The following is a 135,653-nucleotide window of genomic DNA, read 5'->3' on the forward strand; positions in this document are numbered from 1 at the left end:
TTCTAAATATAACAGATCTAAACGTTGCTTGAATTAGTATTTCTTGATTTTCTTGCCAGGAAATCCATATTTATCTTTTTCTTCCTTTTTTTTTTGGGGGGGGGAGGAATAAAGATATAAATGTTTATTTAGTAGGAATGAAATCCAGAATTTGGAGCCTGTTAGGCAAGCCCTAAACCATTTTTATTTTTTGTATTTGAGACAGGATCTCACTAACTTTGCCTGAACTTGCTTCTAATAAGCAATCCTCTTCTCTCCATCTCCCAAGTGACTAGGATTTCAGGCATGGGCCACCAGGCTAAGCTAATTACTGTGTTTTTGGTTAACAAGTGTTTTATGATTTACTCTGATATATTTATCCATCCTGAATGATGAGAAGAATGTTTTCACTACATCTTTCATTTTTCTCCTTCCATTTTGTTATTTACCATGGCTAGAATTGTCCTTCCAAGAGTTACTGTGTCATTTTATATTTATGTAGTTATTTTTTAAGAAAGCATGAAGTTTGCATGGAATTACATTATTTGTACTTAATTCCATCTGAAAATGCTCTCATTTGAGTTCTTCATGATCAAGAACTTGTCATTGTGAATTGTCTAGTACTGTGGTGGTATTCTGGATTCTGCATTGTCAGGCAATTTCATTGTTGTGCAGACATAAAGGCAGATGATTTATTGTACAACACACCTAGGTTTTATGGTATAGCCTATCACTTCTACAATATAAACCGGCACATTATGTTGCTGTACTGAATACATTATGAAATTGAAATGGTGTGGTATATGTTTATGTATCTAAACATTGTCATTGGCTTTGAAAAATCCTAGGTGATAGAAATTTCTTTGCTCCAGATAATCTTTTGGAATTATTGATGTATACATAGTTGCTATTTAAACATAGTTTTTTGCTGTTGTTTGTTTGTTCTTGAGACCTTGTGTTATTGTGTGCCCAAGGGTAGCCTCAAACTCCCGATAATCTGGACTCAATCTCCTAAATGTTGGGATGACAGATGCCAATCACTATGCTTGACTGAAGTATTCTTATACATGGGATGAACAGACATATTTCAGTTTGAATTTTGTGGTTGGGTTAAGACTCAAGTTGATTTTTTTGGCCAGAAGATATACATATTATTTATCCTGTGTTTCTGAATATTTGAAAATTCAATAGGCAAAAGAAATTGCCTTTATTTATGAAAACTACACTGAGCATAGACTTGAGTCAAAGCATTGCTGCTTAAGAACCATGAATACTCTTCCTTTTGAGTTGAATAGTGCTAGAAACCAGATTAATTTTTATCAAATTAATTTCTTCTGCCTGGATATGTTTAAGATTCCTTTGCTATACTCAAATAACTTCTGCAACAGATTAAGGAATGAAGTTAATTGTCTCCTATTAAATTTTTCTATATCATGAGTTTACATAATAAGTTCAAATATGAGAACATAAAATATCATAGAATCCTGTATTTTTGTGTCAGTAAAATTGTCTTCTATTCCATCAACATATATCCTTAAAATGTCACTTTTATTCTTTTAAAGGAACACTTTGTACCTACATGATATATATTTAATGTCTGCTTTGATACACAGCTTTCTAATCTATGTATTTTTCTTGGCCTCCCTTTCTGTTGTGTATATGAGTTTTGGTTTTTGGTAATTGACATTCAGTTTAACCTCCATCACATTGGTTCCAATTTTTGCAAGGTTTTTCAGATTTTTCAAAGTTTTTCTAAGGTCTGCCATGGTGTTTTAATTTAATTTCTTTTAGTCAGCCCAGTTTTTATCATATTTTATTGCCTTACCATTTTTTCCCAGTTTCTATTTCTTCCTTAGATTCTCCTATCACAGTGTTTATATATTATATAGATGTATATTTTTCTGGAAAAAATGAAGTAGTTATGGTTTAAAGTTTCTGCTGTTTCCTGGAGCAAGTTGCAATCCAACATATTATTAATTTGCCTTTTTATTGATTACATCCCTTTCTTTTTTTCAGATAGTTGCAGGAATTTTCCATAATGATTTTCCCCTACTTATTCATCCTTGAAAGAAGTCCTCTCTGATTCTTCTTGCTCTTTGCCAGGAATAATATCAATGACAAATCTTTGCAGTCCTTCCTTTTTATTTGTAAGATTACTGAAACTTGGTTTTGCATTAAGCACTTGTTTTGGACTTTCCCCCCAATTTTTTAATCTTCTTATAGTTTAGGTTGTACGGAATTAAGAGGTGGACAACCAGAGTTGGGGAGAGAAATTTGGCAGGGTTTGGTATATACTTTTAGCCCATTGAAGTTCCAATCCTGAATGTGTTGAAATCATTGGGTGTCTGCTTGGTCTTGCAAACTCTGGGATTAGGTAGGATCTACTGGGAGATATTAGTTCTTTGTAAAATCCCATAACGGTTCGAGGGTCTTTTGTTGATTTGGGTAGCTAGGATTACTTATTTTTCTAGGGCATATTGACTTTAATCAGTAACTACAACATTCTTTAGTGGCATCTGTCCCAAAGATTTACATTATCTTTAGGACATCATTACACTGAAAGGGGGGAAACAAATGGAATTCACTGGAAACAGCAATGTTGGCTCTTATCTTTCTTTTGGCCCCTGGCATTGGTCATTGACTGTTACTTATTCTGGTCATGACTTTTCCCTGTCTGGCTGTTGCTCTTGCAAATTGAGTGTGAGTGGGGTTATATAAATTTTCCCACTCCCCCCTCCCACCCTGACAAATCTGAATGCCACTGGCATTCTTGTCCAACTGGTTGACCTTGGCAGACATTCTCAGGAGTCTGTGGTTTAGGATTGTGACCATTTTATAGTTCCAGAATAAGTTCAATTCTCTTTTTGATACCTTTAGGATCTTTTAAACGGATGCTTTATTGCTTTATATATTTAAGATCTATCTTGTAGGTGGGCACTGGTGGCTCACGCCTGTAACTCTAGCTACTCAGGAGGCTGAGATCTGAGTATCATTGTTCAAAGCCAGCCCAGGTAGGAAAGTCCTTGAGACTCATCTCCAATAAAAAAAAAAAAAAACCCACTGGAAAACCAGAAGTGGTGCTGTGGCTCAAGAGGTAGAGAGCTCACCTTGAGCTGAAGAGCACAGGGACAGAGTTCAAGCCCCACAACCAACCAAAAAAAAAATCTATCTTGTAAATAATAACCTTTGTTTTCTGTAATCTTTTTAGGCTATTGTTAAAACTTAAAACTACTTTATACATGAAATTGCTTCCATTTTAGATTCAATTAGCAATGAGAATCAGTCCATCATAAAATATATTTGAAGCAATGTCCTCATACAAGGTCGATGATTTCTTCCAGTTGCTTCTGCTTTTGTTTATGTCCTGTGATTTATCAAAAATATGCAGCCTTGGTTATACTATTCTATGAAATTCTTCTCCAAGGAGTAGTTTTGTTGTCTGAGAGCATTATTGTCCTGAAATCCTCACAAATCTTTAATATTGCAAAACCCAATCAAGTAGCCTGGAAGCATCAGATATGACCCTTTCTAGGCAAAGAAGTAAAAAAAAAAGTCACACCAATGAAGGAAAACATTCGTTATGCATTAATTTTCTGAATGTTTCACAGCATTCCTTCTTTTTTTTATACTGAAGATTTTCAATCATATATACTAGAGAGATATCTGTGTCTGTATACAGATAGATGTAGATATATGTGTGTATTATGTACCTATGTAAACATTGTGTGTGTGATATACACACACATAAAACTGACTCAACATCTGGCATTCATCTTCATGAATCCCCAACTATCCATACCTATGGAAATCACATATTTCTAGCTTTTCCTTGAATCTTTTTGTTGCTCTAGTTGAAAGTCACTTGTTTGTACTGTAAAAAGCCTCACTTAAAAAATTAGAAATAGCTTCAACTCTCAGGAAGATTTTTCACTTATTTGGACTTTTTTTTCAATAAATCAAAATTTCCCAATAGCTTTAAATTTTAAAAAAACTATCTGATCTTTAAATTATTGTTTGAAGGGTTTCAATTAACTTGTCAGTTTATGAGTGCAGTGTGCCTTGATCAGTGTCACCCTGTCCATCATTCTCTCCCTGCCATCTCTCCCAACCACACCCATCCCTGTAAGCACTCTAGTTCCATTTAACATAAGTATGTTAAGTTGCTGTAGTCACCTGCTATTTCTCTATTTGTCCACCTGATCATGGTTTTTTGTTTTTTGTTTTTTTGTGTGTGCTAGTCCTGGAGCTTGAATTGAAGGTCTGGGTGCTGTCCCTGAGCTTTGTGGCTCAAGGCTAGTGCTCTACCACTAGAGCCACAGCTCCACTTCTAGCTTTTTGGTGGTTAATTGGAGATAAGTGTTTCACAGACTGTCCTGCCCAGGCTGGATTTGAATTGTGATCCTAAGATCTCAGCCTCCTGAGCAGCTAGGATATATTACAGGTGTGAACCATTGGTGCCCTGACCAATAGCTTTTTTAAAAGAAGTTTTATAAACTGGTTCATGTCTCCATTGTGGTCTCTGCAATATCTCAGATTCTACATGGCATAGATGTTTTGGGGGCTCCTCATCAAACTTGCTAATATGAATTCACCAAATGACCAGTATCTTGGTTCTGGCTCTATGATTAAGAATATTTAAGGCCTCATATTTTTGCTAGGGCTTTTTTCTCTCAAGGATAAGCAAGATTATTTATATTTTACTAATCATAGTCTTAAATTACAGAGCCTATGATAAAGTTCCCTACTGTCAAATTTTAATACCCAGCTCTGAATTCCTGTTGCAAATGTATCCTTGGCTTTCCAATTAAGATGGGCTTTTGTGAGTAACCCCACTGCCATAGCCAATGGCTTGATAAAAAGTAACTTCATTTGCAGCCAGGGTTTTTAGGGAACTCAGTGCAAGGCTTACTCTCCTGCTGTTGCCTAGAGCCAAGCTGTGCTGAAATATTAAACTTTAGTAAATTAGGTGAAATTACAGCTTCCTGGCTGTTACGATAATGCCCTTTCCGTTAGCAAGCGTTGTCTGTACAATCCTTCTGTAATGAGAGAAAATTCAGAATATCTTCTAAATCCAGACTTCTCCATTTACAAAATAATTGTGTCATACACGTTGACTTAGCAGAGGGCTTGAACCCAACTATGTAGATTTGTATTACTATATTATTTTAGTTCTCTGAGAATATAACATTTTCTTGTTATGTCATATACAGATAAGCAACTGGAGCCCTAAAATCATCAGTCTTACATAAAAGTAGCAACCTTTCCTTAGTACTTATTTTTAACAACAGTGGTGAGCAATACAAGGAAATCATATTTTGCCACATTTTTTTCCATCTTCTTGTTCAATTTTCTCTAAGAGCAGCATTACTTCTGGAGTGTTTTTATTCATTGATCCAACATTTATTGATCAACTGCTGTGCGCAAAGTTCTGATTTGTTTGCAACCAAATATATTTTAGCAAGGAGGGACTAGGAAGCCTGTATTTCTCTTCTTGGCATATGTTGCTCTTTTTCTTCTGACAAATCAGTAGTGACAGCTTTGATTAGATGTGTAAACTATTAGGTTTTCCATTAGTTTCTTCCAGTTTAAGACCTTGTGCCTTTAGGAAGCTTACTTGGGAGCATCAAACTAGTTTATATGTAACTATTTTGTTACTTTGGGAAGTAACTCCATAAAGTTAACTCATTAAAACTTTTTCTTCTTTCCTTTACTGATAGTGGTACTAGGTTTTGAACTCAGGTCCTCACATTTGCTAGGCTGGTATACCTATTGAACCATATCTTCAGCTCTGCTTTTTGCTGGTTAGTTGGAGATGGAGATTAGTGAGCTATTCTTCCTGGGGTAGCCTTGATTCTTCATCTTCCATGTCTCAGACTCATGAGTAATTAAGATTATGGGTGTGAACCACTGCTACCTGACCCATTAAAGCTCTTCTAATGGTTAAACTTTTTCAAAAGATTTTTTTTTAAATCAAGGTTCTCTCAAGATGGTGGAGTGTTGCTTTGGAAAAAAATCCATTCAAAAACATAAAACGATTAGTCTAGTGAGACTTCAAATAACCACTATGCAAGTTGTGTTTTATTAATATTCCTCAAGAGCCCAGTTAATGATATAACCTAGGAAGCTTGCTGGGTAGGGGCTTTGGGGAAGCCATGTGTAGACAGGAGAGCTTAGCACTGAAAGACGAGGAAACTTTATTCTAAATAAAATAATTGGAGAGTCACACTGTCATTGGCTCACTCTCCTGGAAGAAATGAGGTACTAGTCAATAAATGAGATACTTGTCAACATGCTTAAACCAGGAATCTGAATCCGTAGTTCTTCCTGCTTTACCCAAAACATATAGCCCAAGACTTACACAATAGAAACTTCTCTAACCCCTGACAGACACAAGAGAAACTTACTTTCAAAGTCCCGGGAGGCTAAGTCAGAGATCAAGATATGCCAGCACGATCAGGTTCTGGTGAGAACCCACTTTCTGTTTAGCAGATAGTTGGCCTTTGGCTGTGCCCATGCAGAGAGCAGGAATACAGAAATCAAAAGGTTTACTGTCCTTTCTTAAGAGCACTGGAACCCTATCACCAGACACTCACCCTTCAGGATCTGATTCTCTCTCAAACCTCCATATACCAATGCTTTGGGGATTAGGGCTTGGCTTCAACAAAAGAATTTTCAGGAGACACAAGCATTTAGCAATGATAAAGGAAAAGGGTGAGGCAAAGTAAGCTGAGCAGTCTACTTGCACAAAGGGAGACTTGTGAATGTGGCAGCACTCAGGGAACTCTTCCTAGGAGTGTGAGCACCAACTATTTATAAGCGGGGGAACTCAGCCACGCCCTCAGAAGAACTATCACCTGATTGGCTACAGCTGAGTGACTGCCTTATATGGGAAGATGGGATGACTTGGCTGTTCCTGATTGGCTAAAACCCGGTTGCCTGTCATTGGCTGAGACTTAGGTGTGGGGTTGTATGCCTGAAGGAGGTACGGTGGTTGGTGAGGTGGGAATTTAAAGTGCAGCTATAGCTCTAGACTTATGGATATTGTTGTTGTTGTTGTTATTTAGGTCTGAGACGGGACTTGAACTTGGTACCTGATGCTTTCACTCACTGGCTGGCGCTGTACCAACTCAGCCACGCCCCCAATCCCCAGCAGTAGTGCAACTTTTTTTTTTTCTGGATGGTAAAATAATAATAGAGAATACATGCATGATACATATTTTAGGTTTGGAGAGCTGTAGGACCTCTGCCATTACGAAATTCCGTCCTTGTGGCCTCAAATCAACATAGCTCCCATAACTATATTCAGTCAGACAACCATGTAATACAAAAAGAGAGACGGTCCCATGAAACTATTAATAATATAAAAAAAAAAATACACAAAGGAACAAAACAGGCAGGCAGTGGGCGGATTGGGATGACTGGGTTTGGTTTCCCCCCCCTTAAAATATCCTGGTTCCTGATACGAATTGAGCTGTCTTGGCCAATCTGCCGGTGGGCGAGGCCAGGCAGGCAGGAAGTTCCACGCCGAGCCACGATCTCAGCAAAACCCCCCTGGAGGCCGAGCGACTCCACAGTTTTCCAAGTTTTGGAGGTGCCCCGCCTCCCTCCCTCGGCTCCCCCGCCCCTTCCCTCCTCCGCGCCCCGGCCCGTCCCCAGCCCCAGGCAGACAGGAGTTGGTGGGGTAAGCGGTGGGTCTTCCCTGGACTTGTAGCCAAAGAAAAGGAAGAAGGAGCCGCCGCGGGAAGAGGACGCAGAAAAGTTGGAGCCCAATCAGCGCGGAGTTGAGCCCGCGCGTCCCAACCTTCAGGTGACCCCGTGCGGCGGCGGCGGCGGCGGCGGCAGCCAGCGGCGGCGGCGGCAGCCAGCGGCGGCGGCGGCGAGGGCAGCGGCGGCGGCGGCGCGGTGGAAGCAGCCGCGCGTCGGCAGCTCCGAGCGCCTCCGGGAGGACGGGCGGCCAGCTCGGGCGGCGCTCCGTCACCGGCCAGCTCCGGGAGCTTCGGGGGGTGGAGAAGAGAAGAGCCCGGCGCGGAGAGTGTGCGGGTTGGGACCCGGCACCCCCATCCCCCCCACACACCCCTCCCCACTTCCCCGAGCGCGCGGGCCCGCGCCTCCGCCGCCTCCGAACGCTGGGGGTGTGCGTGGCGGCGGCCGCGCTGGCGGCGGCGGCGGCGGGAGCGGCGAGTCGGGGCCGCTCGGGCAGCGCTTCGCCCGGGCAGCGCTGGCGGCGAGGGCGGCGGCGGCGGCGGCTCCCGTGGCTCGCGTGGCTCAGGATGCGGCCGGGGGGCGCGCTGCTCGGGGCGCTCGCCAGCTTGGTGTTGCTTCTGCTGCTGCGTCGGATGTGGTGCCCGGCCGACGCGCCCGCCCGCTCCAGGTGAGCCCCGGCGGGCACGCCCCGCGCGCCCTGCCCCGCGCGCCCCGTCCCCCGCGATCTGCCCCGCGCGTCCGGCCATGCGCCCCCGGAGCTCCGCGGGACAGATCCGCCCGGCTTGGGCGCGCACATTTTGGGCCACGGCAGAAACGCGGCTGCCCGCTGAGTACTTATCGGCGGGGTGGGCTGAGGGGTGGCCGGGGTGTGTGTGGGGGGGGGGACACGCGCCGCACGCCGTGGAGAGGGACCCTGCGGACCAGCCAGGCGCCGTCGGATGCGCCGGGCTCCCGCGCTCTCCACTGGGTCCCCCTTTTCCCCCTCCTTCCCGCTCTGAAGCATTTTCCAACTCCATCCCGGGAGTCCGGGGACGCCTGGATGCCCAGTTCGCGGCGATGTGTCACAACTTAGTTTTCTCCCTGGCCTTCCAGGCTTGTGGTGGAGGAAAACAGGGAGGACACCCGGGGCACCTCCGCCGCGCTAAGGACGCTCAGGAGCCCCGCGACCCCGGCGCCGCGCGCCACGAACAGGTACCGAGGGGCGGGCGGGCGGCACCTGCGCGGCGCAGCTGCACTCCACTGGCCCGAGTGTGTGTGTGTGTGTGTCTGTCTGTCTGTCTGTCTGTCTGTCTGTCTGTCTGTGAGTGGCTGTGTGCGTGCGTGTGGGAGGGAGAGGATAAGAGTGCAGAGAGATAGGAGAGAGAATGAGAGAAAGCAGAGACAGAGAATGAGAGCGGAGAGAGGGAGAAGAGAGATTGAGAAGAGGATGGGAAGGAGAGAGGAGAGAAAAGAAGGGGAGAGGCAGCTGGAGAGGGAGGAAGAGAGGGAGGGCGGCAGAGAGAGATGATAGGGAGAGAGGGGGAAGAGAAGAGGGAGACAGGAGGAGAGAGGGAGAGAGAGAAGAAAGGGAGAGAGGAGAAGGAAAGAATAAGAGAGCAGAGATAGGAGAATGAGAGAATGGGAGAGTGGTGGACAGGAGAGAGGCAAGAGAGGAGAGAAAGGAAACAGGAGAGAGGGAAAGGGGGAGAGAAAAGAGAGGAAGATAAGGAAACAGGAGAGAGAAGAAAAGGAGAGAAAAGAGAAGGAGAGAGGAGGGAGGAAGAAAGGGAGGTGTGGGGAACGGGAGAGGGAGAAGGGGGAGAGATGGAGAGGGACAGGGCAGGGAAGAGGGAGAGGGAGTGGGGGAGGAGGTAGAGAGAGGGAGGGAGAGGAGAGATGGAGAGAGAGGGTAAGGAAGGGATTGAGGGGAGGAAGAGAGAGAAACACCTTCTATTTTTTAAAACCTGTGCCTCCAGGCGCGCATTCTTCCAATTAAGGGGAGACACTAAAACAACCACACTTAAAAAATAGGCACCTGGTGTGTGGAAAAGCCCTAAGAGAAGCTGCTCAGCCTGTTTTTATGGAGGGATTTGCTTGGTTTGCTTTCGTTCTCTAAGCTTTAATAAAGTGCACCAGCGTTAAGATTTTAGGTTGTGGGGAGTGGAATTCTTCCCTGTGCTGTGCATATGTTTGTCTTTAGTAAATGAAGACTTAACCTTTTTTCTTATTGTCTGAATATTTAGCTGTACATGACAATTATTTCATTCTTACCTGTTTCTTTTTCTGATCATGAAAATAGTATGACTTAAGGCAGAGAGTTAGACAATAGAAGAAAAATTGAAAGAAAATAATATTCAGAGTCTCAGTACCCATATCTCCATATTCAAGTAGTCTTTGGTCTATTTTTTTCAATCATTTTTCCTTTATTCCCCCTGTACTTTATTTTAAATGTTTGAGATTTAACTTTGTATTTTGGGTTCTATCATTTTCCCCTAAATAATCAGACTTTAAAAAAATCATGATTTTCAGCTGAGTGCCACAGTGGCTCACATCTGTAATCCTAGCTAATCAGGAGGCTGAAGCCCAAACAGAAGTCCATGAGACTCATCTCCCATTAACCACCAAAAAAAACCAGGAGAGGAACCGTGGCTCAAGTGATTGAGTACTAGCCTTGAAGCAAAAAAGCTCAGAGACAGTGTCTAGGCCCTGGGTTCAAGCCCCAGGACCTGTACCAAAAAATAAAAAACAATAACAAAAACATAATTTCCTCTAAAGCATTGCCTTTGACTGTTAGCCATCATCAAAATATTCTATAATCTGTGTTTTACTTTGATTCCTGTTTTTGTTGTTTGCTATACAATTCCATCCTTTCAATCTTGATCTTCATTTCAAATGAATTCCCCAGGCTGGACAGGTAGAAGTTGGATATTATGAAGTCCGCAAGGATGTGCACTTGAGGTGCGAAATCACGTTTCCAATTGGTTCCTAGAAGAGATGAATCAATTTATGTTTCCCAATAGAAGACTCTGTGTCTCCGCATTGCTATTACTGAGGGAGTCTTGCATAGTGTTGCTCCTTCTTTTTATCTCCTTCCTTTGGGGATCCCCTGTGAGCTTGCCTCTTGGAGCCATCTTAATCTCCTCATTGTATGACTGCAGTTTTCTCCCCCCATGTCCCAGAGAAAGTTCTGGAGGTACCCTTAGAAAACCGTGGAGTGGGGAATAGCACTGTCTGTTCCAATCCCCTTGTTGGCATTTCCTAGTTTATTAGAGGCCCTAAGAAATCCAGGAACAACCAAAGCCTTTGAGAAAAAGAAATATTGCTGTATAGTTCTATGCAGATGTGTGCCTGCAGGTGATCTGAAGTGGGGGAATTCCATCTCTCTCCAAGTCATTCAACTCCTGTCTATTCCGAGGGTGGATCCTTCAGTGATCCAGTCCCAGGTCTCTTTTTGAGGCAATTCTTTGATGATTTTTTTTTTTCATTTTCTTTTGGCAACATTTCTTTTCTACTTGGCCTACATCTTGAACTTTAATATAGGTAATTCCTATTCCTTTGAATGTGGTCCATTTTATTAATTTATTCATTTATAGCACTTGTTCCATATAAGGCCTTCTCTGCTCTTTGATCTGTCCTATATCCCTTTTATCACTGATGATTTTGATTACTTTCATAGCAGGGGAACTGATTTTAAGTTGCTCAGCCATTTGGCTGTGGTGTAGATAAGAAATTGAGTCTCTTCATTTTTCTCTGTAGCTGGTCTGAACTTCATTAATGATGCCAATGGCAGTGAGGTAGCCTGTACTTAGCCTCTTTAGGGGAGATGGACACTAAGCAGTTTATTTTGTCGATTCTTTTTTTTTTTTTTTTTGGTTGGTCGTGGGGCCTGAACTCTGGGCCTGAGCGTTGTCCCTCAGCTCTTCAGCTCAGCTCTTCAGCTCAAGGTTAGCACTCTACCACTTGAGCCACAGCACCACTTCCAGCTTTTTCTGCTTATGTGGTGCTGAGGAATCGAACTCAGGAACTCATGCATGCAAGGCAAGCACTCTACCACTGAGCCACCTTCCCAGCCCCGCAGTTTATATTTATTAACTCAGTTAATTCCTGAAAGGATGCTAAGGGAAATTAGTATCCTCATTTTATAGATGAGAAAGCTGAAGCATAGAGAGATTGAGTAAGTTGCCTAAAGTCATAGTTAACAAATTGGTGTACCCAGAAGCCAAACCCAGACCACATGGATCCAGAATTCCATACCCTTTGTGTGTGTGTGTGTGTGTGTGTGTGTGTGTGTGTGTGTGTGTGCGCCCGCACATGCACACGCATGTGTACTGATGCTGGGGCTTGAACTCAGGGGCTGGGTACTTTCCCTCAGCATTCTTGCTCTAGGCTAGTACCATATGAGCCACAGCTCTATTTTCAGCTTCTTGCATGGTTAACTGGAGATCAGAGTCTAGTAGACTTTCCTGCCCAGACTGGCTTCAAATCATGATCCTCAGATCTCAGCCTCCTGAGTAGCTAGGTATACAGGTGTGAACTATCAGTGCCCAGCTTCAGATTCCCTACTGTTAACTTCCTGCTGTAGATCCTTTCATAGGTACAGGATATGTTCGTGTGCCTGCATTGTATGCATACTTAGGTGTCTTAGGCAGCTCGTTCTGTCAGTGTTTATTCTCTCTAAAAACCCAAGCTCAGTTTCTAACATCACTTCTGCAATCTCTTCTCACTGTAAGATGATGTCTAGCTAGTTGGAACAGAAGGGCTACCTTGATGTAATGGTAAAGATAAGAGTAATGGTACAGGCTCATGCTTCTGTTGACTTCTCTAATCTTCAAAGTGTTGGCCCTTTTCCATTTGTTGGCTCAGTACCCTGTCAGTGGCCAATGGTGAGACTTGCAGCCTGTGATTCTTTCTTTTTTTTTTTCCCTCCACTGCTATTATGCCTGCTGGTCCCACTGTTGTGTTGTCTCGGGGATCTGGTGAAGATTTTGTTTGGATCCTGGTCTAGATTTCACTGCAGTTGTTTCCTACTGTGCTGTCTCACTCAGTGCTAGCTAGCTAGTTCCACAGCCAGCCTGTCAGTTATTTTGGGACCGCTTCAAAACATGCAAAAAACTACAAATGGTTCAGGAAATCAAGTATCAAGGCCAGAGTCTCCTTGTCCTACCAAGTAGACAGTACCCCAGTCTTAAGTTAATTTCAAAGTAAGGGATTGCCTAAGGTGGTCTATTTCCAGACTCTTAATTGTAATTCTTATTAGCTACACACTTTTCTTCCCATGCCAAATCTTTTCGCTGCCCTTGCCTGCCTTTTATTTCATGTTGGACTTACTCGGGCCTCACTCTCCTTCATATCTTCGTTGCTGTAACTCACACCTTCAGGCCAGATTCAAAGCTAAGCGTTAGTGGGAAATTGTAGGGACCAGATGGAAGAGAGTGGGAAAACCAAAGGAGCTGCGTCATCTTGATAAGGGGTTCATGTGCTACAGGGGCGTGGGAATAAGATGAATTTGGAAAGTCTTCCCCTGGAACTGTGCAAATTCTGTTTTGTGAATGTCTATCGTAGAATTTGACCTTATCTTTTTGTATCCCTTTAGTGAAAAGTCTTACTTAATATGGTGCTAGGTAGCACACTCATAATCCTAGCTACTCTGGAGGCTGAGATCTGGAGGATCTAGGTTTAAAGCTACTACCAGAAGATAGGTCCAAATGACTCAATCTAAAAAGAAAAAATAAAATCAACCAAAGAAACAAACAAAAAAAAAAATAGCTAGACTATAGGTGTAGCTTATATGATAGAGTGCCAGCTAAGCAAGAAAGCCAAACCAACGCATCCTAAGTTCAAAGGCCAGTACTATTTAAAATAGAAAAAAAAAGTCTTACATTTTTCATCATCTCCTAAAGGATGGTTCAGATTTTCCAAGGGAAGTTTATGAAAGAGATCTACTAATATTTTGCAAAATGGGACCGTATGACATGCATTCTGTTTTTCTTTCGATTAAGCATTCTCAAAGTGGAGTTGGCTTTATTGTCAAACTAGATTTCTCATTTCTGATGCAGTTCTGTATCCTGTTTTCTTTATGTTGCTTTTTAATTTTAATATAGCATTTTCTTTTCCAGTGTAGTGTCTTGAAGTATGTGCTTGACGATAATAAGTAATGTATAATTTCTCCTTGTAACAAAACTATCTAATATTATAAATTGTCATTTAAATGCAGCTTTGGACTCATCTTTTTATTTTTTATTTTGCAATATGAGGGATTAAACTTAGGGCCTTGTAAATGTGAGATAGGTACTCCAGTACCGAGCTACATTCTTAGCCCTGGACATATTTCTTAAGTTGGAACACATAGTGCTCACATATTTAAAAAAATTCTAAATTATTTATAATTAATTTTGCTTGTATTATCTCCTGGTTATTATGAGTGCTTATTTAAAATTTCCAATTAGTTGGGTTTTTCCCTCAAGTATTAGTTTAATAATATTTTTCTTATATTAATTTTACCTTTTATAATGAGAGAAATCTGAGCAAACACTACTACATGACGTGAGTTCTCCATGTTCAGTTATTAGAATGTGGGGCTCATGAAATGGTTATCCAGACCCTATTTTTTTTTTTTTGCTGTTTTTTTGAGCTCTCTTATCTTGGTCCCATCTCAGTCAGATACGTGTTATCCTGAATGATTTTAGACTTCTACAGATACCAGAAGTGGTGTATGAGAGATGTCACTTAAAATCAGGAGATACCTAACTTGCTAGGGTCTCTAGTACCTTCAGTTCCAAGAGTATAATGACATTGATTCTTTTTTCCATCTCCTTTCATTTTCTTCTTGTTATATGATATATATATATAAAATAACATTATAATACAACAGCATAATTAATATGTTGTTGTATGAGGCATAATCTGAAGGATAAAAAGAGAATGAATGCATCCTTGGTAGAACAGCACCCACAAGGTCCTTCCTACTACAGAAAGCAGGGCTTTTCCTCTGTGGGAGAAGGTACCTGATTTTCTGTTCTGGGCAGGAGCAGAAAGGCAGACTGACCAGGAGATGAGAGGATCACAGCCTCTCTAGTTTTTTTCTTCCTGGACTTGCTCTGTTTCCTAGGTGAAAAAAAAAATCCATCTGCTGCTGGTAATTCCTCCGTGGTTCCACCTTCAATTCTTAGGAAGAGTATTTCTTCCCTGAAGTAGAAAAATTTCCAAGAGAGCTGATCTATTGCCAACCAAATGTATGCTTGCCGTTTCACGTAGACTTGTGTGCACCAATAGGAATGTAAATAGCCTGGCAGAGGGAAAAAAATCAGGCGCTGTCTGCTCTCTCCTGTCATATTCCAAAAGGTGTAATAATGTTTTATTTGACATTTCTTGTTGTATATGTTCAAACTGGGATCATAACTGTGGGCTGCAGAAAATTTTAAGATGAGCACGAACTAGAACTTGGCAAATATAACTAAACATCACTGCTGAGCACTTCCCCTCTTTATCCTCCCCACCCCATCCCACCCCACAGACAGATGAAGACTGTGGGATTTTACTTCTGACAGTAAGAGCTTCCCTAATCCTGTGTCTTTATCTTTGCTTTTAGAAGTAGTGATACTAATGTGTTCTGGTTTTTTAACATTTGGAATGCTTTAAAGTTGCCTTGAGTCTGGTTTCTGAAATACTTGAACATGAGTCTTGAAACTTTGCATTGGCTCTCTTTTCTTTCTTCTTCATTCTAGCCATTCTCTGTTAAGCTTAAAAACTCCCTTCTGGGGTCTCTTTCCTGGTCAGTTGGCTTTTCTCCTTGCTTCTCTTGTGTTGGAATCTGAATTTTGCCATGTCTCCCTCCTGAGTTGGCAGGGTTTTTGTTTTGTTTTGTTTTGTTTGTGCCTTTATTCTCTGGCTCAGGACATCATCTCTCTGGCTGTCCTGCTCTGGGAAAACCATAGGGCATGTGTACTCAGGGCAGCTGACCCAGACAGAGTCTTCAAAGCCTGCACCACAGTCTTTCTTGGGCTTTTGTGGGCTCATTGACATGTGACCTAGAAGAGCAAGGGGCTCAAAGGATGCAAAGAAGTGCCCTCCTATTTCTACTTTGTAAGATGTGTGGGTGAGTAGGGCAGATGAAGGTATGGTCTCTGAATGGATGGCTCCTCTTTTCTGGAGGCTGATGGATGTAAACTCCATTACATTCATCCCTTGGTATGTATCCTTGAAGGATGGTTGCCTGAACTGCATGAATACCAAAATCTAAACACGGACCAAGTTCTTTATTGAGAAAGGTGCTGTGGGATCTGAGGATCATGGTTCAAAGGCAGCCTAGGCAGGAAAGTCTGTGAGACTCTTATCTCCAATTAACCACCAGAAAACCAGAAGTGGAGCTGTGGCTCAAAGAGGTAGAGTGCTAACCTTGAGCAAAAAGAACTCAAGGACAGTGCCCAGGCTCTGATTTCAAGTCCCATGATCATCAACAAAAGAGAGAGATGGAGGGCAGGGGGTACTTCCATATAATCTATGCCTATCTTCCTACATACTTTAATTCATCTATTACTTGTAACTCCTATTGTAATATAAATGTGACTTAAATAGTTGTTATACTGCATTGTGTAGAGGATAATGGAAAGGAAAAAAAAAAGTCTGTCTGGTTTAGTACAGATGTGCCATTCCCTTCAAATATTTTCTGTGGTTCATTGAATCCCCAGATATGGAACCCACAGATATGGAGAGCCAGCTGCCTTTCCTTGACTGCAGTTCTCTGAACAAAGTGATTGGATGTTTCTGTTTGGGAGGCAGAACTCAGCTTATAATACTGTTTACATATATATGTCTGAATGAAGGTAGTGATAACCCAGTTGTCAATCCAGGTGGCCCAAGTATTATCTGGCTGGGTCTACCAGTTTGCTGTCCTTTTCATAGACACTTTCTTGAGCCAAGAGACAGGATGGATTTGAAAGAAGAAAAATAAAACTGGATGTCTATGGGAGGAATGAAGAGCTGTGCAGGGAGGTTGGTCAGAGATTAGGTATGAACAGAGGAAATCATGAGAGAAAAGGCTCAGACACAGAGGACAAAAAAGAGAAGAAATTTATGTACTCTTCTGTCATGCACATGGAGGTTTTCTTGGTTTTTGTTTAGTCACTCGGTTTTAACTACTGTGGTTTAGGGGTGTATAAGAGCTATACACCCTCATTTGGGGTCAGAAACACAGGAACTGTAAAGAGTCAACAAAACTTTGAGGATAAGCTTAAATATTGTTTTACAATTCCTTGTTTTGTGTTTGGTGTATTTTTTTGTTTGTTTTCGTCATTAGATTTCTAGTACGCTAGTCAGCTTTCTACCTCTATGACAAAATACCTAATTAAAAACAATGAAGAAATTATTTCTCTCATCTCACAGTTTTAGGATGTGTGTGTGTGTGTGTGTGTGTGTGTGTGTGTGTGTGTGTGTGTGTCCTGGGGCCTGAACAAAAGGCCTGGGCACTGTCCCTGAGATTTCTTTGCTAAAGGCTAACACTGTACCACTTGAGCCAAAACTCTACTTCCAACTTTTATTTTTGGTGCTGAAGTGGAGATAAGAGTCTCATAGACATTCCTGCCCCAGGCTGGCCTTGAAATGTGATCCTCAGATGTCAGTCTCCAGAAGTAGCTACAATTACAGATGTGAGCCCCCAGTGCCCAGCACAGTTTTAGTCCTTTTATGGCTGGCCCCATTGCTTTGGGCCTGAAGTGAGCCTGAATATCACTGTGGAAGGAAATAATGAAGGAGAGCAGCTGGTCTCATGGCAGCCAGGAAGTAGAGAGAAAAGGAGACAAAGGAGCCAGGCTCCAGAGGCTCATGCCTGTAATCCTAGCTACTCTGGAGGCTGAGATCTGAGGATCACAGTTCAAAGTCAGACTAGGCAGAAAAGTCCGTGAGACTCTTATCTCCAATAAACCACTAGAAAACCAGAAGTGGCACTGTGGCTCAAGCGGTAGAGTGCTTGCCTTGAGCTGAAGAGTGTAGGGACAGCACCCAGGCCCAGAGTTCAAGCCTCTTGACTGACCAATAAAAAAAAAAAAGACATGCCGGACGCTGGTGGCTCACGCCTGTAATCCTAGCTACTCAGGAGGCTGAGATCTGAGGATCGCGGTTCAAAGCCAGCCCGGGCAGGAGAGACCGTGAGACTCCTATCTCCAATAAACCACCAGAAAACCGCAAGTGGCGCTATAGCTCAAGTGGTAGAGTGCTCGCCTTGAGCTGAAGAGCTGAGGGACAGCGCCCAGGCCCAGAGTTCAAGCCCCACGACCGACAAAAAAAAAAAAAAAAGACAAAGGACAAAACATACCTTTCAAGACATGCTCCCATAGCCTGCTGCCTTCAACTCTGCCTTCTAATAGTCCATTCAGCTATGAATGGAATGAAGAGCTCTTAGAGCTCTTGTGATCTAAACATCTCTCAAGAGCTAATCAGGGGACCATCAAACCTTAAATACATCAGCCTTTGGGGAACATGTTTAGATTCAAACCACAATGGAGGGCTAAAGTTAAGCTCACCTTTTCTAGTCTTTCAGATTTTCAAAATTGTACTTCTTCACCAAGTACTAAGAATGACTTGTACAGGCTCTAGCTAATCAGTCAGCATTTCTTGGGAACATTCATGCTCAGGACTATAATTATTTCTAAAGATAATTTTATAGGGCACAACCTCTTCTGCAGCAATTGTAATTTCTCTTATGTTGTTGGTTACTTTTAAAGTACTGAAATTCTTTAACATGTATTGAGCTATGCTATTCCAACAAACTGAGGTTGGAAAGGGATCATTGTTGTTTTCTCTGTAATGAAAGTGGAAGTCTTTCACTGATGCTAGAATTTTAGGATGCAAGTGATACACTGCTATAATGCCTTTAGAAGATGCAACCATATTTCATATATTCCCTTTTAAGATTATATCCCATTATTTCCTTATTTTATAGAATACTGTATGTGATTCCCCAACTTGATATTTATTTTTTAAATACTTTTTTATTGTAAAAGTATGGTACAGAGGGGTTACAGTTACATGAGCAAGGTAATGAGTACATTTCCTATCAAGCACTGTTACCTCCTCCTTTGTTTTTCCCCTACCCTCCCTTCCCTCCCCACCTCCACAACTACACTCCCCCGCTCCCCGCCTAAATTGTAAAGTTCGTTTTTCAACATAGTGTCTTGTGTATCTCATTGTTACAATGGGTCAACCCATATCCCTGTTTAAACATTTTGTTTTTTCCCTTCCCCTCCCCAAATTAGAAAAGTGTATATACAAGATGCAGGGTACCAACATCAAATACAGTGAAAACAGAGGTTATACCGTGGGAGAGGAACATACAAGGAAACAAAAAACATCACATGGTACATTATAAATCTGTTAGGAAAAATAGTAAGCAAGACAAAAACCACTTGTGTCCCTATCTTGAGGTTCATTTCACTTGACATCATCTTATCTGGTCATATGTACCTTTTCTGCTTGTCCCAGACATATACTAGTTATTGCAAATAAGGGAAACCATAAGGCCCAACTTGATATTTAAACTGTATTATTTAATACTGTTGTATGTATTTTTAAATACCTTTGGTATTGTGTTAACTTTAGTAGAATATCCATATCCCATGTTTATATTTGCTAACGCAGCTTTACTTTTTTCATATGAAGTTTGTGAACACAATCTTGTGGCTTTGACAGGAAACTCCATTCACCATCCCTGTTCACCTTGGAGGTACTGAAGTGTTGATACTGGTTGCAGCTAGGGAATATTATTCATGCCACAAGCAGTAGTTCTGTGAGGCCATCTCCTTGTCTATTTCTTTCATCTGTGTATCTCCATTTTATAGGTTATAACATAATATAATATGCATAATATATATGCATAATATATATTGTACATAATATGTAATATACATAATATATAACATATACAATATTCCCAGAAAATTGGGAATTTGAATCTTGTTACCTTATCTTGAGTTTTGGAGTTTTGGAAGTGCCTATTCGTTATTATTTTTCAATGTAAGAGAGAAACATAGTAAATTTTGTCAAAATATTTGTAACAACAAAACCTGTGTTTAGATTAATGTGCAGGTATAGAAAATAAAATTTTAAATCAGAAATTGGTGAATTAAGAATGTGAGTAGAAAACTCCTATCTGTAATGACTTCTTAAAGGGAGACTATATTTACTTTAATGAAGAATTTTAATAAGCAGTTAGAAAGCCCCATGGTATTTATACTTAGGGGAATTCTTTTTTTTTTTAAATTACCTTTCAATAGTTGCACAAAGAAGTTTCAATTCAACATTTCAACTCCCGAGTACAATATACATGTTTGTCAATGTCTCCTCTTCTATCAATAGAACTCTTTTTGCAAATGAAAGATTTAGAGATGAGTGATCATATATATCTTCAGTCACTGTTAACATTTGTTACTTCTGTGGGATTTGTATGCTCTTTGTAAAGCCACAGATCAGTGGAAACTTTATGTAGTAATGGAAATTGAGATAAGCACTGATAGTGATAAAAAATGCGTCTCAGCCTGGCTTTTGGCTGATTAATTGGAGATAGACTATCATGACTTTTCTGCTTGGACTGTATTCAAGCCTCAGTTTTCCTAGTTTCAGTCTCCTGAATAGCTAGGATTATAGGCATAAAACACTAGCATCTGACTCAGTGTGTGTCTTACAAAGAAGAAGATAACGTATCGCTTTAAAAGATGTTTTATATTATCTTTATTAGGAAAACAATAAAAGTCAAAATTGAGTGCTTGGAGATAATTTCAAATGTAGAAATTTCAGGTAAGATTTTTAAAAATATGAGTGTGATTTTATTGTGTGTGACAGTCTTCCAGATGAAATTAATTAAATAGCACATTTAGAGGTGAGACTTCTAGCTAGTCAAGTGAGGATGGTCTTTTTATCAAATAATTGTGGCACAGTTGGATCTCTACATGGGAAAAGAGATAAGGATCTTAACATCTGTTTCCTGCCTTTCTAACAGAATGCCATGGACTTAGAAAAGAACAGATACTTGACTTATGATTCTTGAAGCTAGGAAGTCCAGGGAGATAATGGCAGGAATTTTCCTGTTGTACTATCCCATGGTGGGAAATGTAGACAGTCTAGAGAACACATACGAAGGAGAAAAGCATGTAGTGTGGACATGCTTGAATAACAACTCCCTTTCATGAAAACTGTCTTTTCCCCTTGATGACAGTCCATTTCATGAGAATTTAACTTTCATGATATGGTAACCTATTGTTAGACCTTTCCTTCTACACTGTTGCATTGAGGATATCCAACACATAAATTCGAGGAACACCATCAAACCATAGCAATAAGTGTAAACACTTACCTCACACTATATGCAACTATACCATATCTGTTGAGATCAAAAAGCAATCTCAGTGGCATTGTATTTGTAAATTGATTTGCTGAATGGTAACCCCTTTGTACAATGACTTAAAGACATAAAACTATAATCTAAATTAAAAATGATCTCAATGCTTATGAATTGAGGGGCTATAACCATAAAAACTCTGTAAGAAAACAAAGGAGTATAACCTTGGATCAGCTAGAAGTCTCAGGTACAACTCTAAGAAAAAAATGATCATTTTTTTTCATTTAACCAGAATTAAACACTTCTCTGCTTCAACATACACCAACGAATATAAGAAAGCAATCCATAGACTGGGAGAAGGTATTTGTAAATCACATATAAAACTGATAAAATAGTACATGCAGAATACAAAAGGGACTCTTAAAACTCAGAAGGAGACTCATGGAGTCTGGGAAATCCTGGGGTCCAGTTAAGGGGGAAAGATGGAAGTCCAGAGGACATTCTGTACAGAGAATAGCCAGTGTCCAGTAATTTTATATCCTCCTTGTGAATCCAAAGGTAGCCTGAAGACCTTTGGCAAAGTTTTATATTTGAGAAAATGATTACAGAGTGATTACAAGTAAGTCTCCCTTTGCCCATAGGATTTGTGGGGAGATTTCTCATTTCATATTATTATGAAAGCCATGGGCATTGCCACCTGAGTCCTATAGTAATCTTCCATTCAAATAACTTGCAGTGGAGTGGCATCAGAGCCAGAATCTAATTTAAGACTGTTGGCAGTTGGAAGCAACCTCAAACCTTTCTTTTCTTTTTAGAGGATTCACATAGCTCTAGGGAGGTGTGTGTGTGAATCTGTGTCCTATCATCAAATATGCCTACATTTGTGTTCCCAGGAATGCTGCCAAGATTCTGGGGTGTCCATGAGTCCTAATGAACCATTTCCCCTGGGGCATGAGTTTCACCATGACACATGGTCATCTCTGCTTCACGTGCAGTTCCAGCTGGGTCCCCTGCACTCACAATGGAGGAAGCCTTGGTAAAATCATGCAGGGGTTGACAAATACCCATGGGACATGAAACTTAGAGCTTGGTAGCATGAAATCACACATCAGAGCGGGTCTAAGTGGAATTATTTTGAGAAAGTTGGGCAGTTTTGTTGTTTTTTTTTTTAAAAAAAAACCCTCACAGGCCTGATGGCTCAAGAGTGTAATGGAGGCCACCTGGGCATAAAAGATTAAGAGCCTCTAGCTTAACCAATAAATGAGTGTGATGATGCCTACCTGTCATCTTCAGCAACACAGAGAAACATAAGTAGCAAGGCCAAAGCCCAGGTTAGCCTGGACATAAAACAAGAGCCTACGTGGAAAACAACCAATGCAAAAGGAGCTGAGGCATGGTTCAAGCAGAAGAATGCCTATCTAGCAAGCAGACAGCCCTGAACTAAAACCTACTAGTACCATCAGATTTAAGAGGGAAAAGAAGAACCAAGGAAAATTGGCAGTTGCTGTGTCTTGAATATATGCCAGGTCCCAGCAGATATACAGATATATACATACATAAGTAAGTATATGTGTCTCTATCTAATTCTCACAGTAATGGCAATCAGTTAGGTCTACTATATTCCCATTTTATAGGAGGAGAAACCAAGACACAGGTAACTCATCCAGGCTTCATAGCTGAGGAAGGACTGTCCATGCTTCTAATTTCCTTAGGTCCCTGGTAGAGAAGCAGCAGTAAACTGCTGTGCATCTCCTGGGATATACAGTGACTTTTCCAGCATTAGGGGACTTGGAAGAGGAAGGCGGTGAATGATCACAAATGACTAAGGCCTCAGGGAACAGAGGGCCTAGGAAGTGGTGAGACTGATGGACCTTGACCTGGGAGCCGTATATTATGCTGGAAGCAGCAGCAGACCAACCCGTGCAGGGATCTTGGAATCCCTTCCGACTGTGACGTCAGACTTAATGAATGAGATGTACAGCAGCCACAAGGATCACAGCACAGAATTATGGGAGCGCAGCACATCCCAATGGTCGGTCTTGAAAAGAATCCCCTGAAGACCTGTCCTCAGCGTAGCAGGCCTTGCTAATCTGGGAGGTTAGAGCTGTCCTAGGCAGTTCAGTGTTTTCCTATGTCCACCCCTGAAAAATGAGCCTCTCTCATGTTTCAAGTGAAACCATAAACCTATTGGTTATTTTTGGAATTACTAACCCAGCTCTCCTCTATTCAGTGTTATCTAATTCCTTCCCTCCCTCCCCCTCCAGATCCACCTGCATCTGTCCATTCCCTCTTAAGTTTCAGGCATACGCTCACCTTGATTCTCATCCAGTCTGCTCTATCTGTGGGGTTGAACTGTCTTTCCAGGGAGCTCCCAATCACAAGTGCATCCATGCCACAGCAACTTGCATTAAAAGCCAGCCCCTTAAGAAAAGAGTAATTTGGACCCAAATGATTCTGGTTGTTTTTTTTTTAAGGTGATTTCCTATTCTTTTGAAAATATTCTTCCCAGCCAGCCCAGCACTGACTGTGGTACACAGCCAAAGGTTATTCATGACTTCATCCATCCAGTCAGCGGGTATTTATGCTGCCAGAGGCTCGTGCCCTTACTGTAGAGTCTGGGTGTCACAGGGGTGGGCACGTGGGACTGAATTTGATTTGGAGAAAAACCATCCTTTTCTCCTCAAGAGACACTCAGGAGCATCTGGGGCAAAAGCACATATTTGTGCCATCTCCATGTCTTTTGAGACTCTGGCTTGGTTAGCCAGCGTGGTAGAATCTGTGACACAATCCTGATGGAATGTCCCTCCCTGATCTCAAAGAGTCCCCCATCCAGACAGCAAGAGACAGCCACGGAATGACTACCGAATACAAGTCCTGTCTGCAACACAGGTCCAGACACAGAGAAGGAGATGTCTGGGAGAGGGAAAACAGGGGGCTGGACAGGTCATGGTGCTGGTGATCATTTGAAGTAGGATCTCTATGGCTAGACAAAGATGAAAAGCTTTGGGATGTAAACACAAGATGAAAATCTATGAAGCTGAAAAGCTTTCTGGATGGTTGGATGTTAGTTGGGGGCTACCGGCCCAGAGTCTGAAAAGTAGCTGTGAGTTGACAAAGGAGAGCTCCTTTCTAAATAATTCAGGCACTCTTTCCGACATCATGGGAGCCCTCTGAAGGGTGTGCAGGAGCAATAATGTCTACAATGTAGAGATCTGAGTTAGTGTGAAGCTGGGCTGCTCAGGTGGAATGAATGCCACTTATCACTGAGTCTCACTGTTCTACATGCCCCTCGCCTTGCTCCTAGTTACCCCAAAGGTAGGTGGGTGCCTGACTGATCAGGTGTCTACACTGTGGACCCTTGGCCTAATAATGTGGCCCAACGTCTGTTTTGGATCTTTAAGAGGTTTCCCAGGTGCATCCCACTTGTACAGAGGTTGGACTGGAAGAGGAAGGAGCAGAAGGCCAAGGAATAATTATGCGGGAGATCATTAAGATCTAAAATATTTAAGAGTGGGCCTCAACACCAAGAATGGGAGTGGAGGGCAGTTTAAGGAGATGTGTGAAGGGTTTGAGTCCTCAGAACTTCATCATTGAGTAGAATTGGAATGGTGAAACGAGCCTGACGAAGGTGATCAACATGTGTAATTTCAGACTATAAATTTGCTTGGGCAGCTGTTAATACTGGGATCAATCAAACAGCAGGAATATACTGTCCCAGTTCTGGAGGCTGGATCAAGGTGGAGAACTTAGTTCCTTCTGAGGGCTGTGAGGGAAGGATCTGTTCTAGACCCTTCTCTTGGGCTTTCAGATAGTCCCTTCCTTCCAATGTCTTCACATCATTTTCACTCTGTGTTTTCCTCTTTTTTGCAAGGACAACCTCATGACCTTGTTTTAATTTAATTACCTCCTTAAGAGCCCTGTCTCCACATATTAACACACGCTGAGGCTCCTGAGGTTCAAGCATCAACATTTGCATTTTAGGGGGAACAGGATTCAGCAAAAGGCAGGAAAAAAAACATTTATGAGCTCTATAAAATTGTTTGTTCTGGTCTGGGAAGGTGGCTCAGTGGTAGAGTGCTTGCCTTGCATGCATGAGGCCCTGGGTTCGATTCCTTAGCACCATATAAGCAGAAAAAGTCAGGGAAGTGGCTCTATGGCTCAAGTGGTAGAGCGCTAGCCTTGAGCTGAAGAGCTGAGGGACAGCACCCAGGCCCAGAGTTGAAGCCCCACGATCAACCAAAAAAAAATTTTTTTTTGTTCTGAGGAACTATATAATGGTGTTTGAATGTACTTCTAAAGACCAGAATTGAGGTGTTGTTTGTACAGTTTGAGGGAAACTTTCATGCAAAGACTTTCTATATAGTTATTTTTTTTTTTTTTTGTCTGTCGTGGGGCTTGAACTCTGGGCCTGGGCGTTGTCCCTCAGCTCTTGAACTCAAGGCGAGCGCTCTACCACTTGAGCTACATCGCCACTATCATGCAAAGACTTTCATAGAATCTCTTGATCTAGGTTAAGGCAGCAGAGCTTAACATGGTTTTGGAAATTGAGGTGTTTTGGAGGTGAATGCAGTTCCTTAGACGCTCTCTGTGTATGTTTGAGGGAGCTGAGCTTGTACACTTGTGGTTTAAGTGTATTTCTGAAGAGGTTATAGTCTAGTGCCTAGAGCTCTGTGTGTATGTGTGCATGTTTGTATCTGTGTGTGAATATGAGTATGAAGTATGATTTTGTGTAAGTGAATGTATGGGTGTGCATGTGAATGACTGTGTGTGTTTATGTATTTATATTTAAAAGAAATGAAAGTGTTCCGAGGAGAAAAAAGCAAGAAAAAGAGGAGACAGAGACACTTCAACACCAGCACAGGTTTATTAGGAACAAAAACTCAAGAGGCTCTAGCTAATGCTAAAGACTCACTCCTTGCTTACAACCTGAAGTATTTATAGGAGTTGTGGAAGAGTACGAGAATGGTGGTACAAATGGTGGGAATCAAAGTTATGGATGATGGTAGGGAGAAAGCCAGGCTGGGGCTGCTCATGGTCCAAACTAGAAGTAAATTTTGGTCTGCTGTATGAGTTTTATCTGGTCTGGGAGAGAGGGCAAGGTAAGGGTGTTAGTTCTGTTAGTTCTGTTCTGTGCCTGAAGATAAGGTCTGGCTGTTTCAGACCTAAAGAAAGTACTTAAGAAGGTAGGTAAGATGGAGTCAGATGAACCTTGATCTTCATGTCTCTTCAGTTTGTCGAGCTTAGTCTCCTATCACCACAGAAAATGTCCAAAATGATACTTGTTGTTCTGGTCTAAATTGACTTTTTATTCTAGTACATGCCATTGAAAACAAAGACTGGTGACTGCAAATGACAAACTGGGGTCTTTGTAATAAAAATTAAAACCAAACCCAGAGACAGGAAAGCATTCTCTCTTTTTCTAGTCAAGGATGTCAGATGTCAAATGTGAACCAGGAATTGTCCTGGGTCTCCAGAGCAAGACTGGTTGGGGGAATCTGGGTAAGAGGTAATGAATCTGCAGATTCCTCACCTCCTCGTAGTTGCTGTGGCTTTGGGAGTGGAACTCAGAAATTCTGCAGTCAGCAAGCGTCTCAGATCATTCTGATTTGATGATCTTCAGATCATCCTTTGAGAACCCACAGTTCTCAATGGACCCCCAAACCATACTAGTTAGTCTTTAGCTTCCATGCTCTGTTCATGAGTTTCCTGAGTAACAAAATGAAGTCAGAAAAGTTGGAATATGACCTGTCCACTGCCCAGTCATCTGTCTCCCTGGGTCCTTAGTGGGCTTGAAGGTACCAGAGTACACCGTCAGCACTGTCTGTGATTTCGTAATACGTAGTTGGGTTGTTGGCTGTAGATTTTCCTGTGGGCATGTTGTTAGCATAAAGGTCATGGGCAATGATAATGCATCTTAAATGCACTCCGTGTATGGAAACTTCCATTTATATGCATGACAACACAGCAAACTGGTAGAGCAGAAAAAGCCATACCCACCCACCTGCTGAGACTGTTGACAGTGCCAGAGAACTGAGATGTCTCATCTCAAAACTACGCCCTCCGTGGACCATTGACTATAAACCCCATCCCGTCACTTTTTTTCTAGTGAGTCCCTGCTTCATTCAGAGCAAAAGCCAAAGTCTACGAGCCATTCGAAAAGCAGGCCCCCAGCCCCTGTCTCTTGTGACTCCATTCTGCCTTCTCCTTGCTCAGTTATGTTTCAGCACATGGAACTTTTAGCTATATCTAGAACCGTCTCTGTTCAGGTGCCTCATCTCTGACAGTGTTCTGTGCCATCTGGACCCCTGATACCTTTGGGCACCCCTTCCCCCCATACTGGCCTAGCTTGCTGGCTACCTCAGTTTACTGAAGTCTTTCTTCATGGTGTCAGCTGGAGGAGGGGAGCTTCCTGTTCACCCTACTGGGTCCTTTTCAATGTCCATTCTTTTCTTGCTTTCCTTTCCTCTGTCTCACTTTTCACCGTACTTTCTTCGTAGTTGTTTTTTTTTCTTTTTCTTTTTTTGTATCTTCCCCACTCAGCACTAGCTGCAGATGGGTACAAATTTCCATCCATTTCCTTGTGCTTACAATAATATCTTGAGTTCATTTCTGATGACAAAGGAAGCAAAGGAGGTGAAGAGAAGTTGCAAAACTCACCTGACCTCACACAGGCGACAAGAAAGAGATTTGGGACTCGATCCCACAATACCTTGCAGGGTTATATTTAGGACAGTAAAGATTCTCCACTCTGGTTTTCTGGTTTTCGATTTTTCTTTTACAGTGGTTTTCTTTGTTGTTGTTGTGTATTTGTACAGAAGACGGTTTATTTGGGGTTCTTTGTTGTTGTAATTATAGCTCATGCTTTCTTCAGTGTAGATTGGGCAGCCTATATATTTTCTAAAATCCAAATAAGTCCATATTACAATCACCCCATCCCTTTCCTCCTAAAGTGAAACTTTTACCATTCATTCAAATGACTGCTTTCCAGTCAGTATATCACTATTCTGGTCACACTCTGAAGTGATGTGCTTAAAATACCTTTCAAGCAGCGCTGGGGAGAAATTTTGTTTCTATAAAGGTAACGAATGTGCTTTAAAATATCTGCCCTGAATTACTCCCCTGCAATATACCCATCTCAAGCTGAATCTACCTGACAGGCTTTCCGCTGATTTCCCAAAGTAGTAGTGTCTTAACTGGAAGGGACAGAGAAGGCCACTGGCCCTGACGTGCCAGAAACCTCAGTTTCTTACAGGAAAGAGACAGTTGAGGGTACTAGATGGCACTTCGGGTTCTCTAATCTGTCATTTTCACTGCCTTGATACAAATTGACAATTTTTTAAAGTTAAATCTTTTTTTTAAGACAGTGCCAGTTTGGGGTGTAGCTCAGTGGTAAAGTACTTGTCTGGCATATTTGAGCCTCTGGGTTTGATTTCCAGCAAGAAAAACAGTGTGTGGGGGGGTAGGGTGGGGGGGTGTATGTGTGTGGGTGTGTATGTGTTCCTTACCAAATTGTTTGAGAACCACTTCTTTGTTGTTTTACAGCTGAGGTTGCTTACTGCAAAGATGATACTTATTCTACACCTCCTTCTACTGCTCACCCCAGGGTTCCTTCACTAGTTTATGTGTTTTGTTGTTGTTGTTGTTGTTGTTTTTTAGCCTTTTGTAGAGTTTCAAAACTGGCTACCATATGCATAATTATCACCTGGAGTGCTGATGAAAAATCAAAATTCCTGGACCCTTAATTTTAGATAAGATATCACAGACCAGCAAGCTACATTTCTCTCTGTCTCTGTCTCTGGCTTTCTCTCTCTCTTTCTCTCTCTCTCTCTCTCTCTCTCTCTCTCTCTCTCTCTCTCTTTCTCTCTCTCTCTCTCTCTCTCTCTTCGGTGATACTGGGGTTTGATCTCAATTGTGAGTACGTTGGGTGCTCTACTGCTTAAGCCAGGCCTTCAGTCCTTTTTGCTTTTTTACTATTTTTTGGACAAGGGCTCATGCTTTTTACTTATGATCACATGCCTCTACCTCTGACTCCTATATAGTTTAGATTACAGGTGTGCACCAACACACTCAGCCCAGGAATCTTCATTCTTAGACAAACCATGGCCTGCTACCCTGTCCTGAGAACCACTTTGGCTAGTTCTTATGGTCCCTTCATTTCTTATCAGTCTCAGGACACTGTTCTTCATTGTTCACTGCCTTTCTCTACTCCTTCCCCATTTCTCCTCTCCAGTAATTTTATAAACTTGAGGACAGCCATCCCTTTTTATTGCTGTCGCTCATGCAATGTTATGCTTTCCTGCTCAGGCAGTTTTCTGTGATCTTCAGCGTTTTCTTGCTGAGAATCAAGAAGATCAGAAATCTGAAAAACCAGACCATGTTGGGTGGCAGGAGGTCAAGACAGCATTGTGACACTCAGTTTTTGTGTGTGAACTTGTAGCGGCCTAGCATTGAGTCATGAGAGGTTAGCATGAAGTCCAAGGACACTTCAGGTTCAAGGAAGCATGCAGAACAAGGAGGACTGGCTAAATACAAGCATCCTGGGATGCTTCCCGGAACCATGCCAGCCAGGATTGAAGGTGCAGCTTGAGCTTTCTCTTCTCACTTAGCTAGAAGTCCTGAGCTATGGGTCCAGGAGATGCCAACAGAGTACTCCTGTCTATTCCATACTCAAATAGGTGCTACAAGGCGGGGAGGGGTCTGCAGTATGGCTGGGAGGAGAAGGGAAGGGTGAAGCCAAAGTGCTTTCTCCTAATGACTTTGCCTAGATAGTTGGAAAGAAAATTTCAACCCAAAGATTTCTGCTTTGGTATTTTTGGCCTTAATTATTATATACCTAAACTGGCCGCAAAAGAGTCTAGAAAGAGAAATAGTTCATCTTCCTTGGTCTGTATCTGAGGAAGGCAAAGGATTTGTGAAAGCTTGGGTACTATTATACATGGTGTGCCACAAGACTCCCCCCAACACATTAAGTAAGTGCTTTCTTTAACCCTATTAAAAAAGAACATAAGTACTTGCCAGGCACTGGTGGCTCACACCTGTTATGGTCCGGAGCCTGAGATCTGAGGATCAGGATTTGAAGCCAGCATGAGAAGTAAAGTCTGTGAGACTCTTATCTCACATAAATGAGCAAAAAGCCAGAAGGGGTAGAGTACCAGCCTTGAGTCAAAAAGCCAAGGGAAAGCACAAAGCCATGAGTTTAAGGTCCAGCACTAAACAATAATAATAATGATAATAATAATTAATAATCATAATAAATGTACTGGGAAGAAGTGAGAGACTACAAAGAGAACAATAACATGTAAAATGAAGTCCCAAGTCATTAAATGTGATGGAGACAAAAGTTGAAAAAAGGTAAAAGATATATCTACAAATAGCAGTGCACATCTGCTCTTTCTATGTGCTTGACTGTGCTCAACATAATGGGAAATTAGGGGACAGTGGTGCATCTCCAGCTACCCAAAGCACATGACATGATAATGTCCAACTGCAGTTCAGTGGTTGACATCTGCCCTGACCTGTTGTTCTCCTGCAAATGTTTTTGCTGAGATGGCCAGCAACATAGTCAGTGGACACCTGTCAGTCTACTTCCTGGGATTGAACCATCCTTGTTTTGAAAACTAGCTTTGTCCTTGGACATCTGATGATGCCAAGTGATGGCCATCTTTGTGCTTCTTTGATCTCCTTCTAGGGATTTAGAACATCCTACTCTATCACCTCTGAGCTCTATTTGCTGTTTCTTTGGCTTGAACTTCTCTTTCCTTGCTTGACTGATTGACTTACTCTTGAGGTCTGGAAACCTAGATTAACTGCCCCTTCCCTTGAGAAGTCTCCCAACTGCCTTCCCTCCCTCCCTCCCTTCCTCTCACTCTGTGTTTCTCTACATAGCTTAGTACAGGAAATTGATTATCCATTTGCCTGTTTCATGGGGAGACTGAGAGCTGCCTGTGATTTTTGTATCTCTAGCATTTACTGAGTATCACATAACAATAATCAATAATGGATCAGTAAGTGTGTAAAAAATCAATGTTTGCTCAATCTGTGAACAAAAGCAAACAAAATTTTAAAAACTCATGAAGTCAACAGAGGAGATTAGAGTGTGGGAAAGGGAGGCAGGGCCAGGGCCTGTGACAGCTTCAGGGGCTTAGGCACAGTTGGCAATGGGAAGTGTATGATCTAATCACCATGGTAACCTAGGGGATACATTGTTGCATTACTTATGTTATAGTATTTAAAGAAATGGACAGCTAGGGATTTAGTCACTCAGCTAGTAAGTGAAAGAAACTGGTAGAAATGATACTTAAGTTAATAGGGCTTAAAATGAAGTCAAAACAATGTCTGATACGCCCTGGTGATAAGCAAAATGATCTCATTCCTTTTCTGCACACAAGTATGAGAGCTCTTTCTCATTTCTCCCACACTTGAATTTAGAATTTCAAAGGTACAGAGTGAGCCAGGGCTGACCTCTTCTCACAAGTGAGAGGATTTCCATGAAACCAAGCTGTCAGAGCCACTTCCAACAGACCCTGTTTCTGTCTTTTCAGGAGTTCAGGGCAGAAGTACCAAGTGTCCCCTTAACCACAGGTTTGTGTACACCTGCTGCTGCCCGTGCAAGACTCACCTTGATGCCAGTTCTCAGTGTTATCTCCTCAAGAGACGCTTTAGTACTCTGTCCATAGAAGAGAATGGCCATGTCATTGGGATCCTGCTAACTCATGTTCACTGCCACCCTTAAATGTAATCGCTTTTCAATGACAAGGATACCTTCCAAAAAACTGGTTGTAAAGCAATTTGTGTTACTGTGTGAACATCCTAGAGTGTACTGACACAAGTCTATGTGGTACAGATCAATTCATGACCTAGTTTCCTTATGCAACCACTTGAGGAAATAAACACATTATGGTTTGGCATGGTGGCTCACATCATAATCCTCTCTGCTTGAGAAACAGTGGTCAGGAGGCTTATGGTTCAAATCTAGCTCTGGCAAATGTTAGGGAGACCTTCTCTAAGCAGAAAAACCAGGGATGGTAGCACCCATTGGTAATTGAGCTACACAGCAAACAGAGGTAGAAGGATCACAATTCTAAGGCCAGCCCTGAGCAAAAGAATTGAGAAACCCTAGCTGCAAAATAAAATCATAGGTCAAGTGGTAGAGCACTAGCCTAGTAAATTCAAGACCCTGAGTTCAAACTCAAGACTCTCCCCTACTTCCAAAAAGCACAAAATGTATGTCTACTTCCTGTATAAAGTAGCACAAGTTTTCATTTTATATAAGTGGAAGGAGTATGCTCTAAAATAATGATTAAAAAATACAGTGTAGCCAGGTGCTAGTGGCTGATGCCTATAATTCTAGCTACTCAGAGGGCTGAGCTTTGAGGACCATGGTTCAAAACCAGCCCAGGAAGAAAAGCTCATTAGACTCTGACTTCCAATTAACCACCAAAAGCCAGAAGCAGAGGTATAATTCAAGCTGTAGAGTGCTAGCTGTGAGCACAATAGCTCAGGGACTGCCCCCAGGCCCTGAGTTCAAGCCTCAGGACACACACACACACACACACACACACAGAGTAGAGTAGTAAATGAATAAAGTAATAGTATAAATTGCTTATTCTCATTATCAATTTATTATACTTGAGAATGATAATAAACAACTATAATGGTAATTTTGGCTCCTGCAAAATGATGGGTTTTAGCTGAGTAATAACCTCAAGCTGGCAGGAAATGGAAGCCCAATACTTGGTGGGGTGGAATGAGGGAGGGGTGTCTGTGGAACTGTGTCTTGTCCTTGGGATAAGGAGGGGACCTTAGACAGGGGGCCTTAATTGTGGGGGTTGAGTCAGAAGCTGACTTGCAGTGAGGCCATCTAAGCTTCCATTTTCCCTCAGATATCAGACACGAATATTTTTTTTTTGGGGTCCGGTCGTGGGGCCTGAACTCTGGGCCTGGGCACTGTCCCTCAGCTCTTCAGCTCAAGGCTAATGCTCTACCACTTGAGCCACAGCGCCACTTCTGGCTTTTTTTTCTGCTTATGTGGTACTGAGGAATCGAACCCAGGGCCTCGAGCATTCAAGGCAAGCACTCTACCACTGAGCCACCTTCCCAGCCCCCAGACACGTATAATATTGAGCCACTACTCTTTCTTCACTCCGCATTTCCCTGGGATCATCTCCCAAACCTCAGACTTCCATGCCAGACCTTGGCCATGGCCTGTTTCCAAGAGAACACTATAATACTGTGTCCACATTCAGCCTTGTTCTTCTATCAGAGATATGTGTGTGTGTGTGTGTGTGTGTGTGTATTACCAATTATCTATAAATAATTCAACCTATATGCACAAACATTGAATTTGTTACTTCTGGAAATTATGAAAGAATTTTTTCTTTTCTTTCTATGTTTTTCAATACTGATGTTCAAACTCAGGGCCTCACACTCACTTGGCTATGTGGCCTGGCACCCTACCACTTGAACCCTGCCTCTAGTCAGTCTTTTTGCTGGTTTCTTTTAGAGATAGAATTCTTTAGAGATAGAATTTGAGGACCATGGTTCAAAACCAGCCCAGGAAGAAAAGCTCATTAGACTCTGACTTCCAATTAACCACCAAAAGCCAGAAGCAGAGGTATAATTCAAGCTGTAGAGTGCTAGCTGTGAGCACAATAGCTCAGGGACTGCCCCTGAGATAGAAGTCCGCATTTTGAACCTCAGTCCTCTCGATCTTAATCTTCTGAGTAGCTAGATTTTAGCTACTCAGTTTTCCTTCTGTAACTGATAAGACAGGCAGAACTCATTAGGTGAAAACATAGATTGCAGACTACACACACACACACACCCCACTTTGGATGCAAACAGAATTGAGCTGTGATAGACATTGTATTACCCTTGTGAACCCATTTGAACCAAGGGTAAGGTATCAGTGTAAGGATGGAGGTAGAAGCAGGCCCTCAGTAGTTTACTGTTTAACCCTAACAACTCAGGAGGCTGAGATAGATGAAGATCAAGGTTCAAAGCTAGCCTGGACAGTAAAATCTAAGAAGACTCCATATGTAATTAACCAGCAAAAAGCCAGGCTGGAGGTAAGGAGCAAGTGGTAGAGCACACCCTAGCCACCAAACAAAGCAAGAGTAAGGCCCCTGAGTTCAAACCCCAGTACCTATATCCCCTCAAAAAATATGAATATAAAAGTGATGAGGCAAGTGTTGCTTCAGAATAAGGAGTGAGAAGTGGGCAGAAAAGCTGGACAAAAGAATTTGGTAACATTTTGTGATGTTGGCCAATCTTGTTATAACCAGAACATGGTAGGTGCTCAGTTAGCACCTAGGGTTTCTGTCATGTTTTTCTGAGGGTGATTTCACAAGAAGATGTAAGGTTCCCATGGAAAGTTTTACTTATAGACTGTGGGGCCCGTGGGGCCTACCTGTGGGCCTGGGAACCAGTGATCTGTTTTGGTGTTCATGGTCCACAGGGTGGAGGAACTTCCCTCTTTGTGTAAATGTTGCAGCTCTCTGCATGCTGTTTGCTGTCATATCCTTACCACAGAGGGAGCGGAAGAGAAACCAAGAGTCTAGAGACAATGCAAATATCCAGAGAGACAGAGAGAGAGAGGGATTAAACAATGAAGGAGGCTGCTGAGAAGTCAAATTTTCTCATTTTACAAACTATCTTTGGATCCAGGCACTGTGTGGTTCACTCCTGTAATCCTAGCTCCTTGGGAGGCTCGACTGTTTTCAAGATCATCCCTGACGGAAAAGTGCAGGAGTCTCAACTTGAAACTGGGCACAGTGGCATCATGGGAGGCCAAGATTGTGAGGCCAGCCCAGGTAGAAGTGTCTATAGGGGTGGCGCATGCCTGTCATCCCAGCCACGATGGGAAGGCTGAAGTAGACAGATAGAAGCTCATATGTGTGCAAAGGGAAGCAAGACCCTATCTTAAAAAGAACTAGCAAGAAACAAGACTGGGGGTGTGGAGCAGCAGTAGGATGCCAACCTAACAATCTAACTGAGATTGAATGTTCAGTACCACTAATGAAGCAAACAACAACAGCAGCAACAACAACTATATTTAGAACACCTGTAATATATCTCACACTGCAGGAGTCATGTAGGAAATCAGCCATGTCAGGTCTCTGGTCCCCCTGGAGTTGACAACCAAGCTGGGAGAAAGAAACTTCAATTACTGAATCCTAGGAATGTTTTTGGCAGGAAAAAGAAACCGGATGCTATGGAATTTGTATGCCTAGGGGATGTTGGAATGGGGGGGAGGGGGAAGGTTTCTCCGCTGGGGAAATTATTAGGATTGAAAAAACAGGAACTGAGCAGTTTTACCCAGAGAGAATTCCACAAACTTCTGTTTTATTTGCTTTACATGGTTGTAATTTGTGGGATGGCTGTTTCTTCCGTTGCAGTTTCAACAACCTAATGTATAAGACACTTTTTTTTTGTTACCCAGCACTTTCTTGGCTCTGGTGCTTATTGAATGAATGGCACCAATATTCTATTAAAAATAGCTCCATGCACATTTCTTTTCTGCTGGGATGAGAGTGATTTTTATATTTTCCAGTTGGCAAAATTCAAAGTGAAATTACCACTGTCTATCATCCTGTTTAGTATCTATTGTTAAACAATTTCTGCATTTCAGTCCAATCTCCTGGCATGCTTAATACCCTTCAGTGTTTTCTGTTTAATTTTGGAAAAAAAATGTTGCAAAATTCCATCGACTATAAATGGTATGGAATCAGTGAAGCCCAGGCATTTCAGACAATTTTTAAATGCCATTGACTGGAAAGACACAGAGGCAGGATCATCATTAAACTACAGGAAGATAAATCACCCCGCACACCGGCAGTAAAACAGTTTTTAAAGTCCATTGCACTGTTTGAGATATGCATCACCTGATTAGTCAGTGTGTCAGGAAGCATGACCACATCCATGTATTTTCCCTCTTCTGTACAGGGACAGCAGAAAGAGAGGAGTCAAATTGTTTAAGGCTCTGTTTGTGGTGGAAGTCATACTTTAGGAGGTACTAAAATCATTGTTGGCCAGCCACCTGTAATCCTAGGTACTCAGGAGGCTGAGATTTGAGGATTGAGGTTCAAAGTCAGCCTGGGCAGGAAAGTCTTTTCAGACACTTATCTCCAATTATCCAGGAGTGGAGCTGTGACTCAAGTGGTAGAAAGCTAGCCTTAGTGAAAAAGCTAAGGGACAGCACCCAGGCCCTAAGTTCAAGCCCCAGTACTGGAATTCTTCCTACCCTCCCCCAGACCTTAACACATACAATAAATAACCAAGGCCTTCAGTTTAAGCCTCAGTACTGGCTCCACTACCTCCTACTACCCCGCTCCTCAAAGTTGGCTACAATTGGGTAAAGAGAAGACCAGTATCATGGGGACACAGCAAAATGCTTTCTTTGTCTTCATAGAAATTGGATTTGATGGGAATGGACCATTAGTCCATTCTTTTTGTCCTGAGCTGATGCTGGAACTTGAACTCAGGGCCTGAATGTTCCCCCTTAGTGTTTTCTTTCAAGAATAGCACTCTACCACTTGAACCACAGCTTCATTTTACATTTTCTTTTTCTGATTAATTGGAGATAAAAGTCTCATAGACTTTCCTGCCTGGACTGACTTTGAACCATGTCCTCAGATCTCATCCTCCTGAGCAGTTAGAATTATAAATATAAACCACTAGCACCTGGCTAACCCATTTTTCTCCTTCCTTCCTTCCTTCTTTCCTTCCTTCCTTCCTTCCTTCCTTCCTTCCTTCCTTCCTTCCTTCCTTCCTTCCTTCCTTCCTTCCTTCCTTCCTTCCTTCCTTTCTCTTTCTTCCTTCCTTCTTTCCTTCCTTTCTTCCTTTCTTAAAAATCAGTCATGGGGCTTGAACTCTGGGCCTGGGCACTGTCCCTGAGCTCTTCAGCTCAAGGCGAGTGCTCTACCACTTGAGCCACAGAAACCCTTCTGGTTTTCTGGTGGTTCATTGGAGATAAGAGTCTCATAGACTTTCTTGCCTGGGCTGGCTTTGAATCACAGTCCTTAGATCTCAGCCTCCTGAGTAGCTAGGATTATAGGTGTGAGCCACCTGCACCCAGCCCCATTCTTAATTACTTATGGACAGATGCTTCAGGCAAAAGGCTAATCTATTGTGTAAATTCATTAATTAGAAGAATAAAGAAGTATTTCATGAAAGTTTTAGTTGGTAATTCCTTGAAGTATAAGCTTTTCTTTAAAGATGTTATTATTTGTTTTGTTTTTTCATATCAGGGTTTTTCTATTGAAGCATGAATGACACTTTCACTTGGCTTAAAGGTTGTTGCTCTCTTGGTTAAAAGTGAAATAAGGGAGTTAATATTGCTTAGGTACTCTATGATAGATTTGAGATTGCTATCATCTGTTCCATGGGATTATAAATTCTGGACTATACAATAAATTGTAATTGTGTAATAATTTTTTTTTGTCGGTCATGGGGCTTGAGCGCTATCCCTCAGCTCTTCAGCTCAAGGCTAGCGCTCTACCACTTGAGCTACAGCACCACTTCCGGTTTTCTGGTGGTTTATTGGAGATAAGAGTTTCATGGACTTTCCTGCCCAGGCTGGCTTTGAACCGTGATCCTCAGATCTCAGCCTCCTGAGTAGCTAGGATTACAGGCATGAGCCACTGGCACCCAGCAGTATAATAAATTTGAAAGTGACTATCTAAACATATATAGAGCCCTTGTATGTCTCCATTTGCTTCCTTCATACTTGCAGAACAGTATATCTGTATCAAATGTCCCTAAGAGGCAGTAAAATGAAGTTTAAGACTTGTTCTAGCTTTGTAGGTTTCCTTTTAATTTCTGCAATATTCCTCATTCAGTCATTATAGACACTTTGTTTTGTGTTCCCATTTGAAGACCAGTGATTTAAGCCAAATACAACACAACCTGTATGGTGGTAGGAGGTGTTGGGAATTGGACTGTGTCAGATACAGGCTGTGAAATAGAGATTGGTGTGTAGGAGGCTTATTAAGAAGTGCTCTCAGGAACAGCCCCTCTAAGGGAATAAGATTAGGCAGTGGCAAAAGATGGATTGTGCACAGCCAATTCTTTTTTTTTTTTTTTAATTTTATTTTACTTTATTTGAGAACATACTGTACAGAGGGGTTACAATTACATGGGCAGGATAATGCATACATTTCTTACCAAGCATTGCAGCCTCCTCCTTTGTTTACCCTTCACCTCCCTTCCCAGCCTCCCCCCTCCCCTCCACCCAATCCTTCTCCCCCTCCCCCCCCACACCGACATTGTAAAGCTCGTTTTTGACATGACATTTTGTACTTCTCATTGTTGCAACAGGTCCACCTGAATCCTTAAATGACTTGTTTGTCCCCATCTCTTCCACAAGTTATACTGACATCAAATATAGTGAAAGCAGGGGTTACACTGTGGGGGAGGGACATACAAATCATCAAAGAAATAATCTTATAAATGCGTTAGAAACACATGCATGAAAGAATAAAAACATTAAAATACATATTTAAGGGTTCATTTTCCTAACATCACATTATCTGACCTTTTCCGCTTGACTCATACATATACTAGATATTGCAAATAAGGGAAACCATGGGACCTATGTTTCTTTGGGCCTGGCTTACTTCACTTAATATCATTTTTTCCAAGCCTTTCCATTTCCTAACAAATGGGGCAATGTCATTCTTTCTGATGGAGGCATAGAATTCCATTGTGTATATATACCACATTTTCTTGATCCATTCATCTACTGAGGGGCATCTGGGTTGGTTCCATATCTTAGCTATGGTAAATAATGCTGTGCACAGCCAATTCTATCTGTTCACCACTCACAAGACCTATAGTTACCCAATTGTGGTGACACATGCCTGTAGTCTTAGCTACTCAGGAGATGGAAATCAGAAGTATCACGGTTTAGGAGCAAACCAGGACAAAAAGTTAGTGAGAGAGTATCTCAGCAAATAATTGTTGTGTGGTGATGTAATCTTGTAATCCCAACTATACCAGATGAATAGGTAGGAGGAGGTATAGTCTGAGGCCAGCTGAGGGCAAAAATGTGATGCCTACATGAAAAAATATATATATATATATATATATATGAAGTGAGAAAAGGCTGGAGGCATGGCTCCAGTGTTCAGCAACTGCTAGCAAGCATAAGGCCCAGTGGAAAGTCCGTACTCAGGAGACTAGAGTTGGTGGGAAGGGTATCAAGTTTATTCAAAGCCATCTTTCAGAACTAAATTATACAAAAAGGCTTTATAGGGAAAGGAAATATGTGCAAGAGGCTGTGGGCATGGGTTTCATTATCTAGGACAATCTGTCTGTTTCTGTATCTTTCTCAATTTCTGTCTGTATCTGTGTGTGGACATGTATGAGTGTGTACGTGGCGGGGGGGGAGGGTTGGAGCATCTTGATTGACCTAGAACTCCAGGGACTAGTTGCTGCCATTCTATCAATGAGCACTACTTTTCTGTACACTAAACCCCACAGCAGTTTCCAAGCTTTGGGCCGTTGATGCAGGGGAGTGGAATGAGATGGGGCATTCATTCTTTACACATTCTGTGATCATCTAGGGTCAAGAGAAGTCTGTGCTTCTATGAATCTAAAGAAAGTTTATTTAGCAGTCAGCATCTCCATCCTTTAGGTGTGACGGTTCTTTAGAGTTTAGGATGCCACACCAAGGAAAGGGGCACGAAGGACATCTGTCAAAGGACAAGGGGTGGCCTGGTTGCCGCGGGAACAACTGTTCTAGAATGAGGTATTCTGGATGAGGTAAGGGACTTCATAGAGATCCATCACTGTGGTTGCCTCCAGAGAAGGAGGTAGCCTTTTTTCTTGAGGACAGTTCTTGGAGATGGTTCTAGTAGGCTGTTGTCACACAAACTCTAAGAAGCTGGAAGGATTGGCTTCCTTCTGCCGGAGGAGTCTGGGTGGCACACCACAGCATCCTCTACAGGAATCATCCCTGGCGCCTAAATTGACACCAGGAGATGTTCATCATTATTGACTCCCTGGCATTCCCTCAGAGAGTGGTTTGAAGGGTGATCACACGCAATTACACCTCTTTTATAAAGCATGTTGCATTTATATTTGAGATTATGGTTTCATTATGATGATCTTGATTTTATTACAATTATCATTTTTGGAAACGTTCACTACCATGGTTCTCATCTTATTGCCTGTTTTATCTAGAGTTAGAGAGCCTGTGTAGTTAAAGCTTGCCAGGTGGAAGAACTCTTTAATAATGCAATTCTAGGAAGTGGTGCTGTGGCTCAAGCGGTAGAGCGCTTGCCTTGAGCTGAAGAGCTGAGGGATAGCCACCAAGCCCAGAGTTCAAGCCCCACGACCAACAAAAAATAAAAATAATGATAATGCAATTCTGATGACCCAACTACAAACTACAACATAGGACAACATCCTTTAAATTAGCATGGCTTCAGGATCTCATAAAGGGTGGGAAGATAAGACTACGTAAGAAGGATGTGCACAAAAAAGTGTTCTGGTCTGGGTGCTGGTGGCTCATGCTTGTAATCCCAGCTACTCAGGAACCTGAGATTTGAGGATCACAAAATGAAGCCAGCCTGGACAAGAAAATCTGTGAGATTTTCATCTCTAATTAACTACCCAAAGGCTGGAAGCAGAAATATAGCTCAAATGGTAGTGTGTTAACTTTGAGCAAAAGAAGTTCAGGGACAGCATCCAAACCCTGAGTTCAAGCCCTAGGACTAGTACACACAGACACACACACACACACACACACATGCACACAAGAGTGACCAGATATCAGATTATGAGGGTTACAATGAACCTCTGATTTTTAAAAATTTGCTTTATTGTTGTTTTAGAGGTAATATATATCAGGGTTACCTTACATATACCAGGTAAAAAGTACCTTTCCTTTCCCATAGTGTCATCTGTTCCCTTATTCTCTCCCATTCCCTCCCTCCAATCTCCACCCAAGGTTCAGTGCAGCCAGTGTATTTCACTGATGCAGTTTTCATCCTTTTCTGATTCTGTGCCCTCCCTCTGCCCTCTTACAGATGTGCTTACAAATACACCACATATAAGGTAAAGAATACAGTGTCATCACCTCTAATGTTTTTTGAGAGCCAAGCCAAAGCAAGAAAGAGAATCAAAACCCAAGACAGTAAAGAGTTACTCAGACTCCCCATACATTAAGACATTTAGTTCTTGAAATAGAGACAGAGATGTACCATGTACTGACTATTCTTTCTGTGTAAAATTGGATGTTTCTAGCTGGTGATCTGTAAGGATTCACAGAGGAGAAATAAATAGAAAATTAGGAAAGAGACACCTGAAATGCTATTTTGATAGTTAAAGGTAAGATGCCCATGTGTTTTAGAAACCAAGAATTGGTGACCTTAAGTAAGTGTGAACAGATAGAAAAGGACATGATAATTACAGGAGACCACATGACCACCCAAACCTTCTTTTCTTTTCTTTCCTTTTTGGTCTAGGCAGAGTCTAATATGAGCAAGGCCCCTGTACAGAGAAGTCCTGGGTTGGAATCTTATTTTATGACATTTACTGAAGCACCATGGCCATGTCATGTAACCTCTCAGAGCGTCAGTTTCTTCATATGCATGTGGGCATGTAGTTCAGCCCCAGGAAGCAACTCAAGAGGAAAGAAAGTAACATTATTTTCCTTTCATTTAAAATGCACAAGAAGTGATCCAATTCAGAATCAGCACAGTGGTTCATATCCCATTTATTCTCTGTATTGTTCATTCTCCCGCACCCTTCGGAGACTCAGATTTGACTGCTTCTGAAAGAATTCTCTCCCTCCACCTCGACCATATAGATTCCTTTCAATTTCTAGTGCTCCCTTCCCCTACTCACCTCCTACACCTGTGTTCTTTATTACTCTTGACTGACAACTGATGTCTGCAACTCTGTCCCCTCCTAAGCCTTTCAGGTCCTATCTTCCTCTATTAATTCTCTGTCAACTCTCTAGCTGTGATGTACAAAGAGCCCAGGACCAGTATAGCTAAGCCAGCTCTCCTCAGGAGATAAATGGGGTGGGAACAAATGAAGAATAGGCAAGGCAATTATGGACTCCTTTGCGCAGCTTAGAAGAGCTGGGAGCGTCAGAGATCAATTCCATTCTTTCAGTGAGCACCCTTGTGTGTCAGGTATGTGCTTGGTGCCTGAGACCCAGCAGGGGGAACAGCAGACAAAGCTTGCCCTCTTGAGTCATTGTGATTAGAGTGAAAGAAGCAGAGAGAAAATCATCGGAGTATAGGGGGAGCAGAGGACGCCAATTTGAGGGAGGAGCTGACATTTGAGTTGAGACCTGAAGGATAGAAAGGAATGTCAGAGGTGAAGGCAACAGGGGACACATAGACTCCCAATTATTCCATATTTGAATGCAGAAAGATTGGAACACCAACAGTAAAGAGGAATCAACAAATGTGATCGGGATAGGGAGACGATAGGGTGTGTTAGAATGTGAGGCTTGATGAGGACCTCAAGTGTTTCTTTGTTCTTGTATTGGTGTGTGAACTGAAAGCCTGGAAATTGCCACATCACCAGGCCTTTTTGCTCAGTTTGTTTTTAGATCGGGTTCAGTGAGTTTGTCCTGGCAGGCCTGCTGAAACTAGGGTTTTAGGCTCCGTGCTCCAGCTTCTGGAATTCCATAGATCAGGTTTGGCTCTTGTCTGCCAAATAAAGAGATTATGACGAGGAAAGGCAGAGAATGGAGATTTATTATAAGCCACTGGAAGACAGCACTCAGCCCATCTTCTGCTATCTCCTGGACTACAGCTTTTGGGTTAAATAGACCAAGGTTTAGGGTAGGGGTGAAAGAGATGCATAACTATTAAATAGTCCCAGTCATTAATATGTCCTGGTGGCTGGAGGTGGTAGTATCTCTTTGTCCCAAGATGGGTTATGTTGACCTGGTTGGTCACTGTGTCACTGCTTATGACAACTTCTCCAAGGACACCCAAGGACAGCAGCCTGGTTCCCCTAAACTCATTGCTGTGGGACAAGAATGGAAACATTTGGCTGGTTATGTGGCTCTTGCTACTGTTCAAGGTAAGAACTGATGTGCCTTGGACTAGAATGACAGGAGAAGAGATCAAGAGAAGTGAATGGTCGCAGCAGAGTAGCCAAAAGCCCACATGGGTGGGAGAAGTAAAATCATGATGTATAAATTCTTGGCTGAACCATTCATTGTCAACCACAGAGCCAGGAAGACTAGAAAAGGGAGAGGGAGGTCAGAGGTTATGTTTGGATTTGCTGCATTTGACAAGACTCCGTGACACCTAAGTGGAAATGTCAGTGAGAACTGTGGACTGTATAAATATATTAAGGAGTTCAAGGGAGCAGTCAGAACTGCACAGATAAATTTGGGTGCCATCATCAGGGAGAGTATTCAAAGCCAGTGAATGGATAAGCTCACAGAGCACTAGAAATAGCTGGGAGAAGAGGATCCAGTTTCTCTGGATTTCCACATTTGGCAGTTTGGAAAGAGAAGGCGGAACTGGCAAAGGAGAGGGAGAAGCATCAACCAATGATTTGGAAAGAAAACCTGGAGAGTATGATGTTACAGAATCCAATCAGAAGAGAGCATGATGTTGCAGAAAAGAAAGATAAATAAGGATGTGGGAAATGATTGTGAAGTCAAAAGAGGAGCATGTTTGTATACTTGTGAGAAGTATATAAGGAGAGGGCACCTTTGGCTACACAGAGAAGAGGGGCAGTGGTTAATATGGGAAGGAGGCCAAGATGGAGAACACACTGGGAACCACTGATTTTTTTTTTTTTTTTGTCAGTTATGAGGCTTGAACTCAGGGCCTGAATTCTGTCCCTGAACTTTCACTCAAGGCTGGCACTCTACCACTTTAAGCCACAGCTCCACTTCCAGTTTTCTGCTGGAGATAAGAGTATCATAGACTTTCCTGCCCGGGCTGGCTTTGAACTACGATCCTCAGATCTCAACCTCCTGAGTCGCTGGGATTCCAGTTGTGAGCCACCAGCATCCAGGGGAACCACTGATTTTTGTTTTGTTTTGTTTTTTGGGGTCCGGTCGTGGGGCCTGAACTCTGGGCCTGGGCGCTGTCCCTCAGCTCTTCAGCTCAAGGCTTGCGCTCTACCACTTGAGCCACAGCGCCACTTCCAGTTTTCTTTCTTTTTGCTTATGTGGTGCTAAGGAATTGAACCCAGGGCCTCATGCATGCAAGGCAAGCGCTCTACCACTGAGCCACCTTCCCAGCCCCAGAACCACTGATTTTTGAAGGGAGCCATGGACACTTCTTTGGTTGAGGGAACTGGGGAATATGGACACAGTTATGGACTGAATTAGAATTGTACCCTCCTCAAATGAATACTAATTAATTGTACCCTCCTCAAATGAATACTCTATTTCTCATTGTGAATACTTATTTTGAGATTGGGTCTGCAGGAAATTAACTGAATTTAAATGAGGCCATAAGGGTGGGCTCTTGATCTAATAGGGCCACTGTCATTGTAAGAAGAGGAAGGGACATCAGAACTCCCTCCCTTGTACACACACACACACACACACACACACACACACACACACACACACACACACACACACACACACACACACACACACACACACACACACACACACACACACACACACACACACACGGGACCATATGGAGACAGAGGAAAGGTGGACACTTACAAACCAGAAAGCAAACCTTCACCAGAAACTAACCTTGAGAGTACCTTGAACTTTAACTTGGAAACTCCAGACACGTGAGAGCAAAACATTTCAATTATTTAAGCCACCTGTCCTGGAGCCATGTACCTATTTTTGCTGTGGAGGAAGGGCTATGGGAGTGTTGCACTCTGAGGCCTTGGGTTCTCTCAACAATGTCAGAAGTAACACCACCGTGGGCAGTGCGTATGGAGTGGAGGGAGTAGAAGATTGAAGCTTGAGAGGGAAAGAAACAGCAATTTGGGGTGAGGAGGATGAGATTTATTTAGGAAACATAATAGGACTGTCCAGTAGAATTAAGTGCCGTTTTAAAATTTACAGTGCTGAGTTTATAGTGAAGTCATTCAGAATTATGTAATCTTTTTTTTTTTGTCTCCAGCAGTAATTTGGCTGGTCAGGGATAGGCCCAGATAGCAGAATTGGGTACATCTAGGGCTCCAGTTTTTCCAGTCAAGGGCAACAGAAAAGAAGCAAGTTAATTAAATGCTTTTAAGAGCACAAGATGAAGGAGGAATCCTAAGCAAAGGGTTACAGAAGCTCTGAAGCAATTAGAGAGGTAGTCCGTACTTTTTTATGTCCAGAATTGCTCAGGCAGAATCAGAATGTGATAATACTAAAAATTCTAAATTATATTCAATTGTTATCTACTAAAGAGATTTAAGAAGTTGAGAAAATATGTATTATCACTGAAAAAGAAATAGAATTAAGAACAAAAAGATAATAAATAGTTGAAGTAGATGGAAGCATTCAGTGCCTAAGGGGGGAAAACGGAATTGTATAAAATTATCATCTTGAATATTCTGTGAATTTAAAAAATGCACTCAGCCCTTGACAAAGTTGGGAAAAAAAAGAGATGTCTTAGATAACAAAATGTCTACATTTATCTCAAATTCCCTTTATAGTATACCGTTCATATTATATTTAACCTAATTTATATTAATTCACATTTACACTCATTAATTGGTCTATTTCTGTAAAATCCTGTAAGAAGCCCAAGAATCAGGAAATGACAGGCTCAGATCAAATGACCAGATCTTGATGAAGCCATTTGGATGTAGCAAAATTATTTCCCTAGGTTCAGTAATATTAACTTTTAGAGGAAATTGGTCTTCACCCAAGTCAACCCTAGTGCATTGTCTTGTTATATTATATAGTTTTTCCACACCTATTGTCCTCTACATAAATGATCTAGATTGAAGACCATATCTCCGTTCCAAACTTCAGACCAGCATCTCTCCTTTAGACCCTTTGTATTAGCACTTTCTTTGAACCTCTGTCAAGGTGAGTTGGGTTGAGACTGGTGGATGGAATGGGATGAGGCTCTAGGATGCTCTTGGAGAAAGGTATTAGGTTGTTTTTTTTTTTTTTCCTAGACCAACAATAGCCAAAACAGTAAATCTGAGAAGGTGGTCACAATAATTGCTACATCGTCAGCTGGGTGTTGCTGGGTATGGTGTACCTGTTATCCTAGTACTGGGGATGCTGAGACAGAGGGAACAGAAATTCACAGTCATGCTGGGCAATAGGGAGATCCATGGTGGAGAGACAAGGGGGGAGTGGAAAAAGCAAATCTATTCTGCGTTTTGAGGTAGAGCCAGTGGTTCAGACTGGTAGGCAGGAAGGGGCTGGCTGGTGTGGCTAGACTACAAGAGAGAGAGGCTCAATTGGTTGCATGGCTCTAAAATAGATCAGCCATAGCTCTTTTCTGGTTCTGCTTAGAGGCCATAAGGTTGGGAATGAAGTCAGGGGGAAAAAACATTTCTTAAAAGTATTTTTGAAATGCAGATGCATTCATTGCGAGGTCTGGTGCATTAAAAGCTCATTAGAACTCATTACCATGTATGATCCTACTCAAAAAATATGAGTTTTGCAGATGAATAAGACACAGGGCTAGGAATTAGTTCAAGAGGAAGAACAGGTCCTCCCGGTGGAAAGGGTTTGACAGGCAAACTTGAGGGCTCTTGAAAATAGATCTTGCCGGTGAATGCAACCAGCTAGTGGATTCTGCCAAGTTCCATGGGAGACAGCAAAGAAATGAAAGAAAAAGATAAAGGGAAAAATTCAGCCCTTCCCCCAACCGTAAGGAGAGACAGTAGCTCCAATTTAATAACTAGATGGAGACTATTCCAAAGTATTAACGAAATAACAGCAAGATATTTTATCAGCAGGGAAATTATGGATAAGCAGATAAGAGATTAATAATAACACTTTAATGTAATCAAGCGTTCAATTTTGTTGAGTAGGTTTATTGCTCCTGAGTTGCCAGAAATGACACTTGATTGACTGTACTTTGCAGAGCCTAACACCATATTCTAGTCATTTTATCCCATCTTTTTGAAGATTATTATTTTGTGCTGCTTCCTTGTTGAATTTCATCTATAATTACATTGCTGAATTTTGTGATTGATAGATCTCTCAGGGACAACCTTGTAACCTTTTCTAATTACCATTTACCTAAGCACAGTAAATTTGGTTAGGTAATTCTCTTATGCTTTCATTAAATATTAATGAGAGCACTTGAATAGCATCACTTTAAATACAGCAAACTCTCAATTAAGTAGAAAGGACAGATTGGGTTCTTGTAGGTAACTAAATCTTGTGATTAGCTGGGGAGTGGTTCATTAGAAGATCCATTGGCTTCTAATTCTTCCTATTGATGTTTTTCTAGAATGTTTTATTTTATTGTTCTGGCTTACCACATAGCTAGGGCTATCGTTATGAAACGGCTTATTGATTGAGATAAAAGTGTCTCTTATTTTTTTCAGCTATCCTCAAATCCCAATCATCCCAATCTTTACCTCCAAAGTAACTAGAATTACAGGCATAAGCCACCATGTCCAGCCTGAAAAACAATTCTTGATTGACTGATAGAATCACTCCAGTGTGCTTCCTAAAAAAAAAAAAAAAATGAATGAAATAGTTTTCCTCTTTGCATTCCAGAATTTTAGAAATCATCATTACTCTTTGCAGGGCCCTTTGATCCCATTTCATATTTATAAAATTGCCACACTAAGATGAGATGTTCCACTTATACTTTAACTTTTTTTTTACAACATTCTCTTGTCATTTGGGGACTAAAGGTGCCTCCAAATGTTCAAATATGGTTTTTCAAATATTTGTTTTTACAATGATCTTTGTCTTGAGGACACTAATTTGAACTCTGCAAAAACCCCAGCCAGTCTTTAGAAAATGTACCAACAACTACTAGTTTTAAATGCTAAGCTAGCATTTGGGATTTTGTTCACTGCTTGCATGTGTTCTGCAGCTAGCTCTTGTAGTGTTGGGCTTCCATGGAAAGTAATTTCTAGGAATATCCACCTTGATTGGTCACCAAATTGGTTATCCATCTCACACCTATTTTCATTGGCCCATTTTTTCTCCTTGCTTTTAATGGCCAGAAATGGACCATAATATCCTAGTAAATTGTTCCTTTTTTTTTTTTCTAAAAGAAGGCCTCATAAAACTCTGCATGAGAAGTCTCAAGTTTTTAAATGTAATACTACCCTGAAAAATGAATATAAAATATGAGTATTAAAAAACTACACTAGGGGCTGGGAATGTGGCTCAGTGGTACAGTGCTTGCCTAGCATGCATGATGCCCTGGGTTCAATTCCTCAGTACTGCAGGAACAGAGAAAGCCAGAAGTGGCACTATGGCTCAAGTGTAGAGCTAGTTTGAGCAAAAGAAACTCAGTGGTAATGCCCAAGCCCTGAGTTCAAGCCCCAGGACTGGCAAAAAAAAAAAAAAAAAGGAAGGTTTCTAGCCTTGAGCACAAAGAAGACAGTGCCCAGGCCTTGAGTTCAAGGCCCACAACTGAACAAACAAACAAAGAGCACTATTTCTGGGTATGGGTGGCCCTGCTTGTAATCCTAGCTACTCAGGAGGCTGAGATCTGAGGATTGTGGTCCAAAGCTAGCCCAGGAAGGAAAATCTGTAAGACTTTTATCTCTAATTAACTATTGAAAGGGTGGAAATGGAGATGTGGCTCATGTGGTAGAATGCTGGCTTTGAGCAAAAAGTTCAAGGATAGCACTCAGATCCTGAGGCTATGCCCCCAAACTGGCACAAAAACAAAGTCCTGATCTATAGATGTACTGGTTTTAGGGGAGTTTTTACTCTTAGATGATTAAATCCTTTTAAAGTTACAGTTATGGGCTGGGAATGTGGCTTAGTGGTAGAGTGCTTGCCAGCATGCATAAAGCCCTGGGTTCGATTCCTCAGTACCACATAAATAGAAAAAGCTGGAAGTTGTGCTGTGGTTACTGGTAGAGTGCTAGCCTTGAGCAAAAGAAGCACAGGGACAGTGCTCAGGCCCTGAGTTCAAGTAAAAAATAAATAAAAATAAAGTTACAATTATGATCGAAATAACTTGGTATTTGTAAACTCTCAAGTATTACAATGAGTACCTGGCTCTCTCAGCAGTACCATAGATAGGCTCACTATAGAGCGCAGTTGAAAGATAACCTCTTGGGCTGGGAAGGTGGCTCAGTGGTAGAGTGCTTGCCTAACATGCTTGAGGCCCTGGGTTTGATTCCTCAGCACCACATAAGCAGAAGAAAGCTGGAAGTAGATCTGTGGCTCAAGTGGTAGGGCACTAGCCTTGAGCTGAAGAGCTGAGGGACAGCACCCAGGCCCAGATCTGGTTCAGGCTCCACAACCGATACATGCACGTGTGCATGCGCACACATACACACAAATGATCTCTCCTGGGTGTGGTGGCACATGCGTATAATCCCAGCACTCCCCAAGCAGAAGCTTGTAAGCTCAAGGCCAGCTCTGAGGGCACAATGAAATGTTGTCAAAAGAAGAACCAAAACAAAACAAAACACTGTCTTCTTATTGAAGTTCTTCCCTCCAAATTTCCTTCCCTAAGATTCAGTGAATATTTGTTTGGCACAGAAATTTATTTGGTTGTGAAGAACTTGATAATTGTCAATATGGCCGCTTAAGACATGCATGGGTGTGACATTTAAAGACATTTCCAGGCCTGGCATCCCTTCCATGTTTTCTCCAAAGGGAGCAGCAGCATCTTTCAACTGTCCTAGAGCTCGCTTGCACAAAACCCAGGCAACAACTGCATTTGCTGCGCCTGACTGGGGATTTGGCCTTGGAGAAAACCCGTCTTTGTTTCCTGTGGCAGAGCTCCTAGAAATCTGAGCTGTTTAGGAAAGCAATTGTGTTCAGTGTTCTCAGTATATACCTCTCCTTCTTGTATCATTCCCATTTAATGACACGTGATTAGCCTTTTCTGTTGGTATGGTACTGGGGCTTGAACTTAGGATCTGAGCACTGTTGCTTATCTTTTTTTTTCTCTCTCTCAAGGCTAGCTCTCTACCACTCAGAGTTCCATTTCTGGCTTTCTGGTGATGAATTGGCACTAGAGTCTCCTAGATGTCCCTGCTTGAGCTGGCTTTGAACCATGATCCTTAGATCTCAGCTTCCTGAGTAGTGCGCATTTGTAGGTGTGAGCCTCTGATGCTTGGGCTTGATTAGCACGTTGGCTCTTGTATTTTTCCAATTGTTTCATCGCTTTTCTCACATGAATGCTTTACTTCTCACTGTAGGGATTCCTTTCATGTCTGGTTGTGAAGTGTTACTATAGACTATTATACAAAGGTTATTGGCACAGTGACTTAGACTGTGTGTATGTTTGTGTGTGTTTATTTTATTTAGAATTTTATTGTAAAAGTGATATACAGAGGGGTTACAGTTACATAAGTAAGGTAATGAGTACGTTTCTTTTCGAACAATGTTACTCCCTCCCTCATTCCCTTGTCCCTCCCTTCCCCTTTCTTCCTCCCAAGCTTTGTAAGACCTTGATTTGCAAAGTCAGATGTCAATCCATGAAGAGGTACACTCTACCCAATGGTGTGTTAGGGTTGGTCCATATCAGGCTACACCCCTGGCCTACTAAACCCATTTGCAATTTAATAAGCATTCCAGGTGATTGTCAGCCCATTGCAGGTGGAGAGGCACTGTCTGAAGGGGAATACAAAGACAGACATTCCCGCTGCTGTACAGACTTTTGGTCCTCATACTGATGGTTAACTTTAGCATCCATTTCATAAAACACTTCAAGCTTTATCTCCTATAGAATTTGCGTCAAATCCATCTAAGAGTTGGCATTATCTCTATTTGACTCATGAGGAAGCTGAAGGCATAAAAAAGTTATTGAATAGCTCTTCTAATGTTTATTGTCTAGTACTCAGCAGAGATTGGAATGATTGTCTTTTTTGTCTTGAAAGCTTATCTTATTAGTGTGCTCTGTTTATTTGATTCAGAAATGTTTTCAGAATTCTCATTCCAGGTATCTTCCAAAGAGGTGTGTGTGTGTGTGTGTGTGTGTGTGTGTGTGTGTGTGTGTGTGTGTGTGTGTGTGTGTGTGTGTGTGTGTGTGTATGAATGTGTGTGTGCATGTGTGCTTGTGTCTTGAGCACTATCTCTGAACTTTTGTACTCAACCCTAGCATTCTACTATTTGAGCTACAACTTTTCTTTTGACTGTTTGGTGGTTAATTGGATATAAGAGTCTCTTGGACTTTCTGCCCAATCTGGCTTTAAACCTCAATCCTCAGTTTTCAGCCTCCTAAGTAGCTAGGATTATAGGTGTAAGCCCCTGGCTCCAAGCTAAAAGGTATTTTTATAGAAAATAAAACTATGTCTTTCAAACATAACATTGGAAAAGATTTTATGTAACTCATTCTGAAGGAACTGGGAAGATGTGATCACTAATGCAAGGTGAAGATATTTCTGGGTAAGTACTATGGGCCTGAATGTGCAATTGGAGAAAGAAATTATTATTACATATAATATATAATTAATATAATATAATAGTAGTAGTAATAATAATAATTATTATTATTATTTGGCCTAAGGGGGTGAGTCATCTCTCCACTGGAATTCTTTTTTTGCCTATAGACCAGAATTATTTTTCATTGCTATTGTCATATATAATATACAGAATTGAACAATTACCTTGAGGAAAAAAATTACTCATAACATTTGTTAAAATAGTAAGGCAGACTTTATTCAGGACTATCATGATAGGTATTATAGTTATGGAGTTTGCAGATACATCCTCCAAAAAATGGGAAAGAGGGAATTTATAGCAAGGGAGCAGACTGGCGAGGAATGGGGTGTGAGTAGATGGAAAATACCAAGAGGAAACATCAAAGGAAAGGAAAAAGAATTGGGCTACCCTAAACAGATGTCTCATGCTGGAGGCAGGCTAGGGGAATAGCCATCACCAGGGGATGTTGACAATGAGGAATTTGGTCAGACATGAATTTGGGTTGATACTAGCTACATTGAATTAGCAGAATTATTGCTAAAACTGGGTTCTTTTTTTTAATTGTGAAAATACTGTACAGAGAGGTTACAATTACATGGGCAAAATAATGAGTACACTTCTTATCAAGCATTGTAGCCTCCTCCTTTGTTGCCCCTTCCCATCCCTTCCCATCCTCCCCCTCCCCCTCGCCGCCCTCTCTCCATGCCCCTCCCCCCGCACCAAAGTTGTAAAGTTCGTTTTCGACATAATAACTTGGGCATCTCATTGTTGCAATGGGTCCACCTGTATCCCTAGTTAAACGATTTGTAAAACTGGGCTCTTGAGGACAGGGCTAATAATGGAGACTCGTTAGAAGGAGCTCAGGGAAACCTGAACAGCATTTAGTCAGGAGAGATCTTTGTCAGCTTCATAGATTCAGATTCAGGTAGTCTAGAGGTAGAGGTGGCACAGACAATGAAATACCTCCAATAAAGGGAACATTCTTCCTTGTATGAGGAGATAGAGTAGAATAGTGGTTAAAATACAACCCACACACAGTGGATGCGTTTAAAACTTCACGTGTAACTTACAAGTGACTTGGAGATGTCTTTTTGTCTTATACTGTCTCAGTTTCCTCATCTATATAATGGATGTAGCACCTAGCTTGCATATTTATTATGAGAAATAAAAGAGGTGAGACATTTATGAGGTATTTACAACAATTGGAAACTAATAACAACAGATGCTGGAGGGGATGTGGACAGAAGGGAACTCTACTGCATTGTTGGTGGGAATGTAAACTTGTTCAACCACTCTGGAAAGCAGTATGGAGGTTCCTCAAAAGACTCCACATTGAGCTCCCCTATGACCCAGCAATCCCACCTTTGGGCATTTACCCAAATGATCACAAACAAGAGCATACTAAAGCTACCAGCACGACTATGTTTATTGCAGCATTATTTACCATAGCTAAGAGATGGAACCAACCCAGATGCCCCTCAGTAGCTGAATGGATCAAGAAAATGTGGTATATATACACAATGGAATTCTGTGCCTCCATCAGAAAGAATGACATTGCCCCATTTGTTAGGAAGTGGAAAGGCTTGAAAAAATTCTATTAAGTGAAGTAAGCCAGGCCCAAAGAAACATGGGTCCCATGGTTTCTCTTATTCGCAATAACTAGTATATGTCTGAGGCAAGCAGAAAAGATCAGATAAGTTGATGTCAGGGAAATGAACCCTAAGATATGTATTCAAATTTTTTTTTCTTTCATGCGATTGTTTCTAACACATTTATAAGATTATTTCTTTGTTGCTTTGTATGTCCCTCCCCCACGGTATAACCCCTGCTTTCACTGTATATGATGTTGATATAATTTATGGAGGGGAAGGGAAAAAACAAATCATTTAAATAGGGATACAGGTGGACCCATTGCAACAATGAGATGTACAAGTTGTTATGTCGAAAATGAACTTTCCAACTTTGGTGGAGGAGGGGAGGATTGAGTGGGGGAGTGGGAGGAGGATGGGAAGGGATGGGAAGGGGAAATAAAGGAGGAGGCTACAATGCTTAATAAGAAATGTACTCATTATCTTGCCCATGTAATTGTAACCTCTCTGTACAGTATTTTCACAATTAAAAAAAAAACAATTGGAAACTAATGACCACCCCATACATGGTGCTTTTATCACCTCTGGTCTTAAGTAGAAGGTGTGTATGAATTTTTGCATCAGGAAATACCACGCTTTACAATAAAATTAAATTAAAAATGAAAAATAGATATTAATATTAAATATTATGTGAAAGACTCCCTAATGAAAAAGCAAATAGTCGTGGTTGTGTAGGGTAAGAAAATATTGTTGGAGGAACAGTATTTAAAAAATCCTTACCATTTTAACCAAGTGCCAGTGGCTTATACCTGTAATCCCAGCTACTCAGGAGGCTAAGATCTGAGGCTCATAGTTTGAAGCCAGCCCAGGCAGGAAAGTCTGTGAGACTCTTATCTCCAGTGAACCACCAAAAAAGCTGGAAGTCAAACCATGGCTCATGTGGCCTACTACTTGAGTGGAATGCCACTCTTCAATGCCACTTCTTTAGGTTCCTGTTCTTGCCCACCTGGATAAGTCTATATCAGACTTAACCTTTTCAACCCTTGCTTTAACATACTAGGGTTAGTCAGTGTTTTTCCTGGTTGCCCCAAAAGACTCACACCTAAGATAGGTCTGTCTGCTTTTCTGTAGATAGAATATGATTGAAATCAGGAAGAAACAAGTCTGTTGGGTTTGGTACCCTGTATTCTTGCTTTACAATCACAAGCAGTGTACAGAAATGCTGTTAAGACATAGGCAAAATTTGTACTTCACCAAGTAAGTTTGCTTTGTGTAGATTGTATAGCGTAGCATTATTGGATTTCCTTCTTACTGGAGCTATTGGGCAACTCTAAAGTTGTGAGAACAATGCAAACTAATTATTCTGTGTGTGTGTGTGTGTGTGTATGTGTGTGTGTGTGTGTGTGTGTGTGTGTGTGTATTATAACCCTCTTCATCCAGTTTTACCTCCATTTGCACAATCATCTCAGTATTCCTGATTTATAAGTGTGTTGCAACTTTGGATTCTTCTTTGAATCAGTTCCCTTATTTTGAGCCCAAATAAAATCTTTTATGCATACCAGTTCATATCTGTGTGGCAGTTAGGATTTTACAATTTTGAAAACAATCTTCCCACAATAGTAGTGTGCAAAAATATAGCTGATTTAATATCAGAGAAGTAGCTAATTAATCTTCATTAAGACAGCTGAAAACAGATAAAAGCCAAGTAAGCAGAGATTATCTGTGGAATATTTTACAACTTAACTTGCCAGCAAAAACTCATGTGTAAAAGATTAAAGTTTCTCATCGTCATCTTAAAAGCAGCCTCCATAGTTTTAAGTTAAATAGCAACCTATCAAAACAGGAGTTCATGGTTTCTTGAAATTAATATGATTATGGAAAATAGCTGGCTTCCATTCTTCAAGCTCACGTGGCAAATGTGTGTATCCTTGTTTGTTCTCTCCAGCAGACTGTTGGAAGGAAAATGTTTTATCTCCACTAACAACCCCTTCTCTCTGCCAGATGGCACGGGCCCCATGGAATTCTGGTGAATGGCTGAGCAAGTAAGACAGACCAGAATCTACCCCCTCATCTTTGTAGGCACCAAGACTTGCTTCAGTCAGTTCCCGAGTATGATGGTATCTCAAAGATAGGCTTTTGTTAACAAAATTCTTAAGAGGATGATTTATGAATAAGGATACTAAAGAGAGTAAATAAAAGGGATAACTATTAGAGTAACCAAACTCTGCAGTGGGCTGGCAGGCTTGCCTTTCTCCCTTTGGCAAAACTGTATGGAGGAGAGGGACTCCATTACAATGTGAAGCTTGCTTGATAAGCTTAGGGTCACAACACAGGTAATCACCATGGCCTCTGTCCCAGAGATGGGTCAGCCCATTACAGGCTCAGCAGGGCATTTTCTGCTGGTGGTCAAGATGCTGTCTCATCTCATCCTTCTTCAGACTAAAGAAAGGAGTCTGAAAAGTATACGGAAATAATCCTATTTGGGGGGCTTTTCTATTTGGGCGAAATATTTCGTTGTTAATGTATTCAGCCTTTAGAGAGTAAGATTGATTAGACTTTAAGCTTTACATTTAGATTCACAATTCAGTTTTCTCCCCATTATGGTCACCAGAAATAGAATTTTGATGTACTTGGAATTCTTTAGTAACTGTACATGCAGATTGTTCCAAAGCTGTTTCTGCTTGGCCAGCGGACTGATTGCATGATTGCAGGTCACACTCGGAAGGTGACATTAATTCTGTGTTTTAGAGATCTTTTTGGAGATGCTATTGTAGAGCGTGAATCCCTTTTTTCTTTCCGGAATATTCTTTGGTTATTAGACTCTTAATTTTATTATTTTGCAAGAGTCGGTGTAATCTCGAAGCTTCTTGTTTTCTTGTGAAATCATGCCAGCTGGTTTTGTAAAGTCATTGCTCGCAACTCAAGGATGACTTATAAAGACAGAATTTTTAAAAAGCACAGCCTCCACACAGAGACTACAGGATAACAAAAAATGTTTGTTTTTGTGTATCTTTTTTCCCAATCTTATTACATTTTTTCCCTTCTGACATATTGAAGTGAGGAAAATGTGCCTGAAGGCTCTTTGCCAGTACCAAACAAATAAATTCTGTAATTAAATGATAAAACAGTCAGAATTCATAATATAAGACTTGCAGGGAAGGGGAAAAAAAAGAGAAAACTGGTCTCATTTAATGGTTATCAAACTGTGGGTAAATTGATAGTCAAAGGCCAGATGGTGGAGAGTCCGTAGGCCCCACTGAGAAGTGGGGAATATGTCTCAAGAGTGATAGGGGGCTGTGGAAGGCTCTGGAACAGAGAAAAGACATGATCAAATATATACATGAAACAACCCACCTTAGCATAATGATGACAGACCTGAAAGAAAAAGAGGTTAATGAAGAGGTTGAGGGAAAACAGGCAGTTTGAGAAGGCAAGAGACCCAGAGACATGTCCAGGGAGAACATCTCTAACTGAATGCACATCAAATCCTTTTAAAGCCACACCAGAGAAAGAAGATCTCCGGTAAACACCTCACATCTATGACATGGCCCAGGAAAGAACTGCAACGTGACCCTGGATAGGTGTCAGAGATGGAAGAAAAAAGGAGAGGCTAGGTAGGGAGTGAGTCCTCAGCAGCACCTCCTTCCGGGAGGGAAAGAGTGCTGTGATTCTCTCTGAGATTTGGTGCAGGGATTTGTAAATAAAGACAAGGGAGGGCAGTAGATTGCAATTTCAGTGAGAGGTAAGGCAATAGAGAGAGAACAATGTAGTAGATTGTTTTGTTTGATTTGGGGACGGAAGAATAGAGCCTGAGAAGAGAACAGTGGTGGAGAGAAGGTAAGGTTCCAAGGAAGAGAAACATGAAGGGAGGGGTTGATCTCAGAGGAGATGGGGATGTGAGTGACAGGTGGGATTTTCCTATATGAGAGGGGAGGTTCTTCTTCCTCTGAGCTGGAAGGTCAGGATGACTGACAGCTAAAGAGGAATTCAGGCCCAGCCTTGTGTGTTCTCTGAAACATAAGATTAAATGAGAAGTTAGAAGGGCAATGAAGTCAAACCGGAGAACTGTGGATGTGCAGAGTAGCTGTCAAGGGAACTGGGACTTGTAATAGAATTGCTAAGGTTTACACAAGACATAGCAAATTGGACTCTGTAGATTTATCAAAGCACCAGCCTCCTACCTTTGTGATTTTCTAGACGCTCCCAGGGATCAGGTACGGGAAGACTTTATACCAGGAGTTGTGTTGCCTAATTATTGTATGTTTGCAGGGTGGGATGTGAGGATGTGTAGGGAGCTGGAAAGATGGAACAGACACCACAAATGGGCAGACAAGATACTTCCCTTGTGACATGTGGGCAGAAATTATGATCTTTCAGTGGAGCAAATGCAGGGTTATTGGTAGGGGGGGAGGGGGAGGCATCTCACCTCACTGGCCCCAGAGGCTTCAAGTTTAAGCAGAACTCTAGAAGGGCCACTGTCTCTTCTATGGCTTACCCATTCAGAAGTCTCTAAATCAGCTATAAACTGATTTCTTGTCCTCCTTATTTCTTCCTCCTCCCACTCATCCTCCCCCTTCTTCCTTCCTTTCTCCTCTACTTCTCCCCCCTCACCCCCCAAGATATCACTCTGTAGCCTAGGCTGTCTTGGTATTTCTGTATAGCACAAGCTGGCTTGGAATCCTTCCTGGAGTATAGGCACGTACCACCCTACCTGGCTATAAAAGCTGATTCTTTTCTTTGTTATAGCTACTTAAAAATGATAAAAACAGAGGGATTATAGTTATGTAAGTTAGGCAAAGAGTACATTTCCTTTTGGACAATGTTATCTCTTCCCTTACTCTCTCCCAGTTTTTCCTTCCTAACCCACCTACAAGTCGTATAGTTCATTTTCAATATAGTGTCCAGTGAGTACCCTTGCTGCATTTGTTCACCCTTTGTCCTTCCATTGCTGTACCTCCCCTGACCAATCTAACTGGGCTGAGATAGAATCACAGAGTTTTTATTTTTATTTTATTTTAATTTTTTTGGGTCCGGTCGTGGGGCCTGAACTCTGGGCCTGGGCACTGTCCCTCAGCTCTTCAGCTCAAGGCTAGCGCTCTACCACTTGAGCCACAGCGCCACTTCCGGCTTTTTTCTTTTTGCTTATGTGGTGCTGAGGAATCGAACCCAGGGCCTCAGGCATGCAAGGCAAGCGCTCTACCACTGAGCCACCTTCCCAGCCTCCAGAGTTTTTATTTACATACCCTTTATAGCCAGGTATGAGGGGTATTTCCTCATGTGTTTCTTTGTCATTCTTACCTCTTCTGAGAAGTCTCTCCTTAGCTCCTTTGCCCATTGAGTGATTGGTTTATTAGCTTTGGGAGGGGTTAGTTTCTTGAGTTCTTTGTATATTTTGGATATTAGGCTTTTGTCTCATGTCTTCCTGGTAAAGATCTTGTTTCAGTCTGTTGGCTCCTTTTTCTAGTTTGGTAATAATGTCCTTTGTTGTACAGACTATTCTGTTTTGATGTCATCCCGTTTGTCAAATCTCCTCTATCTGTTGTGTTCCTGGGACTGTATTCAAGAAGTTTCTGCCTATGCCTATGCAGTAGTTCCAGATTTTCAGTTTGATGTTGAGGTCTTTGACCCACTTGGAGTTGATATTTGAATGAAGCCAAATAGAGATCCACTTCCAGTTTTCTACATATGGATGTCCAGTTTTCCCAATACCAATTATTGAAGAGGCTATGCTTTTTCCACTTTGGTTTCATTATATCAGACAGCTTTAAATATATTGTTTTATTTCTGGGTCTTCTAGTCTGTTCCATTGATCTTTGGGTCTACTTTTGTGCCAATATCTAGCTGTCTTTGCTATTAATAGTTCTGTAGTAGAGCTTGAGGTCTGAAATTATGATACCACCAGCATTACTTTTTTTTTTTTTTGCCTGGAATTGCTTTGGCTACTTGAGGCCTTTTATTGTTCCATATGAATTTTTGGATTGTTTTCTCTTTCTCAGTAAGGAATTTCAAGCTGGGTACTGATGGCTCATGCCTATAATACTAGATACTCAGGAGGCTGAGATCTGGGTATCCTAGTTCAAAGCAGCCCAAGCAGAAAAGTCTGTAAGACTGTTTTCTCCAATAAAGTACTCAGAAAAAGCTGGAAATGATGCTGTGGTTCAAGTGGTAGAGCACTATCCTTGGGCACAAAGAGATTCAGGAATGGCGCCTGGGCCCTAAATTCAAGCCCCAGGACCAGCAAAAAATAAAAATAAAAAAGACATATAAATCAGTAATGAACTTCATTGGTATTTTGATGGGGATTACATTAGATTTGTGGGTCATCTTTGTCATTGTGGTCATTTTTACAATATTAATTCTACCTATTCATGAACATGGAAGGTTTTTTTTTCCATTTCCTGATGTCATCTTTGGTTTCTTTCTTCAAATTTTTATAGTTTTTGCTATAAAGGTCTTTTGCTTTTTTGGTTATGTTTACTCTTAGATTTTTTTGAGACTATTGCAAATGGAATTGTTTTCCTGATTCCCTCTCTGCTTGTGCATTGTTGGTATACAGAAAGACTACTGATTTTTATGAGTTAATTTTATATTATGCTACTTTGCCAAAGTTATTGATAAGCTCTAGGAGCTTGGGGATTGGAGTCTTTTTGGGTCCTTTAGATACTTCATGTCATTTGCAAATAGGGATAGTTTGATTTCTTCTTTCTCTATGTGAATCCCTTTGATATCATTTTCTTGCCTTATTGCTTCAGCTACAAGTTCCAGAACTATCTTGTAGAGGAGTGGAGAGAGTGGACATCCCTGCCTTGTTCCTGATTTTAGAGGAAACAGTTTTTATTTTTCACCATTCAGTCTGATGTTAGCTGTTGGTCCATATAGCCTTTGCAATTTTGAGGTAGTTTCTTCGGTTCCTAACTTCTCCAGAGTTTTTAACATGAATAAATGTTGGATTTTGTTGAAGGCTTTTTCTACATCTCCTGAGATAATTACGTGGCTTTTGCCCTTGGCTCTGTTGATGTGATGTATTATGTGTATTGGTTTACATATGTTACACCAGTTTTGCATCTATGGGATGAAACCTACTTGATCATAATGTATGATTTTCTGATTACTTGCTGAGTTCTGTTGGCTGTATTTTATTCAGGAGCTTTGCATCTGTGTTTATCAGAGAGATTGGTCTATAGTTCTCTTTTTTTTTTTTTTTTTGGATTCCTACCTGGTTTGGGGATGAGAGGGATGCTGGCTTCATAAAATGAGTTTGGAATTGATCTTTCTTTTTGTATTTCATGGAAAAGTTTGATGAGTCCTGGTGCTCAACTTTAGTAGTCCTATAAAATTCTAATTAAAATCAGTATGAAGAGATAAGAGAGGTCATTATATATTAATAAAGGGAATAATCCACAAACAGGATACCACAGTGGTTAATATTTATGCACTAAACAATGGCACACCTAAATACATTAAACAACATAATAGTGGGAGACTTTAACACTCCACTCTCACCAAAGGACAGGTCAACCAAACAAAAATCAGCAAGGAGCTTTTTAATTAAGTGACATCTTAATCCAATGGACTTGATAGACATCTACAGAGTATTTCATCCAATAGTCACACAATTCATATTCTTCCCAGCAGCCCATAGGACATTCTTTGAAATTAACCTTATCTTAGGACACGCAAGAGTGAGCAAATACAAAAGGATTGTGAGAACTCCTTGCATCCAATCTGATCATAGTGGAATTAAACTAGTTCTCAATAACAAAGCATACTGCAGAAAACACGCAAACACATGGAGACTGAACAACATACTGCTGAACAACTTCTGGGTCACTGAGAAGTAAAGGAGGAAATCAGAAATTTCTTACAAGTCAATGAAAATGAAAACACATCGTACTGGAACCTCTAGGATACTGCAAAAGCAGTTTGAGGGAAAAGTTCATAGCTCTAAGTGCCCACATAAAGAAAACAGAAACAGTGCAAGTAAATAACCTTATGTTTTTTGCAACTAAAGCTGCTAGCAAAAGAAGAACAAACTGAACTCCAAACTATTAGACATAGAGAGATAGTAAAGATTAGGACAGAAACCAATGACATAGAGACAAAAAAAAACTATACATAAAGTCAACAGAACAAAAAGCTGATTCTTTAGGGGAAAAAAATCAACAAAATTGACAGACCACTGGCTAAATTGATGAAGAAAAGAATAGATTCAGATCAACAAAATCAGAGATGCCAAAGGAACCATTGCAACAAACATCCAAGAAATCCAAAACCTTATGGACTATTTTAAAAACATACTCAAATAGAGTGGAAAATCAAGTGGAAATGGATACATTTATAGGGACAAACAAACTGCCAAGCCGGGAGCTGGTGGCTCACACCTGTAATCCTAGCTACTCAGGAGGCTGAGATTTGAGGATCACAGTTCAAAGCCAGCCCGGGCAGTAATGTCTGTGAGACTCTTATCTCCAATTAACCACCAGAAAACTAGAAGTGGCACTTTGGCTCATGTGGTAGAGCACTATTTTGAGCAGAAGAGCTCAGGGACAGCATCCAGACCCAGAGTTCAAGCCCCATGACTAACACACACACACACACACACACACACACACACACACACACACACACACACACACACACACACACACACACACACACACACACACGCCCATACATGAAATGAGATTGAGGAAGTAATCAACAATTTTCCCACAAGGAAAAGCCCAGGTCTCAGTTGATTCATGACTGAATGTTACAGCTAATTTTGATAAGATTTTTAGAAAAAAAATTTTTTTCACCAGAAAAATGGAATGGAGCCGAAATGTACCCAAAAAAAGTTCTTGGAGCTAACAGAAACTAAATTCTTGGTTTCGAGTCTACAGAGTCTGGCAGAGGGTTTTGCGTGGTTGAGACATGGTGAGCCCTCTTTTGTTTCCCTCTCTCCACCAACTGCTAGGACCATCAACTTGGAGTTAGTTTTAGGTGAGATTATTTTTCCATCCCTATCTTGAACTTCTCCCTAAAAATAGACTCCCCACAGCAAGCTGTTGTGTGATTTTCCTGGGGACCATTTCAAGTCCTCCCTGATGTCTCTAGTCCTTCAGGATGGGCCATTCTGACTTGATCCCCAATAGTCCTTCCTATGGTAATGAAATAGCCCACACTTGTCTCTCCGCAATCTCTTATTCCTCCCGATAGTTTCTGATTCTGAGTCTTTGGAATTCCTACTTTCATCTCCATCGGTGTCTCTCTTTGTCTCCTTTGACTAGTCGGCTTCTCAAATAGAACCCATTGGCAGGTTCCACCTTCTCTCTCCTCCTAACTGAGAAGGTGTCTTATTTCCTTTTTTCCAAAGCAATTTCGAATGCCTCAAACGAAAAGGAAGAAAACTGGGATGAAAGGAGGCAGGAGAGGCACAGAAAGCAAAGAAACTGGCTAAAATGGCTCTCCTGTCAGATCCTTTCTTTGTTGAGTGACTTCAGGTAGGTGTGAGAAGTTTCCAGTCCCTGTGGTAGTAACAATGAGACCTTTGAAGAAGGACTACCATACCAGGTTAGGAGAAAGTGAGCACAACATTGGTTGGTTGACATCTGTGTCAGGTATTAATTTACTTTTATGTTTTTATTGTTATGATAGAGGTGATATACAAAGGGATTACAGTTACATAAGTTAGGTAATGTATACACTTCCTTTCATGCAGTGTCATCCTCTCTCTCTCTCTCTCTCTCTCTCTCTCTCTCTCTGTTAGATATTTATATATGCATCCACCACCAGCACCTGGCCATCTCTGATTTTTAATTGGGCAAACCTATTTTGAGGTTATGTTAATAAAGAATCTCTGCAATTCAAGGAAAGATATGTGAGACACAATTGTATTGGTGCCTGGTTGTCAAGTGTCACAATTCAATATCACAAAGCTACCATAATTCAAAGCAATGCTAGCTTGGTAATTCACTTCATTAACAATGCTGCCTGAATAATTTGTTCATTAGGAATAAACAAATCCTTGGAAAGTATGGTAATATATTCAGAAAGCACAGTAGATCAGAGACATATAGACAGCAAGAGAGAGAAAGAGGAAGGCTGTAATGGGGCAGAGAAATTGTACCAGAATTAAGAGGGATTGGTAAACTCACTGGGATCTGCATCCATATATTTAGAGAGTATTTCTGAGAAATAGCAGAGAATTAATTATGAGGCTGTCTTCTTTCTAGCTTTATATTGTCACCTCCCTCTCTTCCTGCATTACAGGATGTAATGTACTACAGAGTCTTGTCCCTCTCAAAGCTGTCCGCTTTATTACTTGCTAACGAAAATGGGTGTGGTGCAGTTTCCAGAACACATCTGTATCCAGGTCTTCTCTCTGTGCACACAGGAAGATTGCTTGTGTGTGTGTGTGTGTGTGTGTGTGTGCGCGTGTGCGAACCTGTCCCTGGGCTTGAACTTGGGGCAGGGGAGCAGGGACACTGTCCCTGAGCCTTTTTGTTTTCTTCTCAAGGCTAGTGCTTAATCACTTTGAGCTGCAGCTCTACTTCCAGCTTTTTGGAGACTAGTTGGAGATGAGTCTCATGGACATTTTTGCCTGGGCTGGCTTTGAACCCTGTCATCTCTCAGCATCCTGAGTAGCTAGGGTTACAAGCATAAGCCACTGGTGTCCAGCTCAGATTGCTTAATCTTGGGCATGTAAACAGTTTCTGGCCAGTGTCACATTTTACTTCCAGACCTGCCAGCACTTTGTTCTCCTAACAGTAATTATTGAAAGCTAGATGTCTAAATGAACATATAACTAAACTAAATTAATGTGGATCCCTGTATTAGTTAGAGTTTTCTAGAGGAATAGAACCCATACGGAATAGAAATAAAGATATAGAGAAATATTTATGATGGATTGATTCATTCGATTTTGGAGGCAGAGCAGTCCTATCAACTGCATCTGTAGCTAGGATTACGGGTATGAGCCTGTAATATTTGTGTGTGTGTGTGTGTGTGTGTGTGTGTGTGTGTGTGTCATTTACCCTGTTTTCCTGTTTGTATGGCTATTCGTTTGCTAAATATCTTCTTCCCTAACTTAAATTGCCATGACTATTGTCTCTACCTCCCTGTCCTAAATATCCTATGCCCAGATAAGATTCTGAAAAATTGCAGCTCCGATTTGATTCCCAACAAATGCAGCTCCTATGAGATGCCCAACAGATTCCTTCTGAATGACTAAATAAATGCATCTACAGTAAGAATAGTGCCTATTGGTAAAGCCTACAGAAAGTGAGAGTTGGTATTATTAAGCACCTACTATATTAAGACATGGTACTCGATTCTTTTACAATGTTTTTTCCAGCATGTATCATGAGTCACACTGTGAGACAAGGAATGTTAGAGATGTGGAAATATATAAAGAACATGTCCAGTGTGCCATTATGCTCATGACTCCATAAATTACATCCTTAAAGTGCTTTTTGGGTTTTGTTAATTATTGTTAGTATTAAGTAGTTGTACAAAAGAGTTACCATTCCTTTTTATTCTGGTACTGAGGTTTGAAATCAGTGCTTTGCCTTCACTTAACTTGTTGTTGTCATTGTTGTTTTGTATTTTTGTCCAAGACTGGGACTCAAACTCCATACTTGATGCTCTTGCTCATTGGCTGGCGCTCTACCAAGCCCTCCACTTGCTTTTAATGGTTAGCACTCTACCACTTGAACCATGCCTCCAGCCCCATTTTTTCTGCTAGTTATATTGGAGATGAAGTCTCAACAGACTTTTTTTCCTGAGCTCTCTCTGAACTATGATCCTCTGGATGTTGCCTCCTGAGTTGCTAGGATTATAGTCACAAGCCACTGGTGTCTGTCTCTTAAACTGCTTCTTCTTTGGGTTTTGTTTCACCTCCAGTTTCCTAAGTTCATGAAGCAATGGCGCCAGGCCTTTATGTCACAATTGGTATATTAATCAAAGGTCAGCTCTGTCTGTGTTCTTTATAGAGAAAATATTACTCCCTGTGTCTGCGTGCTTCCTAGCTAAGACAACACTTCTAAAAAAACATAGAGGTTATTTACATGCACTCAGGTGAAAACTATCCAACAATCTGTCCATTTTAAATACGAACTTCAAAATAGGAAAACCTGGAAATAGTGTTGTCAGCATAGATTTCTTTTCAGTTTGGCTTTGTAGTGTAAGGTGCTTTTTAAAAAAATAATTTAGACCTGTCAGAGGTGAAAATATCAATTTCCTTTTTCTTCTAGGGAGATATCCAATAAATGAATGAAAACCAGACTTTATTTTATCAATTAAATCTGATGTTGGCTAATGATATCTTATGAGCTTTCATTTTAAGTCAATCTCTTTCTCTCTCTCTCTCTCTTTTTAAAATGTCTTTTCCATGAACCAGCACATATCTAAATGAGAAGTCACTCCGACTGACAGAGATGTGCAAAAATCTGAAGTATGGCTTCAAGTCTTTATCTAACAAAACAAAGCGGTAAGTTCCACTCTTCGCACGTAATTTTATTAGGAAAGAAATGTTCAGTACTCTGTATTCTCTAGATCATTTTTGAAAGAAGATTTCTCCTCCCTCAGCCTTGATGCTGAGCTTGTAGAAGCTTCTATTGGCAATCAGAGACCAACAACCCAGAGCTGGACCTCCCTGGTGATACAGTGTGGGGGGGGGGGGTGGAGGAGGAGGGGGGAGGCTTAGCTTATCTGTTCCTGGATCCACTTTTATTAAAAATGCTGTGTGGTTTTATGGGCTAGGTTTTAAAAGAGGCTCTCCAATCCTTTTGAGAATCGAATCTGATAAGTGTTCTGGACTCTATTTTAGAAATTTTTTTCCCACAAAGTTTCAGTTACAATTTGCCTTTGGTCCTAATTGTGGCTGTTCCCCACATCCCTACTTCTGTTTACCATATTGTACCTCAAAGAATCCAGTGCATCCTCCTCTTTAACAAAGGAGAAAGAAATCCGAAAGCTTTGTGCATCCCACATGGAAGAGACTCTGTGACCTGAGATTCTGTTGTGAAGAGTCCTGTTTGGGTTGAAGCTGATAGAAGAGACTAGCCATGCTAGACAAAGGATGTGCATAGGACTATGGGATCATAGCTCTATAAGAAAAACCCGAAAAGTTCTTCTCTGTATTCTCTCTCTCTCTCTCTCTCTCTCTCTCTCTCTTTCTCTCTTCTCTTCTCTTCTCTCTCTGAGTCTCTCATGTACATACATGTGCACACATTTTCCTCTTTTGATTGTAAAAATATTACTTGTGGGAAGAAGGACTTAAATCAGCTGTCTGTAAATCTGTGGGGGTGTGGGAGGTTGACTTGGAAGACAAGAAAGCAAGCTAAGTAACCTGGTCTGACCTGCTGTTCAATAGAACCTCTGGGTACACAGACTTAGGACTTTTTCTTCTCTATTGATGGTCCTTTGCAGACTGATCTGATTCTTACAGACAGATGTGATTCCTGGCTAAGCCAGAATTTACATGATCTGGGATCCAGATCTTTCTGAAGAACTACCCATACACTGTGCATCTTGTTGAATATAAGAGCAAAATGTTATGTCATGAAAAATCTACCTCACAGACCCCACTTTGGTTTTAGGCCAGGTCTACCAGAATCTCACTACGTGGCCTAAACTGGCTTCAAACATAAGATATTCCTGCCTCTGGGATTCCCAAGTGCTCAGATGAGAGGTATAGGCCACTCTACTCAGCCAGACTACAAGGTCTTCTTACATCACACAATGTGAAGCTAAGTGCCATGGGTCCTGTCTGTCATCCCAGCTCCATGGAAGGATCAGGTAGGAAGGTCTTGATCTGAGGCCAATCCAGGCAAACTTTAGCAAGACCTTATATGAAAAGTAAACTAAAAGTATGGCTCAGATGGAAGAGCACTCACCTAGCAAGCTCCAGGCTCTTAATTCAAACTCTAATCACACACACACACACACACACACACACACACACACACACATCACAATTTGAGCCCCTATATGTCTCACAGAGACCCCAGGGTTCTGAAGATCAGCTGGAATATTGGCACATATACTCTTTCCTCTTAATAAAATGTCTGGACTTGAAGTAGCTCATGCTTTGTTGATGACACTTCACATCCGATTGAACGGCACCCGGGGTTTCTCTTTTAGTTGTTTGTTTATTGTTTGTTGGGTGTGGAGGTGTGACAAGGCTTCAAACTTTGCCCAAGGGCCTTAATTCCAAACCTTTTTTGCACCACATTTTATATATCAGGCCGACAGTGTGAGGATGCCTGAGAAAGGATAACTGGGGAAAATTTCTCCTTGCTCTGGGATGCCTCCAGAACCTGTAAACCCCTGCAACACACACCTCAGTGTCTGACCATTGTTTTCTGACTCTCACTGACATGAGCCATTTCTTTGATTCCCCCAAATGACAATCATCCTCAGAACACAAGCGTGATCAATAGCCACAGATCATGGCAAAACAATGAATCAGCATTGGGGGAAATTCTCTAATCAAAGAAGAGAAGTTGACTACTCTTTTGTATGCACCAGCCACAGTGGTTACTGCAGTATGCTAATGAGTACGCATGCTCTCTTGCTTGCTCTCTTGCTTTTCCCTGTTGTTTTGTAGTTGATGGCAAGACCTTCTCTCCGCTGTTCTTTAGGGGGCTGCCTTTCCATTACACACACAATTTTCAGCTAGCTCATGTAATTAGCCTGCACTAGTATTCACTGCAGTGGAGGTCTAGAGAGAGCAGGCACGAATTTCCCGTTGTTATAAAAGTGTTATTTTGTACACAGGAGACTAATTTTTTCGGTTGTATTGTCTATTGTCAGGAATTGTGTGTTCTGAAACTAATGCTATTAGAGACTTACAAGGGACAATTTGGAAAGCCATTCAGTGTATGCTGATAAAAGTAATTTCATTTTCTTAGAAAGAATTATTTCTCGCTATTTTTGTTATGGTCTGTTAAAGACTTAGAATTTTCTCTTTCTTCAGACAATTTGTCCCTTTCAAGTTGCTAAAATAGAATTCAGAAGGCCAGAGTTATAGTGGGAGGGAATCAGCACTCTTTTTTTCTCTGCTACTCTTGGCTATGTTTTTTTTAAAGAAAAGAAAAAAAAAACCCTAAAACCTGGCATGGTATTACGTGCCTATAACGTAACAATGCAGGAAGTATAGGTCAATCCAGGCAAAAGCACAAGACCCTGTTAAAAAAAATAACAAAAGCTTAAAAGGGGCTGGTGGATATGACTCAATTGGTAGAGCAACTACCTAGAAATCTGAGGCCCTGAGTTCAAACTCTCGTACCACAAAAGGAAGGGAGAGTGGGAAGGAGGGAGAGAGGAAGAAAGGGAGGAATTAAGCAGTTGCCATTAGGATAACATAGTATGTTATGTATCTTGACTGTGCTCTGTTAAAGACTGAGCTCAAGAAAGCAGGGCATTTTTATTTTTTATTTTTATTGTGAAAATACTGTACAGAGGGGTTACAGTTACATGGGCAAGATAATGAGTACATTTCTTATCAAGCATTGTAGCCTCCTCCTTTGTTTCCCCTTCCCATCTATCCTCCCCTCACCCCGCCCCACCAAAGTTGTAAAGTTCGTTTTTCCACATAACGACTTGTAACAGCAGGGCATTTTAAAATTTTTATTTTTAATTTTTTATTTTATTGTAAAGATGCTGTGCAGAGGGGCTACAGTTACATGAGTAAGGTAACAAGTACATTTCTTGTCCAGCATTGTTACTTCCTCCTTTGTTTTTCTCCCACTATCCCTTCCCTCCCTCACTTCCCTCACTCCTCCCCTCCCCAAAGTTGTAAAACTCATTTCCAACATAGTAGTGTCTTGTGAGTATCCTTGTTGCAATGGCTCATCCTGTGTCCTTGTTTCAGCATTTTGTTATTCCCCTTCCCCTCCCAAATTAGTTAAATGTATATACAAGATGCAGGGTACCAAAATCAAGTACAGTGACAACTGGGTAGATATACCATAGGGGGAAGAACATACAAAGGAAACAAAAAAAAAATCACATAGTACATTAAAAAGAACAACAACAAAGAAAGACCTCTTGTGTCCATATCTTTGGGTTCACTTCATTTAGCATCATCATATATAGTCATATGTTCATAGCTTTTGAGCTTTTCTGCTCATCGGATAAAATTATCCTAGACATATACTAATTATTGCAAATGAGAGAAACCAGGGGACCTATATTTCTGTGGGTCTGGCTTGCTTCACTTAATATGATTTTTTTCAAGTCTTTCCATTTCCTAACAACTGGGGTGGTATGATTCTTTCTGATAGAAGCATAGAATTCATATATATTAATATGTGTACACACACACATACACACACACACACACACACCACAGTTTCTTGATCCATTCATCTACTGAGGGACATCTGGGTTGGTTCCATATCTTAGCTATGGTGAATAATGCTTCAGTAAACATAGACGTTATTTCGAAAAACAAATTTACAACTGGTGAGGGAGGGGAGATGGGAAGGGGAAACAAAGGAAGCAACAATGCTTGATAAGAAATGTACTCATACCTTGCTCATGTAATTGTAACCCCTCTGTATGGTATTTTCCCAATAAAAAAACTTATTAAAAATTAAAAAAATAAAAAACATAGTTGTGCTGGTAGCTTTAATATGGCCTTGTTTGTGATCATTTGAGTATATGTCCAGAAGTAAGATTGCTGGGTCATAGGGCAGCTAGGGCATTTTTAAAAATCTTGTTCACAGTTCTGTTTGTGGTGTTTAAGGTGTAAGCAGGAATTAATTGCTCACAAAGCATTTCTTGAATGAATGGATAGATGGACGTATGGATGGATGGATGGATGGATGGATGGATGGATGGATGGATGGATGGATGGATGAATGGATGGATGGATGGAAGCATTTCTTAGGCCCTCAAAATACCTTTCTATGCCATGTCTAATCTCTAGGTGCTAAAAGTAGTCTATAAATCTATGAACTTCAACTCCTTTTAGATGTCAATGTTACCTTCTTTGACTTTTCCTCTCACTTTAGAAGTTCACTTTTCTGTTTTTCACGCACACATGAATATGTCTCTGGGTTTCTGCAGTGAAATTCTTTTCACTATGTTATCTTCCAGATGACAATATTATAGCATATTAAAAGTGCTATCTAGCCATCTTATCACTGCTGGTTCACTCATTTCTCAGTGTGGCAGACATTACTTGAAATATTTTCTGTTGATGTTTTTAGAAAAATGGCTCCATTAGGTCCTCAAATTCTTCATCTTAGCCCTCAGTGCTTCAGGCAAATGAAATGATTTCTTTCTAAGGAAATGGACTCACTGTCTCCTGCCTGGGTATTTCTGCTTCTGTTGCTGTGTCAGTCAGCTTTCCATTATGATAACAACTACCTTAGGAAAATTAGCATATAAAGGAGAGAGATTAATGAGGGAATCACAGTTTGGAATGTCCTGCCTGTGGTCAGCATATACATTTCTTTCAGGCCTCTGATGGCGGTGGTCCTGGTAGCAGAGGCCCACAGTACACCACAGTGGGATCCTATGGCAGAACAAAGCTGCTCACTGTGTGGCTGTAATACAGACAACTGGAATCCAAAATCTCCTTCAGAGACACGCCCTCAGTGACCTAAAACCTCCCCACTAGGCTGTACCTCTTAAAGGTCCCAGTAGGGCCACGCTAGGGAATAAGCTGTTAACACACAAGGCCTTGGGGACATTTATAATTAAACTGTCACATTAAAAAGTGTGCATTTCCATTATTCTAAGAACTTGACATCCAAAGAAAATGTACAGTTAAACTTGTTTCGCTTCCACTGTTTAGTCACAGATGAAGTAGTCTAACAAATCTGCTCAAAATTCAGTGTCTTATTGCAAAATGTTACTGTCTGTCTCCTACAGTTTTCAGTATTCTTGCTTGAGCAGGTAGTGTTTAGGTGGCTCTTCCCCAACAATAGAGTCAGATTTCTGGCTCCTTCCTTCCCACTTGACAGCTATCTTTGACAGATGACACCCTGATGTTGTTGGAAAGAAAGCCTGTATTCCACATAGTCTAGCGGGGATTCAAATCACAATTCATTGCATTCCTGTGCCATTGGCTAAATCTAGTCTAAGTAGATGCTGGGGTCAGCTGACTGTTTTTGACCAGTAGAATATGTGCTGAATCGATAGGGGGTTGGCGCTGGGGAATGCAGCATCTGGCAGGGTAACTGATTGTAGCAACTTTATGTTAGTAGTCAGTGATGGGTCATCAGACATCTCTGCATGTATACATGAGATAGCTCTAATGTTCTGACCATCCTTCATTATAGATTCCTGTGGTATCTCCTAAAGTGGAAAGAAACAATTTATTTTTAAGCAACAGCAATCTTGTACATCATTTGAACACTTGAGAGCAGTTTAAATAGTTCCTCTAGTGAAAGGAGGTAGAGGTTTTTTCTCCAGAACTGAGTGTGAGCCAGTGTTCCATCGATGTCTGCAAAATTACTAAGGTAAGGAAGGCTAACTTGTAATCTGGTGGCTTTTTATTTTGTTACATTATACATATTCAGAATTAACATCCAAAATGAAGAATGATTTGAACCATACTTTATATTGCACGCATATACATTTGATCACCTGTTTGTGCAGTGTCATTTTAAATGATGGGGAATGATAGAATTTTTTGAAAGATATCTTCTTCATGGGGAGGCACCAAGACACTGGTCAGAGGTGTTCCCTCCTCCCTCCCCCAAGGTGAAATTAAGTGAGTAGAAGACTGATCCTAAATGTTCTTCAGCCTTTATTTTTCTAGAGAGAACAACATGACCTGAATTGCTACATGAAAAGAGGAGGCGTAAATTATGGCAGATCAAACTTCAAAAAGTCTGACTGTGAGCAGATCACTTGACAGCTTGCTAACAAAGCCAGTATTCCTGAATTTCAAGTTCTCTGCCAGGAAGAAAGATTTCTGGTCATATACAAGATCTTTTTTGGCCTGGAATGATGGATGACTTGTGGGTTTTTTTTTTCTCTTTTTCTAGTTTTAAGTCTGTGGTACAATAATTGCCTTTTAAAGTGATTTATACACTTTTGCCTGTCTTCTCAGTTCTAACATTTCACCTTGTCTTTTTTTTTTTTTGGTCAGCTTTTAAGGGCTTGGAGATTTTGCATACCTTACTCTCATTGGTGGAGAGAAATAGGTCAGAAGGAAAAGATGTTATCCTGGGACTGCCTAATCACAACCCTAGTGCATTTTTTATGTCTTAAGTTCCTCTTGGCAACTAAAGAACTGGCTGGGGTCTTTGGGGTTTTGTTTTTGGGTGGTTCTGGGATTTGAAAACAGGGTCTTGTGCTTGTTAGCAGGAGCTAGACTCTACCACTTGAACTATACATCCAGCCCTTTGGCTTTAGGTTTTTAGGTAGGATCTCACGTTTTTGCAGACAGACAGCCTCAGAATGTGATCCTCCTACAAATGCATGTTTTTGTCTGTCTGCTCATGCCTCTGTCACAGCCCAGTTCACAGTCATGTGATTCCATGGCCCAACTTGATTTAGACATTTACGTTGGGATGCACACAAGCCACCGTAGAACGCTAATACCTCTCTGCATTTGCACCAAAAGCAATGTCAAACCTATTAAAAGATTTAATCATCTCTATCCCAAAAAGTACATAAAAACAATCACAATCTTAAAACCTTGAAAAATAGTTTCTTAAATTCTCCTAATCCATACACATTTTTGTTTTTAATATGTTCTAAGGAATCTATTTTTTAAAGAAATTTTGTTTTAAATGATTATGTTTCAAAGAATTTGTTGCCCTCAATTTAATTTAATTTAATTTCCAAACCAGGAAGCCTATTAGTAAAAGAGTGAGAAATAAAGCTTAAACAATTGTCTGGTTCTCTGTCTCTGTCTCTCCTTCTCTCTTTCTCTTTCTCTTTTTCTCTCTCTCTTTCTGTGTGTGTGTGTGTGTGTGTGTGTGTCATTGATGTAGAAAGATAACCAGGATAAATCTAATACAAGCTCTCCAAACAATTCTTGGTTTTCACAATGCTGAAGATTGAAATAGTGCATTATTTTACTGTAAATGTTGTCTATGAAAACTGAACTTTGTTTTGGAGGAAAATTGAAACACCACCTTTCTATTTAGATTCCAGTGGTGACTGGATATTTTCATCAGAGGCTTCTCCTTCAAGTAACAGGTCACTTGAAGGAAGTCACCAATGGAAAGACTGACAATAAAAGTCACCACACACTGGGCACTGGTGGCTCACACCTGTAATCCTAGCAACTCAGGAGACTGAGACCTGAGGATTGCAGTTCAAATCCAGCCTGAACAGGAAAGTCAGAGACTCTTATCTCCAGTTAACTACCACAAAACCAGAAGCTATGGCTCAAAGTGGTACGGCACTGCCTTGAGCAAGAGAGCCCAGGGATAGTGCCCAGGCCACAAGTTCAAGCCCCATGATTGACAAAAAAAAAAAAGTAACTACACACCCATACTGACTTAAAGTGATCAACAAATAAACAAATTACTACTGTTTTCAAAAATCTTTGATTATAACTTCCAGTGTTTTAAGAGGTCATTTATTTTCTATTTGTAATGGCCAATCTTCATATTCTTGGTATTGTCTAAAGTCCCTGCCTTACTGAAGGGAACTGAGTTCTGCTGGTTTGATCTAATAGACAACTACCATGTCATGAAGACTTAGAGTGGTCCCCATGGTGGATCTGAGTTCTTCTGCCCATGCCCAGTACCGTCTTGTCAGTGATGTTCAAGAGCTTCTTGGAAGTAGATCCTTTAGCCCCAAAGACTATCTTAACTTTGCAGCGTAATGAGAGATGCTGGGCCATTGTCACTCAGTTAAACCACTGTAGTCATAACTTCCTGACTGATATGATAATAAGTGTTTATTGTTGTTTTTATCCTGTAAGTTTGGGTGTAATTTGTTACATGCTTATAAGTAGTGAATTGATTACTCAATTTGTAATCACTTACATTATTACATTTCATCATAGTGGTCATAATTATTGTCACCATAGTTATCAATAATGATAATAACAACTACCATCCTGCCAGTAACTTTAGTAACTTTAGTTTGGTCTTCCATTAATTTTTCAGAGTAGATTTATTGTTTTAATTATACCAGTGAGACAAATGCACCGTGAGGGCTTCCGTGGCTTGCAAAATATCAGGGAGTTAGAAATGACACAGACGGGGTCTACATGAGATTCTGCTGGTTCTTTTTTTTTTTTTCTTTTTTGACTCTATGATACCATTTTTAATGAGAGTGCAATTCAAAGTCACAGCTGCAAAAGGAAGTGCATGTGATTTTAATGTGAAGTTACTCAGAAGTTACCTATCTCCAAAAAGCTCTATCCACATTCCTTCACTTGATAAGGCTCATGGTCTTGCATTGCAGTTACCTTAATGATTACGTGGATGAACACTATGTTTCTCTTGGTTTGATCATGACTGGGGGCTAAGTAATTTCTGAGTTCAAAAATTGGTATCTGAAGCTTTTTATGTTGTGGTCATGTATTGAATTTTAACATCAGAAACACTCTGACCAGCCCAGGGAGAGTCAGTCTGAGGTCACCCCCCACTGAGCCTCGTGTTCACTGGGGAGCTTTGTCAAAGATGCATGCTTCTAAACAGATGAGAATGCTTGCCTAACTGGCATCACAATAGAGAGGTTGTTTCTCTTTTTAATCTTTTGACAGTATATTCAGAGAGCTGAATATTTAAACCTATTTACAATTCACTGCCTTCTCTTTCAGTTTTTATCACAGATTCTTCCTTATCTCCCTTTACTTTTGACACGGCGATGAGAAGAGCTCAGTTCTTAGCCTCATTTCTCTTCATTCTCAGCCTTCTAGGCTCTTTGGGCTCCTGGATATATGCACCATCGACATACTGATAGTTTCCAAATTTATATCTACTGCCTGGACCTCTTTGCAGATTTATCCCTACCTCCACCCAGTTAGTGCTTCTTTGGAGTGAAGGATAAAGGCTCTTAAATCTACCATGTCTCACACTGCTCTTCTGAACTTCCTCCTAAATTTTATACTCCATCTTGCTTTGTGGTCTCTGACTTCCAATAGGCTAGCTTCCACCTCTTTCCAAGGGCTGCACCATCATGGCCCATTCATATGTCCTCACTCTTCCCTAGTTCAGTTAATAGCATGTCTGTCCTTCCATTTGCTCAGGTCTACAACTTTGGCATTATCTTCTATCTCTCTCTTATTCTACACTTAACATGTCATTAAGCTCTGCTGGCCACCATCAAATCTGACCCAAAAGATGATGATTTCTTCCTAACCCCACTCCTCCTACTCTAGTGGAAGCCACCTTTACCACTCTTCTAGATTATGCAAGCAGCTCTTAAATGTTTTCTTCTTGCTCTCTAATAAAATTATTTCTTAACATAGTAGACAGAGAAATCCTACTGTTTGTAAGTCAGATCAGATATCTTCTCTGCTCTGGTATCTTTGCATTTTACTCAAAATAAAAGTCAAAAATTTTACAGTGGCTTGCAAAGTCCCTTACTAGTTTTTCACAAATAATATATGTGCCAGCAATAGCAAAGTGTTATTGTATTAAGGAAATGATTAGTGGTGGCAGAATATTAATTATAACATTGTATAGTTGAATTTTGGACACTATAGGTATAATTTAACAGTGATGTCTCAAAAGAGAAAAGGGAAGAGAACTATATAGTAGTGATGTTTTATGTATTAGTGTCATTAAGGTAATGTAAATATGAAACTGATTCCAGTGTTAATATGTATATGGCAATATACACATTAAAAATGCTACATGGCATTAGGAAGATCCCTTTAAGGCAAAGAAAATCTGTAAAGAAGGAATATGGGAATTAAATAAAATACAGCAAGCAAAGAGAAAATAATAGACTTAAATCTAACTATATAAATAAATAACATTCAATCTGAATGGCAGAGATTATCAGACTGAATAAAAAAGGCACAGCCTAACTCTATATTGTCTACCAAAGGCATATATTAGATTGAAAGGTAAACTCCATTGAAAGTAAAAGGATAAAAGAAAAGGTAGTTCATGCAAACAGTAGCCATGTGAAAGCTTGGGTGACTAACCTAACATTAGGTAAAATAAGAAATATTATCTTTTTTAGACAACGTCTTGCTATAATGGCCTTGAACTCATGGTCTTCCTGCCTCAGCCTCCTGAGTGCTAGGATTATAAGTACATGCCATAATTACTAGCTCAAAATAGACTTTAAAAAAAAAGGAAGAAAATTTTATGACAGAAGGCTTGATTGATAAGAATTATATAATAATTACAAACAATATGCACCTACAACACAGTATCAAAATACACAAAGGAAGTGTTAGGTGTTCAGTGGTAGCTCAGTGGTAGAGTATTTCCCTATTATGCACAAAGCTCCCCAGCATCACAAAAAAATACAAGAAGTAAAAGCAAACATAAATAAATAGAGAGGTGAGTTAAACAATAATAACTGGAGACTTTAATACTCCACTTTCAGTAGAGGATGGATCACTAGACAAACGAAGAAGGACCTGAAGAACACAATCAACTGTCCCTAACAGGTATCTGTGAATGATGCATCAGCAACAGGAAAATACCCATTATTTCTCAAATGAACACAAAACATTCTATGGGCTAGTTCATCTGTTAGGCCATTAATAAACTTCAGTAAGTCTTAAAGGGTAAAAATAAAATAAAGCCGGGCACTGGTGGCTCATGCCTCCTAGCTACTCAGGAGGCTGAGATGTGAAGATCACAGCTCAAAACCAGCCTAGGCAGGAAAGTCCATGAGACTCTTATCTCCGATTAACCACTACAAAATAATATAAATAATATTATGTGACCACAATGGTATGAAAGTAGAAATCAATAACAGAAAAGTGATTTTTAGAAATTCACAAATCTATAAGCATTCAACAACACACTCCTAAGTACCCAATGTATCTCAGGAGAAATCAAAACAGGAATAAAAACATACTTTGAGCCTAATGTAAATGAAAACAGAGCATATTAAGCTTTAACAATGGAAGAGGTGCTAGGTAAAAGCGTAGAAGGTTTCCTTTGGAGGAAATAAAACTGTTCTAAAGTTGTGATGATGATTGAACATATCTGTGAATATGGTTTACAATATTAAACAATTACTTAAAATGGTTGAAAGTTATATGTATGCAAGTTATACCTCAGTCAGACTGTTTAAGGATTTAATGTATCTACAAATCACCTGGAATTAGGATTTCATATAGGGTCCCATTTCACATCTGTGAAATACTAGCCAGTACTACTAGTATTCACGCATACTTTGAGTAACACGGCCTATGGCTTTATGTTTCTCCTCCTTACCTTTCTGACTGCATCTTGGACCACCTATATGAGAGACTGAAGGCTGACTCATTGGTGAATTACCCCTACCTTGAGTAGTTTTGTTGTTCCTTGATCATACTATAGCCAACTCATCATTCAGTCTTTTATCATTGTCATTGCCTTTGACTATAATGCTCTATGCATCCCCTTCTGCCCTCAGGTATACATCTTGAGCATCTACTTCAAATCTTTGTTCATTTGTCCCTCTTAGAAAGGGCTTTCCTGGCCACCTTACATAAATTAAAACATTCCCACCTGTTTTCTTTCTCTATTGCCATGCTTATTTTCCCTCATATTACAGAATTACCCATCACCTTAACATGCTATTTTTCTGTTACTCTGATTTTCTATTTTCTCCTACAACAATATAATCTTCATGATACCATGGATTTTTTATGTTTGACTGTGTTATTAGTGAACAGTACTGCATTCATTACAGATGTTCAATAAATAAATTTCAGTAAATAACAGTAAAACAAAGGAATAACTATTACAGTACATACAGTAGGTATAGAGGCATTGCAAAGAAGACAAGAGGAAGGAGGTATCAATTCTGTCTATGTGCATCAGAAGAACTTGAAAGGCAAAGTTTTAAAGCACCTCATAGATCTTGTTTTTGTTTTTGTATTTATTTATTTATTGCCACTCCTGGGCTCAGACTTATGGTCCAGGCAATGTCCCTAAGTTTTTGTGCTCAAGGTGAGTACTCTGGCATAGCTCCAATTATGTGGAGGTTTTTGGTGGTTTGGGTTTTTTTTGATGGTTAATAGGAGATAAGAGTCTCATGGATTTCTCGGTCCATATTGCCTGCAAACCATGATTGTCAGATCTCAGATTCCTAAGTAGCTGGGGTTACAGGTGTGAGCCACCATATATGATAAAAATCTTACCTGGTGTTCTATTCACTGTTATATGTTATACCACACTCTAACGCTATAACAGTATTCAAATGCCTGTGATCCTAGCTTACTTGGGAGGTGTGATATGAGGATCATAGTCTGAGGCAAGCCTGCTGAAAGTAAGAAAACTATCTGAAAAATAAAATCATAAAGGGCTGTGGACATAGCTTGATGGTAGAGCTCTTGCCTATTAAGGGTTCAAACTTCATTACTATCAAAAATGAAGATAAAAACATATTGTAGAAGTTTTTAAATTAATGCTAACACTCCAAAATTTGATTTCCTAGGACAGAAGATATTTTTTGATTCCTCTGAAAATTTTCAAAACAATCACTAAGGCTATGAAGAAGTACACTGATGTCTTTAGGAGTTAATCTAGGATGCCTGTTTTTAAAATTACTTTTTATTTTAAATTTTTATTATTATAATACTGCTTTGCAAATTTATTTACTTATCTTAGTGGCACTAAATGTTACCAAGAAATCAGAGCTTGAGACCTCTTTCTCTCATGTCCATTGACAATATACATGACATTCTAGTCAGAAGTTATGAATAAAAAACAATGATAGTTAGAAGTTTCCATCATGCAAGTAGAAAACTAAGGTAAAGTGAAATCATCTGCTATCAGTGGATGAAATGTTGTTATTTCTGCATGGCTCCACCTAGTCTAAAGGCCACACACTTCTCTCCATTTATCTTTCATACACTCATCAGCCATTCTTTACAAAGTCTGGCTGAATGGAAATGATTTGTTGAATTGACTAAAAACCGTGAAGCAGTATGCTCATTTGCAGAATTTATTCTTATGCAGAGATGAGCTCCTCAAAATATTTAATATCAGCTACTCAAGACTTCTTGATCTGCACAGAAATCTACTGATGTAATATTGCTAGGATGTTCCCACACATTTCAGTGGTCAGGAAAAATTGATTTGCACAAAAACTATCCAGTCACTGGGGGTCCATCCTGTCACATTCTATCTATTCAGGAGACTTTGATCTTAGGGTTGAGGTTTGAAGCCAGCCCTGGCAGGAAAATCCATGACACTCTTCTCAGACTAACCTGCAAAAAGCCAAAAGTAGAGCTGTGTCTTAGGTGGTAGAGTTCTAGCCTTTAGTGAAAAAAACTAATGGACAGCACCCAGGCCCTGAGTTCAAGCCTCAGTACCCTCTCATACATAAGAAATGTTATAAAAATTAGTGTCATAGCAGATTGAATTGAGCTAATAAATTAACACCCCCAAGATAATTTTGAGGCACTTAATAAGTATCCAATAAATATTTAAGGCTGTAATTAATTACCCAGAAATTAAAGCATTAAAAAGCCAATTTTATCTTAATTGAGACAAAACTAGTCACAGCATGTGGATCTTGATCTTCAAAGAGACAACTCTGAGAAAAATATTTAAGCACATAGTAACATAGTTATTTCATATATTTAAACATTTAATGTATTTACTTAGTATCACTCTGGATGTTATTTATAATTTTTTGTCTCATTTTGGATATTATTTATAATGATTTAAGTAGACATTATTTATTCTTTTGAAAATATCTGCATTATTTAGTGTGATTTATTATATGTCTTGGGACCAATAAATGTTTCTGATGGGATTAATTTTCAGTTTCATTATGAAAATAGATGAGATGCAGCATGATATATTGGAAAGAGAGCCAGAATGTGAATCAAAAGACATGAATTTAATTCGTAGCTCATCCTCTTACTATGCAATCCTGGGCAGAGCTGTTTACCTTCTCAGAACTTTTAATTTTATCATCCCTAAGAGCAGAAATAATACCATAAATAAAGCTGGCCTCCCAAGATTTTATGGTGGGCTCCACATTTTGTAAACTGAAAATCCTTGGAAATGTAAATGTGCAGAATTTTTTACGTGATTTAGAGCATTTTTTCCTAATAGGCAGCCTTTGAAGAGACACACTTATCCCACAAATTGGCCCAACTTGTAGCACCCGTGGGACTTCTTCTCCAGTGATGCTTCTCCCTTGTCATCTGACAATCCTGTGACAGTCTTAATGTTCTAAATCAACTACTACTTGGTGATGTATTTCTTTTTTAAGTAGAGAAGTGTAAGTACTTAGAGGAGGGAAACACTCTAATATTCCACCCACATTAGTCTTCCCCTTTAAAAGATCAGAGGATAATGCTTCATTTTTAGACTAGACATACAAAACATTCTTTGAATACAGTATTCTCAGGGAGTATGTAGTTTCAGTGCTGTCTTCCAACTGTAAAAAGGGCCAGGAGAATCTTTTGTGTATAACAGATGAGTCTGATATAATGTGCTCAGTTGGCTTTAAGTATCAGTGACTATAATTATAATCAAAATCTATCCATCTTTCTTTTTATTTTTTTATTTTTTGGGGGTCTGGTCATGGGACCTGAACTCTGGGCCTGGGCACTGTCCCTCAGCTCTTCAGCTTAAGGCTAGCACTCTACCACTTGAGCCATAGCACCACTTCTGGCTTTTTTTTTCTGCTTATGTGGTGCTGAGGAATCAAACCCAGGGCCTCATGCATGCAAGCCAAGCGCTCTACCACTGAGCCACCTTCGCAGCCACTATCCATCTTTCTTATGCAACTGCTTTACCATTAAATTCAGATTTATTATGACTGACATCTTTCAATATTGAATTAAATTGGAGCCAGCTACCATTCGTTGGAAGATGTGTATCACTGTCAAAATATTTTTCATTGTACTTCTACTCTAATTGGCAATGGATGACAATTTTAATGATCCGGACTAAACATGATACACAGGTTAGAATGATTTCAAACTAGTACAAACTCTGCTTTTAAAGTGAGCCAAAGTAAAAACTAATAGACTCAAGAGCATTTAGTTTGGTCTAAGGCCTTCCTTTAACCTTGGTTATGCTATAGGTCTATGGGTTGTGAATCCTCTCAGCTTTCATATGTCTGACAAATTCCTATTGTACCTTCACTTTTTGACATTTTTTTTTTTTTGGTGCAGAGAATTCTGGAATGACAGTTTTTGATAAATCCCATTCTGTGTGTTCATGTGATTCCACTGCCTTCCAGCTTCCATTGTTTTGGATGAGAAGTATGCTGTCACACTTATCATTGTCTCTTTGTATATAATGTACAAATAATTGTTTGTAATATATATAATGTGTTTCTGCTCTAATTACTTCTAATATCTTCCTCTGATGACTGATTTAATGACCTTTATTCTCACATCTCCTGTGGTTTGTGTTTGTATCTCTTGTCCTTTGGTTTTGCTGGGCTTTTCAGACCTCTGGATTTATAGATTTCATTAAATTTGGAAGAAAAAATTCCATCATATTTCTTCATATTTCTTTGACTCCTTTTTCTTAAACATATGTTAAGCCATTTGAGGTGTTAGTCTCATTGCTCTCTGATTCTTTGTTTATTTTCCATTCTGCTTTGTCCTTTTGCTTTAAATTTTCAGTGGATTTAGCAATAAATACTTAAGTCTTCAAGTTCACTACTTCTCGCCATACATCATGAGAAATTTAATTTCTTTTTTTTTAACAAATGTGTACCATTTAAATAAAACATTTTAACTGGAACATTTAATTTCATGGTAGGATGGCAACTTTCTATGTACCTTACTTTTCCTGTTACATTTTATCTCAATTCAAAATATATTTGCAATTCTCATTGGTTTAATTAGAAAATCTATTTGTATTTGGGCCCACTCTCATTGCACTTTTACTTTAGTTGAGATTAGTGAGAAAATGATTAGCCAGGTGTAGTGGGGCTCATGCCTGTAATCTGGGAGGAGAGACTGAGAGGATCAAATTTTGTTATATAACCAGGAATAAAGCTAACAAGACAACATTTCAGTGAACAAGTTGAATGTAAAAACAGTGCTAGCTAGAAGGGAGACATACATAGAAGGGTCCCAATACAAGACCTTCTGGAAAAAAATCCCAAACTCTATCTGAATAATAATTAAAGCAATAAAATAAGTAAAATAAATAATAAGGAGTGGAGACATGGCTTAAATGCTCTTACATCAAAGGTAAGGTAAAAAACCTTGTTCAAGCCCTATTGCTTGCAAGATAGCAACAGAGAAAAAGCAAGAGGAAGGGAGAGAGGGAGACAGAACATTTATTTTGTTACTTAGTTTTGGACCTTTATACATACAATGCTTTGATTTTTGTCTTGCCAATATTATGAAAGGATTTAAAATCATACTTTGGGCATAGATAAGGTTTCTACAGACAGAAGAGAATTCATGGTACTGTGTGTCTGTTAAAGAGAATATATTGAGAAAGCTTTGGGTAGATTTTTGTATGTGAGTTTAATGGTGATTTCCAAAGGATCTTTGGGTATCTTCCACCATGCAGAGACAGACAATACTCACTTCAACTAGGAAGTATCACATTTGGACCAGATTGAGGGGTCAAACCTCGGTGCCTCAAGATACTTCGTGTACTAGGACAAGTACTGGATGCTGTGCAGTGATCTAAATCTGTTAGGGCTGGAAGCCTTTATGTGTAGAACTATTTTTAATCCCTCCCATGCTAACTCTTGGCTTTGCTTCTTTTTGAGTATTTAACAGTCCTTTGAGATTTTCAGATTTTCTCGGCTGGACCAGTAGGAATCAAGGGAAAACACTTTTGATTCATGTTGGTAGTTATAAGGGAGAGAAGCCCAAGAGGAAGATAAATTTCTGGAACAAAGGATTCACTTGGTTGACTTCATACCCCAACTATACGAAATCCTTTCTTTTAGAGATAAACTTTGCAGAACTTTCATTTTACTGATGTGGATGTAATTTTCCCAGACAAAGCCATTTACTCCCCATTCCCTCCCCCATCCTCTTCAGCAACATATACTCCATCTCAGTGTTGGCCAGCCTTGATCTCTGATAGTTGGCAGTTGGAGGAAATTAATTGAAAGGTAATTTAAGAGTTTTCTCATTCAAAGGCATATTTGCATTTCAAATGAACACCCTTAAAAGATGAAACAGTATTCTTTGCTTTAGGAATTCATACTTGATGGTGGAATTTCAGCAAGAGGGAGGTCTGTGAGGACTTCTGTGCTGTCCATGCTTCTATAGGTTTTCATGCTGATACACAACTCTCTCATCCCAATCTTGGTTTAAAATGTACTTTTCAAAGGTAAAATTCAAGGAGGTTATTTGGGAGAAAATTTTATCTATAAATCCCAAGGCAAATCTACTACCTTACATTCTGAAAAATCAATTAACTATGTATGTATGATGTGTTACTTATTTGTCAATGAGTTAAAGATAGCATACAATGATGATAAGGTATATACCCAAGGTGGTGTGCTGTCACAGTTTGTAACACTGGATTTGGTTTATGAGATAGGTGATTCACATATTCCAAAACCAGCATCATGCAAGTTGTGTGTTCCTAGGTGTTGATCTCAGAAATGATGTAGAAGGCTAAATTATGGAAATGTACTCTAAGAAATCACCATGTGAGATCTTCACATTCTAGTTTTTAATGAAGTGAAATGTTCTTACATTTGCATTTCTCTTTTTAGGTACTCAGAGGGTGATTACCTTCAGATGATCACAAATATACAGAACTGTCCATGGAGAAGGCAAGCAGAAGAATATGAGAACTTCAGGTAAGAGGATTTCTCGTAAGTGATGTGAATGAAAAATATTTTGCTTTTTTTGTTAGGAAAATAATCAGAATGTTAAAAAAAAAAAAAGTCCCTCATGTGAGATGCTTGGTACTCTATCTCCATTGCTTAAAATTCTGCTACTGTGATCAATTCCCAAATCTTAAGCCCACCAAACAAATTAATGTGTTTCATTATATCTAAGATTATGTAACATCTTTGTAACATGTCTATATATTTTATTTTGTAAATAAAAAAGATGTGAGAGCATTCCAGAACTCTTGGAGCATGTAGGATGATATTTATCCTTAAACGTTATCACTTGAGAACAAAAAGTAATTCAGCTTCTTACACAGTTCTATACAGTTTCATCACTAATTTCATAGCAGAGTGATAGTGAAGAGCATAATGTAAAGAAGAAACATCAGATGACATTAGCTTGTTGGTTAGCCATTAAAGAGCCATTGACTATGCTTGGAGAATCTGGAGCCCAGTCAGACAGAAATCACTTTAATTAAAGCAGTAGGCAGCTTGGGTGCATATGTACCCCCCAATACTTCCACCTCTCAAAAAACTGGGTCATTGTATATGTATGCCTGGTCTAGATGATTCTAGATTTTGTTTTGTCATCTGCATTCTGATTTTCCCTTGTTTATTCCACTAGGCTTCGACTTGTGCTAAGTTATTTTATTACATGACAATCCAGAGACATGACTTTACTTGTTCATAATTTCAAAGCTTACTTTAGGTATTATATTTAAAGCATTATTAATGGGAATGCTTCCTCTCTGTTTTTTTGTTTTTGTTTTTAGTTTTTGTGGGTTTTTTTTTATTCTTTTTCTGAGGAAAGGCTGTTCTTGTTGGCATGGTTTCATGGCTCCGCCTAGCCTTCCTTCCATCAGTGACTGGTGTTAACTGCCTCTAATTGTATGAGAGAGGTTCTGGTCAGCTTATGGAGTGAAAGAATGGTTTTGTGACTGGGTCAAAGCTGGAAGTGGATGGGTGGAAATACAGGTGTCCTGACATTTTGCAAGCTGTGGCTAAGCATCTTCCTCAGATGGATTCTGGGATAAGAGGTTATGAGAGGGATCCTTGTTGAATGGTTTCATCTCAAGGATACTTTAGGCTACCCAATCCTGTTGGAGACTAGATCTCAGAGATCCTCATGGCAGAGAGATCTGATAGAGAGTTATGTAGACAATTGCAATCCAACAGGTAGCAAGAAAGATTCTGAAAGCTTTTTGCATGTGCAGAATATGTTTAAAAAAAAAAAAAGGAAGAGGTAGACACTGGGGTACTGACCTAGAGAGGGCCACTTCAAGATAATGACCTAGAGAGTTGAGAAGTGACAGCAACAGTCAAGGCAGGGTGCTGGAGTGTCTACTGCTGGTTGTTAAGTTGATTGAGACCAAGTCTCGTGAAGGAATTATCAACAAAACAAAATAGACTGTACAGTGATTTAAAGGTATTGGCAAACTGCCAGGGCTGGGAGGCTTACAGGACTAAGCTCTACAGGGAGAAAGAAGTCAAGAGATGTGAGCCCATCCTTTGGGGCTGCCTTTTCTCACCAGATATTCGCTGAATATAAAATGTCTGAGAGGCAGAGGAACCGAGCTGAGCTTCCAGCGATCCCTAGAAGAGACCAGTTCTCAAAAGGACTGAAGACTGCATTTGAATTATTTCCAACCTCAGTTGGATTTAGGAGATCTGCCTTTAGCCAAGATAAGTAACAGACACCAAAGTAAATCCTATCTGGAAGAAGATAATATTCCAGGCCTTCAATTTTCTCCACAGGTTTTCTCATACAAAATTAGACTCAATTAAACAATATTTTCTCTTTCAAGTTTGTTTTTTGTTTCCTCTTTCTTAAAAAAAAAATCATCCATCTCTTTTAATCAAAGGCTGTATGAGCATCCTGCCGTAGATCATGATAGAAGCTACATAGATGGATGATATGTTTTATCACAGAACCATCTCAGGATAAAAAATACATCAATAACCATGACAACTTCCCAGTGGCCTAACCAGCCCTTCAGGAACAATTTAAATAAACACCCAGGGCTCTGCTATTTATTGTTTGTTGTCTTTTGAGGGAAGAGTCCTCATGTCATTTATTTCTTTACTTGAATATGTATTATATTATAATGTTTACTTTGTAGAAATATTTATAAGGTAAATTATGTAAGTCCCCCACAGAAGTCTGTGCAAATTAGAATAAATCATTCTCCTTCCTAATTTTTTACTAGTGTAGCTAGCCAAATCTGGGGACATTTGCCTATTAATAAAGCTGGTAATATAGAAACATTCCCTATTATTGTAGATGTCAAGTAGCTGAATAGTTTCCATTTTATTTATTTATAGCACTTTATGTCAAATAGGGGAGTAAAATGTGAGCTTTAAAAAGGCAATAATATCCTTTCAGAAGACATTACAAAACTCGTGTTCTGAAAACTATAACCAACTGACTATATAGTAAATTCATCTCCAGCTCAGATGTTGAAACTTCCTACAGTAGAAGTCTAGGAACTATCTGAAAAATATGTGGAACCCGTGGTCAAAAGACCCAAAACTAGAGCTGGGAATGTGGCTTAGTGGCAGAGTACTTGCCTAACATGCATGAAGCCATGGGTTCAATTACTCAGTACCACATAAACTGAAAAAGACCAGAAGTGACACTGTGGTGCAAGTGGTAGAGTGCTAGCCTTGCATGGGAGGGGGGGCAGAAGCTCAGGGACAGAGCCCAGGCCCTGAGTTCAAGCCCCAGGAATGGCAAAAAAAAAAATCTAAAAGCTAGATGGTTTGTTGGGCACTGGTGGCCCCTGCTCATGGCTGCTCAGGAAGCTCAGATCCAAAGGTTCATGATTCAGAACCAACTTAGGCAGAAAATTTGTAAGACTGTCTCCAAAATAACCAACAAAAAGGATGGAGGTGTGGCTAGAGTAGTAGAGTAACAGCCAAACAAGTTAAGCTGAATGAGCTCGAGGTCCCGAATCAAACCCCAATACTGCTGAAAGGAAGTATAGAAGTGTCTTGTCCCCATGTATATAATTTTTTTTTTACCACTAAAGGCTGCCAAAGTCAACAAAGTGTGTATTTATCTGCTATTAAAACTTTCCCTTGACTGGGCACAGTGGCTCATTTCTGTAATTCCAGCTACTAAGGAAGCTGGTTTCTGAAGGTAATAGACTGAAGTCAGCTCAGGCAGAAAAATCCATGAGACAAGATCTTATCTTCAATTTACCAGCATAAAGCCAGATGTGGAGGTGTGGTTCAACTGGTAGAGTGCCAACATCGAGAAAAAAAATAAACTCAAGCAAGCATGCAGGTCATGAGTTCAAGTCCCAGTTCTTGCACCAAAAATAAGTAAAAGAATAATAAAAATAAAAATAATATTGATTATCCTATTAGAAACGATGTCTCCCAACCACAAGCCAAAACCCAGAATGCTTTGTGGAGAATTTACCTGCATTTTAGTCTAAGAAATGACTGTTCTTCACATCCATCCCTTTTGTGTTTTGGACCCAATGCCTCATTATTTGCTTGAGCTGTCCTGGTCCAATAGTTGAAACACTAAACGTGATCAGGAATGTCTCTCGCTCCTTCTCTTCCCCACTTCTTCAACTTCCCCTTTTAAAGCTCATTAGTAAAGCTCTGGAAACTTCTGGTAAGCAGTCTTTATTAAACCATTCCAAGATGTCTGAGCTTTAGTAATTAGTCTTATATTCCCTAGGTAACTTACATGGTAATGACTGAATTAGCTTTCTTGAATGGTTTCCTGACTTAAAAGAGCTGTGTTCCTTTGTATAATCAATTACAGAGTTAAATGCATACAAGGAAACAGCATTAATTTTCATGTTATTTCCTCTTCTTTTTTGTTCAGAAATACATATATTGTTATTTTGCTTTAAGTTTCTTTTGAATCCTCTAAGACTACCTGATTTATTTAAACACTGTCATATTGGTGTTGGAATCTAAGAGCCTGAATATTATCAACCATGTGTTTACCGAAGACTTAGTTGGAGAACACAGGGCTGTAATTTAAATGCACATGTTATAGTCTTAAGAAAATGAGGTACCTTTCAAATGACTCGGAAAATAGGTTATTTTGTGCCTGATTTCTTTGTCACAGGTAACTGTTAGGTACTCACAATTTTATTAAATCTCAAAAGTATCCCCTTAGGATACTTTGATTTAATTAAGATTTCTTGAAATTAATTCTATTTTCTTCCTTGTATTAAGTACTCAAGAAAAGTTACCAGTGCTATATTAGTATATTGTTTGATACCTCTACCATAACAGCTAGTACAATGCTTTCATTTTTATTTTATCTGTTTGGAAAAAATATAGTAATACACATGTGAAGTTTTTAAAACTACATGTTTCTTCCATTAAAATAGGGTGTTCTGGGCTGGGAAGGTGGCTCACTGGTAGAGTGCTTGCCTTGCATGCATGAGGCCCTGAGTTCGATTCCTCAGCACTACATAAGCAAAAAGAAAAAAGCCGGAAGTGGCGCTGTGGCTCAAGTGGTAGAGCGCTAGCCTTGAGGTGAAGAGCTAAGGGACAAAGCCCAGGCCCAGAGTTCAGGCCCCATGACCAGACCCCCCCCAAATTAAATAAATAAATAAATAAATAAAACAGGGTGTTCTTTAATGATCTAATTTGGTACAGTTAATGTCTTACAAGAAGTCAGATCCATGACTTTTTAGTTATCTATTGAAACATTTCTCCAAAGGCAATATTAGTATTTGTTGCAGTTACCACTTTGTAAACTAATGCTTTTTCATTCAGACAACACTTAAAGAAGGGTATAATGTTCCAGGCATTTTGTTCTGTTGCTCAGATTTCTCAGCGAGAAGCAAAATAGTCTCTATTATGAACATCTTTTGATTATATGAGACCACTTCCATTTTTCTGAACCTGTGTTTTCTTCCTTTCCATTCCCTTGAAACGTTTGTTTATGATCATTCGGAGTGACTATGATGACAGCTGAAAGCAATACATATTTTACTTTCTTTTCAAATTTGAGAGGATATGGGTACTTTTTTTGATAGGTGTTTTGGGTCAGCATTGGATTGCAAAAGCTTCTTTTCTTCATTTCCTTTTTGGACCATTTTTCACTGCTAATGTCCTGTCCTATCATCTTCTATTTGTTATGCTATACAGCAGGCTCGTGAATTCAGAAAAGCAACAAAATCCACACCAGGTCATTACTTCTGCCATATTTATTAATAGAAAGCTAACTCTTGCCCCAATAGAGCTCATTCTTCTCCTTAGTCTCAGAATATGAAATTCACTGTAAGAACTCATATGAGATCTGCTGGCCTTCTAAATTCTATTGAAATTTTTTTCTTTCTTTTCTTCTTTTTTTTTTAAGTCGGTCATGGGGCTTGAACTCTGGGCCTGGGCACTGTCCCTCAGCTCTTCAGCTCAAGGTGAGCACTCTACCACTTAAGCCACAGCGCCACTTCTGGTTTTCTGGTGGTTAATTGGAGATAAGCATCTACAAACCACCCTTTAAAAGTAAAGTTTGTCTAATTTTTAGGGCAAGCAGAGTTGAGTTGTGAAATGAGTTCAAATCACACATTTAATACTGTTGAGAGATATTCTATCTGTAAAACAATCTGACTTTAAAATTTGAGTCCATTGTCTCTTCTGAAATAGCCATTTCTTTGTCAATTTACTTTTTCTGGCATTTTGGTCAATAAATATGCTTTTCCTGGCCCCTTCCCCCCCAAAAAAATGTCTCATGGATTTTCCTGCCCAGGCTTGGCTTTGAACCCTGATCCTCAGATCTCAGCCTCCGGAGTAGCTAGGATTACAGGTGTGAGCCACCAATGCCCAGCTCTGTTGCAAAATTTACCTCCCAACTTGTACTACTACACGTATTGCTCTATGTCCCTATGCCAGATAAGCATCCTTTAAGGCTGCCATGCCTTTCAGATCTTCTTTTCTTTCCAACACTGCTTGGTATATATTCATGGCTCTACATTGTTTTCACACTGGAACAATATCTCAGGGAATAGATCTGCTGTGGTGTGTCAAGGGGTCTTTCTATGTAGCTCAGGCTGGCCTCAAACTCAAGATCTTCCTGTCTTGGGTCCTGAGTTCTGGGATCACAGACAGGCACCATCCACCTCAGCTTCTCTTTCTGTGATTGAGTATATTCTTCTGGGTTTTTCTTTTACATCTTTACTTTGGTTTAGTTCTATTCAAATATATGAGCTCCTCTTTTATAAACTTAACATTGTTAGTGCATAAATTCAGGGAGAAACAAAAACCCTCTGTTTTCAGAGCTGCTCATTGGTTTGGTCCTCATTCAATATCTCTTCTTAGACGTGTGTTGAGTGCATGTTGAATTTTGGCTTATGTAACTGTCAGGTCAGAAAGAACCATGAGCTAAGACTCAGCAAAATTGCAACGTATGGGAAATGTTCATTCATTTATTTTATATTTCATATGTATTTGTAAATGTGCTGGATATCTGCTGTACTCTAAGTTCTTGGGCTCTTTGCAGCCTCATTTTCTAGAAATCTTCTGAAGATTGTGCCAGCTCTTACTTCTTTTCTCCTTTCTCATGTCCTGTCATTTTCATGTTTTCAGATGGTTCCGTCCTCATAATCCCAGCTCTTGTGTACTGGCCTCTGGTATAACTGGCCTCAGTTAGCTGTGAGTTTGTTGATGTACTGGCTCTGAAAAGAAATGAGGCAAATGAATTGTAAGTGTGCCATGCCTATCAGAGTGTCTAGAGTGTTTTTTAAGAAATTTTTAAAAAGTAGTTTCTATATGTTCAGAGTGTTGTACAACTATTTCTACCAATTCCAGTATACTTTCATTAACCCCAAAAGAAATTCATTCCTGTTAGCAACATTTTCTCCTTTCCCTAGTCCTAAGAACTTTTCTGAATATAGATTTGGCTGACCTGGAAATTTCAAATATATAAGTATTTGATAAAGCACATCTTTTATCTATTGACTTCTTCCCCTCAGCCTGCTGTTGTCAAGATCTACCCATTAGCACGTGTATCAGTAATTCAGTCCTTTATCTCATTGATATAACTTGTTCTGTTTACTCCTCATTAACTGGTGAATGTTGGCTTGCTTGGACTTTTGGTAATTATGAATAATGCTTTCATATAAACATCTGTATTTGTTTGTGCTTTCATTTGTCTTGGTATATACCTAGGGGTAGAATTACAATAACTTGAGACCTATCATGTTGAGAATTGCCAAACAATTTTCCAAAGTGGCTGCCCTATTTTAGAATCCTGAACATGTTTATAAAGGTTCTACTTTCTCTATATCCTTAGCAACATGTGTTATTGTCCCTTTAAAACATTTTGTGCTCCTAATAAGAGTGAAATAATATTCTATTTGGGGTTTGATTTGCATTGTTTAGTCATTAACAGTGTTGAGTAGCTTCTTATGAGTTTAATAGCCATTTTATATTTTAGTTGGAGAAGTATCTATTCTAATCCATCATACATTTTAAAATAGGACTGGCATATTATTGTTGAGTTGTAAATGTTCTTTATGTATTTTAGACACAAGTTCTTTATCAGATACATAATTTGCAAATATTTTCTCCGATTCTTTCGAAATGTATTTTTATTAGTGTATATAAATTGTACCAAGAGGCTTCAGCATGTTTTCTAACTTGCTTTTTTACTTTCTTTTTAGAATTCATATTTTGGTTTGAACTCAGGGCCCAACGCTTGCTATGCTGGTGCTTTATCACTTGAGCTACACCTCCAATTCCAAGTTTTCCTTACTTGTTCATGTCCTTCTAAGCATAAAACTTCAAAATGCTTTTATTTAATTAATTTCATACTGGTTCTGGATCTGGGAGCTGTCCCTGAGCTTTTTTTTAAATTTTTTTTATTGTGAAAATACTGTACAGAGGGGTTACAATTACATGGGCAAGATAATGAGTACATTTCTTATCAAGCTTTGTAGCCTCCTCCTTTGTTTCCCCTTCCCATCCCTTCCCATCCTCTCCCCGCCCCCCACCCAATGCCCCCCCCACTCAATCCTCCCCACCCCCCCCCCCCGCACCAAAGTTGTAAAGTTCATTTTTCCACATAACGACTTGTACATCTCATTGTTGCAGTGGGTCCACCTGTATCCCTATTTAAACGATTTGATAAAACTTCAAAATTTTTATGGAATCCAATTGGTTTGTCTTTTGTTACTTGTGCTGTTAGTTTTATATCTAAGAAAACATATCCTGACCCAAATCATGATATATGCCTATAGTTTTACAATTTTAGCTTTCTCATTTGGACCTAAGATCCATTTTACAAATTATTTTATATTGTATAAGACGGTTCCAATCTGTATCCATTTACATCAATACTATTTATCCAAGTGCCAATTATTTCCACTGGATTGTCTTGGAAGCTTAGCAAAAAATTGATTTACCGTAACTGTGAGCTTTTAATTCTGAACTCTCATTTCCATTGATCTGTCTACCCTTATACCTTCTACACGTTTAAAATCTAGCAGTGTTGTGGGTAGGTGGGTGGGTGGGTGTGCATGTGCGCGCACACACGCTGTTTTCTACTCATTTTGAAGGCAAGTTTTCTAAAAGTGTTGACTCTCATTTGTTTCTCCCTTTCTGGTGGATTGCTTGGCTTTTGCCAGTTCCTCCTTTCCATCCTCTGTGCCCTTTGTCTTCTTTCATTTCAGTCCCTCCATACTAATACAGAAAGGCAATCTGCCTTTCATACAGCCCTTCCTCTGTGCCTACCCTGCTTCAAGCACTTTGATTCCTTCATCTAGGTTTCTAACAACATACACAAATCTGGCCAACAAATATTGGTCATATTTAGATATGCTAACTTATTATGAAATCAGTGCTTACATGCCCCAATATTATCCAATGGGAGCAGTTTTGGTATGCAAATATTAATAGAAAAATCTCAGTGGGAAAGACTGAAGAAAATGAGACTAGTTAGAAGAAAATGTCTCAAAGACTGTCTTCAATCTCCTAAAGCACTCACATCAAGGAGTACCACAGACAAAGCCCTGGGCATTTGGGGTGCTGTCTTAGTTTTCTGAGTGCCGGGCTAGTGACTCTGAAGAAGAAGTCTGTGTCTCTCTCTTTCTTCTTCTGGAGCATATTTCTAAGGTCATCTTCCACCCATCATGAGTCTCTCCGGTTACGGCAGCAGAAGAGAGGTGTAATCCCTTCTTGTGGATACCAAGAATAATCCGTGTTAGGACCTAACACTGGTTATAAGGATTCATTTTCATTGTGTGTGAGATCATTTCATTCACAGGCCTTGTTATTTCATGATCTATGTGTTTTATAGAATACAGAATAATGACTGAAAAATGTCTCTACCAAAAGAAACTAGGATCTTTCTAGTTTTTTTTTAATTTCATTTCTTTCTTTCTGACTGCAATAGGACTTAAATTTTTTTTCTCTAACACTCTACCACTGAAGCCACATCTCTAGTTCTGGATTTTTTTTTTTTTTGGTCATTAATTAGAGGTTAAGAGTCTTGAGGATTTTTCTGCTTAATTTGGCTTTGAGCTATGATTCTTGTATTTAAGCCTCCCAAGTAGCTAAGAATACAGGCATGAGCCACCACTGCAATGCTGGAAATAAATTCAATATCAAATTTGGTATCCTCTGTGAGGGGATGAATTCTCAAAAGAACATCCTTTTAAAGAATTTATTGTTATTATTAAGTAGCTGTGCCAAGGAGTCACAAATTCCATGAGTCAGGTTATGAGTACACTACTTCTTGGTCAGCACCCCTTCTTTCATTCTGCCCAATTTTCTCCTTCCCATCTCTACTCTCAAGAACATCTTAGAGGCACTATATTAACTTGTTGGCTGTCTGTAGCACTAGTCTTATTTACCGGGTTAGTCCACTTCTGGCTGCTCACCAACAAAATGGAGTTATTTGCTTTTGTACAATCTTACAAATACTCACCATCCCAAATTCCCAGCAAAGAATCTGTTGTGTGTTAGTGTCTCGTTACATGATGGCTCTTATTTCCAGTTTAATATCATCTGCCAATTTTCAATTCATATTTGACTTAAACTAGTTTAAACTCTTGGCATTGATAATCAACTTTATAAGTCTATAATGTAGTAATGAATTGGAAGCAGTTTTAGTTCCAACTTTCTGCCTGGGGAGAATGTATATGCCCTAGTTTTTCTTTTGTGATTATTTCATATGGATTATGCCTTGCTCTTGGTAGGAACACACACTTCCTATTCAATTTGCTCTGTTTGAACTTTCTTTGATCTTTTCATGATAGAAAATAGGTCACAAAGAGCAGCAAGAATTAAGCTTCAACTTTCTAAGATACAGTCCCCAGCATGTTAGTTTCAGTAGGAAAATGAACCCTTAGATGTGTATTTTAATGTTTTTTTCTTTCATGCATGTGTTTCTAACACATTTATAAGATTATCTCTTTGTTGCTTTGTATGTCCCTCCCCCACAGTATAACCCTTGCTTTCACTATATTTGATGTCAGTATAACTTGTGGAGGAGATGGGGAAAAACCAGTTGTTTAAGGATACAGGTGGACCTGTTGCAACAATGAGAAGTACAAGTTGTCATGTCCAAAACGAACTTTACAATGTTGGTGGGGGGGGGGCTGGGGGGAGGGAGGAAGGAGAAGGATTGGGATCAGGGGGGGAGGGGGGAGGCTGGGAAGGGATGTGAAGGATAAACAAAGGAGGAGGCTGCAATGCTTGGTAAGAAATGTACACATTATCCTGCCCATGTAACTGTAACTCCTCTGTACAGTATGTTCACAAATAAAATTAAATTAAAAAAAAAAAAAAAAAAAAAAAAGAAAAGGACTTAACCTTTATATGAACAGTGTATATGGCTGGTCCTTGTATATCTTGAGGTCTTATCAAAAATGATGCTAGCTTTTCCAGAAATTAACTATCCCAAGCACAAGCAGAATTTAGAGTCTCACATTCCAGATCATGTAGCCTACAATTAGGACTTCATACGGTGCTGAAAATTCAAGGGGTGAATAGAGGCTTCATATTTGGGGTTCTCTTTGGCACAGCCTGAGGATAAAGATGAAAAGTCACTATCTGAAAGAAAGCTAGAAGGTAAAAACCAGGAACAAAGATACCCAGTCTCCAGAAGCCAGGCAAAAAGAGAAGCTGAGAGTTGGGGTCTGAAACCCCAAAGAGTAGATGCTGAATTAGCAAGTCTTAATAGCTGTCCTAGAAGCACTCCCATGACATGAGAACTGGCTTTCTAGTAGGATATAGGACCATTTGTGCGCGAACCAGGCTCCCTGAATGACCATGACCTGCCTACTTCTATCTTCACCAGCACAAGACACCAGCAGCCAGCCATAGCTATGGATGGGGAATGTCCAGGCCTTATATGATATGGGAAATCATTTGATCCATGATGGAAAAGACATGTATGTTTAGTGTATGCTCCTTGTCAATTTCCTGTGGCCATCTACCTATATTCATACCTTTCTATGGCCTGAGGATGAAGTGGTAAATATCCAAATGGCTCCTGGCAGAAAGAAAGATGGTTCCCCATTCCTGGATGATGCCCTTTGAGATTTGTGCCCCTTACTTTCCATTGAGTATGCAGTCACGCTTGGTCTAGTGAGCTCTTGTTCATGAAGCAACAAGACCTTTTATGAAAGACAGTGGCCTCAGCACAAAATACACAAGGAACATTTTCCTTAAGAAATCCTTCACAGGGTTGAAGATATGACCCAAGTGGTAGAGCACCTGCCTAGCAAATGTGAGGCCCTGACTTCAAACCCCCGCTGTCTCTAAAAACAAAAAAAAGGCATATTGGTATAATTACGCAGAAGATTCCTCATTGAATTACCCAACCCTTCATAGACTTACACTTAATTCAGGATCTCAATATGATGCTAGATAAATCAGCCAGGACAAAGAGGAAAGTTTCTTAGTGTTCTTTCATTTTCCTTCCCTAAATTATCTCACTGAATAAAAGTATAAACTGTCGACAGGCATTTTGTATAAAGTGACTCCTTTATATTCTCTTCACACATTGAACAATAATGGCAGTGACCTGGATTTGTTTTGTCTGAAAAACTAAAATGTATTCGGAAATCTTCACATTTGTGTTAGCAGTTGATTTTGTATTTTTAGAATTTGCTTTTTCACATTTATGTAATTCACAATTGGCTTTCACAGTTTAAGCCCTGGGAGGATACGGGACTTGGCCCACCAGTCACCCTACGCTTATCCCAGATGCACCTGAAGCATCCAGAAGCTCCAGTCTCTCTCTCGTCTTCAAAGACTTCCCAACTTGTTCTTTTCACTGTCTGGCTCCAGTTCCTCAGTACAATCCTATTTCCATCTCAATTGTAACTACAAGTCATGCTTTGCTTTAGTACTTTAGTATCAACAGGCATTGCCCTCCCCTCCCCTCTCCCTGCGTAAGCACTTCCATGCAAGAATCGCTGGCTTCCCAGGGACCCCAGTCAAAAACCCAGACTAGCCCCTCATCGGCCCTCATATTCCTCCCTGGAGACCACTTCCAGCCAATCACCAACTGTTTTACAGTTTTATCCCTTAAATATGTTGTAAGTCTATCTGTCTGTCTCTCTGTCTGTCTGTCTATCTCCATCTATCATTTATCAACTATCACCCATTAATCTATCCATCCTTTAATCATCTATTATCTGTCTGTCTTCTATCTATCCACCATCCATCATTTACTCTTCTATTTTATCCATCCATCAATCTATCATCTATATCTATATCTATATCTATCTATCTATCTGTCTTGTCTGTCTGTCTGTCTGTCTGTATGTATGTATATGTGTCTGTGAATCTATCTTATCATCCATCCATCCATCCATCCATCCATCCATCCATCCATCCATCCATCCATCTATAACGCATCATTTACTCACCATCTATCATCTATTAATCTAATTTATCCATCAATCATCTATCTGTCTTCTATCTACCATCTATTTACTCATCTATTTTATCTATCCATCAATCATCTATCCATTGTCTGTCTGTCTATCTATCTATCTATCATCTATTTATCTGTCAATCCATCCATCCATTAACCTACCTACCCCTCCCCTCCCAGGTCTATTTTTTTGTCTTAGTTCATCCATTCCCACACCATTAGTTGTCTGGGTAGAAATTCTTGACTCTATGGATTCCAGTTCCTACTCTTTGGCTCCCTACCTATATCTAGCTATGTCTTCCCTGGCCTCTGTGGGGGAGAGATTTGGACACACATTTGTTTCTTTATTATTAACCACTGGATCACAATTTAAGACTATCTCAAGATATATTTTCTGAATTAATCCACATGTCTTGTGAGAGTGGTAAGTGGCTTGTGATTTTTTTCCCCTCTGTATGTTTCTGTTATGGTTTATTTGTGCAGTGTAAGGCCACACTTAGAAGAAAGATAGAGGAATGTTAAGTTCCTGTTTGAACTAAAGGATGTGAATTCAACTCCCAGTCATGTTATGTTCTAGCTGTGTGGGTCACTTTGCTGTATGACTCAGCCTCTTCATCTGCAAACTGCAGTAGCAGTGATGACAATAGAAGGTAGAAGGATTAAACAAATTAATATGGAAAATACTTGGTGGAAGGTCATGTGTATATTTGCTACCATTATTTATGTATCTGTATACAGGAGGCTTAAACTTAACATCTGAGGCTCTTCTGTTTATTTTTCTTGGAAGTTGGGTTGTTAATGGGGGTGTTATTCAGGCAAGTGTCCAATCGATTGGGCCACAGCCTTAGTCCTCTTAGTTTGCTTTTCAGATAGTGTCTCCTGCTAACTTTGCCTAAGTCAGGTTCGAACTACTGTCTTCCTACCCATCTCCTTAGGAGCTGGGATTACAGGCATATACTATTATAAGCATAGTGATATATGTTTCTTCTTTTTATATTATTCTTGACTGGACTTCTGGCATGTGTCTCTTTTTGCTGTCTTTGCCCTGCTTGGTTTGAAGTAATAATGTGCAGGTTTGCATTTCTCTCTAAAAGCTGCACGTATCTCTGCGCCTGGTCTCTGCACCTGACCAAAGTTTACCTTCTCTCTTACTCTCTTCTACTTTTCTCAAGGATTTCTTCCCACTTCTTTCTTTTATTTGGCTTCTCTGTCTCAAGCTATTTTCCACCTCCTTTTGCCACATTCCCTGAGTTTATTATCCTTTCCATTTGTTCTTTCTCCTTAAGTTTTCTACCTATCTCCTGCAATTAGCACAACTGAAAATTTTAAAAACCAATATTGAAAAAAAACTCTGCATTAATTAAATATCTTTCTATTACCGTTTCAGATATGGATAACCTTATGAATATAATATGTTCTATGGCTCTCTGGGGGAGAGATTAAATTGTTCTTTGCTTGTGCAAGCATCTATTGATTTTCTTCCTATGGCTCAGTCACTCTTTCTAGAAAAAAAAAAAAGCCTTCACATTTGGCTGACCTTTCCCTCTAGGCCACAGCTAATAAACCTTAGTCACCTTTATTGCTTTGCCCTGAAGCTCTTCTCACTCAACTTTTGTTACTGTGGTTTGCTCTTTTCCCTAGAGGATCTCCTGGTTTTTCTCCTGGAGGTGACTTCAGACTTTTATCCTCCTCTCTAGGTCTTCTCTGTGCAGCTTGGAGGACAGGCACGAGCCATCATGCCAAGCTTTTTGATTAAGTTGGGGGTCTCGATAATTTCTTGCTTGGAATGGCCTCCAGTCCTGATCCTCCCTATATTCACCTCCCCCAAGTTGCTGGGGTTACAAGTGTGCAACACCACAGCTGGTCCTCTACTTCTCATCTTAACTCTGTATTCAAGATAAGACAGGGCAAGGATAGGTTTATTCCAGGCCTAGTCAGTGTGGTGGCTGAAAGATGAGTGACTGTAGATGAGTATTTGTGAAATGAATGGATTCCAATGGGATGCATTGGAGCTTTGAAGAAGACCCTATCACCCAGCTATGGTCTTATCCCAAGAAGCTCTTGTTCATCCTTATTTTCATTCTTCACACTTAGTAAATATATCTCACACCTGTCTCTCTCCCCTTTGCACCCACATGCTTTGTGTCACCCAGTTTTCAGAAGATTCTCTCCTAGTAGCTGGCAGACACTTCCCAGACAATCTTCCTCCCTCTGCGCCCACCCTCTATTTGCTGAAGTGTTCCTTCTAAGCCTACATAGACCCTTTCAGTAAACAAGTGTTCATCAAGAGTCTCCAAAGTACTGGGTGGGCACTGTGCTAACACCACCTTCACGGAGTCTTCCAAGAGAGCTTCCCACGTGCTCCTATCAGAGCTACTCTGGCCTCATTCCATAGGAGAGTAAAATGATATCAAGATGCCAGGCACCTCTTGGGTCTGTCTCTTTTACACTCCTAGAAATCTGGCCCATCCACATTTTGTTCATATTTATATTTAGTCATTTGTAAGTTGTAATCTCCATGGCCTTGGGTCATGAATAGCACCTGCTGGCTGTCCAGGAGATGTGTGTTAATTTGTTTCACACATTGATCCTTACTCAGCGTAGGCAGCTGCCTATACCAACTTAGGACACACAAAGTCTGCAGAGTCACTAGGGTGGGAGATCTAGGGAAGAGTCACTAGGGTAAAGAGGCTGAGCCCAGGCATCTCTGCCTAATGTGGCATGGACTGTAGTAGAACAGTCCTTTGAGACCTACAGCTTTCCTACTTTATTATCTGAGAAGGACTTCCAATTATGCACTGTGGAATCTAGAAAAAGAAATCTGTTGGATAATAAGATATGGTGATTCAGTCCAGAACATTTTGTTCATGCTAACCTCTCCTAGATCCTTCAGTGGGAGCTTCGCCTACATGCATCTATGTAGTACGTGCACCGCAGGCAGGTTTTAGAGTAAGAGTTGGAGTCTTGGCTTCACCATTTACTGACTTACAATTCATCATCCTAATGTCGCCTGTAAAGGTACAGTACTCAGTGATCATCTTGTTGACCAGGGCATATAGTGCCTCTCATAGTACTCCAGTCTTAATAGGTGCTAAAGAAATCTGAATGATGCCAGGCTCCAGTGGCTCACACTTGCAGGCCTTACTACGCAAGAGGCAGAGATCTAAAGATGGCAGTTCAAAACCAGCCCAGGCAGGAAAGACCCCATGAAACTCTTTTCTCCAATTAACCACTAAAACCCCAGAAGTGAAGTGGAGTTGTGGCTCAAGTGGTAGAGTGCTAGCCTTGAGCAAAAAAAATGCTTAGGGACAGTGCCCAAGCCCTGAATTCAAGCCTTAGGACTGACACAAAAAAAGTAATATGAATGAGTGAATGAATGAATGTGGTGACCTTAGTGACTTATTAGCTTGGATAGTATCATCTGTTTGAGTGCTCTTGTCCTTATCTGTTAAGAATGTTGACTGTACCTAGTTTGCAGGGTTATTAGATAAGTGATAATTTACATAAAATATTTGGCAGACAGTGAGATTAACTACATGATGATGATTGGTCTGATGATGATTGGGCCAGAGAAAAAGCACAAATAAAAGGAATCAAACAAATGCCTGCTTATTACAAATGTAAATGGTAAGGAAATCCAAGGAAGGGGCATGAACAGGAGAGAGGCAGTTGGCATATTGCTTGGCCTAGGTATGTTGTGGATTTGGATGAAGGAATAAAATGAGACTGCTTTGTTAGCAAAGGTTTGAATAGTAAATAAGTCCTTTACATTCTGCAGGTTCTTATATTCAAAAACTCCTTTTCCTAAGACCCTCATTAGAATCATCGTCCATGAAAGAATCCTGGAAAATGAGCTTTCTGTTCAGACCGACAAGGAGCCTGCAGCCTTTCTGTCACCTTAAGTGGCCCACATCTCATTAAGGAATCTCTAAGAATATTGAATAGAAGAGAAGCCTGTGAGCCCTGGGCTCGGGCTTGCGGGTCGTTAGCATTCAGGCTGTCCAGTAGCGAGCAACCCAGTGTCTTCTTTAAGGAGTCATTAACATTTCATGGAAATCATTTGCAACAGAAGGAATATTTTGACCTGAGATTCTAAACAAATGAAAACATAAATAAAACAAAAAAATAAAAACAAAGGAAATACCACCTATGTTGAAAAAGAAAAAATATGGGTTTTCATAAACCTAATAAGTATCCTTTTTTTGAATTAGGCAATCTGTGGTGCAAAGATAAGTTTACACCATTTTTTTTCAGATCCAAGGCTAAAAGTATTAAGGCTGGCTTCTCTCGAGACCAGTCTACTCCTTGATAGTTAAGCAGTTGTGGGAAACCTACGAACTCTTCTGAAATCTGGAATTCCAGACCCTCCAACATCTTGGTTCTATGTTTATGGTAGAGGAAACCCCATTTTGAGCATGGGTAGTGTGGAGAAAGTGGTGATGACAAGAGTTTAGGGTACTTTGACCATTGGATCCCAGTCAAACAGGAGCTCAAAACTAAGGGGAAAATTTTGTTACAATGCTGGATAAGACAGACTTTTTAAAATGGTAAAACACATAAGGATTCCTGAATAAGCACTACAGAAGGACTGGAGGACATGGTAGAAGGGCCATACGAAAAAAATTACAATAAATAAAAAGGATCCCTGAATTACAGTGTGTCACAATAACTATTGTCAAATTAAAATTGTCATTAAAAGCTACTTAGTACCATGTGTTGGACTGAACACCATGTCATCACCATTATTTTGATCTGTCAACCTTCACAAACCATCTTTTAGAAATGGTAGGTTCTAAAGCAGAAAAAAGACAAGGAATAAGCAACTGGCAGAATTGATTTAAGAAGAATATACCATCTTGTGAAATGGGGTAGCTGATAAGAAGCATTGTTGAAGTCCCAGTTTTGAGGCACTAATTTTTTTCATTCTCTGAGAATGATTGGATTAGGAATATTGAATTTAAAATGAACATGACACATTAGAGCATTGTATTTTCTCAAAAAGGACCAAAGTCAGGGATATGGATAAATATATGTAAAAAATATGTATAAAGATGTATAAAAATATGCCCTTCAGAACCAAGGAATGATAATAGAACTGTGAACACAGGAAGGACAAGCTACAAGGAGTCTAACCATAGTCAGCTCTCACTGAATATTCACTAGCTCTTGTCTGACGGTTGGCCCCAGCTCACATACATATTTTGTAAGTAACATGAAAAAAGATGACAGGATTTGAAGAAATATACGGTCATATGCATATATATGCAAACATATTAACTAAAGCATGGTGTATGCACTGCAGCTGCTTTGAACGACTAACTTAAAGCTTCACAAAATGAATACCAGGAAACTCAAAATTGTAGGGGGTCAAGAAGAGAGATAGAGGGGTTGGGAAGGTGGTTCCGTGGTAGAGCGCTTGCCTTGCATGCCAGAGGCCCTGGGTTCGATTCCTCAGCACCACATAAGCAAAAAGAAAAAAAGCCGGAAGTGGCACTGTGGCTTAAGTGGTAGAGCGCTAGCCTTGAGCTAAAGAGCTGAGGGACAGCGCCCAAGCCAGAGTTCAGGCCCCATGACCGGACACAAAAAAAAAAAAGAAGAAGAGAGGTAGATGAATGGAGGGAGGAAGTATAGTCAAATGCAGCCACATTACTAAATGTATATATGTGAAAATGGAACTAGGAAAATTGCAGGGGTGGGTGGGGACAGGAGAAGGGGAAGAATGATGGAAGGGGTGACACTGATCAAGATACATTGTTCTTGTCAACTGGCATGGCGAATCGAAACCCCTCTGTACAACTACTTAAAGATAATCTTTTAGAAGTTAAAGGTTTAAAGAGGAACAAGATGAGGAAAAGAATGAACTACTTTTACTACTAGGGAAATCTTAAGAAGCCATTATCTCTAAACTCTTCCAAGATTGAACAGTTAATTAAACACTGTTTTCAGTTATGTACAAGTTTCCTATAAGGTGATCCAAAGAAACAAGAGTTTATTTGTGCAAATGGAAGAGTCTCCGGACTCTAAGGCTGATTGAACACTGGAGTGATTATCAAGAGACATTTTGACACCCTCATTTATGGAGAATTATATAAACAAAGTGTAAATTCTGTGTATTTTGACATTCACTTGCTAGAGGTTAAGGGTTTTTGAAAGCACCTTCCAGGATTCATATCCTAATAATAATTTCATTCTAAAATAATTTTGAAATGTAGCATGACACCGATTCTTATTTTCCTTCATGTTCTGTAAGAAATGACAATTTCAAATTCACTTTATTTGAAAGTCACGATATAAGCCAAAGCACCAGGGTCTTGTGCCTGTAATCCTAGCTACTCAGAAGGTTGAGTTTTAAGGATGGTGGTTCAAAGCCAGCCCAGACAGGAAAGTCTGTGAGACTTGAATCTCCAATTAAGCACCAAAAAAGTGGGAAGTGGAGATGTGACTCAAAGTGGTAAGAGTGCAAAATAAAGCACAAAGATAGCACCCAGACCCTAGGTTCAGTTCCCAGAGCCAAGGCATGCGCGCACACACACACACACACACACACACACACACACACACACACACACACACACACACACACACACACACACACACACACACACACACACACACACACACACACACACACACACCATGATGATTTTTCTTCTTATTGGACTTGTCTCCTAAGAATTCATTATATAACTACTCTCATGATTTAATATTATTCTCTCTTTAAACTTTTAACAATGATTTATTTCAGCACAAGAGAGTTAATGTAAAGAGAAGTTGAAAAGTAGAGGTAAACATGCCATGCTTTGTAGGCAGGAAATGGGAGTTTAAGACTTGAAATGGCAGGTGTTATGTACTGCCTTTATTCTTTCTGTGCTGGAGGAATTCATGGGTTATTATGTCAGTCTGGCAACCCACAACCGTGACATTGCTTATGGGTGTATATAGCAGCTGAGGCCCACCCAAAACACAAATAACTTTCGGGATGTTTTGGGGCAGACATGCCTTCCATTTTTTCTGTCTTTACCTACCTATGAAAACTACTCAGATTTACACCATTTCAGAGGAGAATTTGATTCTCCCAATACAATACACTCTCTCATCACTTTGGGTGATACTGATCAAGATGCTTTGTACTTATAAACTTCATACAACTCCTTAAAGATAACCAAAACAAAAATAAAAATAAAGGACAAGACAGATTTAGTCCCTCCCATACCTCTTGACATTGATCACTATACATTCAAATTGACAGACTGAATTGAAACCCCTTTGTAAGGTAAATTTAAAAAAAAAAAAAAAACAACTTTTCTTTCAAGGGAATTATTGTGAGAGGAGAACATACTGCATTTTGTTTACTTCTGGGTTTGAAATCCTGAGTCTGACCCCTTTGATATTTGTTTAAAATAATGTAATTTCCCTGTCTCCTCAACTCTATGTCTTGCCTTATTTCCCCCCTAATGACTTTTAACCTTAAAAATGGGATAACAGTCCATCTTTGATAGTGGCTTCCTGAAAGTGAGCTGTCAGTCCTGCCTAGAAAAAGCGAATCAGAAAGTTGTGTCCCTATCTAACTTAGGAGATGACATAGGAAATTCAGTTGGCAGAAAATTCAGTTGACAGGCTGCCATGATCAAGACCAGAAGATGATCAGGATCTGAAGATATCAAGTTCATCTTTTCATCATCGGCTTGGTGACATACTGTCTTTCCATCTCTAAAATACATAGACAATGATGATCATTAGAAAGAAAATAATAAGTTGCTCAAGAAGACCAAGGAAATAAGTGGACTTGGTCCACACCAATAGTTTTAGCTACTTGGGAGACTGAGCAGGATAGTGGTTTGAGCCCAGAAGTTCCAGGCCAGTCGGGGCAACATAGGTTTGAGAGAGGGAGAGAGAGAGAGAAAGAGAGACAGACAGACAGACAGAGAAATGGAGAGAGAGACAGAGAAAGACAGAGAATGAGAGAGGGTAAGAGAATGAGAGGCAGAGAGAAACAGAGATAGACAGACAGACAGACAGATCCACAATGCTGTTCTTAACCTAAATTCTGTATTATTCCTGTAAGTAGTCCTCCCCTATCCTTAGGAGATAATGCCTGAAAATCCCCAGAGGATGCCTGAATCCACAGCTGGTACTGAACTTTATATATTCTATTTTTTCCTATACATATACACTGATGATAGAGTCCAGTTTATGTTAGGCACAGCAAGAGATTAACAATAATAACTAGCAATGAAGTAGATGAGTTGTATCAATGCACTATATCAAACCATGTAAGAATATGGTTTCTTTCTCTTGAAAGAACCAAGACAAATATTCTTGCATGTTGATTGACTTGGACCAACTGAAACTATGGCAAATGTTATTGAGGTTAACGTGAACTTCTATAGTGCACCTTCAATTTTTATGATTATGATAACCCTAGGGTTACAAGGTGATGCTGAAATTTACAACTGTTGGGATAATGAGTGTTTTGAATTGGTAAGAGGGGCACTGAGTGGATTTAACATGCTCTGCCATTGGAACCTTCCACCTCGCTCTCCATCCAGATTAATGAGACTTGAACGAGATAAAAATGCCTTCTGCGGAGCTGGGAAGGTGGCTCAGCGGTAGAGTGCTTGCCTCGCATGCATGAGGCCCTGGGTTCAATTCCTCAACACCACATAAGCAAAAAGAAAAAAGCCGGAAGTGGCACTGTGGCTCAAGTGGTAGAGCGCTAGCCTTGAGCTGAAGAGCTGAGGGACAGCGCCCAGGCCCAGAGTTCAGGCCCCATGACCGGACCCAAAAAAAAAAAAAAAATGTCTTCTGCCAGGTGCCAGTGGCTTATGCTTGTAATCCTAGCTACTCAGGAGGCTGAGATATGAGGATTGTGGTTCAAAGCCAGCCTGGGCAGGAAAAGTCCATGAGACTCTTATCTCCAATAAACCTCTCATAAAACCATAAGTGGATCTGTGGCCATAGTGGTAGAGCATGTGCCTGAAGAGCTGAGGGACAGTGCCCAGGCCCAGAGTTCCAGCTCCATGACCAACAACAACCAAAAAAACCAGGCTTGAGCCTGTTATCCTAGCTAAGCAGGAGGCTGAGATTGAAGGATTGTGGTTCAAGGCCAGCCCTGGCAGAAAAGTCTGTGAAACTCTTACTTCCAATTAATTACAAAAAAAAAGCCCACTGGGCTGAGCACAAATGCTCAAAGATAGCACTCAGGCTTTAAGTTCAAGCCAGGATTGGTGCGTGAGTGCACACGCGTGTGCACGCACATGTGTGCACATGCATGCACACATCCATATCCACACACACGCTGTCATCTTGTGAATGACTTATCTTCCTTTTGAATGTCAACAGGTCAAAACCATCTTTTGTCTTAACTGTTCTAGTCTCTGCTTTTGGTTTCTTAGGTCATATTCTTGTCTCACGTATGTTCTTACCTGCTTCAGAGCAACACTCACTTCCTGTTGTGATGCCATCCAAAACTTCGTGGTTTCTCAGAACAACACTCCAGTGGGCACTAACATGACTTACGAGGTGGAAAGTAAAAAGCAAATCCCAATCAGAGAGAACATTTTCCATATGTTTCCAGTGGTGAGTAACGATGGCTGGTGGGTGAATTTTCTCTAGCTTTAAGTTATAACTGGCAATAATGAATGAATAATTTAAACGCTACTATACTCTGGTGTGTTGTATAGAATATGTATAGTGAGTCTATAAAAATGGCAATTCCTTGTTTATGCCATGTTGGGAATTGAAAGTAGGACCTTGCTCATGCTAGGCTAGCACTCTACAACTGAGCTACATTCAACAGTCCCTAGAAAGGCAATATGTCTGGGACAAGCAGAAAAGGTACATATGACCAGATAAGATGATGTTAAGCGAAATGAACCCCAAGATAGGGACACAAGTGGTTTTTTCTTGCTTGCTATTGTTTCTAATGTATTTATAATGTACCACATGGTTTTTTTGTTTCTTTTTATATTCCTCCCCCACAGTACAACCCCTGTTTTCACTGTAGTTGATGTTGGTGCCCTGCATCTTGTATATATACTTTTGTAATTTGGGGAGGGGAAGGGAAAAAACAAAATGCTTAAACAGGGATATGGGTTGACCCATTGTAACAATGAGATGCACAAGACACTATGTTGAAAACTGAACTTTACAATTTAGGTGGGGTAGAGGGGAGTGTAGTTGTGGAGGTGGGAGGGAAGGGAGGGTAGGGGAAAAACAAAGGAGGAGGATACAATGCTTGATAGGAAATGTACTCATTACCTTGCTCATCTAACTGTAACCCCTCTGTACAGTATTTTTACAATAAAAATGTATATATAAAAAAGGCAATTTTGAATGCAGTATCAGCCTACAAAGAAGTCCCTTATGTCATAAAGGATAAACTTCCAGTCCTGGGCTCCTCTGACTTGTCTTTGAATGACATGAAGCATCTGGGCTTTCTGCCTCAAAACTACTGGTACTTGTAAAGATGACCATTGCTTTCTGGTTTTGTTTTTCTTTTTTGATAGTATTGGAGTTTGAATTCAGGGCCTTGTATTTGATAGGCAGGTACTCTACCACTTGAACCACACCTTCAGGCCTCTTCCCATTTTTTTTGTTGTCAGTATTTTATGAGAGTATCTCACTTTTTCCTCTTCCTCATGCTTCTATTCATACTTCCCACATCAGCCACCATGCCACGCTATTGGTCAAAAGGAGTCTCCTTGCCTTTCTGCCTTGGCTGTTTTCTACCTACAACCATCCCAAACTCAGGCTTCTGAGTAGCTGGGATGAGGGGTCTGAGCCACAGCACCTTTCATGGATGCAGTTCAGAGTGGAGCTGACCTTGTTTCAACCTTGCTTTCCACTCATTCTCCTCTGCCATTCTTCACACACAGCCCCTTTACACCAGTTCACAATGACTTTTGATTAGACAATGGAAAGTAACTCCTCTCCAAGAACTTTGCCAAGTTCCTTGGGAAGGAAAGCAGCAAAGTTGATTTTCAGCCACAGCAAGCAATGAGCAGCCAGTGGAGCTGTGCAAATTTGCATTTTCTTCAGAGAGTTATTTTTAGGGAACATTGAAGTTTGTAATTTATCTCCACTCCTCCTGAACAGAAGACTCTAACACATACGGATGTTTCCTCCCCATTGACCAAGAAACCAGAAAAAAAAATTCATTATTTTCATTGCTTAATTTGAGCTAGAGTTCCCTCAGTAGTCTTTCCCTACTGTACCATAAAGAGCATATGCATTCTGCCCAATCTATAAACTTCGGAATTTAGTGTGGTACCTGGGGGTAAACACTATTGGAAGGTATCCTGAGCTAGAATGTCGCTGGTAAGTTGAAGCCTGGGGTGTCTGGGAACCATTTGCTCTGCCAGATGAGAAAAGGAGGCACACAATTAAGTGAGCATTTCAGTCCACTGATGAGAAGGAAACTGTGTGTGGTGTGGTGATGAAGCGGAGGTTCTCTAGAACCAACTGGCTGGGTTTATATCCCAGCTCTGCCTCTTTGGAGCTTGTTGCTTTGATTTGTACCTCCATTTTCCCCATCTGTAAAATTTCTCCTAAAGTGAGGGTGTGGATTAAATATGATACTAAGTTCTGCACTTAGAACAGCATGGCTCACACAATAAGTATGATATAAATAACAGGGTACTAGAAAAGTTAGGGGCTAGGAAGGTGGCTCAGTGGTAGAGCGTTTGCCTTGCATGTCTGAGGCCCTGGGTTCCATTCCTCAGCACCACATAAGCAAAAAGAAAAAAGCTGAAAGCGGCGCTGTGGCTCAAGTGGTAGATCGCTAGCCTTGAGCTGAAGAGCTGAGGGACAGCGCCCAGGCCCAGAGTTCAGGCCCCACGACTGGACCCAAAAAGAAAAAAGTTAAAGGCAACAAAACAAACGGAAGTGCTGGAGTCAAGGACTCTTTGCTTGTTGGATATTTCCTAGAGAAGGCAGGGCAGCTAAAGGGTTTGCTGGTCCTTGGGGCTGCTCAGAATCGCATCTTCCTTCCCTGAGCTGTTGGCTGTGGTACTGATCCACTACCATTGGGGAGGAGGGTGCCCTGATTTTGTAGCTTTTGCAGTTTTAAAAATTATTATTATAAAGGTGATGGACAGAGGGGTTACAGTTCCCTAAGTCAGGTAATAAGGACTTTTCTTTTTGAACAGTGACACCCTCTCCCTGGTTCTCGCCCAGTTTTTCCCTCCCATCCCCACCCACAAGTTGTGTAGTTCATGTTCATCATAGTGTCCAGTGAGTACGACCGCTGCATTGCCTTGGCAGTTTTTAGTGATTTAAAAGCCATCAGCATGAGCAGTCCATGTTACCAACAAGTCAACCACTAGCTCACAGACTTCCTGAAGATCGCCCAGTGAGCTCTGCAATCTTGGATGAATCAACACCGGTGCACCGCTGAGGTGGTACAAGGGATCCGCTAGGCCAAAAAGTCATTGTCAAAAACTCAACTGTGTGAATTGCATTATGCTAGATAGGGACTGAAAGATGAATTGAACAATCCAAGAACCACCCTCTCCTTCCTTGCGGACTTGATTTCTACTTGTAGAGACCAAAATAAATGAATCAGGACAGGGTCACCGTGGGCCAGGAGCTCACACCGTTTCTGCAGGTCCAAGGACACGTTGCTATAAGGAAAGTGATTAGGAAAGGAATTAGGCACTGTTGAGTAGAAACGTTACATTTCAGAATGTGGAGGACTGGGGGAAAGTAGGTAGCATTTTGAGTGAGAAAGGTGGGTCTCAGGAGGACCTAAAATATATTCAGACCTCAGAAATTAATTTGAAATATGTTATTCCAGAGTAGGTAGCCTTCTCGGAAGCAGCCTAGCCGGGCATTTGCAGAGATGGCAAGTGTAAATCTAACGCTATTAACTGAGCCTGAAAGTCTAACTATTTCAAAAGCATGGGATACTTGCTGAATTGCAAATTTTTGTGCCTTGGTATAAAAGACTTAATGCTACTTTCAAATTCTTCTGTCCTCTCTCCCTCTCTCCCCCTTCCTTCCTTCCTTCCATCCCTTCCTCTCTCTCCCTGCTTTCCTCCCTCCCTCTTCCTTTCCCTCTCTCTCTTCCCCTCTTTCTCTCTCCACTTTCTTTTACTGCTAAAAATTGTCCTATTTGTTGGAACTGCACAATATGAGATTTTTTTGCCATTCTCATTTTATTACTTAGTTACATAACATAAGATGCATTACATTTTTTACACAAATATGGTTTGCAATTTTACATTTTGTTGTGTATTATATGACGTCTATTTCTCTCAAGAGGAATAAAATGGATATTTTATAATCAGTTATATTAAGTTGATCAGCATGCTGTGTGTGTGTGTGTGTGTGTGTGTGTGTGTGTGTGTGTGTGTGTGTGTTTTAAAGTACTGTTTCTGTTTCTCTATTATTTGTCATCTCCTTAGCATGGCTGGAAAGTGAAGTTTCTGGCATTGAGCTGCTAGTGTTTGTGGTTCCTAAGCCAGAAGTCTGTTCCTAAGCCAGTCATGTCTGTTTCTGCCTTTCCCCTGCTAGTCACAGCCCTTTGTGGAGTACCCCTATAATCACTGTGCCGTGGTTGGAAATGGGGGAATTCTGAACAAGTCTCTATGTGGAGCTGAAATAGACAAATCTGACTTCGTTTTTAGGTAAGACTTGTCCTAGTGTTGTGTTTTATTTTTTTTTTCAAACCAACAATGCATTGGGTAATTAAAGGGGTTAATGTAAACGTACTCTGTGCCAGTCTCGAGTTTTGACTTGTGTGGTGAAAGCCTGCAAATTATTGAGGCGCATTTCTCTGAAGAGGTTCGTGAGCTTTTCAGAATATTTGTACTCAAAGATAAAAATAATCTTCATTTAATCCAGTTGGCAGGGACCTGGGTAAAATCATACTGGAAGGTTTCACACAAAAACTGATCAGATCATTCAGTATGTGAATGGAGACTATAGCTCCCTTGGAAGGACTCCAGGAAGGAAGAGATGCTTGACCTTGGATGTGTTTGACCGTGAAGACTTATTTTTTGTAAATCAGAGCATTTCAAGGTAGTTTTGTCCTCCAGTAATGATAGGGGAAATGTTATATGCAACATCTTACTGAGTACTGGTGACTCCTGCCTGTAATTCTAGCTATTCTGGAGACTGAAATACAAAGGATCATAGTTCAGGGCCAGTCTGAAGAGAAAAGTTTGCCAGTTTGCACCTGCAACTGACCAGCAAAAAGATGAGCTGGAGCCATGGTTCAAGTGGTAGAGTGCCATCTGTGTGTAAGCAAGCTGAGTAAGTACACCGCTCTGAAGTCAAGCTCAGTACCAGCAAAGAAAAGAAAGGAAGAGAAACCTCATTGTTTTGTTTTTACAATTTGGTGGTGTTTTTTTTATAATAGCAAAGCTTCTAAATTCTGGTCCTTTAAAATATTTTCATCTCTTTTGGGCATTTACCCAAATGTTCACAAACAAGACCACACTAAAGCTATGAGCACATCTATGTTTATTGAAGCATTATTTACTATAGCTAAGATCTGGAACCATTCCAGATGACCCTCAGTAGATGAATGGATCAAGAAAATGTGGTATATATACACAATGGAATTCTATGCCTCCATCAGAAAGAATGACATTGCCCCATTTGCTAGGAAATGGAAAGGCTTGGAAAAATTTATATTAACTGAAGTAAGCCAGACCCAAAGAAACATAGGTCCCATGATTTCCCTTATTTGCAATATCTAGTATATGTCTGAGTCAAGCAGAAAAGGTCAAATAAGGTGATGTTAGGGAAATGAACCCTAAGATATGTATTCAAATTTTTTTTTCCTTTCATGCGATTGTTTCTGACACATTTATAAGATTATTTCTTTGTTGCTTTGTATGTCCCTCCCCCACAGTATAACCCCTGCTTTCACTGTATTTGATGTCGGTATAATTTGTGGAGGGGAAGGGGAAAACAAATCGTTTAAATAGGGATACAGGTGGACCCATTGCAACAATGAGATATACAAGTTGTTATATTGAAAACAAACTTTACAGCTTTGGTGGGGGGGGGGGAAGGGTTGGGTAGGGGGGGGGGGAGGATGGGAAGGGGAAACAAAGGAGGAGGCTACAATGCTTGATAAGAAATGTACTCATTATCTTGCCCATGTAATTGTAACCCCTCTGTACAGTATTTTCACAATAAAAAAATATTTTCATCTCAACACTAGCTAGCTGGTTTCTGTGTATGACCATGCTAATAAGCCAGACTGTAAAGCATCTCCACCTTGAGAATACCACAGAGGTGATTCATCCCTCTGAGGATGGATTTCAGTTGAAATGCACCTCTTTAAAGAGTGTGTGGAAATTTGCCTCTTTCTGTTCTAAGAGCATTGATTTCATACATCAGAGACCTTTAGATCTCTATTGATTTATTGCTAGTCTTTCTACAAATTGAACACAAAGTCACAATAACTAAGTGTTCAATAATTAGTTCCCCCCACACTTCCATCTCATATGTAAATCTCATATTTATTTAAATCAGTCTGACAGCCTGATTACTGAATGTGTTCCTCAAGGCTGACATTTCAGTAGTCAGGATCTGAATGTCTGAATGATCTGACCATTTTGTTCAAATTTTCAATGTGAAAAAAGTCATAATGAAGATAAATAGTTGTTCATGCAATAGACTTATGTGTGTGGGTGTGTTGGTTCTGGGACTTAAACTCAAGGCCTATGCGCTATCCCTGAGCTTTTGTGCTCAAAGAAACACTCAGCCAGTTAAGCCACAATTCCACTTGTGGCTCTTTTGGTAGCTAATTGGAGGTGAGATTCTCACAAGCTGGACACCAGTGGCTCACACTTGTAATCCTAGCTACTCGAGAGGCTGAGATCTGAGGATCCTGGTTCAAAGCCAGCCTGGGCAGGAAAGTCCGTGAGACTCTTATCTCCAGTTAATCACCAGAAAACCAGAAGTGGTGCTGTGGCTCAAGTGGTAGAGTGCTAGCCTTGAGCTGAAGAACTCAGGGACAGCACCCTGGCCCAGAGTTCAAGCCCTATGACTAACAACAAAAAAGAGTCTTACAGACGTTCTAGCCTGGGTTAACTTTGAACTGCTCTTCTCAGATCTCAGCCTCCTGAGCAGCTAGGACTAGTGACGTGGGCCGTCAACTTCTGGCTTGCAGTGGACTTTTTAGACTTAAAATTCCACAAACATGCTAAGCGTGAAGCCTAAACATTCATTTTACTGTACGTTATACCAAGTGTCAGGGATACACATTTAGATTTCAAAGTCCAAAACAAAACTCTCAACACCCGTTTGATTTATAGCTCCAAAATAAATGCCTGTGTTTCCAGGTTCTCCTTTTGCTGAAGTCAGAAATTTTTGCACATAGAATTCTCTATCAAGTTGGCTGATCAGACCAAAAGGCAAAATGAGGGCTAGCTGTGGTGGTGTTATGCAAAGTTGTTTAATTTTTAAAATATATTTTTATTATCTTTAAGTAGTTGTACAGCAGTTTATGAATACAATGCATCTTGATCAATGTTAACATTCTCACTCATCCAAAGTTGCTTAATTTTTTTAAGGTGGTGCTTATATTGTCTGATAATTTATAAACATGATGATAATTTATAAGCATGCTGATAATTTATAAACAATGGAATTACTTGGAGTTTTTTTGCAAATAGTCATAGCTATGAACTAACAAAAGTCATCATTAACTAAACTGGTACTGTACTTATACTACTGTGTGTACATATTTTATATAACCTTATATTCATATTCCACATATTGTATGCATGTATGTGTTCTATGTCAACACACATTAATATCATAGTTATGCATATGTGATGAATATACCCAAGTCACACATTTATATGCAATGTGTATTCATAAATACACATACCCATGCTTCCCCAAGAGGTCTTCTGTAATGCTGTGTTGGAAATCTCTTGATTTTGTAAAAGAAGACAACACTATGATTTGTCACAAGAGGGCCTCTGAGGTTATTCTGTGGTCCCCCAATCTATACAGAATATTTATTTTGTGAGATATCTTTTATATAAAAGGAAATAAATGGTTCATTTATTCATATGTCATGGAGCATAGAATGGAATATTTTAGTCCAGTTGTATTAAAGATGGTATCTCTGAACAGCTTCCCTTATGAAACACTCCATGTTCTGAGCTGGAAATATATTTAGAGAGTCATAACCACCGCTCCCTTTTTTGTGTCATTGGAATATACCCAAATTAGAATGCTTAATTTGTTTTCCTACATAAAAACAAATTAGTTCTCAAAGGACAAAAAGATCGAAAGGATCAAAACATCACTATAAAAATATTAGGGTTTTATTTATTAATACTATAACTTGTGGCAAAGCTCTCCTTGTGGGAACGGGGAGGTTTTCATGCAACTCTGCAGTTCCTGCATCTGGCAGATGCTATTCAATTACTTGCAATGCCTCAATTTTTTTTCATATTTAAATGGCTGGTAGATGACTGAATAGAATCAATAAAAACCAATACAACCAATATAAATAGCCATCTGAATAAAAGGACTGGAAACTTCAAAAACTAGGCAAGGTATGATTGTCATTTCTGGTTTGGATACTTACAAAAGTCACTTATCATTGTCATTTCTGATCTTGATATTTGAAAGCATTTACCAAGTTTGTACACTTTCGATAATGTTGAAATGTCAGCGAGGGGTTCAGAACTTGTCAAAGTAGTTTTAAGTGAAACCACTTGGATTCCAAGGATTTCGTGATGCACTGCCATCTGATGTGCGTGCACGCACACGTGTGTGTGTGTGTGTGTGTGCGCGCGCGCGTGCATGTGCATGTAGGTCCACTTGTTCTTTGCATTTCAATACCTTCCCTTCCACATTTCAGGTGCAACCTGCCTCCAACCACAGGAAACATTAGTAAAGATGTGGGCAGCAAAACCAATCTTGTGACTGTGAACCCCAGTATCATTACACTGAAGTAAGTCCTCTGAGTTTCATAGCTAGAAAAAAACTCTTTTCCATTGTTGCATATTTTTCTCTCACCAAGGACTCATTTTGTTTCTGAGGCTGACTTGCAAAATGGCTTTATGGAAAAACACAAAAGAATATATTTGCATCTTCTGGCATGCCAACAGGATTGTGGTTCATCAGAGTTGTGACTCCGTTGTACTTACAGTGTCATGAGCTCCATGTTTCTAAATGAGAATGTATTTATCTCTCCATCTTTAATAATAGTGAAGTTAGTTTCATTTTCTTTCAGAGTTTTTACATTTCTCTTTTATCTTGGTAGTGTTTTTTTTGGGGGGGGTGGGAACACTTCTAGACAGTTCAGTGCGAGCCCTAGGACAACTTGGTAAAATACAGTCCTTATGTTGGATAATTTCCATGTCCATTTCTACAATGTAATTACTACAAAATGTGAATTGGTTCATTTTTTTAAAATCCCACACATAGTTTTATTGTACTATTTTCATCAAAAAAAAAAAAAAAATAAGGCCAAGCATGATAGCTCATGCTTGTAATCTTAGGTACTTGGGAGGCAGAGACTGGGAGAATTGATAGTTGGGAGCTAGCTCAGGCAAAAAAAATCATGATATTCTCTGAATAAATAAAACGTTGGAGGCAATGGCCCCCAGCTATGCCGGAAGAGTAACTAGGAGAATGTTAGTCCAGGCAAGCCTGGTAAAAAGTGAGACCCTACATAAAAAAAACAGTGAAAACAAAAAGAGTTCAAGGTGTGGCTCAAATGGTACAGCATTTGATTAGCAAGCACAAGGCCCCCAAGTTCAAGTAATAATTTCACCAATAAAAAGTGCCTGATAATGGTCATTAATAGAATAGGACCCTCCCAATAGTTCTAAAATCTCTTGAGAGAAAAAAGCATGTTGTACCTACCTTCTTTGGGAGTGCTTGCTTTCCAAATACAACTGTGCTTCCAGGAACTTACTATCATGCAAATCATATAGTGATAGCACAATTTCATAAAGGAAAAATTTAACAGCAGCTAACCATATTTGCATGTTACATATTTTAGATTTTCTGAAAGAAACTTGACTGAATTTTTCTGACTCTGTGGGCTTTCTTATTTATTTATAATTTTTTAAATTTTTATTATTTAAGTACTTGTACAAAGGAGTTTTAATTCAACAAGTCAGTTTATGAGTAAAATGTATCCTTTTTAGGTGTCTGTATGCCAGTCCTGGTGCTTGAACTCAGGGCCTGACTACTGCCCTTGAGCATTTTTCTCAAGGCTAGTGCTCTGCCACTTGAGCCACAGTAGCTCTACTTCCAGCTTTTTTGGTAGTTAATTGAAGAAAAGGGTCTCATGGACTTGGCTGCCTGGACTGCCTTCAAACCATGATCTTCAGATCTCAGCCTTCTGAATAGTTAGAATTACAGGCATAAGCCACCAGTGCCCAGACGAGTACAATGTATCAATGCCATTTCTTCCATCATTTTCTCCCATCTCTCCCACTCCCGTTTACTCTCTCCACTTACCTGATTCTCTCTTTTATAAATAGGATATATAAAATTGTTCCATTGGATTCCATTTCATGTTATCAGAGCTGTTCACTTTATTATTTCATAATTGTTTTGATTCTTTTTCTTTTTAATTGGCCAGATATGGGAACTTGAAGGAGAAGAAGGCAGTATTTTTGGAGGACATTGCCACCTACGGAGATGCATTCCTTCTTCTTCCAGCATTTTCCTTCCGGGCCAACACTGGCACCTCTTTTAAAGTATACTACACGCTCAAAGAATCTAAAGCAAGACAAAAGGTTCTCTTTTTCCATCCCAAGTACCTGAAACACCTTGCTCTTTTCTGGAGAACTAAAGGGGTGACTGCATACCGCTTGTCGACCGGCTTGATGATCACAAGTGTGGCAGTGGAACTATGTGCCAACGTGAAGCTCTATGGCTTCTGGCCCTTCTCGAAAACTCTAGAAGACACACCTGTCAGCCACCACTACTATGACAACACATTACCCAAACGCGGTTTCCATCAGATGCCCAGAGAATACAACCAGATTCTCCAACTTCATGTGAAAGGAATCCTCAAATTACAATTTAGCAAATGTGAGCTAGCTTAAAGCGTCTTCACATGGGAATGAGTTTTTAATGTGATGCAGGAAGTAGGTGAGTTACAGAGATTTCCAAAAGCTACTTACAGAATATTTATGATAGCACAGCTCCAGAACTTGGGTTGGTAAAAGTTCTTCTGCTAAACTTTCCAACCTCCCAAAGTCGTTCCCAAGCTTCCATTTCCTTCTCAGAAAAATGGGAACCACAGTATCTAACTCGGGCAAGCAAAATGAGATAATTTGTGAGAACTCTTGGCCTAGCATTTGGTGTGAAGTATGAGATAGGGACCTGATGAACACTTCCTATTTATAACAGTCCTCACCAGACTGTCAGTAAGGGTAGAGTATGCTGGAAACCTTTTGTAAAACCAACAGCCGAATCATTCCTGTGTGCTGCGTTTCTTTCTCTCACACCTTCTCTTTATGAATCAGATCCTCCCTGTTTTACTTTCTGTCCTATAAGAAAGTACATACCAGAAATTGATGTAGTTGAGCAAGAAATCTTTAATCATTCAGGGATGAAATTCTCTGCCTGTGTCACGGTTTGTTTCTGATTAGCCGCGGTGTATTAGTTAGGTTTCAGCCACTTCTTTCCATCTTGTTAGCTATCATTTTAATCCCTCTTTATCATTTTTATTAACTTTCTGTTCAGCTTTGTGACTTTTTTTTTTGTTCTCCCCACTGACAGGATCATGAAGAGTTACAATAGTTAGCTTTTCTTACCTGTTATCTGGCCTATGGGACACTTACTCAATTTAAAGCTTAAATAAATTGGGGAGGAGGGGATTTGAGTTGTACTGGGATTTGAATTCAAGGCCTTGTTCTTGCTAGGCCAGCACTGCATTGCTGATTCATGTTTCCAGCCCTTTTTTTTTTTTTTTTTGCATTGGTTATTTTTCAGATGAGGTCTTGCTTTCCCTCACCATTATCCACCTATTTTATGTTTCCCATCATAGCTAGGATGATAGTTGTGTACCACCACACTGGGTTATTGGTTGAGATGGGATCTCATGTGTATTTTCATGTTGGCCTTGAATTTGAGCCTGCCAATCTCAGCCTCTCAAGTAGCTATGTTTACCAACCTGACTTACCAGCACCTGGCTTTTTTTTTTCTAAAGTATTGTAAAACTTTTTTGTGTTTTTTTTTTGTTTTGTTTTGTTTTGTTTGGCGGTTGTGGGGCTTGAACTCTGGGCCTGGGCACTGTTCCTGTGCTCTTCAGCTCAAGGCGAGCTCTCTACTGCTTGAGCCACAGCACCACTTCCAGTTTTCTAGTGGTTTATTGGAGATAAAAGTCTCACAGACTTTCCTTCCTGGGCTGGCTTTGAACCGTGATCCTCAGATCTCAGCCTCCTGAGTAGCTAGGATTACAGGCGTGAGCCACCGGCGCCCAGCTGTACAACTGTTTTATACCAGGTCTTGTACCAGGTTCGTGTGAAGAGTATAAAGATGACTGCCTTTGGTAAGAGGAAATAGATGTGTCTCTGATACAATAAGGGTTCTCCATGATGGTTAAAAGAAAATCCTGGAGTGCTCATGCCCAGAGTTCAAGTCCCACGACTGACAAAGGAAAAGAAAATGCTGGCAGGACCATCAGCAGAATTATGTCAAAGAAAGCATAATTTCAGAATTAAATAAATGTTTACCAAGTAAAGAAACTTGTGGGTAGAGGGAACACAATGAGGAAGGAAAACTGTTCCCTTGATTGTGATTCATCAGCATGAGACCATCTGAAGGTTGATCATGCTTTCTGCCCTAAAACCTACCACAGGAAGGGAAGGTTCTATGTATGGAGGTGGTGGCTTTGACCCAGGTTAGTAAATAAGAATAATCAGACCTACTCAATTCCATCAGGAAGGCCAAGACTTAATGCTTACAAGGAAAGATGTAGCTTATATGAGACAGAGAATGCATAACTCTATCATTTCTCATAGAAATGGGTATTAAGTCTTAGCATTTTGATATCACTTCCTTATATGATGATGACTCTTGATGACATGTTTTCCCTGCATCTACTGAACACATTGACCAACAGAAAAAAAAATCTTGTGTATAAATTTTCTGCGTATCTTGTATCTTCATTAAAAAAAAAGATAAAAAAGGAGTGAATCAGACCAGTGCAACATGCCAAAATAACAAATATGTTTTCAATTCTTAACTGAGCCAGAGAATTTTACCAAATGTCCACATATTTATGAACACTGTGTTGTACAATAAATGTCTACATATTTATGAACACTGTGTTGTACAATTACTCATTTTGATAAGGTGCACTTTAACTTTGATTGTAGTTGACATTTGTGAGGTTATTTTGAGTTTCTATTTTCATTTGTTCTAATATAGTAAATAAAGACTATTAGCTCTATAAATTGATGAAGAGTTCATAGATAAATATTTTTCCAAAAGGAAAATACCTTTTGTTACACAAAGTCTTATTTTATCATCTTTTTTTGTGATGAATAGATAGCTTATTCTTAGTGTTCATAATGGGTGTAATTAGTTTTTAATTAATTTGTCTGCAGTATTGGTAATGTTTCAGTCATGCTACTTGCAATGGATTATTAAAAATGGATCAGAACACTCTAGTATTTTATAGCTAATAAAATGTTTCTCTCATGGTATTTTATGACAAGTAGAAACAATTTCTTTTTGATGGTATTGGAAATACATGATTGATGAGTAAAACTAATAGAATATACAAAATAAATCATTAAATTTTGATGTGGACACTTTATGTTCTTTCAATAGAAATTGGGTATGGTTAAGACATTTAGTACTTGTTACCATATAACATGATATTTTAACTTATGATTTCCTCTACAATACCAAAACAGAATCTCTAGTGTGATTTGCATAGATTTAGGAAATGTTCAGAATATTATGAGATTAAGGTACATCTTGATATCCAGGTTCCAATAAACTCAATGGAAAATGTTTGAGGAATTTTTATGTGGAAAAAAAAATGTAGCCTTGCTGGGCACTGGCTGCTGACACCTGTGATCCTAGCTACTCAGGAGGCTGAGATCTGAGGATTCAGGGTTGAAGCCAGCACAGACAGGAAAGCTTGTAACACTCTTATCTCCATTACCTACCAAAAAATGCCGGAAGTAGAGCTGGGGTTCAAATGTAGAATGCCAGCCTGGAGCACAAAAGCTCAAGGACAGTGCACAGGCCCTGAGTTCAAGCCCTATGACTGGCACACATGCCCACCCAAAAAATTTTTTCCCATGCATAGTCTTAAAGTTTATTCACTACTTTACATTTGTAAAGTAATGCCTGTTGGAAATTGTACTATAATTGCCTAGACTCCTATTATCCAAAGGTCATTGGTTTTAAACAACACAAAACAAAACACCACTCGGTTGGATGGAGAATTGCAGTTCAAAGCCAACAGAGTCAGGAAAGTCTGTGAGACAGACACTTATCCCCAGTTGACTACAACAAAGCATAAAAGCGCAGGACAGCACCCAGGCCCTGAGTTTAAGTCCCAAGAGTGGCACAAATAAAATAAAAAAGATACTCAGACGTATCTAGAGGGTCCACAGCTCATGTTACTGGTGACCCATCTACACATCAATGAGATGGAGTTTACCATTTTACTTTTTTGCTTTGATCTTGGTGAAAAGTCTGCCAGAACACCACTACCAAACAAAAAGAACTGTTTGCATTTTATAACTCTCATAGCTGATAGGAAATGTTGGTTTAAAAAAATCATTGAATTTTTGTATGTTATATGTCTCAGTGCCACTTGTATGTATCACAGTGTGAGCATCCTTCGTATCTCCAAAATTTCTCAGCTCTGGCTATTGGCCACACTCTTAAGAGGAGTTTGTATGCTGGGGAGAACCAGCGTGAGAGGCAACGTACCTCATTCACCTCATAATTTCCTGCCTGCTACAGGTAAACTATTCACTTCCACTAGATGCATTAGGATGCATCTGTAATGTCTTTTAGTACAAAATAGAACATTCCTTGAGAGTTTCTAAAATATGATTTTCAATAGTACAAAATATCTACTAGGGAAGTTGTAAAACAAAAGCCCACAGTGCTTTTTGTTCTATAGTGGGAGATTCTTGCAAGCTTTTCACTAAGGTCATAATATAAAGACTATGAACTTTTCTTATAGATGCATAGATTAGCCACCACCAGGTCTGATGGGAACATTCTGGAGGAATCTCTGTGGATGACCAGCACTGCTTAAATGTTTTCAGATGGAATGGAGTTGATCTTCTGCTCTGAAATTTAAGAACATCCAGGAGCATGGAAAATGGAAAGTCTGAATACTGGTTCTAAATAACAATGGGCCTTTTAGTTAGGATGCTAACTCATAATATCTGCTGTTCATTCCTAAGAAAATCAATGGCTTGGTAGCTTTTATTTTATACTGTTGTTTAGCATCACTAGAAAATGTTAACAGAATAATATGACTCCAAAAATAATTTCCAGCCTGATCCAAGGGTATTCATTTAAGTATTTAAGTATTCATTTAAGCCGATAAGTCATTGTGCTGCACCACCTCTGGAAATAACTCCATGTGCAGTTACTACTCAGTGTAGTTATTCTTTTTCTTTTTTCTTTTTCTTTTTGTCAGTCATGGGGCTTGAACTCTGGGCCTCAGCTCTTCAGCTCAAAGTTGGTGCTCTACTGCTTGAGCCACAGCACCACTTCCAGTTTTCTGAGTGGTTTATTGGAGATAAGAGTCTCATGGACTTTTCCTGCCTGGGCTGGCTTTGAACCACATCCTCAGATCTCAGCCTCCTGAATAGCTAGGATTACAGGCGTGAGCTGGCGCCGGGCTGCCTCAGTGTAGTGACTCTTGAAGACTCTAGACAAAGGCAAAAGCAGGTCATAATTTTCATGAAAGAAGATTTTGGGTCTGCATGTAAATTCCACCCCAGCAAAGGTACGGGCTCTCTGCCAGGGTGGAAAGGAAAAGATTTTTAAGGATTTTTCTCTGTGCAGGATGCTGAATTGGGCCATAAATAAGGCTTATTTTTTTGCTGGATTTTTCCTTGCTTACAGAAAATTTCCTAGTTAAATGTTATATTCTATCATCAAGTTCTTTAAATCGTTTCATGAATTTCAGGAAGCTTCAGCAAAGTTGAATTTTTCTTTTGTGTGTGTGTATGTGTGTGGATAAGAGATCCCCTAGCATCTTAAGTGCCTATTGCTAAAGTGGTTTGGATGTGATAGATAACATAGTTGTGGTATTCAAAATGGTTTATGTATGTAACATCACATAGAAACACATTATTATGCTACTAAACATGGGAAGAAGTTACTTGATATACTTGAAGTGCTTGACAAAAAACAGTGTTAATAAGACCCTTTATGCAAGGTCTGAAAATTCATTTGGAAAGACTAGCTCTTGGTTTGGTTTGGTTTTGGTTTGCTTTTGACATAGCTCACCGTGTATCCCAGGTTGGCCTCAGACTCATGACCTTCCTGAGTCAGTCTTCTGGGAACTAGGATTACAGGCATGTGCCACAGTGCCCTGCTGTTTCCCCCAGGAGTGTTTCGTTTTTCCTATCTGCATGTGGGCTCAATAGCATAACTATTCTCTTTCCTAAGGTGGGAGGGCAAAGTAGTTCCTTGACCTTTTTTTTATCCTGGCTTATCCTTCTTCCAAGAGCCTTTTTATATGGACAGTAATATCAGTTATTTTATTTTAAAAAGTGTTACAAAGATGCACCACTGGCATGGGCACAGGACAGAGTTTTTAATCAGATGGTATTGGAACATGGCTTATCACACAGGAAAGAATAAATACCTACATTGCACCAAAAATTAGACTCCAGATACATTAGAGGTAGGTGGGGGAAAAAAAAGAAAAGTAAAAAGCTAAAAGAAGAAAATTAGAGCAATTATGGCTGACATACAGCTAAGAAATTGTACTTCTAAAGCATGACCCCAAAACAATTTTTTAAAGAACTAGCTAAGCAATGCTGACCAAGCTAGTGTAAAAATGAAACATTTCTGGTCATTAAGTGACACCTTAAAGCTCACAATGTGGTGACAGAATGGAATAGCTTTTAGAATGCATAAAATGGATGACCTCAACAGACATTTTGAGGGACTGCAAATCAACAAGTAAAAAGAAACGCAATATTTTTTTTAAAATGAGCAAAAATAAGAATGTGACTTACAAAGGGAAAAGTTGAGTCATTTCTAAGAATATGAAATCATGTTCAGGTTGACTAGTGAGGTGAGAAATGAAAATGAAGGAGTACCATTATATCCATTGTATTGGCAAAAATTGGGAACATCCTTCATTTCAAGGGCTGGTGGAAGTGTAAATAGATTCAAACTTACTAGAAAGCAATCTGGAATTTCAGAGTAAAATTAATCATGTATCCTAAGGCCCCAAACTCTTACTTTTTGGTTATATGCTGCAGAGAACTTCCACAAGGAGACCACAATAGTTATTTCATTGTCACATGTAGTAGTAGACAACTAAACACCCAGGCATCTGTCTCTTATGGAGCTTATGCCTTAAGATCAGTGGAAACACAACGTAGAAAACAACATCGCAGTTAGAAAGCAACTCACAAGAAATACGGAGAACGAGTAGATTTTTAACATTCATTATAGAGGGGAAAATAAAAGGTATAGCACAATATCTCTTGATTACATCAAAGCATATCCATGAATTCATGCATATCTGATGGCATATGTCAACTACAAGAAGGGACCCAATCCAGGTAGGGTAACGACAATGACTTTAGGGATAATGCAAGATGTATGTTGTCCTATTTAATGCCCTAGGCCAATCTATATACTATATACTATGCATATATATACTATATACATATAAACATATACATATATAGTATATATATACACTTATGCTCACATAAAGTAATTTTACTGTCACGTAAATAAACCTAGAACACAAATTCAAAACTATAAGTAACTTATGTATGCTTGCATTCCCACTCACAGGTTTGATTGTAAATCCATTATTTTTCCAGTGAGCAATTATAAAGCATAAAGGAAAACATTGGCATAATTAGATCTGATCTATAATCAATTACATATATTTAGAGTGCATAACATGAAGAGTTTTGACTATACCCGTGAAACCGTCTCCACAATCAAAATTGTGTGTATATCCCTTACCTTGGAATGTTTCCTCAGCCCACACTGTAATCGACTGGTCTGTTCTACTACATCTTGTCCATTCAACTCTAGTTCCCAGGAAATTCTTAATCCACTTTTGTGTAGTTTACATTTTTACACTCTAAACTGTTTTCTTCTTTTTAGAATTTTGTATAAGTGTAATCATACTGTGTACATGGATTTCTTGTCTTGATCCTGTGCCCAACCTAAGTTTCATTCATGTTTGCTTGTCAGTTCATTTCCTATTTACTGAGGAGAATTCTATTCTATGGAGCTGCCACAATTTGTCTAAATTGGTTTATGCATTCAACTTTACATGGACCTATTAATCATCTCCAGTCTTTTTGCTTATAACAAATAAAGTTATAAACATCCATGTATAAGCCTTTGTATGAACATCTATTTCCATTTCCTTAGGGCAAATACCTAGAATTGGAATGACTGGGACCCATGGCCTTGTATGATTTTTTTTTTAAACTGCCAAACTTTTCCATAGTGGTTGCAACATTTCGTGGTCCTGTCAGTAATGTATTATCATAGTAGTTATTCCACGTCTTTGACAGAATTTGGTTCTATAGGTTGTTTTGGTTTTATACATTCTATTGATTATATGATTGTATCACACTGTGATTTTAATGTGCATTTCCTTATAGCTCCATTTCTTGGGGTTATTTGTTCTGTGTCTTTTCTGATAAAGTGTATGCTCAAATATTTTGGCTAGTTTTAATTGAGTTATGAGGCATCTTTATATATTCTAGAGGCAACTCTCTTTTATTGGATATATATTTGCAACTCTTTTCTCCCAGTCTGCACTTGGCTTTTTTGCTTTTCTCCCCTCCTTCCTTCCTTCTTTATCTCTTTCTCACTCTTTCTTTCATTCTCTCACTCTTTCATTCTCTTTCTTTCCTTCCTTCTTTCTTCCCTCCCTCCCTCATACCTTTCTTTCTTTCTTTCTTTTTCTTTCTTTCTTTCTTCCTTTTCTTCTTTTTCCCTTCCTTCCCTCCCTCCTTCCTCCCTTCCTTCTTTCCTTTTCCTTTGTTCTCTTTACCCAGGGTCTTACAGTATAGCTCAGGCCAGCTTTGTTCGTACTCTCAATCTTCCTCCCCCCAATCCTCCCCGGTTATGGGACCTGAACTCTGGGCCTGGGCTCTGTCCCTGAGCTCTTCAGCTCAAGGCTGGAGCTCTACCATTTGAGCCACAGTGCCACTTCCAGCTTTTTCTGCTTATGTGGTACTGAGGAATCGAACCCAGGGCCTCATGCATGCAAGGCAAGCACTGAGCCCCCTTCCCAGCCCCATACTCTCAATCTTCCTTCCTCAGCCTCAGGCTCTGCTGTGCTGAGATTTCAGGCCGGCTCCACCACTCCAGTTCTTTGCCTTTCTGTTTTAATAGTCTTGTGGTTACTTTTTTTAACTAGACTTTATTTTATAGTTTGGGCTTCTTTTTTTTAACTGTATTTCTTTTGTCTTTTCTTTTGTTGGTACTGGGGCTCAAACCCATGACATTGCACTTGCTAGGCAACTGCTTTGCCACTGAGCTATATCCCAGCCCAGTTTGGGCTTCTTATATCCATATCTGCCGAATCCAAGGTGTAGAATCATATGTGATTTCAACTAGAACGTTCATAGTTTGCTTTGCTCCGTAAACCATTTAAGCATTTTGATTTAGTGTGTGTGTGTGTGTGTGTGTGTGTGTGTGTGTGTGTAAGGTATGAGGAAAGAGTAAAAATATTTCACAGATTTCTATCCCATTATTGTGGTAGAATTTGTTAAAGAAATTTTCCCCCATTTGTGTTGCTTGGCACCAATGTTGATTATCATTTGAGTTACATTTTGGCTTATCTGTGAACTCTATTTGGTTCCATTGATTTGTCTGTTGTTTTTTTTCTTCCAGTATTTCACTTTGATTACTATAGCTTTGTAACAAGTCTTGAAATAAGATGATTATAAAATGGACTCCAATCTCATTCTTTTTTTGGTTTCACGTTATTGTTTTGTTTTCTGGAAAATTTTGTAAAAGTTTGGCTTTTTCTTTCTTACTCATGAAATCCACTCATGAAATTATTTGGCTTATAATTTTCTATGGGGAATGGTTTTGAGCAATTTCTTTAATAGCTAGAGAACCATCCTGGTTTTATGTTTCTTCATGAGTTTGTTTCTTCAAAGAACTTGTTCTTTTCATCTAAATTGTGGAATCATTCTCATAACGTTATTTGTAACATTCTCTTCTCCTTTAATATAGTGTTCAATAATTTCCCTCTCATATCTCACATTTGTTATCTGTCCTTTCTCTTTCAATCTATCTGGCTCAAGAGTCATCCATTCTATTGATCCTCTCTGAGAAGCAACTTTTAGTCTATAGTTGGGACTCTTGTATTTATTGTCCTTTTTTCTTTGTTTTGTTTGCTTTTATTTTTATAGTTGCTTTTAGCAGAAAATTTAGAGCTATATTCTCTATATGTTTTCCGTAAATTATCATATGTCATATTTTGATTTTTATTTACTTCAGGACACTGCCTTGGGCTGGGAAGATAGATCAGTGGTAGAGTGCTTGCCTTGCATGCAGGAGGCCCTGGGTTCGATTCCTCAGCACCACATAAGCAGAAAAGGCCAGAAGTGGTGCGATGGCTCAAGTGGTAGAGCACTTGCCTTGAGCTGAAGAGCTGAGGGACAGCTCCCAAACCTTAGTTCAGGCCCCATGATCGACAAAAAAAAAAAAAAAAAAAAAAAAGACACTGCCTAACAGCCTTTTAGTATCTTCTTTGTACCATGGCTAATTAAAAGACTTTTATTTCTGGATTGCTTTTCCAAATACCACATTTCATTGCGATTATTGAACATGCTTTGAACAATTTGAACCCATTCAAACTATTTGAGACATTTACAGCTCAAAATATAGTCTTTCTTGAATAAAAAAAAAAAAACTATTGTGTTGTTGGGTAAAGATTCTACAAGTGTCATTCAGATTACTTTGCTGTCCAGGTTTTCCTTACACTTTCTAATATTATGCAAACTTCTTCTATGAATGATATAGAGAGCAATGTTAAATCTTCAGCTGTAATCATATCTTCTTCTTCACACAGTCTTCTCAATTTTTGCTCCCTACATTTTGAAGACCTTGTGACTAGGTGCACAAATCTTTAAGATGAGATATCCTCTGGATCAATGGCATCAGTATCATTGTGACTCTCATCCCCGTTCTCTGAATCTGATTTGCTAAAGTTATCCATAAAAGGAACTGGATTGCTTTCAGATTATGCTAGGACTTTAGAAAATGTTGAAAGTATAGGAGTTATGAATGGAGAAATAAACCAAAGGGGTTGGAAGGGGGTGGAAAAAGCAAAATGTGGAGAAATATGCAACATATATATGATAAAGTATATAAAATAACAGTATGTGAGAATAAAGTACAATTATTTCAGAGACATTGACAAGGTATAGAAACGTAAGAATAACAGAACGTAAAGTAAGACGAAAAAGAAATTCTTTGCCAGGCCTGGGACTTGAACTCAGAGCCTGAGAACTGTCATTGAGCTTCTTTTGTGCTCAAGGCTAGCACTCTACCACTTGAGCCACAGCACCACTTCCAGCTTTTTCTATTTATGTGCTACTGAGAAATCGAACCTAGAGCTTCATGCATGTTATGCAAGTACTCTACCACTAAGCCATATTCCCAGCCCTGAAAAAATATTAAAAATAAAATAAGTCAGTACTTCATTGTTGAAGAGATCAGTATCTACCAGTTGTGTTCAGTCAGCACTAAAGGTCTGCTAGTCTAATCTCTGACACTCTGTGTTCTATGGTTCTCCCGTTATGTTCACCCGTGCTTGCCCTCTGGGCCCAGAAGTGCCTGAAATTTCCCTCTAATTGGTCTCTAATTGGTGAAGGCTCTGGACCAAGTGAAATAAGTGCTATGACAAGGTCCTATGGTGTAGCAGAGATTCCACGGGCTGGAACTTCTCTGGGCTGTGGCTGCTATGGCTCTTAGAGGCACGATGGTGGAGTGAGGCTGCTCCAGGTAAGTGTGGCAGCAAGTGAAAGGTGTGGCCTTTGGTGACACTAGTACCGGCTGCTTTCCTTGAGCAGGTGACTTGGAGTACCAGGTAGCTTCTTTTATTTTTCCTCTCTGTGAATGCCAGTCCCTGGGGTTTGAACTCAGAGCCTGGGCTCTATCCTTAAGCATTTTTGCTCAAGGCTAGGGCTCTACCACCTGGATCACAGCTCCACTTCTAGCTTTTTGGTGGTTCATTGCAGATATGAGTCTCATGGGCTTTCCTGCCTGGGTTGACTCTGACTGGCAATCCTCATATTTTGACATCCTGATGAGCTGGGAAATCCTCAGATCTCAACCTCCTGATTAGCTGGGATTACAGGTGTGAGCCACCTACACCTGGCAAGTTGAGTACTTGATCTTCTCTATTTTCCGTCTTTTGTTTTCTTTCTTTTTTTAAACTAGTTCTCTCCCTGGTCTTACTACATTACCTGTATTTCCTTGCAACCAGATATTAGAGGGGTGTTGAATTGTTTGTTTCAGGTTTGTGGAAATGCTAGAATGTGGTGGATATTTCTATCATCTTGCTGTCTCCTCATGAGGTAAATTTTGTTTTGCCAGTCCTGGGGCTTGAACTCAGGACCTGGGCACTGTCCCTGAACTTCTTTTGCTCAAGGCTAGCACTCTACCACTGGAGCCACAGCACCACTTCTGGCTTTTTCTGTGTATGTAGTACTAAGGAATCAAACCCAGAGCTTCATGCATGCTAGGCAAGCACTCTATCACTAAGCCACATTCCCAGCCCCATCATGAGGTAAATGTCCATTTTATAAGTGAGAAAACTGAGACCAAGACATTTTCCAAGACTATACCATACACAGTATCAGAACAAAGTTTCAGATTCAAATTGTAGTTGGTTGTATTCTTGATGATGGCCAGTTTTACTGGCATGAGAGGAGATCTCAATGTTGTTTTGATTTTTATTTCCTTTATGGCCAGAGATGTTGAGCATTTCCTCATTTCATTGGCTATTCTTAATTCTTCTTCTGAGAGGTCTCTATGTAGCTTCTTGTTATTCTGAGTTCTTTTAAAATTGAACATTTAACATAAAAATCATTTTTTTCTTTTGGAGTCTTAAGGGTATTTGAGTATGTGAGTCAGTGAGATTCAATAAAGTATCACTGATTGATTATTGAATTCCTTGCCTTTTGCAGATCTCAGGGAGATTTCACATCTTCATTTCAGCTATCCTCATGTGCTCTTTGGAAGCTAATATCAGATTCATTTGGTATGGAAATGAAAGCAATCAACAATCAAGGCCGTTAAAGATCTGCCCATGTTAATTGTTGGCAAAGTTAATAGTGCACAGTGTGCAGACAGCCAACACCTCATGTTGGAAGTTCTACTAGGCCAGGCAGTGTAGGCAAAATTATTGAATATGTATTATCATGAATTCTGATACAATTGTAAAGTAGCTACCTGTCTGTTTTTCACAGATCAGAAGCTAAGAACTAAAGACCACAGTGCATTACACTGCAAGTATCACAAAGCCCTTTAGTGTTAAACTATGGGCATTTAGCAACATTATTCCTAAGCTTTCTTGGCCCACAGATACAGAAATACAGAGACAGGTCAGCCTGAGAGTTGCTTTAATCTACTGGTGTAGGCTTCACTTCCCTGTGAGTGTCTCAGTCCAGCTCACCTCTGTGTGCTGACATCATCCTAAACCTGACTGTTGAATAAATGCAAATGTATTCATCTGCAAATATCCAGAGAAGAGGAGAAGGTCACTTTTGAATCATACCAGAAGAACGAACTTCTCTTAAGCCTCCAACAAACCTTTCCTTGTTTTCTTCTGGGTTGAAATTGTTTATGTACCCAACGTTGAAAGAGGAATCCATAGCATTCTCTTTAGTGTTACTTCTCTCCTCAGTATATAGTATCTCTAAAGAGCACAGGTGTGCTCCTAAACAAACTCTGGGCTCTGCTGGATGGAGCAAGGGAAGGATAGATGGATGGACACAAACCATACTTGCTATAAGCAATTTTTCTTATGCCAGTAAGCTACTAAAGTGGTAGAACTAGGGTTTGAGCTCAAATATTTCTGACACAAAGTTCTAGAGTCCTTGTCTCAAATACTGAAGCTTCTTGGTATGCAATCCTGCTGGTCACTGAACATCAACATTTTTTTTCTCCCACGAATCTAGTTATTACCCATGAACTGCATTCATTCCAGAAACAATTCTTAGACAAATGTTACCTTTTGAAAATTGCTTGTGGGCATTGATCCTTCTTTTATATTAAAATATAGTGTCTAGAATCCATTATTCTTATTTGCCTTTCTTCTAAGACAATGCCTTGATTAATTTTTCATCAAATAGGTGAATGCAGTGATTGCTCATGTGTGAAGTCTGGCAAATAGCTATTAAGATTTTACCCCATAGTAGACTTTCTGGGCTTACTGATCTCTGAGTAAATAAAATGATCATTTAACAGCTTAGTCTATAAAGCTCAGAGCTCTTTAGTTTTCTAAGATGGTAGTCTTCTCATTAAGTACTCATCAACTTTCTCTTAAGAATCATGGAATTCTCTAAACATGCTCAATAGCATACTAGTGCTGGTATAGTGTACTAGTTTTAGTGACAAGCACGGGTTTAGTTATCAAGTAGTACACATTTCTGAAGAGGATGCCTTCTGCCAGATTATATCACTAAGTCAATTGCTTATGGAAAGTTTATTCCTGACAAGTTAATCCTAATTTTCCAGATAGCCCTGATTTAATCCAATTTATTTTTAGAGGTGCTCTGTTTGAGTGGCAACGTATGTAGTCACCCAGGATCTTACTGAAATTTCATAAACCGGATTTGATCATGATATGCTATTTAACTTAGTCAATATATTTAAACGTTTGTTTTTGTTTCCACCCCTTTGACATTCAAGAGTCACTAATACCTGGTCACAAGGTCACCTCAGGTCTATCAAGAGCATTGTCTGAAGTGTGTGTGTGTGTGTGTGTGTGTGTGTGTGTGTGTATGCACACACGCACATGTACACCACTCCTGGGCTTTGAATTCAGGGCCTGCACTCTGTCTCTAAACTGTTTTTTTTTTTTTTTTCATGGCTAACACTCTACCACTTGAGCCACAGCTCTACTTCCAGCTTTTTGGTGGTTAGTTAGAGATAACTTTCATGGACTTTCCTACTGAAGCTGGCTTTTAACTGCATTCCTCAGATCTCAGCTTTCTGAGTAGTTATGATTGCAAGCATGAGCCTCCAGCATCCAGCTTCTGATTGTCTAGATTTTCTGAGTGTGTTTTGTCTCCATAGTGAATGGATTTTATGCTCTGCATGTGCAGTTCTCTAGAAAAGGCTCATAATTGGAGGACTAGTGGCCCATCTCAGTATTTCTCTAGTCCAGGTTTCTTTGGGGGTAGGAATATATTTTATCTCTTTTCCTACATGCTAAGAAGCATGTTTCACAGATATTCTCTTCATAAATTAGTATTTACACTGCTTGAAAGACTAAAGTAGCCAGGTGGTGGTTGCTCATGCCTGTAATTCTAGCTACTCAGGAGGCTGAGATCTGAGGATCATGGTTCAAAGCCAGCCTAGACAGAAAAGTCTGTGAGACTCTTATTTCCAATAAACTACTCAGAAAAAGCTGGAAGTGGCACTGTGGCTCAATGGTAGAGTGCTAGCCTAGAGCCCAAAGAGGCCCAGGGACAGCACACAGGTCCTGAGTTCAAGCCTCAGAAACAACAAAAAATTAAAAATGATAAAGCAATATTCAACTATTTAAACATGGAACTATTGTCATTATGTCTAAATATTTCCAGGTAAATTTAAAGTTAGACAGTAAAGCTGCTAGAATAATTATAGCTCTCATAAGGACCTGAAAAAAAACAGTCCACGTTGTGAGAAATAGCATGGCTTTAATTATTGCTTGCATGTCAGCCTACTTGAAAGGAGATATCAATATTTGTTTTCTCTGTTGATAAAGTATTTTTCCTGCCTTCATGATACCATACAAAAAGGAAATGGTTTCATTGCTTATACATAACCAAAATAATAATTAACATTTTGGCTGCATCTAGAAAAATTAAAACAAACATCTCTTTCCTCATTGTTTTTACCTTTTCTGATTTTATTTTTTGAGAGACTACAATAATCAATTATTATTTTCTTTAAGGTCACCACCAGTATTTTATCCTGTCTTCATAGAGGAAGAAATTGTGCCTTCCAATGAACAAGTAGCTTGAACTATATTATACAGTTGATAAGGTAGAAGACTTGATAAAATTACATTTTTATAACTTTTTATTTTGAAATAGTCCATATTTACAGAACAGTTGTAAGAGTAATATATCAAATTCTCCATATTCCTTTTTGTAAGGAATCACTAAAGGAGTTGACAGTGAATGGACAAGATCATAAACCTGAACCCTAAATCAGTATTTTCCCATAACAGGGTCCTGTACATAATCCCAATGTAATCTCTAATAACTGGCGAGAAAAAATAAACTTTGTTAAAAACCAACGTGCTTCCCTAAGATATGTATTCAAATGTTTTTATTTCTTTCTTGCGATTGTTTCTAACACATCTATAAGATTATTTCTTTGTTGCTTTGTATGTCCCTCCCCCACAGTATAACCCCTGCTTTCACTGTATTTGATGTTGGTATAATTTGTGGAGGGGAAGGGGAAAAACAAATCGTTTAAATAGGGATACAGGTGGACCCATTTTGCAACAACGAGATGTACAAGTCGTTATGTCAAAAATGAACTTTACAACTTTGGGGGGGGAGGGGGAGAGGGAGCGGGGAGGATTGGGTGAGGGGGGGAGATGGGAAGGGATGGGAAGGGTAAACAAAGGAGGAGGCTACAATGCTTGATAAATGTGCTCATTATCTTTTTTTTTCTTTTTTTGTTGTTTTATTTATTTATTTTTAAACCAGCGTGTTGGGGAGGATTCAGCAGCCCTTTCTTAGGCCCCTACTGGAGACCCTCGGATAGGCAAAATTTCCTTTCCTAGCCCTGACAATGCTCTGATTCAAGGGGTGGTAGTGGAGAAAGGGTCTAAGCCCAGGGTTGGAAGTTATTAGGTAGATTGGAGGCCGGGGAAGCCTAGAGTGACCCCCCCACCCCTGCTTTTCCTCTAATCAGTGTTTACAGGCTGAAGTCAGAATGTGTCTCTTGTCAAAAATAGCCCCCAGAGCCTCTCCACCCCAGCTGCTATGGGATTTCACCAGAGAAGTCCAGAGTGACAGCCCAGGCCAGCTCTCAACCTGAGATCACGGGAGCGATGCAGAGAGATTCTGTACTCATTATCTTGCCCATGTAATTGTAACCCCTCTGTACAGTATTTTCACAATAAAAAAAACAACATGCTAGATTATAGCACTATTATTGACATATTATTGACATACATACCCCTGGAGTCCATCAATTTATTGGTTTCCAGGAATATTTTTTTCCAGTGTTTCTGCTGTTCTTGACATATTGTAGTCAGCCAGCACATGCTATTTTGAGTTATCAGGAAATGCAGTCTGAAAACACAAAATTCTCATCCTAACAGCTCATTTCAAACCAGTTTTTTAAATCACTCCTGGATGCACATTAGGAGACAAAGTAAGATGGGAATTTGTGGTTTCTTTGTCCACATTATGATCTGGTAACTTCACTGCAATTAAGCAAGTGGCACAGAGTCCTTAGGTCTTCCAAAACCTCTGACTTCTCTATGTTTCTAGCTACTGTCACAGATAATAGTTTATCAAAAAGTCAAACAAATTATTATGTTGAATATGTGCTTAAACATATCCAACGAAGCTCAGAATGCATAACAATTCAGGCAATGTTTATTCCTAACTCTTCAAAGTCCATAGCAAATGTTTCTAATTGGCAGGCAGCTCACTCTCAACTTGTCCAGTTCTGGGGCTCTTTATCTATCTTCTTGCTTTCCAGCCTTCCCCTCTATATCTATCCAGCACAAAGGGAATGAACATGGAGGGATGCAAGTGCCACTGTTTTCAATGGGTCAGATTTGTGTAGCATTCGATGCTTCTAACTTCATGACATTGGCCTAGCTTCATGGCCATACCAAATCTACAGATGATTGAAATGTGATCTATGTACCTAGAAAGGTGTGAGCACCTAAAACTTTCTTAGACATCAGATACTGGGGTTTTTTGTTTTCTGCACATATATAGAACGTAGTCTCTGTCCTCAGAACTTAAGACTAGAAAATTATTTTTTCTGAGATTGCCATTGGCCAAACATCATTGATTGTAGCATTAAAGGCTGCTGCTAGCTACTTAGATTTAGCTGAAACTTCTGGCATTCATAACTATAACTGGCAATTCCCAGCTTATTTTGGTAATTGCATAAATGGAAAAAGCTTGTAATAAAATCTAATGCAATCTTCATTAGATGATAGTCAATGGTCCTCATTATAATTGTAATCTGAATTCAGTAATAGATGGAAATGCATTGTTTTCATCTATAAAACACACGCACATAACACATATATGAACATGCAAACACACACATATACACCAAAATATGAATCTTGTAGTGCATTAATAGTGCTACTGAGAAAGATATTGCAGAAACTTCATATGTTTACATAAATTATGATAATTATAGTTTCTGCTAATGTAGTATTCCTCTGTTAATGGTTTAACCTCCTTTAAATTCTTTTCTTGGATATTTGTTTTTATTGCAAGCATATTTCTGTTTAATTCATAGGAAAAGTGGCATAATAACAAAACAATTAATGATTAGATCTGCCTACTAGTGTTTACATATATCATTTCACTTTTATAATTGTCTTCATGTTTACATACTATTTTCCTTGTAGTATGTATGGGTAATTCATTTTCTATTAACAGGAAATACCTTATATAGAAAAGAAAATTTACTGAAATTTGCTATCTCACTAAAGATCTATTTGGCTTCATGTGAGAGTTAAGAAAGAAAAGGAAAGCCATTGGATACTAAAACATCTACTTCTTTAGTCATCCTTCTGCTTTTTGAAGCCAAAATAACTTTGTTTTGTTGTTGCTCATGGGGCTTGAACTCAGGGCCTGGGCACCGTTTCTGAGCCTTTTTTGTTCAAGGTTAGCACTCTACCACTTTGAGCCACAGCTGAACCTCCAGTTTTTTGGTGGTTAATTGGAGATAAGAATCTCATGGACTTTCCTGTCCTCGGTGGGCTTCAAACCACCATCCTCAGATCTCAGCCTCCTGAGTCGCTAGAATTACAGGCATGAGCCACTAAGCAACCGGCTCACAGTAACCTTTGCTTTTGCTGTCCAACTTTTCTTGTGTTTTCCTTGCATATGCAACTCATTCAGAATGAGTCATTCTCTGGTTTCAGCTATAAGCAGATATTCAGTGACTGGTGATTTCATGTAAATTTCAACTATCTGAGAAAAAAAATCTGATGATCTTGGTTTGGGTCAAGTATCCACGGCAGTGGTAATTGAAGAATGTAAAACATGGCTGCCAAATTAATCACAATAACCAAGATATGGAAACTATTTCAGTGTACAATCAATGGATATGAATACACACATACATACACACAACACATGAACATATCCACACACAATGGAATATGACTTGACTTTAACAAACACTGGTTGTGACTGGAACCTGTAATTCTCCTCCATAACCAGAATGAAGGATGCCACTGTGAACAAT

The 135,653-nt window shown here is 39.9% G+C and overlaps 1 protein-coding gene across 2 annotated transcripts; it reads left to right on the top strand.

The window, feature by feature from the left end:
- Positions 1-8,149: 8,149 nt before the first annotated feature.
- On the top strand, positions 8,150-121,037 carry St8sia6 (ST8 alpha-N-acetyl-neuraminide alpha-2,8-sialyltransferase 6). 2 transcript variants are annotated; one of them, XM_042686088.1, is made up of 9 exons: positions 8,150-8,350; positions 8,776-8,874; positions 65,451-65,540; positions 83,825-83,911; positions 106,244-106,388; positions 110,325-110,437; positions 114,649-114,741; positions 116,386-116,900; positions 120,970-121,037. In XM_042686088.1, exons 1-8 carry the CDS (start codon positions 8,250-8,252, stop codon positions 116,852-116,854), a joined length of 1,197 nt encoding a protein of 398 aa, XP_042542022.1. In that variant the 5' UTR covers positions 8,150-8,249; the 3' UTR covers positions 116,855-116,900; positions 120,970-121,037. The 2 variants fall into 2 exon arrangements, with proteins under 2 accessions (XP_042542022.1, XP_042542021.1); XM_042686087.1 differs by lacking the exon at positions 120,970-121,037 and having other exon boundaries at positions 116,386-117,678.
- Positions 121,038-135,653: the final 14,616 nt, after the last annotated feature.

This window comes from Dipodomys spectabilis, unplaced genomic scaffold (assembly GCF_019054845.1).
Source record: "Dipodomys spectabilis isolate Male_0828 unplaced genomic scaffold, ASM1905484v1 ptg000096l, whole genome shotgun sequence".
Lineage (NCBI taxonomy): Eukaryota > Metazoa > Chordata > Mammalia > Rodentia > Heteromyidae > Dipodomys > Dipodomys spectabilis.

Coding starts and splice junctions, on each gene's coding strand:
- St8sia6 (XM_042686088.1), top strand. CDS start 8,250: ATGCGGCCGGGGGGCGCGCTGCTCGGGGCGCTCGCCAGCTTGGTGTTG. Junction 83,912..106,243: donor GAAGAATATGAGAACTTCAG/GTAAGAGGATTT, acceptor TACCTGCTTCAG/AGCAACACTCACTTCCTGTT. Junction 110,438..114,648: donor AAATCTGACTTCGTTTTTAG/GTAAGACTTGTC, acceptor TCCACATTTCAG/GTGCAACCTGCCTCCAACCA.